The sequence below is a fragment of the Pinus tabuliformis genome, chromosome 4_1 (assembly GCF_031772625.1).
Source record: "Pinus tabuliformis cultivar Carrire ecotype Pingquan chromosome 4_1, CPIR1, whole genome shotgun sequence".
Lineage (NCBI taxonomy): Eukaryota > Viridiplantae > Streptophyta > Pinopsida > Pinales > Pinaceae > Pinus > Pinus tabuliformis.
Genome location: NC_142303.1, coordinates 646,457,776 through 646,601,954, shown reverse-complemented (window position 1 = coordinate 646,601,954; position 144,179 = coordinate 646,457,776). Strand labels below are relative to the sequence as shown.

The following is a 144,179-nucleotide window of genomic DNA, read 5'->3' as shown; positions in this document are numbered from 1 at the left end:
ACAGCTGTTGTTCCTTTTCGAAATGGAACAGCACTTTTGCACTTTCACGTCGGGTGTGTTTTTGCTGTTCCTTTTTCAAAAGGAACAGCAGTGCGTGTTTTTGCTGTCCCTTTTTCAAAAGGAACATCAATTCGAGTTTTTTCTGTTCCTTTTTCAAAAGGAACAACAGTTCGTGTTTTTGCTGTTCCTTTTTCAAAAGGAACAGCAGTTTGAGTTTTTGCTGTTCCTTTTTCAAAAGGAACAACAGTTCGTGTTTTTGCTGTTCCTTTTTCAAAAGGAACAGCAGTTTGAGTTTTTGCTGTTCCTTTTGAAAAAAGGAATAGCAGTGTGTGTTTTTGCTGTTCCTTTTTCAAAAGGAACAGCAGTTTGAGTTTTTGCTGTTCCTTTTGAAAAAGGAACAGCAGTTCGTGTTTTTGTTGTTCCTTTTTCAAAAGGAACAACAGTTTGAGTTTTTGCTGTTCCTTTTGAAAAAAGCAATGCGTGTTTTTGTTGTTCCTTTTGAAAAAGGAACAGCAGTTTGAGTTTTTGCTATTCCTTTTGAAAAAGGAACAGCAGTTCGTGTTTTTGCTGTTCCTTTTTCAAAAGGAACAGCAGTTTGAGTTTTTGTTGTTCCTTTTTTCAAAAGGAACAGCAGTGCATGTTTTTGCTGTTCCTTTTTCAAAAGGAACAGCAGTTCGAGTTTTTGCTGTTCCTTTTTCAAAAGGAACATCAGTTTGAGTTTTTGCTGTTCCTTTTTCAAAAGGAACAGCAGTGCGTGTTTTTGTTGTTCCTTTTTCAAAAGGAACAGCAGTTTGAGTTTTTGCTGTTCCTTTTTCAAAAGGAACAGCAGTTCGTGTTTTTATTGTTCCTTTTTCAAAAGGAACATTAGTTTGAGTTTTTGTTGTTCCTTTTTTTCAAAAGGAACAGCAGTGCGTGTTTTTGCTGTTCCTTTTTCAAAGGAACAACAGTTCGAGTTTTTGCTGTTCCTTTTTCAAAAGGAACAACAGTTTGAGTTTTTGTTGTTCCTTTTTCAAAAGGAACAGCAGTTCGTGTTTTTGCTGTTCCTTTTTCAAAAGGAACAGCAGTTTGAGTTTTTGCTGTTCCTTTTTTTCAAAAGGAACAGCAGTGCGTGTTTTTGCTGTTCCTTTTTCAAAAGGAACAGCAGTTTGAGTTTTTGCTGTTCCTTTTTTCAAAAGGAACAGCAGTGCGTGTTTTTGCTGTTCCTTTTTCAAAAGGAACAGCAGTTTCGCGTTTTTGTGTGTATTTTTGCTTTTTTTTGGTATGCATTTTCTTTGTTGTTCCCTACACAGAACACCACTTTCTTTTTGAATGTTTTTGCTGTTCCTTCAAAAAAAAAAAAAAACAACACTTTGAGAGTATTTTTGAGAGCAACCCTTCCTTTCTCTTGTGGGATTATTCATAGTTCATCTCAACCACATTCTCCTGATTCTCTTTCATGGCATGAAGTACACTACTTTTATGACGACAAGAATTATGGATTCTATTGAAGCAAGTTAATATCATTCACGTTATGATCTTTAACAGGACAGCTCCTTGATGATAGATTTTTTTCAAAAGAGACACAATTATTTATATACTACTTTACTGCATTGTTTTCTGTTGAACATGATATTGATTGATCATCTTAATACCATGCTGGTTCCATCATCCCTGGTTATAATCTTCTTTGTCTGTAATAAATGAGATTATGGGTATATTTTTTTTGACATGTTCAACTTCTTCCACCATCCCTGCTCTTAAGGAGTACTGAGCCTCCCTCATTTTATCATAAAAATATGTAATAACAACAAAATTTTGTTCACGGATGGAGGATAGGGGGTCTCATTACGAGCCAGCCTACCATGTTCATAAGGTTGTAATAAAGTGACATTCCCATTATGGCCACCACACCAGGGTTATGATCCATTGGATAGCCAAATTATCCTTGGAACAGGAGGTCTCATCACGAGCCGGCCTGATCACTTTTGCTACATCCCAGTGAATGGCAGTGTGATTATCTGGTTACCACGCCAGCACACTGATCTCTTCTGTAGAACAGCACTGTAACTCTCCATTTATAAATTGAGGATCCAGGCTCATATGGGTTAAAAAGCAACCCTGCCGAGGCTATGGACGCCTGCTGGCAGCAGCGGCTCTGCTTATGGTATTGAAGTTATATCTTATCGTCGATTATTATTATAATACCCTTTTCTTATTTTTCGTTTTATCAGAGAAGTTATTTCCTTAACTTTTTCCCTGTTTGAACCTTTATGCATGAGAAATTGTTTTATGATCAATCACATCATTTTCAGCTAGAATACCGTCAGCAAAGCATCTTTTTAGCATATTGTTGTCCTTTTTCGTTTTGCATAAACTATCATCACTCCAAAGCGTCCTATCTCTTATTCATAACTATCTTTACACACTTTGCTCTCAAAATAACCATAACTTTCACCGTCCTATCATTGATAAGTGTACTCTGCTTCATTTACTATTGTATTGTTCACTCCCTTGCCTTGCCATCAACACCACCCCTTTCATATGCTTTATGGTTATGGAACCCATTTTCCAATTGGAGGGGGGGAATGTATGCATTATGGGATTGCATGCGATATGATTACTACACTTTTCCATACCTTGTTGATTTGACAACATATTAGTATTGCATGTATACATAAGTTTTTCTAATTGAAATTTTGCATGCATTTTATCTGTTGCTATTCAAAGCTAACACTATGGATTCAAGAACATTGTATGCAAAATAGTGCTTTGTTTACAGGAGAACAACAAGTATGGGCAGAATTCTATTCGTAGCATGACCACACTATTGCACTTCACAGTAGGGGCTCGTGAACATGAACAATTCTTCAGACATGATGTGCTTCCCTAGATTCCACCTTTTGCATCACTTTTAGCACCAACTTTGCCTACATCAGCTTCAACAACTGCCAGTCCATATATGTCATTCCACATTTTTGGAGGTAAAACTTGAGGTAAAATTGCATAGTTTTCTAATTTATTATAAATTTAGGAGAATCTAATGAAAATCCATTTTGAGCATTATTTGTCATCCTTCATTCCACATCTTTACCACTTCCCCTTTTTCAGCAGCATGTCATTTTCGAGTGTGGGGGAGTGTTCCTTTTATTCATTTCTTTCTTATGACCACGTCATTCATATTCTTTATCATCCATTGCTATTCTTATTCACTCTCAACACCTCCCTTATTCCATGTTGTTTTACACCAAGCATAGAATTCAATAGCTGGTAGCAACCACCTCTATTTGTTTTCTAGCATCGCATGAGGGCATGCTAATTTTTCAGAGAGGGGGAGGAATTGCTATGCATGATGGATGTTTTCTAATTTCTTCCTTATTGAAGGCATACAATTTCATTTTTACACAGTGCAGAAATTGATTTCCACATATTTTTTAAAAAACTATGAACTCAATCCTTGTAATTTTTGGAAAACACATACGTATCATTAATACAAATCCACACAATTTCAAGAAATATTGGTTCATAAAATTTCGGAAAACATGCACTCTCACCTACAGCCATTCTGTTTATATCTCATGATCCATGCATCAAAACGATCTAATTTTTGGATCATAGAAGCCTTCATATATTACAAATCTACTTGCAACATTTCAACAAAATCTGGTTTGTAGTTTTTGAGAAAATGGTTAATGAAGTTTGATGTTACTTATATCATATTTTGTTGCAACTTCATATATACATATAGTTGAATGTCAAGGTAAAAATTGTTATGCCTTCATCGAGATTGCTAAAATTGAATATTCATTAATTAATGAAGCATTCATTTGTTCTCAAATTTTTATTGCTTGGTTAACACATGGTTTTTGTCTTTGGGTTGCATGAGGACATGCAATATATTCAGTTTTCGTTGCATGAGGACATGCAACATATTGAGTGTGGGGGTATGTTGGGTCGTTAATATGCCATTATTATTGTCACTTGTGAACGTTTATTCCACCCATTTCTACCATTCTTCATCATGTCATTTATTATAATTTATTATATAAATCCATTTTATGATGATTTATGCTCTTACATTATGTATTCTCCTTTATTTCTAATAAATTGATGATTATGCATTATTTTACCAATGATAGTTCTAATAAGTTGGTTATAACATTATTCACCATTTTTAGCCTCCAAGGTAACTTCCAGATTGAAGATTTGATTTTTAAATCTGCCAACTCAGAAATTCGCTGGTTTAAGGAGTGACAGTTTTGCGGTTGAGATTCTGAGCAAATGAAGACGAATTTGAGAAATCCGGAACATGGGTTTTGTCCAGAACGGGCCCAATTAACTTTATCAAATGATGGTTTGCCCAAATTCAGCTTGTAAAGAGATAAACGCAGGGTTCTTTGAGCACAATTTTCTCAGATTTGCAGTTGCGACCGTCCTATAAATCTCAGCTGCCAACCCAAATTCGTCTTGCTTTTGTTGAAGAGATGAAGGGAAATATATTTTCTTGTTGATCATCTGGTTAGAATCAACCCAAATTTGTAAAAGAAATCATGTTGTAATTATCTATGCTCTGATATTTCTCTATTTAAATGAAACCAAAGATCAGAGGAGGGGACGACTGTTCTTGTAATTTTACGGTTCCAGAACAAACTTTGATCATTGAGTCTCACTGAGACCTGATTTTGTTATACTTTTGTGGATGCAATTAATATAAAAGACTTGGTGTTCATTCCGTCTCTGCGTCTAGAGTAATCTAAGGCGGTGTACCATCGGCAGCTAAGGGCCCGGCTCCGAAGGACACTTGCCTTTGTATCATTATACGGTGATTTGTGTGTGGATTGTTTATCTTTATTACGTAGCAATCTGATACATTCTTTATATGATACGCTATGTTCTATTATGATCAATGAATGAATGATTTCTCCATGTAAGAACTCTGCACTATATAATTGAATTCACACGGGGTCGAATTGTATCTTTATTCAGCCATTTCTGTAACAGAGTGCTGGTATGAATATTTGTGGGATTTGAGAGTAGCGTCATTCTGTTTAGAAACATAGTTATATCATCCAATATTCTCAGATTGCTATATTAGTGTGTTGTGTATATATGATAAATGATGTTCCATAATTCATTTGTAAATATCTTCTCGTAAAGTAAAGATCATTGGAATTGCTTTTGCCAATTGTTATTTGATTGCGGAATGAGAGTTCAGTTCTAACTCGCGAGATTTAGTTCTTTTAATTGCTGTTTCATTTATTGTTGTCCATTTTGTTTCATTCTGCTTTTTGCCATTCCTTTTACTTGCATTTATTGCTTTGGTGTGAGAGAAGGTCCAAGGCTGTCGTGAGCCTCAGCAGATGCTACCACGCTCCCAGATCCATGGTCCATTCTCTATTCCATCAATTTCTAGAGGAATGAGTTATTGCTACTATATCCTCGATTGATGGTTGTTTGAATGAATGATTTAGTTTAGAACATTTCAGTTTCTTGCTCTTCCAATTAGATTTTGTTTCAAGCATTTATTTACTTTTTTGTTTTAAGCACTATACTGCAAAACATTACTCTTGAGTAAATAGCCGCCTTAGACCGAGTACACTCTTGAAATAAAAAGTCGTCCCTGGGTTGATAATTAATGTGAAGGTAATTAGGAGTTCGAAAGACACCTTTTTATCGCTCCACAAGGTGGGTGCGGCGAAAAATAGTAAGTCGGTATTTTCATCCTTCTGCTCACAGTAGGTTTCCCACCATTCCTTGACGTGGGGGGCTACTTTGAGAAGAGCGAAAATAATCTTTTCCCGGTTGGAAAAATCATGAATAGAAAAATAACCCTCTAGCAAATTTAACCATTTATTGACGGCGCCTGCATCTATCTGACCCTCGAATATGGGGATTTCAAAATTAAGTTGTACCTTAAACAGTGTGGCGTTTCCAGAGTACCTATGGGAAGTTGATGCGTCGCCCTTGGGTAGCCGCTGAAGGATCTGGGAAAAGTTGTCCATCATCGCGTTCCTTTGTCGCTCGAGGGCTTCTTCGAGCAATATTTTGATAGGATCTCATGCCCCCTCATCTTTCTTTTCATCTGCCATGGGAGGCCATCAGGTTTTGCGAGGCTAGTCTTGCAAAGGTTCAACCAGTTCAAGCCCTAACTCCTTATATCCCGACCTCGTTGGGGACATGCAAAGAAAAACAGAGAAAAAGAAAACCGCTCTGATACCACTGATCCAGATTTAAATAGGAATGCAACAAATTACAAATATAAACATAAACACAAAGATGCAATGGAAATAATACTTCATTTCATTAATGTAAAATACTGAGATATGCTTACAAACAGAAAATGGAAATAAACAACTAGGGCAATGGTAGCTTATCTCTGAGAAGAGATGTGGTGGCTACATGCCTTTGAACTATGTTACAATGAGGCTCGAAGGCCTATTTATTGTTGAGAAATAATGGAAAACCCTAAACATCTAAAAACCTAACCCTAGAAGATGAAACGCCAAACTATGGGCCCCGTTTGGGTAAAATGGTACATCAACTTCCCGGGATCATAACTTTGGCATATGATCTCCGTTTGACACGTGCAATATCTCGTTAGAAAGATCTATCCGAAGAACTACAACTTTGGGAAGAGCAACATCAGTCTATGCACCCATGTTGCTCCCAGTTTTCCCAAAAAACGTCGTTTAGGGCCTCAAAACGGCCTCGGAAGTTCAGGACCCGAAAAACTGCTAAAAATAGTAAACTGTGCTACAATTAAAGAAACTGAAAAGATGAAAGAAACCATGGTGGGGGTCCAAGTGGACTTGGCGGGTGGCCACCAATATCCACCTAGATCACTTTCTTCGATGCATAATGGCTACATTAAATATCTCCTTCTACAATTAATAATGCTTTTATAGCTTTAATATGTTCTAGGAAGGTTTATAGATGATTGTGTATTGTGCCTAATATTATACATTTTTGTAGAATATTGAGTAAATTCTGAATGAGATAATATAGGGACTTTCTCCCTACTACAGGATGGACCAATATTGGATAATAAATGAATAGGATATTATGAAATTATTGAACAAATTCTAGAGCTCCACTGATTGAGAAAATATAGGAATGTGTTCTCTGTCATTACATGAAGATTCCTCCTGTTAGGAACCAGATCCACTTTTTAAGGGATTTTGGAGGGGAAAGTTGTCTTATTTCAAGAAGGATGCTTCCAAAACAATTTTTATAGGTACCAATTTGAATTTGCCTCTAGGGGAATGTATTTCTTAGTCTTCTTGTGAAGAAAACTTGTTATTTAGAAATTCTACTTTCATTTCCAACAAAGATGTATTTGGATTGATTCAAATATTGAAGTTTGGTGCCATTTTTAGTTTATAAATCTTGGTTTCCTTCATAGGACTCTAAGTATCCTTGGGATTTTCCATCCCAAGAGCCTCAGAGCCATATTGTACAGTTTATTTATTTCCTTTGAATGTCTTTTTCATTTGCGTCTCTTATTTATGCATTTAGTGTTCATTCTTCTTTTGTTGTAGGTTATATTGCTTAAATGATTGAAGTGATTTTTTTTAAGTTTATTTACAGAGTCACAATCATGATGCATCCTTAGAACAACTTTGAAAAGGCATATTCATCTTTGAGCTACTTAGATTTGTTTACTAGTTCACAAATCTAGAATTTCTGGAAGTCTCTTCTAGAAAAATAATAGTAATTTTCAGCTATTTTTTAAAACATGTTAATGAGGCTATTTTGAGTTGATTCCACTTGGATTGATTCCTAAAAAAAATCAAGTTAATAACAAAATTTATCTCATATAATTTTCGATTGATCAGGTTAGGCATTTGATAGGTTAACTAACTCACTGATTCTTGAATTTCTAGTTTCTGAAGCAGTAATTTTCTGTTGTTTTTTAGCACATGCTAAAAAGGGTATTTTTTAGTGATTCCACTTGTATTGGAGTCTATTTACATCCTACTTAATAAAAAATATCACCCCATCTCATTTTCATTCGATTTGCTTGGTCATTTAGTGAGATAAATTGGAGGACAGACTAGTTGGCATTTGCAAGTATAAAATTCATAATCATTTTGTGGTGTGCAGGTACTACTCTTGATTTGTAAGGTTAAGAATTGTCATCCTAAATTCCTCCTATCATCATAGAACTCTTTCTCCTCACTACATAATGCCCTCAAAACTCTGCCACCAAAAGTACATTTCTGGGTCATTGAAGGACACCATGTGCATTTGTTTTTGTGTAAGATGGGCCTCTAAGAGGTGAAAATATTGGAAAATACTTGATACAACCTTCATATACCCTTTATCACCTTTATATAACCTTTGCCACCCTCAGAATTCTCATAAATCCAATCCTGTGGCAAAACAGGGCAATCTTATAGCATCTTGTAGCAATCTTGTAGAACCATGTAAAATCCTTCCAAACTTGACCATAATTGTCCTTGAAGCTTGATTTTTTCCTCCTAGCCTTCAATAATGACCATTAGGCTCCAAAACCATAATTGAGTAATACCAAAGACATCTTAAGCCTTCCTATTCTCCATTACAATTCACCTCTACAGTTATGGTTAGTGGATAGATTCATGACTTGAAGAGAAAAATGATGATTTTCATGATTACTTTATGAAGCACCTAATGAAATATGTTACTAAGTCTAATCTCTTTTGAATGGAGTGATGGATATTTGCTTCATGCTCTTTACTTTATGCAATTAGAATAGGTTTGCTTCCCTTGTTATTTGTTTCCTACAATAGGTTAAGGTTTTTGTTGTCAGTGCTACAACAGCCTCCAAAATTTTGGCCTACACCAAATTTCAGAGCCTACTTTGGTCTTGTATATTGTCATCACAAACATTGAGATCCATTCCATGTGTTTTCTCTACGTGTTTTCGTCCCATCCACAAGAAAGGAAAAATGTCATATTTTCTCATGTTAGCTGTCGCACAATGTGTATAAGCTTGTTTCGGTGGTTTCAAGGGGTTACTCTTGTGTAAATGAGTTTATATAACCACGTAAATATGTGTCTTACTCATTTCCAAATTTTTACACATTGTCGCACAAGTATCGCCATGGTCATCGCAAAGTGTATCTTTGTTGTCGCACTTGTCATAGGTCATCGCAAATTTGTCGCACTGAGGGAAATGTGTGTTTCATGTGTCTTGGATGATCTATGTTGTTGTGTTGTCAAGTGCTCTAAGTGTGTGATCACATTCAATTCATATCACTATTCACATTAGCTCATTGATCCCACACTTAGCCAAATTTCATAAATTTTCGGGCAACTTAGCCTCATCTGACCTTCCTCAACTACACATTGCATAGTTCCAACCCTCAAGCTACAACCCTGCCCCTTCACACTATGAAATGCACAGTTCCTGCCTCCCAATACTGTGCACTATGAAGTTCTCGTGCTCAAGACTAGACCTTGCCCATCATAGTTACCCAATCCAGCCCTTCATCCTATCCTCAACTACGCATTGTGTAGTCTTTGAACTCAAGCTTAGCTACATAATTGTGCAATCACTAGGTCTGTTGTACCTCCCAAAACTACGTAGTTTGCTAAAATAGTACAAAATCCCTCAACCCAACTCACTAAGCCCTAGAACTATGCAATCTTCCTCCCCAATCCATCCTGAACTGTGCATTGCGCAGTCTCAAGGCTCAAGCTCCACCCTTGACTACCTAAACTGTGCAATGCGTAGTCTCAAGGCTCAAGCTCCACCCCTGACTGCCTGATATGCGCAATTTCGTAGTCACTGAGCCTCACCCTTAGCCTTCCAGCTAGTTTAGGATTAGTCATTGGATCAAGATGCACCATATTAAACTAGGGGTTTATCGAATTGATGTCGTCATGTCATGAGTGAATTGTACATGTAGATACTCTATCATACCATAAAAGGATGATCAAGTAGGAGATGAAAAAGGAAACATATTGAAAGAAATCCTTGTAGTTTATTATGAAAGTTGATCAATCAAGAGAAAACAAAGGGACACCAATTTGCGACCACAGCTCAAGACTTGATATCATTGAAGACTCCTTACCTCTAATCCATATGGAGGTGGATAGAAGAGCATACTCAAGAATACATATAGCAAGGAGTAGCAAGAACAGATTTCCATTTCCATGTCATCATGTAGTCCATGTTAGAAATTTCATGTCATGAGTCATCATATGCCACATCATTATTGTGGATTATGTAATTATCTATTCAAAATGTATTGTAAAGTGGAAGTCCAAAGGACACATACAGAATATGAAGAGTCATGAAAAGTCAAAAAGTCATAGGAAGTCAAACAATCATGAGGGTAGTCAAAGAGTCACAAGGAGGTGAAGCATCACCCCATTGGTTATATCTACACCCTCATTGTATGAGAAAAGGATTTTTCACCTTGGCTTCTCCCATAAGGCATAAAATAGATAGAGTTAGTACTTTTGAAGAGCAAGTCATGGCTCCAATGCTCCACTATTGGAGCTATTGATTCTCATTGTATTCATGTATCTCGGAACTTTTACCTAATACTTGAAGCCTGATAGGAAGCACATTTTCATGCATGGATAGTGAATATTTGTAAGACTGTCCTATGAATATTTATGATTCAAGTTTTCTTTCACCTGTACTAAAGTAGTTGAACTATTTTGGTTATTTTAGTTCTTAGCTAGTTGAAGATGCATTGTAATGGTTGTAACAATAGTCACATCTATGTTAACTATTCTTCTTGATGTTAGGCGATTATCTTTTCACTTGTGTCCGCCTCTACTGGGGTGGTACTATTACCTCTCTCTTAGAGGCTCACCTTTCCTCCCTCCATGTTATGAAACCAGCTCACAAAAAGATAGAAAAGATAGATCAACACCTTAGAAATAAGCCTCTTAGAGCGGGAAACCTCCTTTACAATACACAAATGAACAATTATTGGATGATACAAATGACAATACCTCCTTTCCATATATAGGAGTCTAAGGGTCATAATATAATTAGAGCCGACATAACAATAATAATAGAAGGGCACAACAATAACCATAGTGGGATTCTATGGGGCACAATAATAACAATATGGGTACTACATGGGCACAAAAATATAATAAGGGGGTTTCACTAATAACAATCAGGGGTTACACTAGTAGTATAGGGACCTAACATGCCCCTCTCCTTCAAAAAGTATTGTCCTCAACGCTTGAGTAGTTTTGGATGTGTTTGTATAAAATTCTTGTCCTCCCATGTCGAATCTTCAGCAGGTAAGTTCTTCCACTTGATGAGATACTTTGAAATTGATCGATTGCGTAGCTGTCGGGTTCTTGTTTCTGTGACTTCTCCAGGTTCCAATATGATATTTCCTTCCTTATCAGGTTCTGGAAATATTGTTTGAACTGGGATCTTCTCATTATGTAAGGTCTCCATTTCTTAAGTGGATGTATTCTTACCAACATTTCCTTCTCATAAATAGCTTTGTGTAAATACTTTCCTTTGTTTGGACGACTTTCGAAAGTAATGGGTCTTTCTTCTTGCATTAAAACATCACCAATTCCATTTCTTGATGCATCATATTCCACAATAAAGGCTTTTGTGAAGTCTGGCGTAGCTAAGGCTGGTGCTTGGCACATTTCCTCTTTAAGATGTTCAAAGGCCTTTGTTGCTTCTGGAGTCCATGAAAATGCATCTTTCTTCAATAATGTTGTTTTTGGAATGTCTTCAGTATTCATTCTTATTTGATGATATCCTGAATGAAGATCCAACTTGGTGAAGTAAATTAATCCATGCAATTCATCCAATACTTCATCAATGATAGGAATGGTAAATTTATCTTTAATAGCGAGTTTGTTGAGCTCTCTATAATCTGGACGCATGCACCATGACCCATCCTTCTTGTGCATCAATACTACTGGAGCAGAGAAAGAACTTTGACTAGGTTGAATTATACCAGCCTCTAGCATTTCTGCAACCATACGTTCAATTTCACACTTTTGAGCATAGGGATATCTATAAGACCTGATGTTTGGAGGAACACCTCTTGGAATCAAATGAATAGAATGATCATGATCACAAATAGGTGGGAGGCCTTTGGGAGTCTCCAATACCTTGGAATGATTGTCCAAGACTTTTTGGAGATTTGGATAAATAGATGATTTCGATGTGGGAACCTCTAGCGAACATAATTGTGAAATTATGCCTTGTTTTTCTTTATTTAGAAGGTTTGTCAGTCCGTTAGAGCTGATTATCTTTCTTGGTTTCCCTATGGTACCCCTTAATTCAACTTCCTTTCCTTCTGAAGAAAATTTCATGAGAAGTTCTTGAAAATTAAAAGTTATTGTACCCAAGGAATGTAGCCATTGGACACCTAGTACAACATCAACACCACACATTGGAATGGAAAGCATTGTGCTATTCAATACATTTTCTCCCATGGATACCTTGATATTATGGCACCTTCCAGAGCAATTTATGGTTCCTCCACTTGCAACCATCACTTGACACTCTGGTGTTGGATATAGGAAGCAATTCCATTCCTTGGCTATCTTATAATGAATAAAATTATGTGTACTGCCCGAATCAATCAACACTATTACCTTTTTCTTCTTAATATGTCCTTCTATATTGATAGTTTGAGGAGTGTTAATTCTGGCCAATGCATCACAAGATATGTTTGGATTCATTTGTTATTTTTTGATGTGATCTTTCACTTCTTGAACCTTTTTCTTCTTGATATGTCCTTCTATCTTGAGAGTTTGAGGAGTGGTAATTCTTCCAATGCTTTAAAAGATATGGTCGGATTCATTTCTTATTTCTTTGGGGTTTGTTCCTCGTGTATATCCTCTTCTTTTGATGTTTCTTGATCCTTTTCTTCCTCCTCTTCACAATCTATGTAAAATAATTTCTTTTTAGCACGCTTATTACCTTTAATGTATTTGTTATCACAATTGTAACAAAGCCCTTTTGCTCCTTTTTCTTCCAATTGTTGTGGTGTCAACCTTGTAGGTTGTGGAAGGCTAGGAGAAAAAACACTTCCATATTTATAGTTGTGAGGGGTAGACTTCCTTGTTTCCATAATTTTTCCTTCCACTTTTCTTGCCAACCTGAATGCCTTCTCCAATGAATCAGGTTCCCAAAGATGAACCTCATGTTGAATTTTATCCTTTAAAGTCCCTATGGAGACATCAATCCTCTGCTTCTCTGGAATATCATTTTCCCTTATATTCAATTTTTGAAATTCCTCAATGTGCTCTTCCATTGAACACTTTTGTTTGAGATTTATCAAATGTCTAAAGAAGGTGTTTCTCTTTGTATCCTCGTAATGTGCTATCATTTCCTCCGTGAAAATTGACCACGTAACAAGTGGTTTACAAGAACAAATCCCTTTATATCATACAAATTGATTCAGTTATAAATAATTAGATGCAATACCTACCTTTTGTAATAGTGGTACACCATGTAGATCAAAATATTTCTCCATCTATAGTATCCAATTTACTGGATTCTTGCCATCAAACTTCCTCATCTCGTTTTTTCTTGATTTTAGGAGCTCGATCTTGAACTGACTGTAATTCTATAATTTCGGATCTTTAAGTTCTAAAACTTTGGCCTGTAATAGCCCTCTGAGTCCTCTTTATAACTCTGTAGGTCTAATCCCCAATTGGATTCTCAAAGAAAGCTTTATTCCCAATCCCCAGCGATGACCTAATTGTAGACTCTTTCAGTAGAGTGAACTTGTACAACGTGACAAGTGTCACTATTTCAACCTTAGGTTCTGAAAACTATACCAAAACAAAATACAGTCTGTCCTATTTTTGTAACTTCTTACAAAATTTCAATTTGATGCTCAAAGAGAAAGTTATGACGATTTTCCCAAGGTCACTTGTTTAGCATGTAATTCAGGAGTCTACAAAAACCATAACTTCCTCAGATCATATATCCGAAAATATAGTGAGACAAGATCTGAAATTCGGACTGAGGTTTAGACCGATTTCTTCTCAAATGGTTTTTGTTTTAAGCTTCAGAAAATTCGTAGCGAACAAGTTATAGCGAAAATTCCACGATGACCTATTTTATATGAAATTCTAGAGCTTACAAAAACCCTAACTTCCTCAGATCATATCTCCGAAAATATAGTGATACAAGCTTTGAAACTTGGACCCAAGGTTTAACGAGATTTCATATCAAATGGGTTTTTTTTTTAGCTTCTGAAACATCGCAGAAAAAACGTTATAGTAAAAAGTCCACAATGACCTATTTGGATCAGCGAAACCCTATAATCCAAAGCTCTGATACCAAATGTTATGAAACCAGCTCACAAAAATATGGAAAAGATAGATCAATGCCTTAGAAATGAGCCTCTTTGAGGGGGAAACCTCCTTTAAATTACACAAATGAAAAATTCTTGGATGATACAAATGACAAGACCTCCTTTTTATATATAGGAGTCTAAGGGGCATAATATAATCAAAGCCGACATAACAATAATAATATAAGGGCACAACAATAACGATAGTGGGATTTTATGGGGCACAATAATAAAAATATGGTTACTACATGGGCACAACAATATAATAAGTGGGTTTCACTAATAACAATCAGGGGTTACTCTAGTAGTATAGGGACCTAACACTCCGCAATAGAATAACGTGGATACACTTGCAACCGAGCATTCACCAGGCACACTTGCTTTTCACAAAGGCACATATACGCTTCTCTCTCTTATCGATAGTTAAATCTGAGGAAAACTTTTAAGAAAATATGGAAACTAGGTCGATATTCTAAATGGGGCTCTTATTTCAAACAGTGTGAGGTCTAATTAGGACTTCACATTGGGGAGACCCCCTTGGTTGAGGGATTTCCAACACCGTCAACAAAATGGCACTACAAGGAGGGTCAGATGACAAGATGATCCATTTGAGTCTATTTTGAATCTCTTATCGTAAATGGCTCATGCCCAAATAATAATCTTGGGGTGTTTTTCTAACCTATCCCCTGGTGAACTTTCAATCCCCGATGAGTCTCTCCATGACTTGTCTCAACTCAAGTTTGATGGTGAGGGTGATACGTCCTTTGTCGAGCATGCATCTCTTTTTCTTAATTTCTGTGAATATCATGAAATTGATAGTGAAGATGTGCCTTGTATTGTTTTTTCCTCATCCTTGAAGGTTGAATTAGCTGATGGTGTCACACTCTACCACCTACTTCCATTCATTCTCTTAACCATCTCATCGAGGAGCTTCATTTATCATTTGATAAGTATGATTACCGAGATGTTTATAAAAGAATCAATCAGCTTAGAATGGAGCTTGATGAATCAATTGAGGATTTCTCTAATCGATTCCTTCACCTTTATTATGAATTTCCTGAAGAACATATGGATTTCAATTTCTTGAAACAAATGTTTGAGCGTTTGGTTCATTTTTCTTTGCACAGTAAATCAAAGAAACTTTATGTCTCTTCTTACACGACTACTATAAATCAAGAGACACCCTTAATTTCAGAGGAGGAATTGACTACTCCTTTTGTTCCTTTTCCTCCTCCTTTTCCAGTTCCGATGAGGGTGCCTTCGTGCGATGATAGTAAAGTTGGGAAATTTGCACATCAAATTCCTAATCCATCTTCTCATCCTCCTTTTGCTTTTCATGATTCAAATCCAATAGAGGAAATCCTGGAATGGCTCATAAAGCCTATGGTGAAAACCAATTTTTCCATTCCTCAAGATGGTATCAACATTCATAACTTTAGTCTTGAATCTGATTTGGTTTTCCATCATCCTCTATCATCTACATGCCATGACACTTTGTAGGATGATCTGCTTGATCAATCTTCTCCACTAGCTGGGTTTTCACTCTCTTCTGACGTTCAAGTTGTTGGTCCAAATTGTGATCAAGTTCAAGGTAGTCACATTACACACATAGAGGTGTAGGAAGGTGGAGATTATTTCATTCTTTCTTCTCTTTTTCAAAATCCTTCATGTCAAGATGATGTTCTTACATTCTTGGATGATTTTCAATCTTCTAATCTCGTTAGTGAATCAAATGAAATCAATTTGTTCAGATCTGTAGTCTTGGGAAACAATCATTCTGATGATGATGATTTTGTTAATGTACGCGATGAAAAATGCCCAAGTGCACCAACTGATTTTTTGGTTCCTCCAGAAGATGTTGATCTGACAGAATTAAATCTAGGATTTGATCCAACCGAAGAAAATGTTCTTATTGAAACTTCCTCTTCATCCCACTATCCCTTGTGCTCACCTATTTGTGATGCATCTACATGCGATGAAGATACTCCATGCTCTTCAATTTCTTCATCATATGAGGTCACTTCTCAATTAACACAAGGTAGTGAGGTTTTCCATGATGAAAGAGAAAATAATCAAATCATTGAGTATCCTTTCCATCTTGTATCATCTCTTGTTTTGCATGAAGACAACTCTTTAAATCAGCTTGCTCATGAAATTTCTTCGATTCATACATCTCTAGACTTGCAATCATAAGAATCTTTCAACTTGAGTAATCTAGTTATCAAAGTTTTAAAATCCGATCAAATCAGTGATAAAGATCGCTTCCATATAGTTCATAGTGATCTCATTAAAAATAATGAAAGCATTTTTCCTCACACCATGCATGATTTGGTTCAATATTCAAAATGTGATTTTATAATCCTTGAAATTTTTAGGAATTTTTAGGGAGCTGAGTCACTTCAACTTTCATTGATGGTTATGTTAGGACCTCGCAACTTTGTTAAGATCCCCGAACTGAGTTAGGTCTAATTTTCCATGCAAAATTCTTCTTTTTGCATGGTTTCACTCGATGTAAATTCCTTCTTGAAATACATTTGGCATTGTGGATATAATATTTTAAACTTTCAATATTTTTATTTTTTATTTTATTTTTTTTTATTTTTTTATTTTTATTTTTTGTCTAATCGGATTCAAGTTCCTATTTCAATTGATTCATCTCCATGCAAAAATCTTTCTCTTAACCCAGGTTTGGAGAGTGCATCTCTCACAAAAGCATGGAACTATGAATTTTATTATTTTAAAGATTATCTTTGGCCAAGGAAGCCATGCCTGTCACATTCTTTTGAAAACAATCAACTCCTGATCCTTCTTGTGAATATTCTGATGCTAATCTTTTTCTTCATCGCACCTAAAATCCTCTTGAGTGCTAGTGAATGCATGGATTATTTGACGAATCAAATTATTCTTCACTCATTTTACCCTAATTGGTTCCATGTGTTTGTTATACTAGCATTCCTTTTTACTTCTTCTATGATTATGATGCTAGTGTAGTGTGTAACCAGTTACAATAAAATTGTTTCTTACAGTCAGCATGCGAGGAATATTATTCTATTATGCAGAGAATTTGTGAAACTGTTCAAGTTGATTTATATTTGGTAATTACAAATTGGGAATATAATGCTTTAATCATCCCATCTGATCATGATTTTGTCTCTGATGATTGTCATTCAACTTACTATTTTCCCATCAGCACATCCAATGACAGTTTTTTTACACCCTTTGATCTTTATGGTTTAACATCTCACTATCTAGGTACTTGTCAAGCAGTTGAGGCACTTCCACACTCGTTGATGGTTATGTCAAATCCTCACTATCTTGACATGTTTGCTGAATATGATCATATCTATTTTCCCTCTTAATATTATCATTGTAATCCTATGCCTCTAATTGGAAATTCATCTTTTCAAATATTTCGGGGTTTTCAAGAGGATTGTCACGAATTTTATGATCTAATCGTTGAATGGTTGGAGCAATCTTACTTGGAAGGCTTCATCGCAAATAATAGGTTTAGATCTTTTTGCATGCTTTCTAAAGAGTCCGGTGTAGTTGATGACACATTCACAAGGAGCTTCTGAGGCTTGTTGAATGATGGTTTTCATAAAAAAAGGTAACAATGTGAACTAGTTAGAAGTATTGGCTATGGCCTATATTTTTGCTAATAGGAAAAACCTTCAAATTATTCTGCAAGTTATTCAAGCTCTTATATGTTCTGTTGCACATTTCTTTATATCATTTTTAATTTCTTATATCTTTGTGAATGCAGGTCGGAAGAAGATACGATAGCTTCATTAGAAATTTCATTATACGTGACCCCAACCTTATACATGATTAGGTTATGAGTAGGTCTAGTTGCATTTTAGTTCGGTTAGCCTCCTTTCATTTTGTCTTCTAGTTTTGTTTCCTTGTTGTGTGTTGTCTTTTGTTTTTTTTTGTAAGGCCTTGCATGAAGATGCTCTATTGGCTCAAAAGGAAATGTGGAAAAATTGAAAAGAGCCTTCGGTCCTCCTTCTTTGTGTTGGTTACATATTTTAGTTAATGAAGTTCCGATGGAAAATACGATTCATCTGTAAGGAGAGTTTTGGTCATACCATGATACTTATGTCTATTCAGGAAACCTTAAGCCCACACTTGGTTCTTATGTTTCGGTGCCTTAATGCTTATCCAATCAATAGAAGAGGATAAGGGAAAAATCTAAATGAGAAAACCCAAATCGGAGGTCTCTATATTCTTCTCTAAAGAAACAACCTCTCCTACTCTCAATAAGAAGGGATCCCTCTTGTGCCCATAAAATCAATATGTGCCAATGCACAATCCTATTTAAATATATAAATAAATGTGAAAGAAGAGAAAGGCTTCCTCTGTAGAGAGGTGAAGCAAGCAAATCCCACTAGGTTACTATATGTTGGAAATAATACTGAGAGGGGGGGGGGGGGGGGGGGGGGGGGGGGGGGGGTGAATCAGTATTATCAGATCAGTAAAACCTTTACAATTTCATACTCAGAAACATATACGCTACTTCAGTTAAGTGAACCCGTGTGTACACGCTACTGTGTCTAAAGCAACTAGCGTATATCCAGAAAACTTATGATTCAGTTAGCTTATCTTCAGTAAATGCATCATATCATTATTAACCATATTAACAGTAGACAGGTGCAGTATAACAGAACAGATCATCACACAAAAGCCACACACATGAACACCATGATATAAGGTGGAAACCCAATGTGGGTGAAAACCACCTGCTGCAATTCGTCTCTTTCTTCTTTAATAAGAAACTTCTTTTACAATGTACTGGTGCAGTCCTTTACCAGCACGCAGGCTACAACCTGCAGAGGGCTACAACCCTCTCTCATTTTCCAACTACTTCTGGAAGGGAGCTACAACCCCCTCAGCTCTTGTACTAGCCGATCCATTTACTAGTACGTAGGTGCTGACCCTATAGAAGGCTACAACCTTCTTTCCTACAGGGACCACGTTTCATCAATTTTCAGACTGGATCCATGAGTACAAAACAAACACTGCTGCAATACAATCATCAACTTATACTTGCATCATAATTCTCTAAATCACCCAATACTGAATCACTGAAACCCTATCATCAAGAACACAGAAACACAAACCAGAGTCCAGAACTCTGCAACAACCACCAGAATCAACAGCAACCTGAAATATCAAATCTTATTATGCATACGCTACTTCGCTATACCAAAACCGCGTGTATACGCGCTTTCTCCAAAGGCAACCCACGTGCAGATCTAGAAATAATTACTTATACCTTCGCTGTCAGATCCGACCCTTGCCAAGTGTCCCGAACAGATAACCAGCAATACCAGATCTTCTCACTTCGTCAGACACACCTTTCTTCACACACTTTGCCTAATGATCTTCTCCTTATATAGCCTTAGGCCCTTCACAATACCACGGTCCAAAACCATAGTAACATAGTACCATCAACTTCAAAACTAGGGATTGACACGACCATCGAGACACCATGGTCCAAAACCATAGGCACAACTTCCAAGGACTAACCGCCACGGACCAAAGGTACGTTTTCACATGTACGTGCTTTTACTGAAGCCAACCTGCGTGTATACGCTGATTTTCCTTAATGAACCTGCGTATATCTCTTTCTTGTCCTGCTGTACTAAGATCTATCCTCTGATTGAGTTGCCATCACTTGTACCTGCTTCTGAGTGAGTTGCCATCAAGGACAACACTTGTATCATAATGCCAACAATCTCCCCCTTTGGACTTGATGGCAACCACCACACCAAGTCACTCTCCCCCTTTGACATCAAGGGCAAAGGGCGGACCAAGATATTCTCTTCTTTGGTATACCTTCTGCTGTCCATACTCCCCCTGAGTACATGCTGAAGTTTCTGATTTTGCTCCCCTTTGTATATGCCAAGTTGTATCAATCCATCCATGCTCCCCCTGAGCAGATGTAGGTTCTAAGACCAGCAATAACTATCATGATCTGTACCATACGCATAAGCCTGCAATACCATTCCTTTGATCAAACAACAAGATGTATCATTTAGTTTCATCAGCAACTTCTAACCATAATGCCAACAATGAATTATTTGAAGTATATGCTCCCCTTGAGCGTGAGCCAACCATGACTGAACCATTTCCTGAGTCTGTTCTGCTGCCATTTATGCTCCCCCTGAGCCTGAGCCAACCATGACTGAAACATTTCCTGGGTCTGTTCTGCTGCCCTTTCTACATATACGCGACTTTGCAGCCTGTAACTCGCGTATATACGCGACTTGTCTTCATTATATCAGCGTATGCAAGATGGAATACTGAAATTCATCACTTTCAGATTCCCCTGTGTCTGTTGTGTCAGCTGACTGAGTTATGCCACACCTTTCTGTCTCTAATTCTGTCTTCTTCAATTCCTGGAATTGTGATGATGTATGATCCTCTTGTTTTGAATTTTGAAATCTGCTCCTGCATTCCCTTGCTTTATGCCCATATTTGTTGCATGTATAACATCTTACATATTTCATGTTCCTTCTATTGCAGTCAATTGCTTTGTGTCCATATTCATTGCAGGCAAAGCAATATCCTCTGAAATACCTGGGATGTGATGATCTTTTGTAATGGTCTTGAACCATTCTACTTCTACATCTGGCTGCAACATGTCCAAGATTATGACATATATAACATTCATCATTATTCAGAGGAGGAAATAATCGTCTATCACTTCCATAGTTAGGAGTAAAGGATCTTCCTTGAGGAATTTCTTTCCTTGGTTGTTCCTTGTTCAGCATTTCAGATTTCTCATTAGAGTTTCTTGCCTCACCTTGTGAACTAGATTCACCTTCAACATATTCATGAAAACCAAGACCAGTTTTGATAGCAGGAGACCTTTGACTATTAAGAATATCGTCCAAGACTTTAGTACTATCTTGAAATCGTAAAAGCTTATCCTTTTCTTCTAATTTACCTTTCAAGATATTTACCTCAACTTGATGTTGTTCTTCCTTTTCCAGATAGTGATTCCTTAGGTCTTCTTCAGCTTTTCTTCCTTCTTCCACTTGTCACTTTAGTTTGATCACTTCATGTTCTTGATCTTCAAGAGCTTCTCTGTTCTGTTCTCTTGATTTTTTAAGATCTTCTTTTAGAGAGAGGATCTTTGATTCAAGTCTCTGAATAGTTATGCTCTAATCCTTTACTATATCCTGCAATTGCTCCCTTACCCTGGTTTCTGTCTCCAATTGTTCATTTAATTTGGTAACTTCTTCAGTTTCTGCATTCTTCTGTTCATGTGCCATGAGACTTCTAATATCTTCACTATTATTGGATGAAGCATTCTTCTTTTCATGTGCCATGAGACTTCTAATATCTTCACTATCATTGAATGAACTTTTAATATGGGTATAATAGCTTCTACCATCTTCTTCAGATATCTTTCCTTTGTTATGAGTGCATCTAGCAGCATAGTGACCAACTCTACCACATAGAAAACATTTGAAAGGTAGCTTACCTTTGAACCGTCCAGTTCCCCGTTCAAGATTCTTGACAAAATTTACCTCATCTTCTTACTTTGACGCTTCGAATGCGGCTTTTGATGGTACCTCTTGTCGCATTTCAAAAGCAGTTAAGATCCCGTGAAGCTGTGACATGGTGATTTTCTGCACATTCTCCTTTTCTTCTATGGCAGATACTTTAGAATCAAATTTAGCAGACAGAGATCTCAAAACCTTTTCAACTAAGACAACTTCCTCAAATTCTTCACCCAGATCCCTCATACAATTTACAATCTCATCCATACGCAGGAAATAATTAGCTATGCTTTCATTACTATGCATCTTAAGAGTTTCATACCGGATTCTGAGAGTTTGAAGCTTTGCTCTTTTTACCTGATCATCTCCTTCATAGATTGTAACGATTTTGTCCCATATTTCCTTAGCTGATTTGAAATGCATGATCTTCATAAATTCTGATTGTGTCAAACTACTCAATAGGACAGTAACAACTTTGGCATTGAGCTCATATTGCTTTTTCTCTACTGGATCTGTAGCAATTGCTGATGGGAATTTGTATCCTCCTTCTACGATTCCCCAAACTTCTGCTCCAAGTGATTGTAGATATGCAGTGGTTCTTATCTTCCAGTGGGTAAAATTGTTCCCGTCAAAGACTGGTGGCCTGATGTGTGCCTCTCTTTCTGGATTAGCCATTCTGATGGATCTTTTCCTTCAAGCGATCAAGCTTCCTCTGAAGGACCTGCTCTGATACCAATTGTTGGAAATAATACTGAGCGGGGGGGGGTGAATCAGTATTATCAGATCAGTAAAACCTTTACAATTTCATACTCAGAAACATATACGCTACTTCAATTAAGTGAACCCACGTGTACACGCTACTGTGTCTAAAGAAACTAGCGTATATCCAGAAATCTTATGATTCAGTTAGCTTATCTTCAGTAAATGCATCAGATCATTATTAACCATATTAATAGTAGACAGGTGCAGTATAACAGAACAAATCATCACACAAAAGCCACACACATGAACACCATGATATAAGGTGGAAACCCAATGTGGGTGAAAACCACCTGCTGCAATTCGTCTCTTTCTTCTTTAATAAGAAACTTCTTTAACAATGTACTGGTGCAGTGCTTTACCAGCACGCAGGCTACAACCTGCAGAGGGCTACAACCCTCTCTCGTTTTCCAACTACTTCTGGAAGGGAGCTACAACCCCCTCAGCTCTTATACTAGCCGATCCATTTACTAGTACATAGGTGCTGACCCTATAGAAGGCTACAACCTTCTTTCCTACAGGGACCACGTTTCATCAATTTTAAGACTGGATCCATGAGTACAAAACAAACACTGCTGCAATACAATAATCAACTTATACTTGCATCATAATTCTCTAAATCACCCAATACTGAATCACTGAAACCCTGTCATCAAGAACACAGAAACACAAACCAGAGTCCAGAACTCTGCAACAACCACCAGAATCAACAGCAACCTGAAATATCAAATCTTATTATGCATACGCTACTTCGCTATACCAAAACCGCGTGTATACGTGCTTTCTCCAAAGGCAACCCGCGTGCAGATCTAGAAATAATTACTTATACCTTTGCTGTCAGATCCGACCCTTGCCAAGTGTCCCGAACAGATAACCAGCAATACCAGATCTTCTCACTTCGTCAGACACACCTTTCTTCACACACTTTGCCTAATGATCTTCTCCTTATATAGCCTTAGGCCCTTCACAATACCACGGTCCAAAACCATAGTAACACAATACCATCAACTTCAAAACTAGGGATCGACACGACCATCGAGACACCATGGTCCAAAACCATAGGCACAACTTCCAAGGACTAACCGCCACGGACCAAAGGTACGTTTTCACATGTACACACTTTTATTGAAGCCAACCTGCGTGTATACGCTGATTTTCCTTAATGAACCTACGTATATCTCTTTCTTGTCCTGCTGTACTAAGATCTGTCCTCTGATTGAGTTGCCATCACTTGTACCTGCTTCTGAGTGAGTTGCCATCAAGGACAACACTTGTATCATAATGCCAACACTATCCAGGCTCGTTAGCAACATAGCAATTTTTGTATTCCTGTAATGACTCCATCAGGGTACTATCCAGACCTGTTGGAAATGGAGAAACACCATAGATGAAAAACTATACTCTGAAAATTTAAATCTCACAAACTTCAATACCTTTTATGATTCAAAACATTGCGATATTGTTGAATCGTATGCTTGTTTTCAACTAATAAAGCCACAAATGGGACCATATTTATTCATAGGGTAAGTGGGAAGCCAAAGTGGTCTACACGATGAATCAATACTCCCTAAAGAATTGATTCCCTGAACAAAAAGTTAACCGAGACAGAGAAGCTGGAATTTTACTAGTGTGTCACCAAGTGTTGTCGTTGCGACATCAGTGTCCAAAATTTTGGCCTACACCAAATTATGGAGCCTACCTTAGTATTGTATGTTGTCATCGCAAATATTGAGATCTATTCCATGTGTTTTCTCTAAGTGTTTTGGTCCCTTTTGCAAGAAAGGAAAAATGTTGTATTTTTGCATGTTAGCTGTCACGCAATATGTGTAATCTTGTTTTGGTGGTTTCAAGGGGTTACTCTTGTGTAAATAAGTTTATCTAACCATGTAAACATATTTCATACTCATTTTCAAATTTTTAAGCATTGTCACACAAGAGTCATCACGGTCATCGCAAAGTGTATCTTTGGTGTCGCATTTATCGTAGGTCATCGCAAAGTTGTCGCACTGAGGGAAATGTGTGGTTCATGTGTCATGGATGATATATAATATTGCGTCATCAAGTGTTCTATGTGTGTGATCATAGTCAAGTCATATCATTGTTCACATCAGCTCACTGATCCCACACTTAGCAAAATTTCAGAAATTTCCTAGCAACTTAGCCTCATCTGGCCTTCCTCAATTGTGCATTGCATAGTTCCAACCCTCAACCTACAACTCTGCCCCTTGAAACTATGCAATGTGCATTTCCTGCCTCCCGGTATTATGCAATATGTAGTTCCAGTGCTCAATATTTTACATTGGCCCGTAGAATTGTGTAATCCATCCTTCGAGCTTGGCCACAACTACGCATTGTGTTGTATTTGAACTAAATCTCAACCCTTGAGCTCCTAAGTTGTGCAATTGCACAATCGTCGGGTCTTATCTTCCTCCCAGAACTATGTAGTTGGATGAAACAGTGAAAATCCCCTCATCCCGTCTCACTAAGCCTTAGAACTGTGTAATATGCCTGCCCAATCCAGCCTGAAACGCGCATTGCACGGTCTCAAGGCTCATGCTCCACCCCTAACTGACTGAGTTACACAATTTTGCAGTCACTGAGCCTATCCCTCAAGCTGCCACCTAGTTTCGGCTTAGTCAGTGGATCAAAATGCATCATCTTAGACTAGGGCTTTGTTAGACTGATGCCATCCTATCATGAGTGAATTGTAGATGCAGGTACTCTATAATACCATGACAGGATGATGAAGAAGGAGATGGAGAAGGGAAACATACTGAAATACATGCTTGTAGTTGATTATGAAAGCTGATCAATGAAGAGAAAATAAAGGGGCACCAATTTGCAACCATAACTCAATATTTGATATCATTGAATACTCTTTAACTCTAATCCATATGGAGGTGGATACAAGAGCATACTCAAGAAGACACATAGCAAGGAGCAACAAGAATAGCTTGGCATTGCCATGTCGTCAAGCAATCCATGTTAGCAGTGTCATGTCATGCCATGTCATGAGTCATTATACATCACATCATTATTGTGGATTATGTAATTATCTATTCAAAATGTATTGTAGAGTGGAAGTCCAAAGGATACATACATAATATGAAGACTCATAGATTTCTCCTCCGCTCTAGCAGCCAAGCTTGGCTGGCAATTGATCACATCAAACAGCCTCTAGACTTTGGTGGCTTCCTCTAAATACATAGCCCCCCTAAATCTGATGGACTGGCTATGACAGCCACGCTGGAACAAAACAGGGATATCTGTCATCTAGAAAGTAGTACTCAATTCTATGTCAATCATCTGAGAAGGCCTCACCTGGAGAATACAAGCAGGCACTTCTATGTGCATCAGATTAGACCCTTGGATTGGGTGTGGAAATGCCCATAGGCTACCTGACGAGCTCAAGACCCACCTTGTTGATATAGGTATCACTCACATCAGTCATATTGCAGATTTGGAACACTCCACCATATTCTCACAGGCCTGGAAATCTGCCCGCAGCCTGCATATCCCTCTTCAGTGGCATCAACATTGGGCAGACTATCTAGCAGCGCTAACCAAATCACATATCAGAATTGTTGAAGGGGAGGATGAAATCATATGGGCGCTTGCAAAAAATGGGCGTTATTCCCCTAAAGAGGGGTACCTCTATCTAGCCACTGCACATAGACCTCAGTCCATTGATCAATGGTGGAAAAGTATGTGGAAATTAAAAGCGCCCCCCAGAACTAGATTACTCATGTGGTCCATTCTTAAAAACAAGGCCCCTACTGGTGACAATCTTATTAAAAGAGCTCAACATGGGCCTTTTTGGTGTTGTTTATGTAAAGGCAATTCCGAAAATATAGACCACCTCTTCCTCTCCTGCCCTATCACTACTGAACTCTAGAATTCTGTCCTCTCGACCATCCCCTCCCAGGGAACCTGGTGGGGCCTGACTGTCATAGAAGCATGGACCACATGGTGGACCACTGCTACCCCGTCCAAGGCTAAGAACCTTCCCCTCCTCATTTGCTGGGAAATTTGGATTGCTCGTAATCACTACATTTTCTAGGATATCGTTCCACACTGGCCATCCATCACTGCTCGCCTTCTTGCAGACTATCACATCATTCCAGATGATGAGGATCATCCTCCCCCAGGCAGATTGTTCCTGAAAACATCGACCATTCACAACCATGGGCATACTTTGACGGGTCAGCACAGGAAGTTGGGTGTGGGGGAGGAGCCATACTATACCTCTCAGAATCCCATCACTTTCAAATCCAAATGGGCCTGGGTGGGGGCACAAACAACTTTGTAGAACTTATTACTGCAAAATACCTCATCCAATATGCTTTGGAAAAACAATGCAGAAATTTGCAACTATTTGGGGACTCAAAAATTGTTTGCAACTGGATTAACAAATCAAACAACTGTACAACTTACACTCTAAGACCCATACTGGATGAGGCCCATAAACTCATATCATTTTTTGACACATTTGCTTGTCGTCATATCTACAGGGAAAGAAATGCACCTGCCGATCAGCTATCCAAGGAGGCAGCGCACAGGCCTCGTGGCACATGGTTGATACATGAACAGAGGGATGGAGCTCATTACCAGTACTACCATAGACCCTTCATGGACCCAACAGTTTAAATTGGCTTGTTTTTGGTTTTTTTGCTATTAATAGTTTTATGTTTTATTATTAGTTTGTATTTAAGATGACAGTCATTCATACTCTCTGCGTAGAGTATTATTTTTGGTTAACTTTATTATGAACATTACAGAAGGCAGATCCTCCCTATGTGGAGTGCACTGAACATTATTTTTTTTTATATCTCTACTAGACAGGCACTCAGCCTCACATACTGCATATGCAGATCGCATCTACAACATGTAATTTTCCTTTGATAATGAAAATTGTGATTTTTCCAAGGGGAAAAAAATATGAAGACTCATGTAAAGTTGAAAAGTCATAGGAAGTCAAATAGTCATGAGAGTAGTCAAAGAGTTACAAGGGGGTAAATCATCACCCCATTGGTTATATATACACCCTCATTGTATGAGAAAATGACTTTTCACCTTGGCTTCTCCCATAAGGCATCATAGAGAGAGATTTAGTACCTTTGGGGAGAAATTCGTGGCTCTAATGCTCCACTATTCAAGCTAGTGATGCTCGTTGTATTCATGTATCTCAGGAATTTTACTTAATACTTGAAGCCTAATGGTCGACACGTTTTCATGCATGGATTGTGATATTTGTAAGACTATTTTTTGAATATTTATTATTCATGTTTGCTTTCACCTGTACTAAAGTAGTTGAACTATTTTGGTTATTTTAGTGCTTATCTAATTGAAGATGTTTTGTAATCATTTTAACAATCGTCACATCTATGTGGGCTATTCTTCTTGATATTGGGCAGTTATCTTTTTGCTTGTGTGTGCCTCTACTGGGGTGGTACTACTACCTCTCTCTTAGAGGCTCACATTTCCTCCCTTTACAGTAGAATAACATGGATACACTTGCAACCAAACATTCACCAGGCACACTTACTTTCTTTTTTCAAAGGCACATATACACTTCTCTCTCTTTCTGACAGTTAAATCCAAGGAAAACCTATAAGAAAATATGGAAATTGGGTCAATACTCCAAATGGGGCTCATATTCCAAATGGTGTGACATCTAATTGGGACTTCACATCGGGGAGACCCCATTGGTTGATCGATTTCCAGCATCGTCAACAAAATGGCGCTAGAAGGATGGCTAGATGACAAGTTGATCCCTTTGAGTCTGTTTTGAATCTCTTATCGTAAATGAATCATCCTCAAATCATACTCCTCGGGTGTTTTTCTAACATGACCCCTGGTGAAATTTCAATCCCTAATGAGTCTCTCCATGACTGGTCACAACTCAAGTTTGATGGTGAGGGTGATACGTCCTTTGTCGAGCATGCATATCTTTTTCTTAAGTTCTGTGAATATTATGAAATTTATTGTGAAGATGTGGCTTGTATTGTTTTCTGCCTCACCCTTGAAGGTTGAGTTAGTCTATGGTGTCACACTCTACCACCTACTTCCATTCATTCTCTTAACCATCTCATCGAGGAGATTCATTTAGCATTTGATAAGTATGATTACTGAAATTTTTATAAAAGAATAAATTAGCTTATAATGGAGCCTGATGAATCAGTTGAGGATTTCTCTAATCAATTCCTTCACCTTTGTTATGAATTTCATGAAGAAGATATGGATTTCGATTTATTGAAACAAAAGTTTGAGCATTTGGTTCATATCTCTTTTCACGGTGAATCTAAACCACCTGATGTCTCTTCTTCCCAAACTCCTGTAAATCAAGAGACACCCCTAATTTCAGAGGAGGAATTTACTACTCATTTTCTTCGTTGTCCTCCTCCTTTTCAATTTTCGATGAGGGTGCCTCCGTGCGATGAGAGTAAAGTTGGGAAATCTACATATCAAATTCCTAATCCATCTTCTCATCCTCCTTATACTTTTCATGATTCAAATCCAATAGAGGAAATATCAAAATGGCTCATAAAGCCTATGGTGAAAACCAATTTTTCCATTCCTCAAGATGGTATCAACATTCATAACTTCAGTCTTGAATCTGATTTTTTTTTCTATCATCCTCCATCATCTACATGTCATGACTCTTTGTATTGTGATTCGCTTGATCAATCTTCTCCACTAGCGAGCTTTTCACACTCTCCTAATTTTCAAGTTGCTAGCCCAAATTTCAACTAGGTTCAAGGTAGTCACATTACACAGGTAGAGGAGCAGGAAGGTGAAGATTCTTTAATTATTTCTTCTATTTTTCAAAATAATTTGTGTCAAGATGATGTTCTTACATTATTGGATGATTTTCAATCTCCTAACCTTGGTAGTGAATCAAATGAAATCAATTTGTTCAAATTTGTAGTCTTAAGCAACAATTATTCTCATGATGATGATTATGTTAATGTATGTGATGAAAAATGCCCAAATGCACTAACCAATTTTTGAGTTCCTCCATAAGATGTTGATATAACAAAATTATATTTGGGATCTGATCCAGTCGAAGAAAATGTTCTTATCGAAACTTCCTCTTCATCACACTATTGCTTGTGCTCACCTGTTTGCGATGCATCTACATGCGATGAATATACTCCATGCTCTTCAAGTTCTTCATCGAATGAGGACACTTGTAAAATGACTGAAGGTAGTGAGGTTGTCCATGATGAAACAAAAAATAATCATATCATTGAATATCCTTTCCATCATGTATTGTATCTTATTTTGGATGAATACCACCCTTTAAATTAGCTTACTTATGAAATTTCTCCAATTCATACATATCTAGGGTTACGATCAAAAGAATATTTTGACTTGAGTAATCTGGTTGTCAAAGTTTTAAATTTAGATCAAATCAATGACAAAGATGTCTACCATCCGATTGATAGTGAACTCATTAAAATCAGTGAAGGCAGTTCTCTTCATGCCATGCATGATTTGGTTCAATCTTCATAATGAGATTTTATAATCCTTGAAAGTTTCAGGACTTGTCAGGGAGTCAAGGCACTTCAACTTCCATTGATGGTTATGTTAGGACCTCACAACTCTATTAAGATCACAAAACTAAGTCAGGCCTGGTTTTCCTCGCAAAATTATTCTTTCGGCATGGATTTGATCGATGTAAATTCCTTCTTGAAATATGTTTGGCATTGCAAACATAATCTTTTAAACTTTCAAGATTTGGTTTATGATTAGATTCAAGTTCTAATTTCAATCGGTTCATCTCCAAGCAAAACTCTTGCTCTTAACTGAGGTTTGGAGAGTGTGTCTCTCATAAAAGCATGGAATTGTGGGTTTATTATTCTAAATATTATCTTTGGCCATGTAAGTCATGTTTGTCACATTCTTTTGAAAAAAATCAAATCTTGATCCTTTTTGTGAATATTTTGATGCTAATATTTTTATTCATTGCACCTAAAATCAAATTCTTCTTCACTCATTTTGCCTTGACTAGATTCATGTGTTTGCTATACTAGCATTCCATTTTACTTCTTTCGATGATTACGGTGTTATTGTAGTGTGTAACCAGTTACAAGAAAATGGTTTGTTACACTCGTCATGCGAGGAAGATGATTCTATTATGCAAAGAATTTGCAGAACTGTTCAAGTTGATTTATCTTTGGTAATTACAAACTCAGAGATGGATGCTTTAATCATCCCATCTAATCATGATTCTACCTTTGATGATTTTCATTCAACATACTATTTTCCCATCAACACATCCAATGACATTTGTTTTACACCCTTTGATCTTTATGGTTTAACATCTCACTATCTGGTTACTTGTCAAGCATCTGAGGCACTTACGCACTCGGTAATGGTTATGTCAAATCCTCATTTTCTTGACATGTCTGCTGAATACAATCATATATATTTCCCCTAACAAGATTCTCATCATAATCTTGTGCCTATAATTGGAAATTGATCTTCTCAAATATTTTCGGGTTTTCAAGAGGATTGTCACGAATTTTACGATCCAATCGCTAAGTTGTTGGAGCAATCTTACTTGGCAAGCTCCGTTGCAAATAACAAGTTTCGATCTTTCTGTGTGCTTGCTAAGGAGTTCAGTGTAGTTGAAGACACATTCGCAAGAATCTTTTGAGGTTTGTGTAAATATGGTTTTCATCAAAAAGGTAATAATGTGAACTGGTTAGAAATAGTGATTGTGGCCTATCTTTCTGCTGACAGGAAATACCTTCAAATTCATGTGCAAGTTATTCAAGTTCTTATATGTTCTGTTGCACATTACGTTATTTCAGTTTTAATTGCTTATATCTTTGTGAATTCAGGTCAGAAGTAACTACAGTGGCTTCATTGTAAATTTCATTATACGTGACCCCGACCTTCTAGATGATTAGGTTAGGAGTAGGTCTAGTTGCATTTTAGTTTACCTACACATTCATCCTGCATTCATTTTTTGTAGTTTTTCTTTTGTTTTCTCATTTTGGTTTTGTATCATCTTTTCTGTTAGCCTCCTTTTGTTTTGTCTTCTAGTTTTGTTTCCTTGTTTTGTGTTATATTTACTTTTGTTTTCTAAGACATTGCTTGAACATGATCTGTTGGCTAAAACGGAAATGTGGAAAAATTGAAAAGAGTCTTGTGACACTAAAACATTTGGCTAACCTTCGGTCCTCCTTCTTTGTGTTGGTTACATCTTTTGGTCATAAGGAGAACTTTGGTCATACCATGATACTTGTGTCTATTCAGGAAACCTTATGCCCACACTCGGTTCGTATGTTTTAGTTCCTTCACACTTATCCAAGAAATAGAAGAGGAGAAGGGGAAAAATCTAAATGAGAAAACCTAAATCATAGGTATCTATATGCTTCTTTGAGGGAACAACCTCTCATGCTCTCAATAAGTCGAGATCCCTCTTCCACCTGTAAAATGAATAAGTGCCAATGCACAATGCTCTTTAAATATATAAATAAAGGTAAAAGAAGAGAAAGGCTTCCTACATAGAGAGGTGAGGCGAGAAAATCCATCGGGGTACTCTCCAGGCTCGCCGACAGTGGAAAAAATGTTTGCGTTCTTGTAGTGACTCTGTCAGAGTATTGTCTAGACCTTCTGGCAACAAAGAAACACCTACGATGGAAATCTAAAGCTCACGAACTTCACTACCCTTTCTGATTCGAAACATTGTGATATTGTTGAATCGTATGCTTGTGTTCAACCAAGAAAGGCACAAAGGGGACCATTTTTATTCATAGGGTAAGTGGGGAATCCAAAATTATTTGCACGATGAAACAATACTCCCTAAAGAACTGAGACCTTCCACGAAAGAGTTAACCTAGACAAAGTTGGAATTCTACCAGTGTGTCACCAAGTGTTGTCGCTTCTACAAAACCCTCCAAAAAATTTTCCTACACCAAATTACAAAGCATACCTTGGTCTTGTATATTGTCATCGCAAACATTGAGATCCATTCCATGTGTTTTCTCTAAGTGTTTTTGTCCCTTTCGCAAGAAAGGAAAAATGTCATATTTTCACATGTTAGTTGTCGCACAATGTGTACAAGATTGATTTGGTGGTTTCATGATCTAGGTGGATATTGGTTTCCACCCACCTATTCCACCTAGAACTCCAGTTGATTTCATATGTTTCCTTGTTTATTGCAGCATTTACTATTTTTATATTTTTTCAAGTCCTGAACTTCTGGAGTATTTTTTACCCCCTAAATGAAATTTTTTTGAGGTCCACAATTGGCTCATTTGAAAATCCTATAGTACTCAGAGAGATATTTCCAACAAGGTATCGTATGCACCAAACGGAGATAATATGACCAAGTTACGACTCTAGGAAGTTGGCTGCCCAACTAACCCCAACAGGCCCCACAAACTCTTGGTGTTCCATCTCCTGGGATTAGGTTTTTGGTTGTTTAGGGTTTTCCCTTGTTGTTCAATAATAAATAGGCCCTTGAGACTCATTGTAACACAGTTCAGTGGCATGTAGCCACCACATCTCTTCTCAGAGATAAGCTATCATCGACTGAGCTAGTTTTATTTCCATTATGTTTGTATGAATATTTCAGTATTTGATATTAATGAAATAAAGTATTATTTCTACTGCATCTCTTTATCCATGGTTATATCTGTAATTTGGTGCGTTATTGTTTAAGTTTATATCATTTCAAGGGGTTACTCTTGTTTAAATGAGTTGATATAACCATGTAAACATCTGTCGTACTCATTTCCAAAGGTTTAAGCATTGTCGCACAAGTTTCTTCACGGTCGTCACAAAGTGTATCTCTGGTGTCACACTTGTCGTAGGTCATTGCAAAGTTTTCACACTGAGAGAAATGTGTGGTTCATGTGTCATGGATGATCTACGTTTTTTTCATCAATTGTTCTAAGTGTGTGATCATAGTCAAGTCATATCGTTGTTCACATCACCTCACTGATCCCACACTTAGCCAAATTTCAGAAATTTCCCAACAACTTAGTCTCATCTAGCCTTTCTCAACTACACATTGCACAGTTCCAACCCTCAAGCTATAACCCTACCCCTTGACAATGCACAATGAAAATTTCCTGCCTCCCAGGACTGCACACTTCGCAGTTCCAATGCACAAGCCCGGATCTTGGCCCTCAAAATTGTGCAATCCAACCCTCCAGCCTAGCCTTTACTACGTATTGTCAGTCTCTGAGCTCAAGCTCCACCCTTGAACTCCTGAGATGCACAATCACTAGGTCTATTCTACCTCCCATAATTGCGCATTTGGCTGAAACATTGCAAAACCCCTCAGCCCAGCTCACTAATCCCAAGAACTGTGCAATCTTCCTACCTAGTCCAACCTAAATAGTGCATTACGCAGCCTCAAAGCTCAAGCTCCACCCATGGCTGCCTGAGTTGCGCAATTGTGCAGTCACTGATCCTCTCCCTCAACCTACCACCTCATTCCAACTCATTCAGTGGATCAACATGCACCATATTAGACTAGGCGTTTATCGTACTTATGTCATCTTGTCATGAGTGAATTGCAAATGCAGGTAATCTATCATACCATGGCAAGATGATGAATAAGGAGATGGATAAGGGAAAAATGTTGAAATATGTCCTTGTAGTTGATTATGCAAGCTAATCAATCAAGAGAAAACAAAGGCACACCAGTTTGCAACCACAACTCAAGACTTGATATCATTGAAGACTTTTTACCTCTAAGCCATATGGAGGTGGATACAAGAGCATACTCAAGAACACACATAGCAAGGAGAAACAAGAATGGCTTGACATTCCCATGTCATCATGCATTCTATGTTAGCAGTGTCATTTCATGCCATGTAATGAGTCATCATATGTCAGATCATTATTGTGGATTATGTAATTATCTATTCAAAATGTATTGTAAAGTGGAAGTCCAAAGGACAAATATAGAATATGAAGACATGTAAAGTTGAAAATCCATAGGAAGTCAAACACTCATGAGGATAGTTAAAGAGTCACAAGGAGGTGAAGCATCACCCCATTGGTTATATATACACCCTCATTGTATGAGAAAAGGAATTTTCACCCTGGCTTCTCCCATAAGGCATCAAAGAGACAAAGTTATTACTTTTGGGGAGAAATTCGTGGTCCAATGCTCCACTATTGGAGCTAGTGATGCTCATTGTATTCATGTATCTCAGGACTTTTACTTAATACTTGAAGCCTGATGGTTGATGCATTTTCATGTGTGGATTGTGAATATTTGTAATATTGTTCTGTGAATATTTATGATTCATGCTTGTTTTCGCCTGTACTAAATTAGTTGAACTATTTCAATTATTTTAGTGCTTATCTAATTGAAGATGTGTTGTAATGGTTGTAACAATCGTCACATCTATTTGGACTATTGTTCTTGATGTTAGGTGGTTATCTTTTTTCTTGCGTGTGCCTTTACTAGGGTGGTACTATTACCTCTCTCTTAGAGGCTCACCTTTCCTCCCTCTGCAGTAGAAGAACCTAGATACACCTGCAGCTGAACATTCACGAGGAACACTTACCTACTTTTCACAATGACACATATAAGCTTCTCTCTCTTGCCGATAGTTAAATCCAAGGAAAACCTATAAGAAAATATGACAATCGGGTCGATATTCTAGATGGGGCTCCTATTCCAAATGGTGTGAGGTCTAATTGACTTCAAATTGGGGAGACCCCCTTGGTTGATGGATTTCCAGCACCATCAACCATTTCCATCTATGTAATTAGTTTAGTTTTGACTTCATGATATTCACTTCAATGCATCAGATCAATGAAAGAAGGACACATTGCATGTTGCACATATAGTTTCGACACCTCTTATGTTTGTACGAACCTTGGGTTGATAATTTAAGTTTGTAGCCTTGGAAATTGTAGCATTCTTGTTGCAATATTGTGGGTCATCACTCCTACTTCAAATGATGCATCCTATGTCGGCTGACATAAAGTTTCTACTCCTTTCTCGTTAAGTGGGGTAATTGATTGTTTGAGATAACTTCTTCTTAAAACACATAAGGAGAAAGGTTATATTTATGCATCACATTGAAGCATTCGATACGACCATGAAAGCCACTCCTGCAATATGGTGGGTTCACATGGCACCAAAATTCATGGCCTACAATTTACTCAATCTATACAAACCTATTAAGAAAATCATAACCCAAGATTGGACATAGTGGCCATCCATCAATTAATTTTCGTAACAATATGGAGTGTATTATGCTTATGGCCCAAATTAGACAAATAAATAATAAATAGTTGTAATTGTATCAAGGTCCTTAATTTGTGATTGTATAGTTTTATTGATTTTGTTGGACACCTAATCCTCTATGGGTTGGTGTAGAATGTTAACAGCCATGAGAGTCCAAGAGACCTTGGGATGTGGAATCCAATGGTCACACGAATGTACTATAAATGTATATCATTTGTTAATAATAGATACACACTCATGTTTATCATTCATCTTTTGTGTTTGCCATGTATCTGTCTAACATGGTATCGGATCGGGCAATCTCTTGCCCTTCTCAAGTGTGAGCCACTTGTTTTTGTGGCCTTCTGTGCATGTTTGTCCTACAACTCTGCCCATTTTCCTGATATAGAAAAACTGATATCTTTCCCTCATACCTAGGTGTGGAGGTCTCAAATTAGTTTTCTAGTTTTCTGTAGTGTAACTCCTGTCAATTTTCTTTGCCATATTTTGTCCCTCTGTTCTACATCTTTTGCAGGCTGAAACCTCTCTCTGCCTTGAGTGCATTACTGCATGTTGTATTCAACAATAATCTCAATGTTGAAGGAGTCGTATTGTTGCATTAAGACATTGCTTTGCAAGTTGTTGCATTGGTAAATTGACTGTGTCTACATTGGTAAACTCCTCTTGCACAAATCCTTATCTAAAAATGAGATCTTACATTACTTTTAAGGTATTACAGACTCATGTGCATGGATTTGCCTATATCACTTAGTGCAATGGATCAATAAGATTGCAAATAATATAGACAATGAGCAGTTAGAGAAACATAATAGACATACACACATAACACAGAAAAATAATCAAGGAGTTCACCCAAAACTTCTAGGTTACGTCTCCTAGTCCAGCTTGCAGTGGTGACCTCTCTATTATGTCTTTAAGAGAAAAGTTTTACAAAAGTGAGCTCAATTTGAGTCTCAACACAACAGATACAAAACAACAGGAGTTTACTTGAATCCCTCAAGTCTCTCTAAGTACACAGACTCTCCCTCTCGCTTTCTGTCTCTGTCTTCTCTCCGTCTTAGCACTGCTTGCCCTGTCTCTGTCATTCAGTGGCTTTTAAGCTAGTCGGTGCTTGTCTATTCGTTTTCCCCTTCAGGCTCTCTGGATCCCGGCCTTTGTCCACTCAAATCCCTTTGAGCGTTAAACAAGCATTTGTTAACATCTTCAGGGAAGGTGGCCACCTGTTCTATAACAGAAGGGACCATCGGCATAGTCGAAATCCCTGGGAACATGTTTCTCTGTTTACAAAGAGAAATACACTAAAAACTCTGAAAAACCCGGAAAACTCTTTCTATCGGACTTCAAGATTTATCAACTCCACCCTAAATTCCATCGGGTCCGGCTTTAAATCGCTATCGCAAATCGCTTAGTCGTGGTTTTCTTTGTATTTGGGTTTATAGCGAAAAACCCCAAATACAAAGGAAAACCCGACAAATGCCCCCATATTGGACTTCAAATACTATAATATTGCATTCATAAACCCTTTTGGGTCTGGCCATATCGCATCGGGTGCATTCCCTTTGTATTTCGTTTATTTAACGAAAATACGAAATACATATAAAAACCCTGTTTCCAGAACTCAAAATATATTAAATTTCATTCATAACCTCGACGAGTCCGGCTATCGCAAGTCGCAAGTGTATTGGCCCCACTCCTTTGTATCGCTCCGATGCGATAATGCGATGTGATATATTGCAATCGCATATCGCACGGTCTTCGAGCCTCCATAAGCCTTTCCCTTTGTGTTTTGCCGATGCAATATCGCGAGCTAACCTGGGCCATCAATCTATGTGCTTTATCGACAGTCCTCATTGACTCGCGTTGATCATTGTTTCCACTTTCATAGGGCCGCCTCCGATAACCTTCACTTGCCACCACCAATTGCGATATGCCGATCGAATCTGGACCGTTGATCGGCCAGATCCGACGGCTCTTATGCAACGTTATTTTGACCTCCGATAGGCTCTGCTTTCTCCTTTTCTTCATGTTTTTCTCTCCCGATAGTGTTTTCCACCATTTTTAAAGATTCATCCTTTGTGATAGTTTTTGATCTTTGAAGACTTAGAGGGTTTTAAGGATCCCTTTTGGACCACGCCTTCCCACTGAAAATCTTTTGGACCACTAAAAGTTGGTTTTTAAGCATCGATCAAGTGAGAATACAACTTCCTCACTTGTCCAATCTCTATCCATCGTGCACTGCTTGGTTTTGAACCTTTGAGTCCGATTTTGTGGTACTCAACATCCCCTCTATGCGTAGTTCTCACCTTTCTATCCAAAATTGTGTCTTCCTGCAACTCATTGAGATATTCAAGCAACAGATCATCAATAGAAGGCAATCGACTTTGCTCTTCAGAATCTTCAATCAATGAAGGTTCAAACAGCCTCAAGTTTTCTGCATTAACAACTGAATATAGGCATGTAAGTTGGAAAATCAAGGCGAAAAGTGTTTTCACCAATTTTTTCAAGTATCTTGAAAGGCCCATACCTTATTGGTTTCAGCTTCTTACCTTCACCTTGCATTCTGTCTTTGCTTATGTACAACCAGACTTGATCACCAACTTGCAAGCTATGCTCAATTCGATGCTTATCATGCCTTGCCTTGTACTTGGCTTGGCTTCTTTCTAGTTGTTCCTTCACCGCCTGGTGATTTTCTTAGATTTGTTCAATGAACTTGGTTGCTTTGTCGACATCACTGTATCCATCGACTGCTATGTCTTTTCCAAAGACAAAATCCAAGGGAGACTTTGGTGTAAAACCAAAACAAGTCTCAAAAGGTGATCTCTGAGTAAAAGAGTGCTTGGCATGGTTGTAAGCATGTTGCACATAACACAAATGTTCATCCCAAATCTTGGGATGCTTGCTGCAATAGCCCCTGAGCAACTGGATCATTGTCCTATTGACCACCTCTGTTTGGCCATCTATTTGTGGATGAAATGTTGTGCTCTTCTTCAATCTGGTGTCCATCAATTCCCACAGACTTGACCAAAACTTCCCAACAAATCGGGAATCTCGATCAGATACAATAGAAGTGGGTAACCCAAAATGAACCCATACATGCTGAAAGAACAACTTCATTGTTTGTTCAACTGTAACCTGCTTGTTACAAGGTATAAAAATACACATTTTGCTGAACCTATCAACAATAACATATAAATAATCATGACCTTTTCTAGATTTTGGAAATCCCCCAACAAAGTCCATGGAAACACTTTCCCAAGGACAAGAAGGAACTGGAAGTGGAGTACAAGCCTATTTTTCTATTACTGGGCTTGCTTTTAGCACACATAGTACACCCTTTAATATATCTAGAAATTGTTTCATGCATTCTTGGCCAATAACAGAACCTTTGCAATTGTGCCACTATTTTACTTACACCAAAATGACCTAAAATAAGAGAAGTATGTGCTTCTCGGATTATGTTAACTCTTTCAGTTTGTGGAATGCATAACTTTCCCAAATGATACAAGAGTTGGTCTTTAACATAATAATCTAATTCTTCTACTTGTTTGCCATGACTTAAGGTTGCATATACATTTTTAAAATCTACATCTTGAGCATATTGTTCAATGTAGCTTTCATGCATTATAGAGTTATGCCTAAGTATAGTAGATGTGTTTATGATTGGTCTTGATAGCATATCTGCAACCTTATTGTGTATGCCCTTCTTATATCTGTTATGAAACCAGCTCAAGAAAAGATAGAAAAGATAAATCAACGCCTTAGAATTCAGCCTCTTCGAGGGGGCAACCTCCTTTACATTACATAAATGAACAATTCTTGGATGATTCAAATGACAAAACCTCCTTTCTATATATAGGAGTCTAAGGAGTCACAATATAATCCAGCCGACCTAACAATAATAATATAAAGCCACAAAAATAACAATACAGGGATTCTATGGGCACATTGATAACAATATGGGGGTAATGGGGGCACAACAATATAAATAAGGGGTATAACTACAATAATGGGGTAATCACTAGTATTATAGGGACCCAACATGCCCCTCTCCTTCAAAAAAGTGTTGTCCTCAACGCTTGAGTAGTTCTGGATACTTCTGCATAAAATTCTCATCCTCCCATGTGGAATCTTCAGCGGATAAGTTCTTCCACTTGATAAGGTACTCTGAAATTGATCGATTTCGTAGCTGTCGAGTTCTTGTTTCTATACTGCTTCTGGTTCCAATATAATTTTTCCTTCCTCGTCAAGTTCTGGCAATATTGTTTGAACTGGGAGCTTGTCGCCTATAACCTTCTTTAAACATGAAACATGGAAAACTGGGTGCAATCGAGAAGCTGCAGGAAGCTCCAATTTGTATGCCATAGTACCAATCTTTTGCAACACCTTGTACGGACCATAATACTTTGGTGATAATTTATTATCCTTCTTAGCTTGCTTGAGGGACATTTGCTTATATGGTTGTAGCCGTAGGAATACCCAATCACCTACATCAAAACTTCTTTCACTGCGATGTTGATCTGCCTGTTGTTTCATTCTATTCTGTGCCAACACGAGGTTATCCTTTAAGAGTTGGAGGACTTGTTGTTGATGTTCGATGTGATGTTCCACTGCCTGAACCTTAGAATTTTCTCTTAAATATGATGTGATGGATGGTGGTTGATACCCATAAAGTGCCATAAATGGGGTCATTTTTGTTGTTGTATGGAAGGAAGTGTTATACCACCATTCAGCCAGAGGCAACCATTTGACCCATTGTGTCTGTTTATCAGATACAAAGCAACGAAGATATCCTTCCAAACATTTGTTTACTATCTCAGTTTGCCCATCAGATTGAGGATGATAAGATGAGCTATGAGCTAACTGAGTACCAAGACAAGAAAATAATTCTGTCCAAAAATTTCCAGTGAAAATGGGATCTCTGTCACTTACAATAATCTTTGGGTTTCCATGTAGCTTTTGAATTGTTTCCATAAATGCAGTAGAAACTGTACTGGCTTTAAATGGATGTGATAATGCACAAAAGTGTGCATACTTGGTAAGTCTGTCAACTACCACCATGATGACACTCTTTCCCTCAGACTTGGGTAAACCTGTGATAAAATCCATTGAAACCTCCTCCCAACGTTGGCTTGGAATGGATAAAGGTTGTAATAGACCCGGTGTCTTAATTGTTTCAACTTTATTTTGTTGGCAAACCAAACATTCTGCCACAAACTTTTGAATATCTGATTTAAGGCCATCCCAAAAAAATTCCTTCTTAACCCTGTGGTAAGTTTTTAAAAATCCTGAGTGCCCTCCTAAGGGAGAAGTGTGCAATTCCATAAGAATCTTTTGTTTTAGCTGGGAATTCTTACAGAGGTATAAGCGATCTTTGTACCATAACGAATCATTTTTCCAGCTAAATGTATCAGACGTACTGGAATCTTGTTGTAGCTTTCGAATAAGTGCCCACACTTCTTCGTCATTCTTCCATTCCTCCCTTGCTTCATTTATCCAATCTGGTTGGATAATAGAAATAGCGCACAACAATGCTTCCACATCCTCATCCTTTCTTGAGAGTGCATCTGCCACCACATTTTGCTTCCCTTTTTTGTAGATGATTTCAAAGTCATAACCCAACATCTTTGTGACCCACTTTTGTTGCTCTTCAGAGGATAATCTTTGTTCTAAAAAGTATTTAAGGCTATCATGATCCGTTTTTACCTTGAAGTGTCTTCCCATTAGGTAGGGTCGCCATTTCTTAAGTGCATGGAGTATTGCCAACATTTCCTTCTCATAAATAGCTTTGCTTAAAAACTTTCCCTTGATTGGACGACTTTCAAAAGCAATGGGTCTTTCATCTTGCATTAGAACAGCACCAATTCCATTTCCTGAAGCATCACATTCCACAATAAAGGTTTTTGTGAAGTCCGGTGTAGCTAAGACCGGTGCTTGGCACATTGCCTCTTTAAGATGTTCAAAGGCCTTTGTTGCTTCCGGAGTCCATGAAAATGCATCTTTCTTCAATAATGTTGTTAGAGGTGCTGCTATTCTCCCATAATTCTTAACAAACTTGCGATAATACCCTGTCAACCCAAGAAATCCTCGCAGATGCTTTATGGATGTGGGGATTTTCCATTCCTTAATGGCTTTAATTTTGCTAGGGTCTACCTTAACTCCTTCATGAGATACAATATGACCCAAATATTCCACCTCCTGGACTCCAAAGAAACATTTGGATCTTTTTGCATATAATTGTTTCTCCTCCAATAGTTGTAGCACCCTGTCAACATGTTCAACATGATCCTTCCAAGACTTGCTGTAGATTAGTATATCATCAAAAAATACTAACACAAATTTTCTAAGGAATGGTTTGAAAATTGAATTCATCAAACCTTGAAATGTTGAAGGTGCATTGGTAAGGCCAAAAGGCATGACCAAAAATTCATAATGACCCTCATGAGTTCTAAATGCCATTTTCGGAATGTCTTCAATCTTCATTCTGATTTGATGATATCCTGAACGAAGATCCAACTTGGTGAAGTAAATTGATCCATGCAATTCATCCAGTAATTCATCAATGACAGGAATGGGGAACTTATCTTTAATAGTGAGCTTGTTGAGCTCCCTATAATCTGGACACATGCGCCATGATCCATCCTTCTTGTGCACCAATACTACTGGAGCAGAGAAAGAACTTTGACTCGGTTGAATTATACCAGCCTCTAGCATTTCTGCAACCATACGTTCAATTTCACTTTTTTGGACATAGGGATATCTGTACGGCCTGATGTTTGGAGGAACACTTCCTGGAATCAGATGAATAGCATGATCATGATCACGCATAGGTGGGAGACCTTTGGGAGTCTCAAATACCTTGGAATGATTGTCCAGGACTTTTTGGAGATCTGGAGAAATAGATGATTCCAATGTGGAAACATCTAGCGAACATAATTGTGCAATTACACCCCTTTGCTCCTTTTTTAGAAGCTTTGTCATACCATTAGAGCTGATTATCTTTCCTGGTTTCCCTGCAATACCCCTTAATTCAACTTCCTTTCCTTCCACAGAAAATTTGATGAAAAGTTCTTGAAAATTAAAAGCTATTGTACCCAAGGATTGTAGCCATTGGACTCCTAGTACAACATCAGCACCTCCCATTGGAATGGAAAGCATTGGGCTAGTCAATACATATTCTCCCATGGATAGCTTGATATTATGGCACTTTCCAGAGCAATTTATTGTTCCTCCATTTGCAATCATCACTTGACACTCTGGTGCTGGATATAGGAAGCAATTCAATTCTTTTGCTACCCTACAATGAATAAAATTGTGGGTGCTTCCTGAATCAATCAACACTATTACCTTTTTCTTCTTGATTTGTCCTTCTATCTTGATGGTTTGAGGAGTGGTAATTCCCGCCAATGCATTACAAGATATGGTCGGATTTATTTGTTCTTCATCTAGGCTTTGTTCCTGGAGTATATCCTCTTCTTTTGACCTTTCTTGCTCCTTTTCTTCTTCCTCTTCACAATCTATGTAGAATAATTTCTTCTCAGCACACTTATGACCTTTAGTGTATTTGCTATCACAACTATAACAAAGCCCTTTTGCTCTTTTTTCTTCCAATTGTTGTGGTGTCAACCTTATAGGTTGTGGAAGACTAGGGGCAACAACACTTCCGTCTTTATAGTTGTGAGTGGTATGCTTCCTGGTTGCCATAATTTTGCTTTCCATTTTTCTTGCTAACCTGAATGCCTTCTCTAATGAATCAGGTTCCCAAAGGCGAACATCATGTTGGATATTATCCTTTAAAGACCCTATGAACACATCAATCCTATGCTCCTCTGGAATATCTTTTACCCTTATGTTCAATTTTTGGAACTCCTCAATGTGCTCCATTATTGAACCCTTTTGTTTGAGACTTATCAATTGGCTAAAAAAAGTGTTGCTTTTTGTATCCTCATAATGTGCTATCAATTCTTCCGTAAAAATTGCCCAAGTGATAAATTGTTTACGAGAGCAAAGCCATTGATACCATACAAACTGATTTGGTTCCAAATATAAAGTTGCCATACGTACCTTTTGTGTGTTTTGCACATTATTGAGATCGAAGAACTGCTCCATCTGTAATATCCATGTGGCGGGATCCTTGCCATCAAACTTCCTCATATCGATTTTTGGAATATGGTGGGTCTTCGATCCAACATTAGAGTCTATGGAATCATGATTAACATTTCTTTTGTTCACATCATGAGTTTCCTTTACAACCTTTTCACCATTAGTAAGTATTTCTTGTAGAAAATTTGTCAAATCTGTCTTCAAATCTGCCATGTCTGTCTTCAAATCTGTCCTCAAATCTGTCTTCAGATCATCCATCTTAGCTTACATGCCCTTTATCTTAGATTCCACGCCATTTATCTTAGCATCTGTTAGCTTTTGTGAGTGTGACATTTGTTGCACTTGTTCTTGTAATTTTGATATATCATGTAGCATTTCTTCCTCTTCTTCATGAGTCATGCTAGAGCTTTCAGGTTCCTTACTAGGTGTTTGCATTTTCTTTCCTCGGGGCATCAGTTACCGATAATAATGCTTTACTATGCCCTTTGAATTCCTTCAAACCAAGCTTATGCAAAAATAAAAAATAAAAACTACACACCTTTTTTTACTTTGTAGAAGCCTGATATTGAATCTGATGTATCTCTGTAATTTCGAATCATCCTGCTCTGAAATTGTGACCTGTAGTAGCCTTCTATGTCCTCTTTCCAATGCCACTAGTCTGAACCAAATTGGATTCTCCAAGAAAGAGTTATGCACAATCTCCCGCAGTGACCTGATTATAGACTAGTTCAGTAGAGTGAACTTGTATGAAGTGACATGTGTCACTATTTCAACCTTTGACTCTGAAAAGTATATAAAAGAAAACTATAATCCGTCCACTTTCTATACTTTCTTACTAAATTTCAATCCGATGCTCAGAAAGAGAGTTATGACGATTTTCCCCAGGTCACCTGTTTTGAGTGTAATTCAGGAGTCTGCAAAAAGACCAACTTCCTGAGATCATATCTCCGAAAATATCACGCGAAAAGATCTGAAATTCGGACCCAAGGTTCAGCGCAATTTCTTCTCAAATGGGTTTCTTTTGCGACTTCTGAAACGTCATATAAAAAAAGTTATAGCGAAAATTCCACGATGACCTGTTTGGAGCAGCGAAACCCTAGAATCCAAAGCTCTGATACCAAATGTTATGAAACCAGCTCAAGAAAAGATAGAAAAGATAGATCAACGCCTTAGAATCCAGCCTCTTCAAGGGGGCAACCTCCTTTACATTACATAAATGAACAATTCTTGGATGATTCAAATGACAAAACCTCCTTTCTATATATAGGAGTCTATGGAGTCACAATATAATCCAGCCGACGTAACAATAATAATATAAAGCCACAAAAATAACAATAGAGGGATTCTATGGGCACATTAATAACAATATGGGGGTAATGGGGGCACAAAAATATAAATAAGGGGTATAACTACAATAATGGGGTAATCACTAGTATTATAGGGACCCAACAATATCTGATGACAAGATGAAATTGTTGTAGAAAACCCATCCACCTATAGTGTCTTGATTGAGTGCTAATATTGAAGTGGTTGATGATCTATATGTATAATTATTTATTTTCCCAATAGGTAATGTTTCCACTTTTTCACACTCTGCACTAATGCATACAATTCTTTATCATATGTGGGATAATTGACTACTGCAGAATTAAATGTCTCAGAATGGTAGCATATGGGTTTATCGTGTTGCATCAACACTGCTCCCATGGCATAGTCATTGGCATCTATTTCAATCTCAAATGGTCAGTGAAGATCTGGAAGTGCTGGTATTGGTGTTGTACTAATTTTTTCCTTTAAGATGTCGAAGGCTTTCTGCTATTTGCCTCCCCACTGAAACACCTTGTTCAATCCTATTAAATCATGTAAGGGAGCTGCAATCAAGGAAAAGTTAGCAATAAACCTTCTCCAATATTGTGCTACTCCTAGGAAACTCCTAACTTTTGTAGCAGAATTGGGTTTAGGCCAGTTCACAATGACTTCAACCTTAGAGGGATCTATCTTCAATTCACCACCCCCTACAATATGACCCAAATAATTTAAATATGTTTTGCCAAATTCACATTTTGATAACTTCACATAGATATTTTCTCTTTTCAAAACATCGAAAGTCTACTTTAAATGCTTCAAATGTTATTCCCATGTTTTACTGAAAACAAGAATGTCATCTAAATATACAATTACAAAATCATCAATAAAAGGTCTGAGTACATCATTCATAACTATCATGTAAGTGGCAGGAGCATTAGTTAAGCCAAAAGGCATAACCAGCCATTCATACAACCCTTGCTTTGTCTTGAAAGTAGTCTTCCATGCATCTTGTTCTGCAACTCTGACCTGATGATAGCCACTATGCAAGTCTAACTTGGAAAAGTAAACTGCTTCTTTCAACTAATCTAATAGATCATTGATGTGAGGAATAGGATAATGATTCTTGATCGTTAATTTATTCAGTGCTCTGTAATCAATGCACATCCTCCACGAACCATCTTTCTTTCTCACCAATACGATTGGAGATACACATGGTGATGTGCTTGGTCTTATGAACCCTTTATCAAGCAGCTCCTGTACCTACTTCTTGATCTCTGCATTCTCTAAAGCAGATAACCTGTACATTCTGATGTTAGGTAATGGACCATCTTGCTGCAAATGAATATCATGTACTATTTCCCTTTTGGGTGGCATAACTTTAGGTTCTTGAAATAGGATATCATATTCTAAAACAACTTTATCTAAATCAGCTTTCTGTTTAGCATCATAGCCTTCAAATACATTGGTTTTATCAGGGTTCTTTTCCTTTACAACTATTAGTAAAAATTGCTTGCATAAATTTACAATTCTTTTCATCTACCCTGAGTTTATGAGAGAATAGTTATTTTTGAGTTTATGAGCTCTTACAATATATTCTATTCCATCTTCAGTGAGTTGATACTTGTTTTCAGCTCTACAGAAAATGGTTTTTCTATCATACAAGTAAGGATTTCCTAAAACAATACCACATATATCAAAGGGAACTATATCTAACTCAACCTCATCTACAAATGTTGACCCAATAGCAAACCTAAGTTTACATTGTCTAGTCACTTGTAGCTTTGCTTTATCACATACCCAACCTAATGGATATGGCTTCTTGTGAGGTGTTGTTAGTAATCCCAACTTCTTTACAATTGCTTCAGAAATAAAGTTTACTTGTGATCCACTATCAAATAAAGTATCAATCTTTTGGTGCTTGGAAATAACTCTAATATGAAAAAGCTCATGTCTTTTCCTCTCATTATCTTCATTATCAATAGATTGTGTAGAATTACTTGTAGATGGTTAAGAATTTTTACCTTTTATACCTGTGGTTGTGACTGTTGTTTCATCATCTTAGTTTGACCCTAAGTCTTTCTAAATAGCAGCAACAGTCTTATTCTTCTTACCATCGAACTTCTTAGGTTTCAGCTCCGGATGCAAAGAACAACAGTGTTCATCATCGTGTCCATCCTTCTTGCAATGATTGCATGAAGGTTTGTCTTTATGTACAGTGTTTGTCTTCCTCTCCTTCCATTTCAGCTTCTTCTTTTCCTTGTTTTTTGTTGCAGAGGGTTTTGATGATCCCCCAATCTTTGGGCTCACATTCTTGCCCCTAGCCTCTAGATGTGTAGCCTAAACTGATACATCATCTAGGCTATTGGGATTAAACATGAGAATGGTATGCTTCAAATAGCTATGCAGACCACCTATATACTTCAACAAAGTTTCAGGTGAGTCTAGAGAAATTCCTAGAGTTAAAGCTCTTTTTCTAAATTCCTGGGTATAGCTTTGTACACTTTGGCCCTTTAATTGGTGAAGAGTTTGCCAACTCATCATTGCTTGCTACATATAAGCTAGAGGATAGAATTTTTTTTGATGGTAGAAACAAATTCATTCCAGGTAGAAAGACTTTTACCATGTTTCTTCAGATCAGCTTGTGTCTTGCCTTCCCACCACACTAGTGCAGTTCCTCCAAGGAGAAGGCTAGCCAACTGAATCTTTCTCCTTTCTGAATCAATGTTCTAAACCCTATAATATACATCAATCTGTCTAATCCAGTTATCTATCTTTCCTTCATTTAATTCTCTGTCATAAATTGGCAAATCAAATTTCACATCTAATTTAATCAAAGATGTTTTCTTCTTTTTCTTTTCAGGGCTAGTTTTATGTGAAGAAGATGATGAGGATGGTGATGATGGAGTAGTTGGTGGAGAAGGTCTCTATTCTTTTCCTTTGCCTTCTGGATGCGCAACTAAAAGAGGTTCCTTTGCTTCTTTATCTGGTTGTGGTGCTGAAGTTCTTTCACCTCGACCTTTCTTAAACTCCTGATACATCTCTTCCACCATGGCTCGCATGGCCATAAAACTTTCCATGAATTGGGCTTCTGATTCCCGTGGAGTTTCTTCTGCCATTCTCCTATGAGAATAGACTTTCCTAATCTCTGGAATAGCCTCAACAAGTTCTCCTTTTCCTAGTTTGAGCTTTGACCTAGTTAGCATTCAAAATCCAACACAAGCTTGTCTAACCTTAGAAAACCTAAAGATCTGATACCACTTGATCTGAAAATGAGATCTTAGATTACTTTTAAGGTATTACAAACTCATGTGCATGGATTTTCCTATATCACTTAGTGCAACGGATCGATAAGATTGCGAATAATATAGATAATGAGAAGTTAGAGAAACATAATAGACATACACACATAACATAGCAAAATAATAAAGGAGTTCACCCAAAACTCCTGGGCTACGTCTCCTGGTCCAGCCTTCAGTGGTGACCTCTCTATTATGTCTTCAAGAGCAGAGTTTTACAAAAGTGAGCTCAATTTGAGTCTCAACACAACAGATACAAAATAGTAGGAGTTTACTTGAATCCCTCAAGTCTCTCTGAGTACATAGACTCTCCCTCTCACTTTCTGTCTCTGTCTTCTCTCTATCTCAGCACTACTTTCCCTATCTCTATCATTCAGTGGATTTTAAGCCAATCGGCACTTGTCTGTTCATTTTCCCCTTTGGGCTCTCTGGCTCCCGGCCTCTATATGCTCAAATCCTTCAGAGCGTTAAACAATCATTTGTTAACGTCTTCAAGGAAGGTGGCCACCTGTTCTACAATGGAGGGGACCATCGGCGCAGTCGAAATCCTTGGGAACATGTTTCTCTGTTTACACAGAGAAATACACTAAAAGCTCTGAAAAACCTGGAAAACTCTTTCTATCGGACTTCAAGATTTAGCAGCTCTGCCCTAAATTCCATCGGGTCCAGCTTTAAATTTCTATCGCAAATTGCTTAGTCGTGGTTTTCTTCGTATTTGGGTTTATATCGAATAACCCAAAATACAAAGGAAAACCTAACAAATGCCCCCATATCAGACTTCAACTACTATAATATTGCATTCATAAACACTTTCGGGTCCAGCCATATCATATTGGGCGCATTCCCTTTGTATTTCGTTTATTTAACGAAAATGCAAAATACATAGAAAAACCCTGTTTCTGGAACTCAACATATATTAAGTTTCATTCATAACCCCGTTGGGTCCGACTATCGCAAGTCGCAAGTGTATCGCTCCGATGCGATAATGCAATGCAATATATCACAATCACATATCACACGGTCTTCAGGCCTCCGTAAGCCTTTCCCTTTGTGCTTTTCTAATGCGATATCACAAGCTAACCTGGGTCGTCGATCTGTGCACTTGATTGACGGTCCTCATTGACTCACGTTGATCAATGTCGCCACTTTCATAGGGCCACCTCCGATAACCTTCACTTGCCACCGCCAATTGTGATATGCCGATCGGATCTGGACCGTTGATCAATTAGATCTGACGGCTCATGTGCATCATTCTTTTGACCTCCAATAGTCCCTGTTTGCTCCTTTTCTTCATGTTTTTCTCTCCCGATAGTGTTTTCCGCCATTTTTAAAGGTTAATCCTTTCCGATAGTTTTTTATATTTGAAGACTTAGAGGTTTTTAGGATCCCTTTTGGATCACCTCCTCACATTACCTTGACTCCTGGTCACTCTGGTCCCTCGATTATGTTCCCATAGCACCCTCAGCACCCTCGCAGTTGACATCTCTCCACCTGTTGTGGTTGCAATATCATACAATACAGCTCGGACACCTCCGACTCCTACGCACAGTGGCACCAGTTCCTCACATATAATTAATACCGACTCCCAATTCAATACCGCCCTCTGCCCAGTTTGGCTCCGGACCACCATACAACGCTCCACTTCCTGCCCATATATTACATACCGCTGTCTACCTACCCAGTGTACGCCACTCCAGTTTCATTGCAATACCACTTGTGGTATCATAATACGCTCCCACCGCATTGATAATACTGACTTGAAACCTATTGTAGGGATAATTTTTGGTCATAATTGAAGGCATTTCTAGACAACCACTTGAGTTCGAAAAACACAATTCATGGTACGAGAGGAGCAAGCGGGAGAACAATTAATTCAATGGCGTAGCATTGGAATTTTTCTGAAAGACTACTGATTTGAGGCATTACGAACCGTGAGTTAAACTCCATCGAAGGTCATTGCTGGTCGGTGTGTGCGTTTGAAGATTCCTTCTATCTGATATGTGTTGAAAGAATTGAGTGTTATGGGTTTTGGCATCAGAGCGTTGCGTTGAAGACCATGAAGTTACGTTGATCTGCAGTAAGACATTTGATTGATAACTCTTTCAATGTTCGAAGGAGAACCATGTACACCCTGTGTGTGGTAAGGATATCAGCTGACTGAAGCTGTTGCACAAGAATAGAGAAGAGCTCTGGCCGTTCTGCTCCACCACTCTATAGCAGCATCAAAGACAGCCTCTGCCCCATCAATATCACCTGCCTTCTCTTTTAAAGATACTAATGTAGCAACAGTTCCAGGTCGGTGTTTTATTTCAGTTATGCACTCCAAAGATTCGATAGCAACCTGATAATGACTCGCAGCTGCGGCAACTTGGGCACATAAAAGAAGAGCTAGTGTTGATTTCATTGGATACTTTTCAGTCATTTTTCCTAAAATTTCTTCTGCTATCTCTGTAATGAGCTGAACATTTGCATAGTTGTTATTATTGGTACCTCCTGGCACTTCTACAAACTGATCAGCAATTCGTATGTGCTCAGCATTGATCCTCATATCTTTAGGTGTGGCCATAGCCACCAGTAAAATAGCCTTTTCAGTCCCAAATGTTTCATAAGCCCATGCTCTCACACTCCGCATAAATTTGACTGTTGCCATGCCATTGTTGGCAATTAAAATACTCCGGATTGGTTTGTTTCTGCCGAGTGCATAACAGAACTCATCAATTTGAGATAAAACTGTTGAAGTCCTCACTGCAACCTTCCCATTTGCAATCCCATTAGTGTGGATACCTTCCCCCATATTATCTTTGTTATTTCCTAAGACACCTTAAAACTAGCAGACTTATGTCGCCCCTCAACTGAGAGGAAGGTTCAATTTGCAGACCACCTAATGAACAATAAGCCCAATGTGATTATGCCCCTCATAGACTTGAGTGCATGCAAGAAGTAAGAGCTCTTGAGCTTCTGCAAAGTTTCTTTTCTTAATAAGAGCACATGCTACATTATATGCCATCTCAAAGCTACTATTCCAAAAGTAGTCAGAAGTTTCATGAAGGCCTAGATCTCCAATGATTGTCCCATCTATATGAGTATTGAGAGCAGATTGTTTTCTTTAAAGAAAGTGGCAAGTTTAGAGAATATTGGTTCTATCCTAGTCAAAGCATTTATATATATGAGCATTCAAGTCCTATCCATGACATCATGCGATAATTGTTGAAGTTTTGATAGCCATAATTTTTGCTTTGAAAGTGAATATGCTGGACGATTGTTGGGAATGACAGAGTTCAATGTTCATAAGATGGGTGTTGTTTATATCCTTTAAAGTTGCAACTATTTTGCATTGTGTGAGATATTTGTGCAACATTGTCATGAAATGGAGCAAATTTATGATGCATTACAGTTATTGAATAGTCTAATATATTCCACTGTTGATGGGATGGTAAAAGTCAGTAAGGAACTCTTTTTAACATTCAAACTTGCTTACAAAATGTACATGAGAAAATTGACTTTTTGTAGCTCAAATCTCAATTCCAGCAAGAAGAGCTACATCAAAATAGACATAATTCTGAACCTGTTTTTGTTCAGAACATTGAGACATACATCCATCAAGAACCAGCAAGTGATGAAATCAGTAAGGTTGAGGTTGATTCGCATTGAGTACCTAATGAGGACCAAATTTGTAGAAAGAAGCAGAAATTCATCATACACTTCCCAAGCCCATCATTAGACCTTGGGAAGAGCTTGTCCACAACAAGCACAAAACTGGTCTAGGATATGACAAGGACATGTCCTTTCATATTCTAGATTACTCAAAGCCCATTTAGTTTCAGAGTGTTGGATTCCTTCATGACAATTCACCTTCAGCAGTTACAGATTCTATTCCTCTTTCACAACAACAACAACAGACTGTGAAATGCCAACACTGTGATCGAGTTGGCCATATGAAAGATCATTGTTTTGATCTTCATCCATGTAAGCATTGTCATAAAACCTGTCATTCTTCAAACAGATTCTTCAGAAACAAACCTCCTACAAGAACAAAGATTCATCTTGGATGGATCGCTTCTTGGCAATGGGCTTCAACAACCAAGAAGATATTTCACTCATACAACAGGATTTGTTCTCAAATATTGAACATTCTTGCAGTTGATTTTTCTTCATCTTGTCACCTTGTATCTGACAAGGGGGAATGATGATCATCTACAAGCTTCAAAGCCACATCAAGTGAGCCTGAGCCACAACCTGCCATACCAGATTCAGAGTTGTAGCCAGAGACAAATATTCTCTTGAGCATGCCTTCAATCGGTGTTTCCTCTTCAAATAATTGGGGACACTTCCTCTAGCAGAAGACTTCAGCTTCTTGCGAGTTTTGGAAGAGTTCCAGGAATTGCATTAAGCATTCCAGAGTTGTTGGTCATCCTTAAACCATCATAGGTTGAGACCTCCATTTTCAAGTTGAGGTTCTCCCTTTTATGCGAGGTGAGACCTCCCTTTAATGGTTGAAGGTTTCCCTCTCCAAAACATCAGGAGCGCTTCCTCTAGCAGAAGACCTGAGCTTCATGCCAAACTTGGAAGAGTTTTGGGAACTGCACTAAGCATTCCAGTGTTGGTGGTCATCCTTAAACCACCCCACTTATACCAACATTTCATAGAGCACATTCAGCCTAGTGCTACCATGCATGTTTTTTTCACATTTTGTATTACATCTCCCTTCTTGGACTCGTACATACCCCTTCAGATTAAGCGGGGTAATTTTGGACACCTAATCCTCTATGGATTTGTGTAGAATGTGAACAGCCATGAGAGTCCAAGAGACCTTGGGATGTGGAACCCGACGTTCACATGAATGTACTATAAATGTATATCATGTGTTAATAATAGATACAAACTCATGTTTATCATTCATCTTTTGTGTTTGCCATGTATGTGTCTAATAGATTTTTCTTAGGTCAAGAGAACAACCAAATTGTATAGAACAACCATGATGAGAGTACTACTTGATCACATTACATTACCAATCGAATGGGTAATATGATAATAGTGGAAACCAAGCCTTGATATTCTAACCTAGAGCTTTGGTAGATAATGGATTGGGCTAGTTAATCCCTATCATTTAAAGTTAGAAAATACGTCAAGTCAAAAAGTTCCTGAATGGAGCAAGAAATGGGAAAAAAGAAATAACGGAAAGAGAATATTCTCCATCAAAATTCTTTTTAGCAATAGTTAGGTTCCACCACCATTACAACTACTTGAAATATTGAAAAGGAAAGTTGATGTGATTTTGAATACAATATCTAGCAAGCCATTCCCACAGTAGCCTTATTTCCTAGAAAGAAGCAGGTCACTTGCCCTCTCTTTCTCCCTCCTTATAGGTATGCCTCCCTTGACCTACCTATTATGCATCTTCCAGGTCAACACTCTCCCTTACAATTGACCCCCCTCGATAACATCCCTCAATCATTATTAAGCAATATCCCTCAACATAATAAGTAGAAACACAACCACTTTAGTTGGATTTGGTGGGTGGATAGCAACCCAAACATTTTAGTTGGATTTGGTCGGTGGATAACAATCTAGCCATTTTAGTTGGATTTGGTGGGTGGATAATGATATAAACTTGAAGATATGGTCAATTGAGGATGTATATGTGTTGGTTCAAATTCCATTGATTTATGGAAAGAAGCTACCTATGGAGGTAAAAGAAGAAGCCCACAATCCATATTGCAAAGAGAATAAGATGCATCATCCCTAGTATTTTACCTCACAGTTTGATAACCATAGATAGCAATGGAACTAGATCCAATTGATCTTGTTGCTTTTATTGTTCTCAAGGAAAACTGCAGTGCACTTGAATTCACTTTGGTGACAGGGGGAGTGAATTTCATATCCTCTTCCTCAGACTAGCCATGTATTATTCGATAAGGCAAGGACCTTACCTTTGTTATGCTTAAGTAAGTTCTCCATTCCCTTTTCTTGTAGCTCAAGGAAGGACCATGTTTTCATGAAAAATAATTCAAGGAAAAAAATTATACCAGTGTAATAATGTCCTTGATAACTACTATGGAAATAGGGGTTGTTGTATATTGATTTTCCTCCCCTTCAATTGATGTTGGTTGTATATTACATAATTCTTTATCCCTTAAATCAATCCTTATTGTAGGATTTTTGAATTGTGGAGGTGTTTATGGCAAAAAATGACTGAAATCAACAATGGGGAGATCACCCAGTGAGGGCCCCAATTAAGTCCTTATATGTTTCGGATGGTGATTCTGATTGGTTCAAATGGGTCCATTTACACCTCACTCTCCCTGCTGATTTGTGATGTTTCTAACTACTTATCAACAAGAATATATATCATACTTACCCTTTTGTCGCATTCTTGCAAGAAATCAATCCATTAGCTTATATGAGGGCTCATTCAAGTCACCAATGCAATTAGTCCTACAAAAGGAGACTTCTAAAACTGCAATAACTTAATCTAAACCAAATCTAAATGTAGTTCAGAAAAATAAATAAAACTACTCTAACTTGATACCTAGGAGATAAATCCTAAATACCAAGTGCAAAGATCAAATGTATTGGGGATTTAACATGCATTTTGTGATCAATACCAAACTTTTGAATTAATTCTAACAGCTGGTATTATAAGTGTCATACATTCTATGTTTTAGAGATCAAAATAATAAGAGATGAGTCATTAAAACATGGAAATAATTCACACAATTTAATGACAATTAAATCAATTTACAATGACAAATTTATGAGTAAATAGTTACTCAGAAATTTGATTAAATGCAAGAGAAATTGAGAAATTGAAATCATATCTATGTGATTTAAGTTTAGATAGTTGATCAAATAAACAAAAATTAACATATTTAACAATAGTGCTACAACATGGAATTATTGGCATAAAATTGCCATAAAAGAATGTAATTATATTTGCAAACAATACTATTTGAAATACAATGATTAACCTAGATCTCGTGCTCTCTCTTTTTAATGAATTTCTCCAACAATCCTCCCAAGACCTTCAGTGGCGTTGACAAAGAATGGAGATGAAATAATGCAAGACCTAGCCTCTACAACAGAGATCTAACCCCAAAAGGAAAACCCCAAAAAACTCAGATCTGAGTATTCCTCTCAACCTACATGAAAAAAATCTCTTTACAGTAGGGCAAAGAGAACTTTACTTGCAGTAGAAGGGAACCCAAATTCCTTTTACAAACTCTTATTTATAATTTACACATGAAATCCCCAAAAGGAAGTCTGTCACAAAGGAATTTAGATATTTTATTTTAAGCGCTGTAAAAATCTATCTTTTCTCTTTTCTGCTCCAATCCTTTTACTCAGCCTCTTGGGCCTCATCCTCTCCAACTAACTGTCTACAAAAATAACCAAAATTAAAATTAAAAAACAACTAAATCTTTATACAAAACCAAAATACAAAACTATAAAAACAAATTGACAAATAGAAATTAAATTTAATAAATTAAATAAAAGGATATTCGTGTTTTCTATTGTTCCCTGTTGAGATTTCTCTCGCAAAATTGGTAATCTGAAACAATTTTGCTATAGCCAGAAGTTTTGGGCCAATGCAAATTCTCCAAGACAAAATCAAAAGGTTAATTTGGTTGCAAATTTGGAGTTGTGACTTTTGCTAATATTTTGGAGTAGTAAATGACCAAATCTGGTCAAATAACCACTTCGAGATCTTTCCCTCGAAAGTAGCTTTCTAGTGAGCCCTCATTTTCCCGGTTTGATTCAATAACACTCAAGCTATAGCCTTTCAAAGTTGAGTCATCAAAATTGTTTAAGTGCTAGAAAAATTATAGTGCTCGACAATTATTTATTAATGTTTTGTTTTAAACTTAATTATAGTGCTCGACAATTATTTATTAATGTTTTGTTTTAATAAGTTTAAAAATTACTTAAAATCAAATAAAATAAATAAAAATAAAATAAAACAAAAACAAAAAGAATATAGTAAAAAAATCAAAAATAAAAAATGGGTGATTCATGGTGAAGGTTTAATGTATATGGAAGTGGTATGTCAGTGAGGTGGAGACAGTGTTGGAATTTGGAATTTCAAAGCAGATCCACATATCAAATTTGATGACTTTCACACCTTGCTCACCTGTTTTCGGAGTTTAAAGGAAAATTTTGATGGCACAAACAAATTCTTTAACCATATTTGACGGAAAAATCACCCTGTGATTGGAAATTTTCCCGTCAAATTTCATCCATGGATAAAAGGGAAGGAAGTCATGAGTGGAGTGTGAGCCCACCCCACTTCATTATAATAAGGCTCCCACTTCATTATAAGCCTATAACTCATCATGCTTATGTTACCCCGGAGCTTGCCCACCCAAGAGGTTTTGTAATGAGGCACAACCAAACATGTCTAAGGATCGAGGAGCTGTGGAACTGGGGAATTTGTTTTTTGTAATGTTATATTTACAATATATATACATAAAGTGCTTGAATCGGTTGGTTTTCAAATTTCAAAAAAAAAAAAATTATAAGATTAATTAAATAATTTAAAATTTAATTAAATAAATATCAACGAATAGATTAAATAAACTTAATTAAATAAAATTAATTAAATTTAAATGTTCCATCTAAATTTAATTTATACAAATAATAAAATATTAGAAAAAACATATTTAGATATTTTAATGCCTAGGTGGTGAAATTGACCAAATTTTGACAAAGGATATATTTCTAACTATAAGTCTGAATGAGTCGAAACTTGAACCATTGGAAAGATGGAAACAAAATGAAAGCAATGAAATAATAATAAAAAATGAAAACTAAGAAAAATGAAAATCACCCAAAATTAGCAAAATTAATGCATATCAAGGTGTGACATTAACAAAATTCATATGGAGGAGCCCATAATTTCAAAAAAAAATAGCGGGGGTGGTTGAGGTCTCAATAGGAAGTTGAGGAAATGCATCTCCAATTGTCATAAGCCTCAATCACAAGATTGCAATATTGCAGCATTATGGAGGTTTACAACATTGTAGCATTGTGGACGTTGAGGTTGTGACATAATTTGCCATGAATGGTTGCAACATTGTGGAGGCTAAGGAAATGCAAATCCCAACTCCTTAGGCTTGGATTACAAGATGGTAGGATGGTGTATATCCAAGCTCCCTAGAACTAGATTATAGGATGGCACATTGCAACAATATCGAGATTTAGGTGGTGATGTTGTTTTTTAGGTAAAGCATTGTCAAAGCAAAGAAACACACATTACAAACAATTTTTATTACAAATATTACAAATTCTTAGAGCCTTGGTAATGACCAATAGTAAATTAAATTTTGGTAAATGATTATATTGTTTTGATGAATAAAGAAAAATGAAATTGCATAGCCAAGGGATTTAAGTTCAATCAAATATTCTTAGAACAATCAAAATTTGAAATATCAAATTTCATAACAATTTAATTTAAATTTGATTTTGCAAGTAGATCAAAAAAATGTTGTATTTACATTAAACTTTGGATATAGATTAAAAATTTGAGTGGAGCAAGGTGAACGCTATAGTCCTTGCTTTGGTCAAGACTTAAAAAGGTATGGTTGAGGTTGAGTGTGGATAGTCAGATCCAAATTTTAAATTGAGAGGGAAATGGGCATTAGAGTCACGTGAAGTAAATGTGACTTGGTGGAAGATCCATGGGGAATGTCCTTGCCATTAGTCCAAGGAAAAGGTCTCCATCTTACTATGCCAAACGAGATTGGTTCTGGATCAACGGGTGAAACAACTGCTGCTATTGGGTTTCGATCTGGAAGTGATGACGAGGATGTTAAAATATAGCCGGCCAGGGGCATCTTATCGATCAGAAATTGGTTGACTTATGTGCATTTAGAGGAAAAAGGATGGAAGGGATTTAAGCTTACTCCACATGATTAAGCTGCAAAATGAAAATATGAACCTTGTAATGGAGGTTGAAATTGAAATGGATAAGGTGAAAATATATTCCTAAATTGAACTCGTCCTTGTGTATCCTTGACAATGATTTCACCACCTTGGGTTGGCAATAATTTAACAATGAATTGATAAGTGATTGCATGGTGGTGGGTGGAAGCAGACAACAAAAGCCATTGAAATTGTATGTAGTTGTGATGAAAACTTCAATGTCACATAGAGTTTATGGCAACATTTGTTGGGCATGGAATCCCCCCCACAACAAGTTTTGGGGCTCAAAGCCCAAGTTTTGGTCAAAGATTTTGTAAGACTCCGTGAATTGCGGGTGCGGACCGCGAAGTAGAGTTTATGTCATAGGGTTGTCCCCCCTAAAGTAATGTAATGTAATGTAAAGTCATGTTGGCCTACCCATGGTTGTGGACCATGGGATTGTATAAATAGAGCGAAGCTCTAAGTTGTAAAGGGGAGGAGATGATTTATTGAGTATAAAAGGAATGGTTTGAGCTGAGAGTAGGATTCTAAGTGTATTGGGTCGTAGTAGTAGGAAGAGGCTATGCAGCTGAGTGCCCAGAGGCCTAGTAGAGTCTGCAGCTGAGTGTGCGGACCCCTGCAGGTGAGTGCGCAGGGTGGTGTCGAGTCTGTAATATGAATCAGAGATTAATAAAAAGAAGTTGATTCCTATTTTGGTGTATATGTTGTGCATTATCTTCTTTGCAGTTTTGTTGGTTTACTTTATCGTGCGCTCTAATATGATTGATGACTATGTTGTAATAATCATACACACAAGTTAATTAATCGGGTAATAACAAATTAACAATGAGGAACTTGGGTATAATATGGGTCATGCCCCGAGTAGGGCTATGCGGAAACAGCAGCACGGGTTGCAAAGGAACAGCGAGTGCTCGTATCGATGGGTCAGACCGCGAACCTCTAGAAGCCCATCAGACATCCCCAGGGTGCGGAAACCTGGTTCTAGCACCCTCCCATACTACTTCGGGTGAGACCTCAGTCCGCGCTCTGCAGACTGTTGCCGAAAGGGCCAGTAGTACCGGGATTTGCTTGGCTAAATCACCTCTGAACCTAGGTCAGGCCCATACAAGCCAACAAATGGTTTTGTATCTGGGACTGAGATCTACATAAAGGATGTCTAATTTCGTGCCACTGGAATCCAACAAAGAAAGAAATTGAAGAGTGGTTGGACAAGAAGATTCACAAGTTCGCGGCATAGGAGAACAGAAATCTGCGAGTATCTAAGGAACAGTGGTTGGAGTGCTACTTGTATACGGAAATCCACGAAATTTTCTTTGCATCCTTTCCTTATGAGCTGTATGAGTGGATCGCAAAGTTAGCAGACATCAAGGGAAGGTGTAGGCTCGACAAACCCATAGTGTGGACTCCGGAACTAGTGCGCAGACTAGAAGCATCAGAAGATAAGATAGCGCAAGTTGTGGACCACTGGCTCGACCAAATAATAGGAGGATTTATCACTGAGTTCACGATAGACACGACTGTTAGCTACAGTGAGGCAAAGTGATGTTTTCTCAAGGGACCGTGAGGTAATTATATTAAATCTTTGCACACTTGGATTAAGATGCTATTGTGTGAAAAGCGGGTTATGTGAATAAATTAATGTTTGGGACTACGCGAAGTGGAAAGACCTACATAAGCGGAAGTAGTGAGGAGTTGGATAACAGTCCCTTAATTTCACCCTCGCGGGAAAGCGAGGAGGAGCTCGTGAAAGTTTCTCTGAGGAGCACGGTCAATTTGATAAGACAGGGAATTCCACGTTTACCACCCCCACCCACACCGCCACTTGTTTCACCCCCCTCACCTCCATCTCCACCCACTCCACCCCCACCACCACAGAAGTTCAGTACGACGAGTGCGATCAAACTGTCGGTGTTCAGAGGAGCAGGAAATGAAGATCCGGACCAATTCTGGTTCATGGTAAGGGCAGTATGGGAAACACAGGGCCTCGTGGATGATAATATTAAAAAGGCTACGTTGGTAAGCGCGCTGTAGGATCGCGCATTAATGTGGTATATCAAGCATTCTAATGACCACCTGAATGCAGGAATTGCAAAGATCTAGACCACACTGAACAGGGAATTTAGCAAGCCAAGATTAGAGACACAATCAATCATCGAGTTTAATGAGATCGCGATGCTCCTGGGCGAGACCCCCTGGGATCTAGATCAAAGGCTGAAGAGTATGATCTGCAAAGCCAATATGACGTTAACATATGCACAACATCATCCATGGTTTGTGGCCTCACTTATGCCACACTTAAGGACGGCGTTGTCATAGCGAAAGCTTTCCACCTAGGTCAAAGCATTGGAGATGAAAATGAGATTGCATGAGACCCCTATACAAGACCCTGGGTTGGGCGTCCAACAAATCCATGTGAAACTTCAGAATCTGTGTCTAGAGATGCAAAGTTTGAAACATGACAGGACACCTCAACCGAAGGTGTGCAAGGAAGTATGGCGCATAAAATGCAAAGGCCAAGGCCACGACAAAGATCACTGTCCAATGTTTGCAAACTACTTGGTCAGAGGAGGGCCGATGCCATTAAGACCGGAGGCATAGATAGGGCCGAGCGCGATACTTTCTTTATGGTGCACGATCTGTCAGATAGGAGGGAAACACACTACACATAATTGTCATCTGCTACAGAAGTATACATTGACATCCCAACAGTTGTTTTGTAATTTCTATAGGTTGGTAGGCCACGATGAACGCACCTGCCAAATTTACGAGCTCATGATGGATCGGACTCCTGCCTACAGGGTGCAGGCCAAAACATGAGCCCTCGACCCAAATACAGGGATGGCACACGCTGGGTTTCAGGGGCGCGGTCGAGGACGAGGCAGAATGGGACCAAGAAGGGGGCACGGACAACTAATTTGTTACAATTATGGAGGGCCAGGCACTATGCCTGTGATTGTACCAACCCGACAAGGATATCATGTTTGTATTGTGCTCAGTGTGATCATGAGATAGAAGACTGCCCTTCGTTGATCACAAGGATGTGCGAAAAAGGGGTATTCCAACCCCCTCCGACTCAGAATATACAAATGATGAAGTTTGAGCCACACGAAAAAGACCCAAATGTAAACATGATGCTCAAAAGTGGTAGACCACGGGGGATGATAAGGGGAAGCAGCCAAAAGAAAGTGTGGTTCACAAGGCTCCTACCAAGGAACTTGAGTTTGATTTAGAATGCACGAGGAGACATTCATAAAAGCTAAGAAGAGCTTCACAGAGGCCTCCACTTCAGGTAGTAAGGACCAACTAGAACCAGGAATGGATCCTTCAATTCTCACTACCTTTCTGGAGACATGCATGAACTTGTTGTGCGATAGTAAGGCAGTCAAAGGACTACAGGAACTTATCACTAGGTGCACGGGCTCAAGAGAACCGCACGTGGTCCAGAAACTGGGGAAGCATGCATTGCACACTAGAAGGGAGATGAGGTTGACTGCACAAATTGGTAAGTATGAAATGGATCAGGTAATCCTAGATCTGGGTTAGGATGCGAATGTATTACCAAAGCAAACATGGGAACGCATGCGCAAACCCATGTTACAATGGTCCCCTATTCAGTTACTAATGGCGAACCAACAGAATATTTTTCCCATGGGAAGATTGCAAGGGGTGATAGTAGATATTGAAGGTGCGAGCACGCAGGCAGATTCTGAAATAATAGAGATTTTCGATGACAGCAATCCCTATCTCGTGCTTCTAGGAATAGACTAGGCCACCGATATGAACAAAGTCATAAATCTTAAGAAGTGCAAAATGATCTTCGATAAAAAGTCACTACGCGTAGTAGTACCATTGGTTCCTGCCGAAGGAGTGCAATACACTGAACCAGTGCACGACGATGATAGTGATGACGATCTCGACTATATCTATAAGATAATTGCACAAGGAGAGTATTGGGTGAGTCCAACTACAAATGGAAGGATTTCATGGGAGTGCTAAAGATCTTACACTTCAGATTCAGATGAAGAGATAGAGCGATGGCAGAGTCGGCTACACAAAGTAACAATGCTAAACTGCAACATGATGATCAAATCATTGCACTGTGTGACAACAGAGGCAAGGGAGCTGCCAACATATGATGGATTGTCAGCGGTTGATGAATTTCTGAGCAAATTCAAAAGTGCAATACCAGAACAGCAGCGGTTCAATGCGCTGAAGTGGGCACTACGCGCAACACCTGCACAATGGTGGGGTACACATCAAGGAAATTTTGAGGACTGGTGCGGATGCAAAAGGATGATGTGCCTATGGTTTGGAAAACCCCAGCTTCAAATGCAAGTCAGTCAACAGGGGCGGAACAAATTGCGCGCCCATCTTTCTTGATAGGTGTTGTAAAGCCCTCACAAGTGCACACCAACCCCAGAATAACAAATTGAAACAAAGCACAGCAGCAAGAAAGGTGACTCATGCTACCAGTTCTCCACGGCGAAGCCTTTGATAAGGTGTGCAAAGTACTGAACAAGGTTCACCAGGTGAGATGAAATGACTGGTACTTACGCGTGCCAGTGGTTCGATGGGCCTATCGAACCATGTGTAAAACCCTGAACGCAAAGACGATTCCAAAGGAGTGTAACAGAATGGAGACGATACGTACTGAAGGGAATACCAAAAGGAATCCACACGTAATAGCTCCCACAATTGTGGTAGCACGCAAAGACTAGGACGAAGGAATCACACAGCTACGCGAGGACAAACATATAAGGATTCGGGAAGCCATTCGACAAGGGAACCTTAGACTTCGCGAACTCGAAGAAGATCAGGTACGATTGAGGAAGAAACGCATGTTGATGGATGCTGAGATCAAAAGACTAGAAAATGAGATCACGCAAGCATGTCTTGTCGATAAACCAAGGATGACAAGGCAAGATACGGATGGTCCTACCACAACATTAGAAGATTGTCGCCGAGAAGTCATGACTCTGCTACCATGACTGAGACCGCACCTTACCAAATGCAGTAATGAGGGGAGCACACCACATAAGGTAGAATGCATAGCGTCAGCCATTGCGAGGGCAATTGAGGAGTGTCCACAGACTATACTGGAAGGTGAATTGAAGTCTCGCACAGATGGTGCAACCACCTGACTAGCCGTAGGAAGCATAGTCTCACCGCTCCAGGAAGTTGAAAGAGAGCGTGGGACTATAAAAGAGTCTGTGGGGGAGCTGGACAATAAGGGAGATGCACGCAACATCAGCATGTCACAAGGATCGCGACCGTACATGGGGGGCTACACTGCCGCGTGGGTAGGCTGGGAAGTGACCGTTGGAGTCACTGTTCATGACAGGATGTCCAATTTAAGGCAAAAGGGAGTGGACGACGGGAAATTAAGACACGAATTAATAGCTATATTTGGGATGATCTTCTGCCAAGAATGCATTAATGACTCAGAAGTGGGGGGAATGGTCGAATTCAAATTCAAAAGACTCTATAAAACTCCAAAGGCTAGCCATGAAACTGGTGAGCACCAATATTGCAGCAATAATGCTACAACTCCTACGTTGCCTACTTTACTCTTATCAACCCGGTAGTTCGTAACAAACTTGGAAGCGACGGTGTTGTATGCACAAGTACTAGTTCTTACTGCAGGTTGTCACTTGGTCAGCTGGCGCAAGATCACTAGGAGCTCAAGCCAACTTCTATGGATTCCAGAAGAAGCTTTATATGTGATGGAAGGAAAAAGAGATTACTCTACTGATGCTATTCTACTTGCAGAAAGGAAGACTGAAATGTAAAGCAAACCAAGGAAATCCTAGTTAACCACTAATCCTACTTTTGCATAAAACACTATGAAAACCATGAAAAGAATTCCGTTATATACTCAAGGAAGTAAACAACATCTACCTAAGCTATTTCTGAAAGTAAATGAGCAAAAAACATCTTTTTGGATTTTTATGTATTTTTATGTGAATTTGTTATGCATGTAATTTATTTGTTTGTGGATGTGGCAGTGAATAGGTGGCGATGGAGGGCGGTTTTGGGACTTGAGAGGATGTAGGATGGTGTGGATGGGTCCTAGGAGGTCTCAAGTGGCCTTCTGGAGGCTTTTCCCGCAATCGGCCTTCAAAAGGAAGCCTACAGGAAAATCTACAGGAGGACACAGGGGATCTACAGGAGGTCTACAGGAGGATGCCGAGAGCAGTTTTGAAGGTTTTAAAGGTGTGAGAGTGGGTGGAAAGGGTAGATGAAGGCTGGGATGATGTGTTAGGGTGCCTAGGGTTCACCAAGGATCACTAGGAGAGGGAAATATGGTCGGGAGAGAGGAAGAAATCCTATGGAAAAACGCAGAAAACTAAGGCAGATTTGAGGTGAACTTTGGGCGACCTGTAGGGCATAGATCAGGGAGAGAATGTGGTGTCTAATAGGCTGAACTACTATGAGAAGAAATATGTTGCAAAAGAACTGACAGTTAAACAATAAAATCAAGCAAGCAAGGAAATTAAGTACATCAAAAAAAAACATTTTGCATCAAGCTAATCTAAATTATGAGCTATGGAAAGAAATGCTGAAAATTGTTACAAGGAAATAAAGCATGGAAGAAGACTTATTGCAAAGACAAAAATGAGCATGGTGAAAGAGATCTAAAGCAAAGCATTAACCTTCTAACAAACTGCAACACTAGAAACCCTATAGAGAAGGAAAATCTGTGTTTTTGTGGTAGCAAGAGGGTCTTGGCCTCAGTTCATGGTCCCAAAGGGAGGAAAGGAGGCCAAGGCACTGTTGCCGGCCTTTTGTATCTACTTTCTATCGCTGCTTAACCTACTATGGGAAACAAAAATGGAAACAACTTTCTAAATCACCAAAAGCAACCTATCCTTAACCAAGAAAGAAATTCATCTAACAGCAACTAATCCATAAACTGAAACAAAGCATACAAATACAAACAAGAGGAGCTTGGCTACTTGGATTGGACCCTAACCCAAGAGCTTCAGCCCTCTGAGATAACTCAGTGCTAGCTCAAGAAGAATCTCATCTTTATTATCAAAATAGTAATAGGATTACATGAAACTGTCACCAAAAGTAAGCTCGAAGTTGAGCAGAAAAATGCAACAAAAATTCAACAAAAATTCGACCAACTCCCTAGTGAGGCCCTAGGCCTCTCTACTTATACAAATGAAGCTTCCTCAAAATCAGGGAGGCTTGGCTCCCAAAACTTGAGATAAACATAAGTTATCCTCCACTTGCTCAGTTGCCTCCTAGTGCATTGATTTGGTTGTTTGTGCTCCGAGCTGCATGAAGGATAATTAGAAGTGGGGAGTCGTAAATGAGGGGGATTCCCTCCTATAAATCCTCTCCTTTGTCCACTTCAAATTATTGCTGCCAATTGTCCATTAAATCTTTGACTTTGTCTTCGAAATTCAACAAAAATCTACATTAAACACATATTGGACTCCATGGCATCATAACCAACCAAACTCACTCCATAAGCATAAATATAATCAAAAAACATGCAATAAGATAATAGAATGGTTGATTAAACTATGTTAGGAGGAAAAATGAGCCCATATAATTACCCATTTATGGGGCTCATCAGAGATAACACTTGTTCATTTGAGATTTAAGCTATTACGAAGAGTACAGAGTGTTGAGCGCCAAGCGATATTTGAGCCCCCAAGTTCACGAAAAACCACAGACAATTTGAACAAGATGACAACTACCAGGAGAGGTGTGGGTTTTGCAGAAAGTACTACCGAGGAAGCCGCGTAGAACCCTACGGTGCAGGTTGGGGATGCGTCGGAAATTTTGGAATCACCTCGAATGCCGAGGCCCAAGAAGGATAAACAAGCAATAGGACCAGTCTGCATGTCCTGGCGGAATCCGCGGTTTAGTAAACGTTCCATGGAAGAAAAGGGAATGGCTGTCACCATTAAGACAGATGATGAGGAGGAGGACCTACAATCTCTCGTAGATGAGATAGAGGTGGATGAAGGAATGGAAGAAGACATCCAGCTGGTGTGCGCTGCATCAAAATTGCCTGAGTACGTTCCTTTGCGGAAAGGGAAAGCTAAGGTACCCAAGGATTTGGATGCTGCTAAGAGCGCACTCCAAACCCCGCTACTCCTAGATGGAATTTTATTTGAGGGCTCGGCCTTGGGCCGCATGCCCACAATGAAATTTGAAGACTGGGACCTCGCGGACAACGAGAAGTTCCCATATTTAGAGACTGAGAACCTCATGAAACAGAGCAAAGAGGGGTCAGTTACAACACTAGAGCCGTAGAAATGGTTGTGCGATGTGGAGAAGGCCAGACTACTCCACCTACTATGGATTCCACACTTTCACCGTGCACCTATCACAATTTTTGTCATCAGGCAGCTGCTTTTCCTGGTGCACAATGGGTACTTATGGCTGGAGGAGCCTATTCCCATCACGGCGGAGCTTATCCATAGGATTTCCTGGCTTCCCTGTAAGGGAAAGGACCCCACGAAGATAGCCGGCAAAAGCAGAGATTTGGCGCTCGCAAAGGCCATGAAAAGGAAGTACAAATTGGAAAAGAAGAGAGGCTACGCAATCAATAGCATTAAAGATAAAGGGGTGCATGTAGCCACCCAACTCCTAGCTAGGAAGGTGATGAGAAAATGCCGTGGCGACAAGGTACCAGCGTCGGCAGTGGCACTGGCAGAACAATGCGTGGAGGGGGTCCAATTCAACTAGGTCGAGTTCCTCTCCGAAGAATTCTTAACTAACTACAAGGAATCTCAAGAGCAAGGCAAGACCTTCCACTACATGTGGTTGCTCTTGTCTATTGTATTGGTGACAGGGGAACTGCTTGAGGACAATTAGTTCCCTAATATTGAATAGGACTTGCTAGAGGCTGCAAAATATGTGTCGCTCTGGGCTACAAAGGACGCCACACAGATCTGTGAAACTAAGATCTTTTGGGTGCTCATGGAGGCGAGCGTCCAGATGTGGATTAACAGGAGGCCGCGCCTATCCCCCATAGTGTACAATAGTCTGTGGAGCTTTGGAGACTTCAAGGTGGACATGCACAATGCGTATATCAAGGCGCGCAAGGATCCAGTGAAGAAATGGACCAAGCTTCCCTTCATCACAATTGATGATGCAATCTTCTCTGTACTGGAATCATGGCCTCCCGAGTGGCATGCCCCAGATCTAGTGGAGCAGGACAAAATAGCGGCACAAAAGCAGAAGGATGCAACAAAGTTGTGCTTCACACAGCAAAAGCGCAATGAACAGTTGGCCGTAGAGGTAAGGGTTGCCCGCGAGGTAGTGAAGGCAGCCGCAGAGAAGGAAAATATTATCACAAAAACTACAGCAGCACAGGCAACAGGGACCACCACGGCACAGGGGGAAGAGGGCCAGAACTTGTCTATAGGACAAGGATTAGAGGACACAGCAAAAGGCACAGGCCCGAGCACAACGTCTACCCAGCTGAAACGACCTCATGTCATGGAGAGATCAGGCCAACGAAATAAGGCCAAGGCCTCCAAACTAGACATCGAACCAATCACATTGATAGAGGGTGACCTCTATGCATCGACAACACAATTCACGAGGTCACCAAGGAAGCACTCTAGGAAGCCATGACGGAGCAACAAATTCTTTTGGGGGCCCTAAGGGCGCAGCTGCAGGAACTTCAGGTGTGGCCCCCACAAGAAGGAGCAGTAGCTGCCTCCGGCGCCGCAGGTACATCAACAGTGGAGCACCTGCTGCGCGCAAAAATGGCCAACACCATAGTGCTATCGGAGGGAGCACTAACAGTAGAGAGTGAGGAGGATAGAGTCGTGGTGGGCTGGAACAAGGGACTTAGCCTAAATTTGGCTGCCCTTCCGCGGGACACATTGTACCAATTGTAGAACGGCATAACAACAGAGCTACGCGCCCAGGAAGGCCATGCGATCCAGGTATTGAGTGAGCAGAAGATCAACATTGAATAGCTCAGCTTGCAGCGTGACGAACTAGTGTCATAGAATTGCCAAATCGCGCAAACAGTGGATGAAGCATGTCGGCGCGTTCCATAATTATCCATCGCCGCAGACCTACCAACCGAGATACGAATCCACTATCTAGCAAGTGGAATCCAAAGCGTGCACGAGGAAACAACACGAATGCCGCTGGATTTGAACCTCCAGATTGTTGGGCTGCGAATGAAGGCGCAACCTTCCACTACTTCGGAAGTTAAAGAACAGCGTGATTCAGATAGGATTGGAAGAAATTGGAAGGGCGGTGCAGGACTGCTTCGGTATGTTGAACCAAGCGTTCGGTGTCCTCACATCCTTGCAGGAGGACCCCAACATACAACGCCTGGAAACAGATGCATGCAAACTGTAGCAGCAGTATGACAGTGTTAGGAGAACGACACAGAAAGTCTTCCTCACCCAACGACTGGCTAAGATGCAACAGGTGAGGGCACTGAAGGAGCAGGTGGATGCTGCAAGACAGAAAGAGGCCTTTCTCAAAGCATGTGTCCAGCCTTGGATTGATGAGGCCTTCACCATTTCGGCAGAGATTAAAGGCAAGCTCGCACAGATGCAGGGACTATATGCGTTAAGACAAATCATGGATCCTCACAAAGAAGCAACAGAAGAGCGCATGCAGCAGGTCCAAGAAACAACAGAACAGTGCGCCGCGAACCTCCGGGCAGTACGAGAACAATTGGAGAGGCTCCGTGCCAAGATTGTCACACCAGCAAAGTGACTTGAGATGTGTCACGATGATTGTGTTGGGGGCTTGTTGGGCATGGAATCCCCTCCCCACAATAGGTTTTTAGGCTCAAAGCCCAAGTTTTGGTCAAAGATTTTGTAAGACTCTGCGAATTGCAGGCGCGGAGCGCAAAGTAGAGGTTAAGTCATAAGGTTGTCTGACCTAAATTAATGTAATGTAATGTAAAGTCATGTAAGCCTACCCATGGTCCACAGACCATGGGATTGTATAAATAGAGCGAGGCTCTAAGTTGTAAAGGGGAGGAGATTATTTACTGAGTAGAAAAGGAATGGTTCGAGCTTAGAGTAGGATTCTAAGTGTATTGGGTCGTAGTAATCGGAAGAGGCTCTGCAGCTGAGTGCACAGAGGCCTAGTAGAGTCCACAGCTGAGTGCGTAGGGTGGTGTTGAGTCTGTAATCTGAATCAAAGATTAATAAAGAGAAGTTGATTCCTATTTTGGTGTATCTATTGTGCGTTATCGTCTTTACAGTTACGTTGGTTTACTTTATTGTGCGCTCTGATATGATTGATGAATATGTTGTAATAATCATACACACAAGTTAAGTAATAGGGTAATAACAAATTAAAAGCGAGGAACTTGGGTATTATACGGGTCACGCCCTGAGCAGGGCTGCACGGAAATAGCAATACGAGTTGCGAAGGAATAGCAAGTGCATGTATTGACGGGTTGGACCGCGAACCTCCAAAAGCCCATCAAACATCCCCAGGGTGCGGAAACCTGGTTCTAGCACCCTCCCATAGTACTTCGGGTGGGACCTCAGTCCACGCTCCGCAGATTGTTGCCGAAAGGGCCAGTAGTACCGATATTTGCTTGACTAAATCACCTCTAAACCTGGGTCAGGCCCATACAATCCAACAACATTGAACCCATGAATAAATGACCAATCTATGGTAGTTGAATGGTCAATCCTTGTGATTGCCAGTCGATCTATTATCTTGAAAATATCATACTTCTTTTCTTTTTATATAACATACCATGTCATTGGTGTTTCACCCACTCTTTTTTATTAAGGATTAAATCCCTGCCAAGTGGATACCCCTTTTTTTATATTTTTGTGTAATTTTTTTTTTAATTTATTTGTTTATTTTTAAATAAATTAAAGGGAAAAAATATTATTATTTTAAATCTAACTAGAAAATAAAAGAAATGAAAAGGGAAAAAAAAATTAAAGACATTGTTATTTAAATATAGTTAGAATGAATAAATCAAAAAAAAATTTAATAAAAAAAATTAAAATGAAGATGAATAATTTAGGAGATAAAATATATATATATATATATATATATATATATATATATATATTAAAATGAAGATGAATAATTTAGGAGAATTTGGAGTGATACTCACTAACTCATAAACCCTATCTGCGTAAGGTGGCTAAAGCTAAATATAAAAAAATTAACTAAGTCAAATTAAATGGTTGCTTAAATGAATAATGAAGTATTAAAGAAAAATGATACAATATTTTGCTAAAATATTTAAAAAAAACATTTAACAAGTATTGAAAATGCAAGAAAATAAATAACAAACATTTATAGTTTTTTTCCTTTCTCCTTGGATTATGACAATGAGTGCCTATTCCTCCCATAAGTTAAAATGAACTAGACATCCACCTTTTATAGGAGGGGAGGTGTCTCAATGCAACTATCAAAATTTCATGTGTTTTTACCAAACAATGTGCTAAAGCAAGTGGTTTTTTAACTAAATCTTAACTTCCCCTTATCCACACAAGCGAGAGCACTTTAATGGTTTGATTTAGAGTGAAGTGTTCCCATTAATGACTAGTGGAAAGTGAAAATTAGAGTCAAAAGTAGACCAATCTACTTAAATTTTAATAAATACAATATTAATCATCCATATGCATGAAAAATAAACTACAAATAAACCCCTTTATTATAAAAGAGTCTAGACCATAGAAAACTTTCTAGAATTCTCTAGAATCACGTGATAATATCCAAAATAGATTAGTTGTGTTCATACATGTGACACGATAGCTTGATAATACATAGATAACGAGGCCTCGTGTGTGAAGTGGGTTTAAATAACAAAGGGGGGAAGATCCCTCATATTGGCTAGGAATCAATTTGGAACAAACTCCATGTAAAGATGCTGTGAACACCCTGATGATGTGGTGCTCATGTTGTTATGGATATCAAGGAAGTATGTATGAATTATTAGGCATAGGGCTTAGCTTATTACAATGAACCAAACATTAAACAATGTGTAAAACGTGACAATATAGATAATCTAGGTTAGCAAAAATATCATGAGCTAGTCTTCCAACTTGCCTAAGCAAACCATGGTGGTAAAAATTCATCCCCTTTACATGTGTCTTCATAGTAAGATAGAAGGTATCTCCCTAAGTTTCTAAGTAAAGTATGTAATGATGTTATAATTTATGGAAAGGGAGTAGGGAAAACTTATAGAATAACTTTCAGAGTTACGATCAATTGAGTTTGTATATGGTCAAACTAGTCGTTTTTGGCCAAGAATCTTCATTTATTGTCACAAATCTTTGAGAGGGAGCCATTTTTATTCATTATTATTATTACTCTGGCATATTTTTCTTCCTCTTTTTGATATTTTTCTTTAATTTCTTTAGATGAGCATTCAACTCTAAGGCTTTAGGGGGTGGACCTTAATTGAAGTTGTGGGACTTTATTCTATTTCTATGCTCTTTACCTTTAGCCTTTTTATTTTGGCTTAATTTGATTGATCCTCACATGATTTTATTATTTTTTGAATTATTTGTTTGGATTCCTTGTGTGACATTTGATAATTTATTCATAAGTTGCCAAATGTAAGTTTTGTAGGGATGAAATGGAGATTATGGCAAAACTAAGTATGGGGGTGGTATGATTACATAATTTTTTTAATGTTTATATAATTTTGACGAACAGAAAAAATGAAATCACATTGCTTGGGGATTTAAGTCCAATCAAATATTCTTAAATCAGTTAAAATTTGAAATAGAAAGTTTGATCAACTTTGAAATTGAATTTGATGTTTTCATATAAATAAAAATAATTTGTTGTTTACATTAAACTTTGGATATAGATTACAAATTCGAGTGAAGCAACATGAATGCTATAGTCTCTTCTCCGGTAGGGACTAAAAAGGGTAAGGTTGGGGTTGAGTGCAAAGAATCATATCCAAGTTTAAAATTGACATGGAAATGGGTATTGGAGTCATCTAAAGTAAATGCGACTTGGTGGAAGATTAAATTGGTTCACATGTACACATTTAAAGGAAAAAGGGTCGAAGGGATTCAAGCTTAATATACATGATTAAGACGCAAAATGAAAATAGAAATCTCTTCGTGGAGTGAAGGAGGATGAAATTGAAATGGTGAAAGTGAAACCCCGCCCTTAAATTGAACTTGGACCTGTTAGAGTCGGTCCTTACAGCCCTCCGTCAGAGATCTTTTTGCTTTTGCATATCATTTTAGGTGTCTCACTTGTTCCACTTCGTTGCATTTCATTAGGGGCATGCCACTGACCTCATGCTTGTCCCTGCAAGGTTAGTCAAAAATTGTCTTGTGTTCCCTCATGCTTGTCCCTACAGGGTTAGTCAAAAATTTCTTAAAAAATCACCAAAGTACATGGTCATTTCATTCATCGTCATACATGATTAATTTTGTTAAAAAAGGGTCTTTAGTCCTAGAGTCTAGGGTTTTGAGTCCCGTGCATACACATAATAAAAGCTCGCGGGCCATGAGGTTGGTTTCGCAAGATTTTCACTTAATATGTTTCCTCAGAAAGCATTTAAAAACATTTTAGGTCCAAAACTCTGTTTTGGAACTAAAAATTGTTATTGTAAGAAATTATATTTGTTTTATCTCAAAAGGTTTCGGAGCAAGCCTCTGATCTTCTCCAAAGCCAAAATGCCAGATCCCTGCAAAAATCAACAAAATATGATCAGTTCAAACCTCAGAAAAGCATGAGAAAATCAAAAAGCAGTATTGTATTAAAAGACCAAAAGTGAAAAAGTGCCAAACATTACAAAGTGGGTTATTGAATCAATTTAAATCAAATCATATTTGGTGAGATATTTTGTTTGTATATAAAAGGGAAAACAAGTCTATTTGTTCACAAATTCCCAAAGCAAGATCGTGTTCAAGTGTTTGAAGGCCGAAACTGTGATTGCATATCCGTGGACAGCGTTGGAGGTGTGAGCTGTGCATAGGAAGTGTGCGTTGCGCATTGGGTGGTGCGCTGCGCATTGGGCCTCACTGGCCAGTGTATATTTACAAGGGCGCTGCGCATAGAAGGGTGCGCTGCGCATTGGGTTTGTGCGCTACGCATTGGGTAGCAACAACAAAAAAACTTGGTAGATGCGCCCAGATCATACCAAATTCACTCCAAGCTTGCAAACATCTTGACACCTGTTGAGCAGCAATTTTGGCTTGAGAAAGTCAATCGAAATCTGGAGGAGTTGTTGGCGAAGGCCAATAGAGACAAAGACATGCTTCGTCACATGAAGAATCATTATTGGGCTCGCATGCATGTTGGCAAAGCAAAAATGAAGATTTTGGAAAGGAGGTTGAGCAAAGCACTAAAACGGCGAAAGAAGCTAGATCCACTTCGAGTTTTGGTCGAGGCTTCGCTAGCCGAGCATGACACATGATGGAGGGTCTTCACTCCAAATTTGAGCGAATTCGGAGAAAATTTTGTCATTTTGAAAATTTTGGTCCCCAAAAACAGGTTTTTTGGTTGTACGCGCAGCGCGCATGCACGCTCGCTTTTGATTGGGACACTTGCTGGAGGAAAACTTTATATTTTTGGGTTTGTCATGGTAAGTTATGCATGCTCAGCTATTGCTGAAGTATTTCATCAAGTTCTGGACGGTCAAAAGGCACAAAAACACCATGAAAACCACCTTGCTGCCACCTTTTGCAACAGCTACAAGTACCTGTGGGAGAATGCAGTTTTGAGAGGGAAAATGAGCTCCAAATTGGAAAATTCCACTTGGGTTGGAAAGTAGACATCCAGGGCTTTCCAACGAGCTATCGTGAGCTCAATTTGGATGCCAAGAAGTGCCTCAAAATCAGCCTGAAAAGTGTGTTGTGCATAGAGGATTTTGGCCAATTTTTCACCTTCCAGCTCAGAATTTCGGCTAGTTTTCACCAGTTTCACTCCTTGATGTGATTTTTGACTCAACATGATGTAATTTGATGTATGTAAGGTAACATGGCACTTGTCTACCTTCTTCTAGATGATTCATTCACAAAATAGCAAGAAATTAATGTAATGAATCAGTTTCCTTCTTTTTAGAGGCAGGTTGTTTTGGTCACCTAGATTCTTGCTCCATGTTTAGAATTTGTTCAAACTGCTCCTAGAAGGAGAAGCCTGACCCCTATAGGTTAGGGAATGAGGTTAGCTTGATCTATATATGTAAATTTTCATTCAGTAGCATAGGTTGGACTCTTGGGAAGATTTTGGCACACTATTGTACATATTTTTCATATTTTGGCTAAGCAAAGATCAGAGATTTTGCAACACCTGTTGGGATTCTTGTGGATTTTAGCTCTTGATGGTGTTTTTTCTCAGTTATTGTAATTTTATTCTTGTTTACATGTATGCCATTCTTTCTTATGCTTCTGAAACTAAATGAATGAGTAAATGAGGTTGAATTCATTGTTCACAGTGCTCTTCCTTTAAAATTTGTTTAGTTTTACATGTTTTCGTTAGTTTGGAGAGGATCCATGTTCTCCTTTGCCCACTTTAGCTGCTTGTCATTCTGATCCATCTATACACCTGATCAAAGGCATCAAGATTATTTCCTACCTCGCCCCAACTCGATTTCTGCAAAGATCTGACCTCAATCCCCACACCCAAAATTGGTTTTCCCATTTCTCCAACAAAAAACTCAAAAATCTAAATCGAACTTTCCTATCTTTTTACTAGCCTAAAATCAGTATTAATTTTGAGTCATCTCAGCCCCTTTGAAGACCTTTTGCCGAGATAGACCCGGAGAGAGCCCTCTCCTGTCCTCGTAGGGCTAGCTACGAGGCTGAGCTTGGTTTGATGTGGCCTTGAGTTTTGCCTTCCTCAGCCTGAGGCAGGTTTGAGCGCTAACAGGACCTATGTATCCTTTACAACGAGTTTGGTGTCTTGGGTTAGCAATAGTCAATAATAAACTAATAAGTAATTGCATGGTGGTGGGTGGAAGTAGCTAATAGCATCCATTGGAACTGCACGTAGTTGTGGTGGCAGCTTCAATGGCATATGGAATTTACAGAAAATTGAACCCCATGATTAAATGACCAATACCCAGTAGTTGAATGGCCAATCCTTGTGATTTACACTAGATCTATTATTGCAAAGAAATCATACTTCTTTTATTTTTTTATACAAGATACCATGCCATTTGATGTCGAAAAAAAATTGTGTTCACCAACTATTTTTTTTCAATGATTAACTCCATGCCATGTGGATACCCATTTTTTATATTTTGTTTTACACAGTGGGAAAACATATCATAACTCAGATGTGAAACTAGCAGTGATGACAACATCACTAGCTGCTATCCACAAATGCAGGTTGAATCGTCACTAGTATTCAAGGAAAACCACACCACCTAGAATTACATGTTGTTGGTCTGTAGGGGGCGAGCTTTCACTCCTACCAAATGCCTCTAGGTCTTGAGTCATTAAGGATTCTTCTTACATCCAATGAAGATGAGTTCTTAGCCAAGCAAAAGAAATTTTAGAGCATACTCCAGGCCCAAAATTATTGTATACCCCTTTTTTATATCGTTATGCAATTTTTATTTTATTTTGTTTTGTTTATTTTCTAATGAATTAAACTCTCTCTCTCTCTCTCTCTATATATATATATATATAGATGTGTGTGTGTGTGTGTGTGTTGACTACATGAATCGAAAACTAGGTCAATCTCGTACTCACGTGACATGGGGTCGATTCCAATCACTACCACTATAAAATCTAGGCATGTACATATGCCCTTTCGCATGTATAGGTAAATTAGGGGGATTTGAACACTAGACCTCCTCACACATAATGCTTCATTTACACAACCATCACCAATTCAGTTGCCCATAGAAATCTATAAAAATATTATTATTTTAAATCTAATCATATAATAAAATAAAATGAAGAGGAAATAAAAAAGAAATTAAAAGAACTTATTATTTAAATAATAGTTAGAACTATAATATATATATATATATATATATATATATATATTAATTATAAAAATAAAATAAAGATGAAGAATTTAGGAGAATTTAGAATGATACCAACTTATCATTGAGTGTTGAAGTCACTTTTCGTTCACTTAAAGGACCTCCTGCATCTGAGTGTGATGAAATCTCCTTCACATAAGGTTGAAAGAAGAGAAACAACCTGAAACCATAAACCATATCTCTCTCAAAAGGTTAAATATAAATATAAGAAAATAACCAAGCCAAATCAAAAAATTGCTTGAATGAATAATGAAATATTAAAGAAAATTGTTCCAATACTCCCCTTAAAAAATTGTTTAACAAATATTGAAAATGCAAAAGAATAAAAATAAAAAAACATTTATATCTCCTCAGTTTTTTCTTTATCCCTTATATTATGATAGAAATTCACTTGAGAAAAATAGGATTTAATTTGATTTCCTTTAAAAATCCATGGAATCTTTGTAAAAAATGAAAAGATATCATGCTAAACAAATGGTAAAAGAATCTGATTTATGTTCTCTCATCTTAAATGAGTGAAAATGAACTAGATAGCCTATTTCTATTGGAGGGTATGTGTTTTAATACAACCATCAAAATTCTATTTTCTTTTGCCAAACAATGTGCTAGAGAAAGTGGTTTTTTAACTAAATCTTACCTTCTCCTTATCCACTTCCAATAAATGATAAGCCAAAAATCATAGTCAAAAGTAGGTCAAACGACTTAAATTTTCATAAATACAATACTAAGCATTCACATGTGTGAGAAATAAACTACAAATAAACCCCATTTCGAGTCTAGACCATGGAAAACTTTCTAGAATTCTCTAGAATCATGTGATAATATCCAAAATAGACTAGTTGTTTTCACACATATGTGACCCACTAGCTTGATAATGCATAGATAAGAAGGCATTAAATGTGAGATGCGCTAATTAACAAAAGGGGGAAAAATCCCTCATATATGCTAAGAATCAATGTGGTAGAAACTTCATCTAATGTCACAAAAATTATGTGAATACCCTAATGATGTGGTTCCCATGTTGTCACAGATATAAAAGTAGTATGCATAAATTATTATGTGTAGCATCCCAACCTATTACAATGAATCAAAATTTGAACAAGATGTAAGACACGACAACATAAATAACATGAGCTAGTCTTACCAACTTTCCTAAGAAAACCATGTTGGTACAACTTCATCCCCTTTACATGTGTCTTCATAATAGGATAAAAGGTATCTCCCTAAGTTTCTAAGTTAAAGTATGTAGCAATGTCATAAATTATGGAAAGGGAGTAGGGAAAACCTATAGAATAACTCTTAGAGTCATGATGTGCTAAGTTTGTATATGGTTCGACTAGCTTTTCTTGGCCAATAATCTTCATTTATTGTCGCAAATATTTAGAAGGGAACCATTCTTATTCATATTATTATTATTATTTCGACACATTTTTCTTCTCCTTTTTGATATTTTTCTTTAATTCCTTAGTCCTTTTTTTCTTTAGATGAGCATTCAACTCTAGGGATTTAGGGAGTGGGATTTTTTTTTAAGTAGCGGGACTTCTTTTATTTCATTTTTTTTCTTTGTACTTCTCAACCTTTTTATTTTGGCTTAGTTTGACTGAGCTTCGCATGTTTTCCTTCTTTTTTGAATTCTTCATTTGGACTACTTTTGTGACATTTGATAAGTTATTCATGAGTTGAAAATGTAAGTTTGTATGGATGAAATAGAGATGTAAGGGAGATTATGGAAAAATTAAGTATGGAGGTGGTATGATTATGGTACCTACCTTGATATGTGGGAGTACCTATTGGCCTGGGTCAAGACATATGTTCCCCATGGTTAGATGAGGCAAGAATGTAAGAATTTTACTAATATATAGATGATAATGTTTTATATCTATGTTGCAACGCACTTTACAAACAAGTCAGAATCATCAACACTACTCTAAGCTAAAAAGAAACACATGGAATCATAGTAACTAAAGAAATGACCATGGAGTAGTGTCTACTTTCAAATATGAAATAAAGTGTCTCCAAAGAAGGAACTAATATATCACTACAGAGTAAATATGAAGCATAGGTGTATGATGGAGTGGAGGAGAAAAGCAAGTGTAGATTTGAGGAGTTGGAACAGGAACCTCATACATGCAACAAAATCACACTTGACAGAGTGTGTTTCTGAGGTAGTTACCTCGTAGGGGAAATAGGTCCTAATCAGGTTGATGAAATTAAGGAATGATGGATGACAACTCCAATGGGTTCAAGTGGTGATCAAATGCATGGAAATTCCAATTTAAGTGATTTTATAAACATGTAGTCTCTTGAAAGATACCAAATCCAACAAATAGGAAGGAAGGCTCTCACTTCACTAATAAGGGTAGATAGATAAGGAGAGGAAGGTAGGTAGGTAGTTGAGAGTTGAATGAAATGAAAAATAGTGAGGCATTGAACAATATGAGTGTAGGGAGGGACACCGAGTCATTTTTCATGGTAAAATGCAATAAGAATAGGTCCTATTAGAGGATCCCCAACACTAGCCCTAGTAAGTGACTCTCTTAACCTGAGAATGGTGAGGAAAAAATATGATCAAGAGTGATGACCATGAAGAATTGCAAAATAAGTAGAGATTGTTTGATGTGGGGTTGGGGGACCAGAACTAGGAAAGAATTATGCACCCTTGTTTGGGGGAAGAAGTGGTTGGGTGGGAATGCAATAATAGAGAAAGAATGGATTTTATGATCACACTAAAACTAGAGAAAGTTCAAGGTTTATAGGCTGGTATTTTTTGTTTTATCTATCGGTTCCAGAAACTTCTAAAGTTCATGGGAAATATTTATTTTTTATTAACTTGTTGTATTTGTATCCCTTTCCTTGGAAGAAAAATCCATGTGTAGTCATATTGTAATATTATCTGAAGATAGAACATTAAAATAGGGACAAAGTGCCATCTCATTACAATTGGTTAAATGATTAAGAATATCTTGACAAGCAAATTTTGTTAAAAGGGTTTCGTGTTTCAATAATGGTTGTCCATACTACTTTCCATGTTCTCTTTGTCATTTATCTACACAAAGTCTATCTTAAAATAAAAATCAACAATCTTACAATTCATTCAAATAATGTTGACACATAAATCTTGTTTTGTATTTCTCACAAAACTTAATAAAAGAAGAGATGGCTGTCCAAGTTAGAGCGTTAGTATTTGTTAAATTCATTTAATGATATTTCATTTTTCCACTTTAATCCTTACTAAGCATAGTGAGAATATAGGTTATGGGCCTAGAGTATGCCCTAAATTTTCTTTTGCTTGGCTAAGATCTCGTCACTACAAGAAAAAAGGTCATTGGTGAGGGTCGAAAAATGTCACCATAAGCTCATTGGTGATGGTCAGAAGAGCCTTTGTCACCAAAAACTGAACGTCACTAAAGGTGGCATCACAAAAAGTATAAGTTTTGTGGTGATAGTCAAGGTTCGTCACCAATAATGATTTATAATGACGGATAGTGACCGTCACCATTTCATATGAGCAATGTTGACAGACAATAGTCTTCGTCACCAAAAAATTGAACGTCACCAAAAGTGGTGTCACCAAAAATATGTCTTGTGGTGACATTCAAGGTCTATCATGAATAATAATTATAATGATAGATAGTGACCGTCACCATTTCATATGAACAACAACGATTTATTGTGATGGACCTTTCATGTCCGTCAGTATTAATGCATATATATGGAGACATTCGTTGACTGTCACCATTTCATATTTCGGTGCGAGTCAAAAAATGCCACCATAAGCTCATCAATGATGGTCAAAAGAGAATCTCACACCAAAAATTCATCGTCGCCATTCCATATGAATATCAAGGTGCGATGGAATTGAACCACCAACCTCCTGCATATAAAGCAGGTGCTCTTAAATTGAGCTAGCACTCTTTAAAGAATTAGACTTTAAAAAATTAGACCTTGAAACTTTATAAATAGTAAATTCTACAACTTTCAATAAATTAAAACTGATAAAAATATTCAATTATAATCTATGAAACTTAGAAGAGGGACAATATCTTCAAGATACAAATGCCAAAAATTCTAGTGTTGTGAAACAACAAAATATTTAACTAAAGAAGAAAACAAATATCTCGTTCTAAATTTCAATCACATTTCTTTCAAATTCATTAGAATATATACATTTGAAATCATTAACCTTGGAAAAATTACAAGAGGTAGGCCTCATAATAATATCACCACTTTGTTCAGCAGTTTCCAACCTGTAAATTATAGTACATTTTTAGTAAAATACTATTTAAATCTCTAGATCAAAATGTCTATGACTATGTCAAAACCAAAAATATAATTACCTCTCTTATAAATCCATTGCCAATTTGACCACAGGTTGATAAATCTTTACATCATATATCCCTAGTTTTTCTTAGTTCCATTACATGAGCCATGCAACATAACAAAATAGTTTTTAATCACTACAAATTTGGAATACCAATAGTCATTTCTATCTGAACTTAGGAATAATGTACTAAAGTATTTTTATAGATGTTGCTAAAAGATTTCATATTTGGCTCCTTCCTCTTCACGAATGGAATACATTGTGATTCTCAAAGGAATTATTTTGATCTATGTGATCTCTACACTCTTCTTTTCTAATTCAAAAGTAATGTGCTTCTAGTTATCACTATGAAACAGAAGTAACAGAGTTTTGAAGTTTCTTTTCATGTATAATACAAATTTCCCTCACAACGCTATTAGGCATTCCAATGTTCCATGAGATTTCTAGGTTCTAAGTTCTAACATAAACTAATTAGGCTTTTTACTTTTGGCAAAGCTCTAATAGCCTACCATGAAAAATAATCAATTATCCACACGGTTAGAACACTGAAAAGAAATTTCTATCTAGAATCTATGGTGACTTGTTTTATTTAGCTATGGTGGAAATATAATTATATTTAAATATTATGATCAAGTATAGAGACAAAAGGAGCCATAGTTTAGTCAAGATGAGGTGTGGGACCACATTTAAGAAAAAAATTGCCATTGAAATGATTGGTTGCAACTGGGTATAAGAATGTCTCACTGGGCAGCAAAGTCTTAGATGTTTATAAAGCATGTTGATAGGTGGGTTAAAGACTTCACAAACATTAAGTTACCTTGGAGTAGTGTCAAGCAGGGCATCAAAGTTGACTACCCAGTGTGCTGCAAAGTACTACTATAAGAATCTTATCTTTCTCATTGGTCAGTTCTATTGTACTTCTACAATATAACTAGGCATTTGTGGAAACCATTAGGAGGATTATTTAGTGTTTCCTTATTTATTATCATTTATGGGGTCCTTTTCACTTTTATATTGTGATTTTGTTAGTTGTTTTGGGTTTGAGTTGATTCTTATTGCTCTCAACTCTTCAATCTCAAGGATAAGTGGATAGACAAGCTTCATAGTGTTTGGCTATGGGTCTTTGCATGGTTGGTCATCAACCACCCAAGACCTATTTGGCTAAGAGAATGTTGATAGATGGGCTTTGCTAAATTTGTGGTAAACCAGAGACAAGTGAAACACATCATTTTGGATTGCCTGTCTCCAAGAGACTACTAGCAGGACATTTAGGATCAACACTCAGTTTGATTCTAGGAAAAAGTGAATTGGATACTGCAAACTTTGGAAATTCCTGGTATCTTGTGCTCTCGACCCTCTCAGGGATTTGGAACTACCTCAGAGTTATTCCATTGCTCACCTTTTGAAGACTAAAGTGGAAGTTTGTTTTTGCTAATGAGGATAGAAAAAACATCATGTATCTTGTCCACTAAGATTATGAAAAATATGTATGGATGGGAAAAATTACAAATGATTCCACATGTTGCCACAACAAAGTAGAGTCATGCATATGCACTTTCAATCCATAGTGTATTATAACTGATATATGTGCAATTTGGAAGTTGTTATTACACATTCAAACACCAAGTGCATTATTTATTTTCATTAATAGCGTTGACAACACTAATTGCTTAGGTCATTGGTTGACAAAAGTTTGGTATTAACCACTTAGATATGTTTCATATGGTGCTCAAAATAACCACTTAAGCTTTCAAAGGTTGATCATTTTGCTGGAAATTAAAACATGGCTCATTGGAAGCAGATTTTAGTGGAAAGTGGTACATAAGTATTGTCTTGAATCCATATTTTGATATGTTTGATTGCTAGGTTCATGAATTTTATCTGACATCAAAGAATCTCACAAAAAAATTGTACTAGATAATATCAACCCCTGATGGTGGCTTCTTCATTCATTCTACAGTTCAGAGATTTGTGCAGGATTCATCTCAACTTGGAATACTCTACAATCATGATAATGAAAATCTACATTATCAAGATGACTGTGTTGAAAATTGGCAACTCAAGGATGAATTTCCTTAAATAAAATCTCATTTCTAACAATTCTGGAGTGACTTTCTAAAAATAGAAAGTTGTGTCTAGCATCTCAAGTATGACTTTCCAAAAATAGTAAATCACCTTGCATCAATTGGTAATCAAGTATAGTTGAAGGAAAATCACTTAAATTATCATTAATCAACCCTAATAGTTCAATCTTGACTTAATCATCAGTATTATTATTATTATTAGTATTAGTATTATTTATGATACTATGATATTATTATTAAAAGGAATTACAAGTCACCTTACCTTCATCACCTCAATCACTTCGCACCTCTCCCCTTGATGACTCACATGGCACTACGTAACTCTCTCTCTCTCTTAATGATACGTTACACTCTTCTCTTACGCACTCATTAAAAGACATGGCATATTCTTCTTACACTCATTAAACGCATGTCATAAAATATTCCTCTTACGTGCTCTTTAATGCATATGTTACACTCTCCTTAACTAAGGCATGCGTACCTCTCCTTAATGGCATAAGTTACTAAGGCATGTATTTCTCTCCTTAATGGTATGAGTTACACTCCCCTAAATGTCATGTGTTACTCTTCTTCGTTGACCACCGCCCCCACCCCCACCCCCCATATATGTGTCTCATGTCTTCTCACCTAACCACTACTACTTGTGCATTGTGAAAGAAGAATGTGAGAGAGAGTTGGAGAGACTTGAAGAATATTGTGAGAGAGATATAGAGACTTAGAGAGTAAGAGAAAAACCTAGTGAGCCAAGGTTGATTCAATGCTTCAATGTTGATTTAGAAGAAGGGAAGGATGATTCAGTGTTTGCATTTGTTACTGCTACCAGTGATCTTCATGCCACAACTTGTTCAGATTTGGGTGAACTTACTCATTCTCTTGATCTCTCATTGTACTATGTATCTTTGTTGAACAATTGATATCTAATAGAAAAAAAATTGGTTGGTTTTCCCCTTGTGGGTTTTTCCCTAGTCATTGGACCTAAATTATTTGTGTCTCATTTTGTTGTTGGTTGTGTTCTATTATGCATTTGGTTTATGTTCTATCTACAATTGCTTAACTAATATTACAACAGAAAAAATGTTTTGGAATAAGTAATTGTTTCTGCATAGAATATCAGAATTTCAACAGATTGGTCTCTATCTCTATCCTGTAAGCATGTACACAAATGCATCATACATTTTAATTGTTAGCAGTATGTAGTGAAGACATAGTGAACTACATTTGGTTAGTATCGCAGTTATTTTTTTTCTTATTTAAACTTGAAACACATCAAATAAATAGAAGTACTTTCCATGGTCTCTACCATCAAGCTTGGAATTGTCAACAAGTAAATATTTCTTTTGTTCGTATATTGTCTTGCAAAACATTCACTAACAAATTTCATTTGATCAATTGAAATTCTATTCAAATGGTACAAAATACAGTTTACTCTACTATCATTCAAAGGAACCTCTAAATGCCATTAACACAATCTCATTATCAACCCTTTTCCTACAAGTCAACTCAAAAGAGAGCTCTGGCATCTCATGGCTATTTGTTTTCCATTAGATTGCTCTTGTTGGGGGGGTGATAAAAAACAACAATAGGAAAAAGGCTTTTGGATGTTGTTCATTTTCTTTCTTTTTATGTAATATAAAAGAGATATTGACCATTGAGTTTGGGATACCAAATACATATGGATGTTGGTCTCTTTGGTTTATGCTTAATTTTCCAAGAGGGTTTGTATTTAAGCTTCACGAGAGTGCATGAGAGATATGTGGAATGTTAGGATTTGTTTATGGTGAATCTTTTCCACCCTTGGTGCCAGAATGGAGTGTTCTATTTTTCCTCATTTTGTTTTCCTTGGCTGAGGGGTGTTGCTAGAACTGGAGGACAAGAGATCTTGATCATTTGTTCATAAACCATGAAGGAAAAGCCATTAACTTCTTGGCCCAAACCTATGGAACAATGTCAAAAGAATATGATGTGAACTTAGAAACAGGTTTTTCTCATGAAGTGGAGAAATGACATCGAATCAATATTGGTGGGAGCGATACATTTAAATATGAAGATCACAAAGATAATTTTATGAATATGCCCATGGGGTATCATCACAGTCCTAATGGTTATTATTTTCTAAACTATTACGATGACACTAAATGGATTTCTTACAAATTTATATTCTATGGGATTGATTGATTGAGGCTGAAGAGGATAAAATTAAAGTAATTGAGAAAGTTCAATAGTTACAATAATGTTGTAAGCCAAAATAGCATCACATACTCTTTTATTAGTAGTAGGATGTGTTATCACTCAGGTTGTCCTTAAAGCTCCTTAAAGGATACGGCCGAGGTAACCACAAACCAATCTTTGGACTACAGGTCCTAGCCTACCAGCAGTCAGAGAGGGCTCTCTCTTTAGGATTTAGCTTTGTTGATGATGATTTTAGGCTAGTTATTAAGTACAAGGGGTTTTGTTTGAGTTTTGGTGGGAAGGGTGATGCTTTCAAGTAAAGAGGCATGGATATCATGAAAGTTTTAGAACCATTGGGCATGGAGTCAAGGAGTAGGACTGCTGGTGCGTTTTCTTGGTCACAAGAGGGAATATGGAGCAAGCTAGCTGCACATGAAACAATGATTCAAGATAAAGGATGGAATGAGGGCTAGGAATGAGAGGCAGTTAAGAATCTCTCGTTCAGCTTAGCAGAGGGACGGTGAATGAGCTCTATCTAGGAGTAGTGAAGAATCCCTAGATAACTGTCAAACATGAGTGAATTAGGGGAAATATGAGCCACATGGAATTCATATTCATTACTAATTCAGATGAAAACATAAAGAAACAACAGAAATTGAGCATAGAGGGCAATTAAACCAATTCTAAACTATTCATTCTTTCTGCTATTTTAGATGGTGCATCAATGGAAAACAAAGGTAAGAAACACTTATTGAGTCATGTTGCAGCACAAGAATTCCACATTCAATTCTTCAAAACATTAATACACAGCACACAGTCATTCCTCCAAGCTTTTCAGCAGTCTTTGATTAAGTAAAACATCAGGTATACAGAGCGAGTCTCTCTTGGAGCTATACAACCAACCAACCCTTTAAACCATGAATTCGGGTCGTTTATATAGGGAAAATATCTAACAATATTCATTACAGCAGATCTTAAACAGATCTGAGGGAAATGAGTTTTTTAATCTAATCTTGTCGTGGAATTAATGCAAGAAGATATCTAGGTGCCGCGCTGGGCAGCTGCCTCAAAAATATGATTTTGAAATCTGTCCTTATGGTTCTGTGCGTTTCATTCAGCCATAACTGTGCTTTGGGCTTTGATCCCCTACTCTTGAGTGGCTTTGATGTGTATTAACTGTGATCTGAGAGCCTTTAAATGGCTGTACCGCTTTCTTTGACTTTGTTTGGGGGCTTTTAATGTTCACCCGCTTCGGACTGATACTCTTTGCCGCTTCACTGATACTCTTTAATTTAATCCGGGCTTCATCTTTCCTCTGATACTCTTTGACACTTGAATCGGGCCATTTTCTCTCCCTCGGCGTGTTTGAAACTGTCAAATCGCCAACTTTCTGCCCTTTCAAGGTAAGAATGGTTGCTGCAAATGATTTCCATGGCTTCTGGAATGCTACTGGCGCTAGCCGATTTGAATAGGAATCATAAATGAAGAAATCATGTTAAATTTGCAAATTTTTCGGGCCTTTTGGAAGCCGAACGATATGAGGCTTTCCATTTTGGTCATTTTTCCTTAGCGATGCGCGATTAGCACTAAGCGCTAATCGCGCATCGAAAACTTCCTCAGATTTTCATTATGGGCTCTCTTTGCTGCGATTTGCGCCCTTCGCGCCTTCCTTTAGTGATGACGTCGGCATGACGTCAGTATGACATCAGCAGGGGGTCCTAGTACGGTAGTGACGTGGCAGTACGGCGAGGTTTTAACTCGGAGATCGGCAATCGGCAAGGACAGAGGTCAATGGTTTTTTGTATATATGATGCGATGGGAGCGATCACCGATTTCGGAAAGGCGACATGGTATGCGGCTGTGTGATAATGGAAAATATTGTGAAAATGAATGGATTACGACGTGATATTCTTTCGGATGCGATAGCAATATCGCATCAGTGGACGAGAGGGGGCGTATGTATATAGGTAAAAAACCTTACGACTGCCGATCACGAAATCGCATCGGTGAAGCGATATCGGGAGAGTATAAAGGGGCGGGCCGATGAATGAATGCTGCGACCTCCGACAGCGATATCACGTCAGATGAGAGGAAGACTTATCGGAGGAGAGTTAATGAGATCGGAAAGGCCGTTTACAACTTTGGAAGGGATCTTGCTGCATCGGAGTGAGTCCGATGGCATTTGAAGGGGGTTCTTGTGTTTTGGAAGGAGTCCAAACATCTTAGGAAGATGGTTTTTTGAGCGAAATGGGGGTTCTTACTAAGTTTCAAGTAAACTTAGTAATTCCCAAGCTATACTTATGGTTATATTTCAACCAGAGGAAGGGATAAGTATATAGGGGAATTATTGACATAGTTTTAATAGGGGGAGGGGAAAAAGATAAGGAGTTACATAATAAAGTTAGCAGTTAATATGAAATGTGATGAGAGAGCGCTAAGTATGCAATCTTAGGCTATTGAGGGGAAAATGACTCGTATAAGAAATATAAGCATCCTTACGCAAAGCAGATCTTTACTTAGGCAATGATATGGCAAATGATGAAACCTACGAGAAATCAAGCAGATCTTGACCTGTTTGGGGAGGTTAGTAAATGATTTGGGGAATAAGAAGAAGGGGGAGTTAGTCATGTTTCGCTTGAAGTCCTCCAAGGGAAAATTGCATTGTATTTGTGATCTAAAAAGGTATAACACTTGAAAGCATGAAGTGGATCACACAGCTTGATTCTGCAACCACAAAACTACTTACTCGGCCTACTTGCCTATCATTTTATCTTCTTTTGGTTTGGGTGCACTTGAACTAGCATACCCAGCTTTTCATTCTTTTCTTCTTGCTGTCCTCCTATCTACATATACACTTATTTCATTCAGGGGCTCAGATTAAGCAGTTGAGCACCCTTGTTTCTCTACCTATCTATAAATCTACCAAGATTAAGCTGTTTGGACAGATGCTGATTCTCTATATTCTACAACAGGAAATTGAAACCTAGGGAGGCCAAGATTAAGCTGTTTGGCCCTCCCTTAACTGAAAAAACTTATCAAAAATGGAACAACTCATCAAAAAGGAACATAGCAGTGGCATTTAGACTAGCACACTCTCATGGGCAATTCTCTGGCCTTTGTAGCAAATATGGAACGTTGCAGCATGCAGAGTATGACATATTTGGCATGTAAAAATGTCGATCATGAAAGATGAATACCTGCTGCAGCAGGAGACTAACAGGATGTGTGCCTATTTTGAATCAGTATGCATGTATACATACACATGATATGGTCATGTATGTGAAGGAAATGGCTTTTACTTGTTGGTTCATTCTTTTTGGGACTACCAATCAATCCAAAGGTGCATGTGAATTTTTTCAAGCATGTATATCAGCTTATCTATGTGTCAACTCTCGATTCCTTCACATTCATGGATTTCCCGATGTCACCTAGATGATTCCTTGTGAAGCTTATTAATTCCCTAACTTCATTCACTTGCATCTTCAACTTGGGTAAGACTCTAGAGGATCAATCTGTGTAGGGATTGAATGGGGCATTTCCTAGCAGGTTACATAATCTTACAAAATTGATGGTGTTAGATGTGGTGGTGAATGTTAGTGGACCTACAATTATTCTCAACAATATGGAACATGGGACATGCATGCGTTGAAGATAAACAACAAAGACAAACTATTATAATGTTTGCAAACTCTTTGACGAAATCATTAAATGGAGTATAGCAGTGACAATTTGTAGTGTATTTGTTTTGCAAACATATTTTGGTTTAGTTAAAGAGGGTTTTTCCCTACCGAGACTGCCATCATTAGAGAAAAAGGGGTCGTGACCAGGTTTTCAATCTTCATTATATGCTCATGGAGGCAATTGTGAAGGCATGCCAAGCCATTATTAACTTCAATGTAGTGTTGAAAATTCTCTTTACTAGTGGTGGAATTCTATTGAGGCTTAGTTTGAAGGGAAAATCATTGGCTCAAACCTGAAAATACCCCACTTAATTTTACACTCATGAAATGTACATCTACATTACAAAGGTTTTCCAATCGCAGTCTTTCATTAATTTATATGCCACAACTTTCTTATGTTGGGCATGGGGATTTGGTGTCACAAATTGCAATGCTTATAGTATACATAACAAAGGTTTCTAGAAAGTCCCTCTATTGCCTCGATAGAGACATCAAGAACATTGACCATAACATACACAGGATTTTGCAAGGCTCGTTCATGGGGATGGTTATTTTCATCAAACTACAATGATGATGATAACTCCGATAGTAAGAGAACAAGCAGTACTGCAAATGAATATCAACATTAATATCAATATCAACATCCATATGGTAGTGAGTTTGATATTGAGGCACTTGACAATATCAAGGGCAAGGAGTTGGTAGACAAAGCAAGGAATAGATTAGCAAAGAAAGATAAAGTGTTATTGTCCAATTCATGTTGGCAAAAGGCTTACAGTCAATTGTTTTCTAGTTGCAAACATATCATGCATGATGACGAGAAGAAATCAAGACTCACATGGCATATATTTGACTGCTTTTAGAGAAAATCTGGCAGGTGCCCACTTTCACAATGTCCCACTTCAACTCTTATGCTCAACTTTCTCAAGGGATTAGATGATTTTTCCCACAAAGTGTACCTATCCTTCTTCGTCAATGCAAATGTTATGTGCCATCATTTTCAAAGCAATGCATTCAAGAAAGATGCAGAAATGGTTGTGAATCATCCGCTCATCAGATAGTGAAAAAAATGGATAAAATAGAGCAGCAATCAAATTCTCTGTTGGAGCACTCTAATGAAAACCATAATTCCCTAGACTCTATTGATTCTCAAGCAGAACTATTGGCTCAAAGTCAAAGGTTGTAAAAGATAAAATCACAAATGTTATGGATCAGTCCAATTCCATTTTTTTTAGAAATCTCATCAGATAATTAGCACTCAATTTAAGTTGCAAGAACAGTAGTTTGATATGCATAAGATTGTGGATACTAGTATGGTTGATCTTCAAAAGTTCTATGTAATATTAGGAGAAGACATAGGGTTCCTTCAAAAATTAACTTCACAAACATAAGAAAATCACTGAAGTGGCTAGCACTATATCATCTCAATTAGACAATATTCAAAATAAAATGGATGACATTGGCAACGTAGTGACTTTGTCATTGGGTCAACAAAAATTGTTACTAGATGGCCAAAGTGTTTCTTTGCAAGGCCTTGATACTCTTACACAAACTCACATTGAAGCATTTGAATAAATCAAGTATCAGTATAGTAGCTTGTTGATAATGCTCGCCAACACTAGCTTGAGTTCACTACTTACCAAGAGGAGCTTTAGGCAACTCATAATCGCCTAGCACAAAGATCCTCTGTGATTTTGTTATCTCAGGAAGCATTTGAGTCAAAGAAAGCCACTATGGTCATGGCTCTGGATAAGTTATCTTCATTGCAAAATGTCATTCTTCTTGAATCTCAGGCTATTAATACCATCTTCTTCTACTTGATTATGATGTGTGTGCTCTATATGTTGATAAACACAAAAGAAAACCAATAATGTCAGATGTGTTCTATACTCTATACTTTGCATATCATTTTCCATTGAGTTCATCATAGCCTGTTTTAAAGGCAACGATATTTCACAAAAAGGCTAGATTTCCTCAAAGACATTTTATGTAAGAACAACATTTTCATATACTCTTGCTCTCTTCAAGACAGCCTAGCAATCAACACACCCTCAAGCCTATAATCAGAAAAGGCTACAAATATACCAAGGAATGGTAGTAGCAGTGTAAGATACAGGGGGCTAGTAAGGCAGAAGTGAGTAATGGGAAAATTTGTGACGCACGACAACCATGTTGTTGAATTTTGTGACATGAGAGGGCATGAACAAGAGAACCTCTTAAAACCTTATCTTCTTGATTGATATGAAATGTTATATGTGATGAAGACTTGACTCAACTTGGTCCCTTGGTGGTTCAATTTGGTCCTTTGGATGAAGACTTGACCTTCTAATGGCTACTTTCTTGTCCATTTGAGTTTCAATGACTAGCTTGACCTTCAAATGGCTAGTTTGATGCCCCATCGTCTTTCTTGAATAGACTTTAATGGCTAGTAAGAGGGTTGACTTGGCCACCTTGGCTAGATCCTCAATACCCTTAGTTATTTTTCCTTCATTTTTGATATTTATTTAGTTGATTTTTTTACTTTATTCCATGTGCCACTAGCCCCATCGGCTAGACCAACCCCTGCATTGTCACAAATTCACCCACGTGTGCCATGTCATCATGCAATAATGGGGATCTCTACCACCATAGAGAATTTGGAGAATCTGTCACCTAGGTTTTATCCTACTAACTTTGTAGACCACCTTTGACATATTGAATGCAAAATGTCAAGATTTTCCCCTGTTTTTCCACTTGGAACCCCCACATGCCACAGGACCAACTTTCACTACTTGTTTTTGAACAATCTTCACATTTTGGAAAATTTTCAATGTGGGATGTCATATTCTCTTCATTCCAAGCATTTTGAGACCAAGTTGACTTTTTTATTTTTGAGATCACATGCATCAAGAAATGTGTACTACCTTGAGAAATGTGAACTGAAACTGGGATATTGCACACATACAGACTCAATGACACTTAACCATGCAGTAAGACATAGTTGCACCTTATGTGGGCTACATTGGCCCATACACTAGTGATCCCCTACATAACCAAGGGCAGTGTTGCAAACATCCCCGATTTTATCGTGATAAAATGGAAAAATCATGATTTTTTGGCCTGGCCAATGTTTGTCAATTTTTACCAATATTTTGGTGGTATCTTAATTTTGTCGATTTTTGCCAATTTTTACCAATATTTTCCTGATTTTTATGATATTTTCATTTTCCGAACCCTTGCCAATTTTATCCCGATGCCGATATTTGCAACATTGACCAAGGGTCTCATAAAGCATGTGTCCCAATGAGATCCATCCAAAATCCTCCAATCTTATCTAGGACAAAGGGACCTTGTTATTAGCCCAAAGGGACCAGCAATGGCCGACCATAACAAGGCCTAGAACACCTAAATAAAAAGACTCACATCAACTTTACAAGGCTTTAACTTGTATTCTTGGGCTTACAATGGTGATATGCAAAAATGACAAAAATATCTATGTACCCTTCCTAAAATGAGGGGTAACAGGACTACCTCAGATGCAGGTTTAAGATTAAAATTAAAAACTTGATCATTTCAGCAACAATATTTCCCGTATGCAATGTTGTAACCCTTGATGGTTCAGTTGAATCCTCTTCTTCCTCATCAGCCTTAAAAAACATTGAAAATAATGTTGATAAAGCAGCCTCAAATTCTAGAGCATTAGAGTTGTGGACAAGGATGTTAATTTCAGCCTTATGGTCATCAACATGATCTATAGTTTCCTTGTTAGTTGCAGATTTCTCTCCTATAAAATCTTCAAAGTTCTCTCTGATTTTCTTCATAAAGATGAACATGCTCTGAGAATATTTCTTCAAGAGAATCTTTATTATAAGATTCACATAAGCCTAGATATTCATCAATGCTTTTAGTGAATACTTTACCTCTCTTCTTATAACTTCTCTGCATTTAGAAGTCTTCCATCGGATATTGCCAGTGTTGACCCATTAGGCAAAGGAAGTGGCTCCAATACACTGTAAAGAGCCTAATTTGAAAATTGAAATATCTTATTTAAACTAAAATCTAATGTGAATTCTATTGTTATTTGGGGCTTGTACACCATTGTTATGAGCCCCAAACTGTTATTAACCCAAGAGACAACACTAACAGTAAGCTAATATTTCTATAGCAGAAGATTTAGCACAACTAGTTACTATGGAAAAAATAAAAAATTTGGGTAAATATAAGTACAATAGTATAACAAGCAATAAATTCAGCAATAGTAAAATAATAACAGCATTTTACATAGTAAACTTTGGATCTGACCAACCAACAGGCAACAATTATAAATCTGCTACAAGAACCAAGCTATCAATGAATACTAAATAACTCTGCATTAGCATAATAAAACCTTAGCTTCGTTGGTAAAATAAGGTAGTTGTTATTAATCATCACCACATTCCATATGATGTCCATGTGTTCAATGTATATGCTTTCCAAGATTTGTTGGATTTTAATGCTTCTTATTTGAAAGAAATGCTTTAATTAATAATATCAATCTGTTTGCCTTCATGATTTCTAAAGGGTTTTTCAAAAGACTTACGAAGACTCTAATACTAACCTTGACAACTCCATGCACTATTTTAGTGTCACACATCAATGCTATGAATTAGACAATTAGTTCAGTGATAGAACATCACCACAAGGTGGTATCTTATGGTGCAGGGATCATATAAAAGCAAGATTGTGAACCAACGGAAGTGAATTTAGAATCATGTTTTAATATTTTTTTAGCATGAGTAAATTATGGCAAGGTATGATTTGAAGATACAATTTGGGTTCCATTATAGAGTTGATCTTTGTCTGAATCCCAAGAAAACCATGGAGACAAAGTTCTATTGGAGACTAGGATATTATTTCCTCCAGCCAAGTTCACCTTCGCACTCCCTTACATTGAAATAACTGAGATAACCATCTTAAGCAAGTACCGAAGATGAAATTTGAGGCAGTTCAACTCCTAGACTACTCGGAAAACCCATACAAAGGTTTGGATGTCTTACTCTCATCCAAACCTCAGGATTCAACCCATGGGGTTAAGAGCTTGGGGTGAATAGTACAACAGAAACAATACCTTAATGGCATATGGGATCAGTTCATCGAGTGAAACAATACCTCAAAATTCCAACCTTGATGAAGTCATAAGTAAACAGACCTCTTTAAGATATCAACTTAGATCTAGAAAGGGGGGGAAGGAACAATGGATGAGAGTGAAGTAGATGTATTAGGGGATAACCCTATTCGAGAACTGCCTTCAAATAAACCAGGGAGAAAATCTTTCTTGTACCATGCCTAAGAGAAAGCCTTGAAGGAGATTCAACAAGGGAAACAAAAATCCTTGAAAGGGGTCCTTAAAGCAGGAAAGAAACCCTCCAAGGTTAATCCGTGATCATTTTATGGGGTTCAGCAACCCATCAAAAATATTAGCCCTAGCAAGACTGGTGGAAGTAACAAATCCAAGTGTTATTCTGTTGCAAGAAACAATGGGGAAATGGAAGAAGATGGTAGAAGCATTAGGTAAAATCCTTAGGGAATAGGATGTTTTAGCACTTCATGCAAATGGGATATCAGGTGGGGTAGTTACTAGGTGGAAAGACTAATTGCAGTCTTCTCTTGTAGCAAGTAATGTATAGATTTCATGTTTCAGGAATTAGGACAAATAAGAGTAATTAATTGCTATGGCCTCTATGATGACAAGAAGCCATTCCAGGATGAAATATTTTTTCAAGAAGTAATCAATTAGGATAAAGTCATTGTAGGTGGTGACTTAAACTTTACCTAAGCAATTCTAAGGTCTAGGGACAAACTGCAAGACAAGATAGACTTGCTGATTATTTTGAGACATAATCTTGAGGAGGTTCAGTTGATTGATGTCGAACCCATCAAGAAGGTTCCCACTTGGAGAAATAATATAATAAGGGAAGTTGGTACCCCAAGAGGCTGGACAAGTTCCTAGTATTTGAGATATTCTAATCGAGGTAGGAAAAATTAGAATGTGGGTTAAAGTAGGTGGGGGATCATATCACCTACCTGTCCTTCTATAGATAGATAAAAAATATACTACACTAGTTGCCCCCTTTATGTTTAACCCTGAATAGCTAAAAGATGAAGAATGCATCAAGTTGGTAAAGGACAAAGAAAGGGGTTTTGATCCTACATTGAGGGATTGTAAATGAGGAATTATAGGGGATGGAAGACAACTTATCTTTAGTATATGAATAGAATGCAAGGGGGGTCTTCATAGAAGAAGAAAGGGAAAGAGTGAAATCATTGGAAAATGCAAGGTAAAAATTATTGGAAAGAAGGGAGGCAAGCTAGAGAATAAAAAGCAAGGGAGTATGGTTAGAGAAAAGGTGGTGAAAACACTACATTTTCCCATAATTTTTCAAATCACAAGAAAAGGGTCAATACAATACGGGAGATGAAGAAAGTAGATGGTAGCAAGGCCAAAACATTCCTAGAGATAGCACACATGGGAGTGTCTTACTTCCAAACCTATTCACAGATCCTAACAGAGAAAATATTATTGAGATATTAAAAATCTCATCATAGTTTCCAAGATTTGTAACAGAGAAGGGGAATCAAATGCTTATGGAAGGGGTCTCCAAGTATGAGCTAAAAGTGGTCATGGCATCCAGGAAAAGAGATAAAAGCCCTAGGCCGAATGGATGGCCAGTGGAATTTTATTTAGGATTCTACTAGCTATTAAAAGAAGATCTGTTAAGGGTGATTGAGGAGGTCAGGAGCACCAATAAATTCCTAGGTCATTCAATGCTACCTTCTTGGCTCTAATTATGGAAAAGGATAACCCTGAAAGTTTTCAACAGTTCAAGCCAATTTCATTGTAAAATGTATTTATAAGATATTGGCCATAATTTCGGTAGTTAGAATCAAAAGGATCCTTTTAGAAGGAATATTTAAGGAACAATTTGGGTTTTTGGAAGGTAGCCAATCCATGATGCAATAGGAGCAGCACATGAAGGTATTCATACCATGAAAACAAAAAATCCCCCGACTATGGTTATGAGTTTACTTATTTAAAGCTTCCAATAGATCCAACTGGTTATATTAGACTAGTACTTTTGCAAGTGGGATTTGGCATGCCTGTGTTGAAATGGATAATGGGGTTGTTGACTTCAGCATCCTTTGGTGTGTTCATAAATGGGTCAGCTTCAAGGTTTTTTAACCCATCAAAGAGGTTGAGGCAGGGATGCCAACATTCACCATTGCTCTTTCTCATAATAGCTGAAGGCTTAAATAGAGCAATTTCAGAAGCCAAAAGCAGAGAGACAATATATGGACTTAAGATGGGGAGAGATTTATATTCATCTCATTTGTTATTCAAGGATGATGTTATATTATTCTTTAAAGGAACCTTGAGGGAAGAAAGAAAGATGAAAGAAATTATGGATCTAAACAGTATAGCTACAGGTATGAAAATAAATGTTATAAAATCTGACATTTCCTTTACTAGTCTAAATGTTGAGGTAGAGAGACAAGTCCCACATATTTTTCCATTTAAATGTATTAATTTTAACAAAGGATTTAAATATCTGGGGTTCCCACTTAAGCCTAATGGTTATGGGAAAAAGGACTAGGAACAGTTGATGGAAAAAATTGAGGCAAGAATAAACAACTAGTGCAATACATGGCTTTCCAATGGTGGCAGGTTGGCAATCGCCAAGTCAGTTATTGAGGCAATTCCAATCATTTGGCATACATACCAAAAATATTTTAGAGAGAAAATGGAAGAGAAGGTTTTCATATTCTTATGGACAGAGAAAAAACAAACCGAGGGGAACCCATTGGTTAAGTGGAAACCAATAGACATGCCAAAAGAGAAAGGTGAGTGGGAATTGAAGAACATTTACAATTTTCGCAAACCATAGGCAGAAAAGTTCTTATGGAGAGTTATCTCTTAGGAAATATCTATGGAAATATATTACAGTACAGAAGTACAATACTCCAGGTTTTATGGTCTCATAGCATAGGTGTGATTAGCTCCATCATCCATACATGAGTGTTTTTATGGGAAATAGGATAGTATGGTGCCCAACAGTAGGGGTGAGTATGTTGGCCTTGATTATTATGGGTAGGGGATTGCAAATATAGAGTGGAGGTTTTTCAAACCAAAATAAAGTTGTTGTGAATATCAAAAGTTCCTACAAAAAATAAGGGAAACTTTTTAATTAAATCAACATTTCATACCAATTTAGAATTTTATATATGTTGAAGGTTGAACTTTGATCATTGATATTGCTATGCTCTTTTTTTCCATCAAATATATATATCCTAAGGAAACCTTCTAGGCAAATCCCCTCATTCTAAAGATGGTACCCGAGATAAAATGGATTCTTTGGGGCTCAATTCTAATACAACAATATACTTATTAAGGGCTCAACATGTCACTTGTGAGAAATTATCCTAGGTGAGAAGGAAGACACTTCTCTCAACCACGCAGACTAGACCTAATTGACTAATATTGCTATGCTCTATTTCAACTATCAAACCATAACTTGATGAGTTTTATCTCAATCACTAAACCACAATTCCACAGATCCAAGAAAGAATATTGAATATACAAAAAAATTGGCAAAATCTAATAAAATTTCATGCCAAAAAAATAACACAAAGTTGTAAATTATATGTAGTAATGCGATGAATGTTAGCCTTGGGCACACAAACTAAAAGCATACCATCTTATTTATGGAGGGAGGAAGGGGCTAAGGAAACCATAGCTAGTATAGGAGAAAATGTGTAGTTAGTTGACTCTAAAGATGATCCTACTGAAGGTCAGCATATCTTTGATTACTATGGTTATTGTCACCTTGTAGATGGAAATTTTGGGATTCCCATTGACCACACTAAGGGGTCCTACTCTCAATCCTCATAAAATTGTGGTTTGGAGCTCATGGTGGGAAAATAATCATTTCATTGCGTGTGTTAAAAGTTGTTGGAATGAGTTATAAAGGTCAAGATGGAATTGGTAAATGGGAAGCTCTTCATGTGGTTCAATCAGCGAAGGAAAGGAAGTAGCAAGTTGCAATTAATGAAGACCGTGTCATTTTTTTTGTAAAATGGGAAAATCATTTATATTAATTGAGCAATAAAAAGAATACATCATATTTGATACCTACTGGTCTACCACCAGGGAAAGTGGCCCAGTAGCATAACAATACAACTTTTTTCCATATAAATTGTATGAACTAGATAACAAAACCAAGAAGATAATGTAGCCAAAAATAGTTTAACAATTTGCAAACTAAACTAGAGCTAACAACACCTATGATCATAACTAGGCTACTACTATCATATATAGTAAAAAAAATATATTAAGAACATCTACTTCGACGAAGAATCGACCTGGATAGTGTTAGGTATATCACTCTCCTCATAGAAGGCGGAGAACTCAAGGTCTGCCAACTTCTTAGCTGGGATTGACACTTTTTCAATTAGCTTCCTTGAGTGCCATTGCATTTCATCAATGTATAAAAGGGTCTCCTATTTGGTTTTTGAGCATTATACTAGAACTTTTCTCATTATGGTTTAAATGTCCACAATTTGCAAGTATCTTGTTTATTTAGTCCCGGTGTTTCCAATATCTAGCACCCACTCACCAACCTCTTCTTCTACATCAACATCAATGATGAAACATCATTCAATTCTAGCCTCTTACTCTTCTTGTTCAATTTCCTTTCAAATTTAAGGAGGGGTGGAGTGCACATAAACAACAACAAACCTTTCTACCAAATGTTGGGCCCACGAGTTGGAGAGATTGAATTGATTCCTCCTTTCCCTGCAACCTCAAGAATGGCTAAGATGAACCATAGTTGTAGAAGGACCAACTTATAACATTAAAAATGAGGAGGGAGAAAAGCTTAAGCACAAATCACTAAAAGAAGGTTTACATGAGGAGCCAAGGAGAGAGGTAAGGAGTCAAGAACTGAAGAAGGATGAAAACAAAATGATCCCACATAGGAAACACAAGAGGAGACTCAAATAATACCTACAGAAACAATAAACAAAAAAGACCTTCTCTAAGCATTATCCAAAGGAAACAATGGGTTAAACACAGTAAGTTGACTAGAAGTTCAAAATGAGGCCTCAAAGGAATAGCTTCCACCTAAAAAAATCCAAACAAATAAATAAAACAGAAAGAGAGACAAAAGAGAGAAAACTAAAGGGGATAGAAGTAAAAAAAGAGAACTACCTAGTGACAAACTGCAAGGTTAACCAGATCTTGAAAACATATCCTTAGGCTCTAAAGTTATCACCTAGTTTAATGACTGCTTTCGTTGCCAAGGGGAAGGAAAATTAATTGTGCTCTTTCTTCTAGCCCTATTTCTTTTCTATTTATAGTATCAAAATGAAGATACTATTTCCATGTGGGTTGTAAACCCAAAAAATTAAACTAGAAAGGAACATAATGAAATTATAGATAACAAAAAATCTTTGTATCTTGGATAACCAACCACGAAATATGCAAATGATCTCAATTAACCAAAAAATAGGGGGATTTTTTCCGAGTTTCTATAGAAAGTTATATTTCCTTGTGTTGGAGCTATTGTCTTTTCCATGAAACCAATCCAGACAAGCACCTTAGTTGTGAGATAATGACTCCTAGATGAGTGAGCTGCCATATCAAACCATAGAGCTACTACCATAATTCCAAGGAGATATTCCTTGTATGCATAGCAAGGTTTTGAATGTATGCATCAAGTGGTAGAGGGAATATACTGCCATTTCCCTCACCCACTACATACCATTGAAACTCCAATATCATCCATGTGGCATGATTGTCACCCACGATGGGAAAATGAAGGCCATGTCATTAAAAAGGATTCATGTTTTTATATTTTTTATCGTGTGAATTTGACCTTGTTTTATTGTGATTTGAAAGCCCTACTTGTGAAAAGTTCATCAGGGGAAATGCTCTCATCATGGGCCCTTGATTTAGTGAAATATGGAGGAGTTGAATGGAGAGGTTTGAATCTAGGAAAGCAATCACCCAAAGTGTTGAGTCCCAAAATTGCCTCTTTTTCAAGCAATTTCTTCATCCTTCTTCCTTTGTTTTCCATGCCAGTGCATCTTAAACCATCAAAAGCCATTGTATGTTGCTTCTAGGAGTTCATTTTAGTGATTTTCAAATTATATTATTATGTGTGTTATTTGGATAGGGTTTTGTTTTTCAGCTATGGAATGTAGCCACTTTCCGCAGCTAACCGGCCATTCCGCAGCCATCTCCATACTTTTGCAGGTTACAGGTGTCGATAGAAGAAATGAGCCACATGGGTAGCTGGGTAAATGTCAGCACATGGATGGAGTCCTATCCATTTAATCAAATTCGAGGAGAAAGACCCAGTCAAAGGGGAGTCAACGGAGAAGTCCTACAACATCTAGAACTCTGTTTTGGCACGCAAATGAATCTGAGGCATGTTCCTGAAGCTGAGGATGTCGTTTGCCACTTGCTTGCCACCTGCATAACCAAATCCAACATCCACTATTCAAAGATTTACTGTTCAAGCCAACTGAAGACTCAATTCTCGGATGCACTACCTGTTCACGTGTCTGCTGTAGAAGACTTTTCTCCTTAAAACTGTTATGAATTTTTCTTATAAATTCCAGCATTTGGAACGCAGAACTAGTTAATGTTTTATGGTGATGAAGTAGTGTAATTTTTGTTTGTAAGCACGAGACGTTCAGCACTCTATTTTTAATATAAAAAACTATTTTTTTCTACATGGATACTTGAGCATGTGAAGTAATTTAGCGTTGATATTCCTCGGTTTGTTTTTTTGTTTCTGTATATTTCCATTTGTTATTTTCTTACGTTCAACTATACATTTATTGTGTTTTTGTTTATGTCTATAATTGTTTCTAACATTGCGTTCATTGCAGCTTTTGTCACTTGTTTATACTAACTCAGATAGGTGAATTCTAGTTCAAAAATAGCTCTTTAGTTTCTCTTATGCTTTAGCTTCTTAGCTGCAGTTTTAAATTGTGTCAAGTAGCATCATTTCTTCTGTTGTTCCTTAGTTTTTAAGCTTTTGAATTTAAGTTGTTTCATGCCTTTGCTTACTAGATAGTCACTCATTACATAAATGAATGTTTCTGTAACCTTTCGTTGATGGTTTACCCTCAAACTAATTGGTGAAATATGGAGTTTATGAATGAGATTTTCTTGTTGTTCAGTACCTTTTCCTTCTTAGTGTAGTCACTCATGTTATAAGCTAATATTTCTAGAGCCTTTCATTGATGATTGATCTTCAAACTAATTGGCGAAGTGTTATGTTTATAAATGAGATTACTTGTTGTTCATTAGTTTAGAGTTAGATAGTTTGATGTCATTTTCTCATGATATAAGCTAATATTTCCAGAGCCTTTCGTTGATGATTGATCTTCAAACTAATTGGCGAAGTGTTATGTTTATAAATGAGATTACTTGTTGTTCATTAGTTTATAGTTAGATAGTTTGATGTCATTTTCTCATGATATAAGCTAATATTTTTGGAGCCTTTCGTTGATGATTGATCTTCAAACTAATTGGCGAAGTGTTATGTTTATAAATGAGATTACTTTTTGTTCATTAGTTTAGAGTTAGATAGTTTGATGTCATTTTCTCATGATATAAGCTAATATTTTCAGAGCCCTTTGTTGATGATTGATATTCAAACAAATTGGCCAAGTGTTATGTTTATAAAATGAGATTACTTGTTTTTTATTAATAGTATAGTTGCAGTTTCAGTTTTGTTTCTTGCCTTTAGTTTAATTGCAGTAGTTCATTAGACTTTAATTTTGCAAGTAGAATAGACAGCAGAAGTAGTTTTGCTTCTAGTATTTCATTCCCAGTTTGATATAGATAGCTGCACTTCCATTTTCTCATTCAAGTTTTGATTTTGTAGATAGCAGTTTTAAGAGTCTTTTAAGCTCATATTTTGGAAACCATTACAACAGCAAGAAGGTAAGATTTGTCTTCACTTTCTTGTTTTGAAAACTCCACTTCCAAGCTTGGCCTAAAAAGCACTTTTAGACTCTCACTTCAGCAGTAGATTAAGATTTCAATTACATTGTAGGAGTCAAAAGAACAAAACCCCAAAACAACATAAACTTGAAAATAGTTAGGTAAGAAAGAGTTATTTAGCACATATAGTGCACTACACTTCATTATTTTACGACACCCGGATTGATAATTTATGTAGCAATTTAGAACACTAAATTGACCAAACATTTTGGCGTCATTGCCAGGGAAGTGTAACTAGGTAGCCTATCTCTTACATTCATAAAAAAAAATATAATAATTTCTTGAGTATGCTCTCCTCTTTCACTTTGTGTGATCTGGAGGATCAGAAAAAGAATTGTTATTCCAACTAAAAGAAAAAAATCATCAAAAACAACAAAACAAAACAATGACATGCATAGAGAAAGAGATTCTAGGGGTAGATTTATAGCTAGGGGCAGAAGTTCGATTTTCACAACTCCAACTACTCCACCAAGGATTAGAAAGGACACACCTCCATCCCAGACTCATACTTCCAACCTTAAAATTCCTGGAATTCAAGAGGCAACTCAATTAGAAGATTCTCCCACTTCATCCACTAAACCAGACCTAGGAGAGGAACCCTTTTTCACCTCTATAGGGGAGCCCATTGTAGTTGAAGAAGTAGGAATACCTAGAGAAGAAGAAGAAGTAGAAACTCTATCTCATCGGCCAATAATAGAAGAACCAGAAGATTCTGAGGAAACTATCATGGCAGAAGAAGAGCAAGATGGAGAATTTTTACTATTTGGAGGGGGTAGAGGTAAAGGTAATAATGGAGGAGGTAGATGAAATAGGGAAGGAGATAACTCATTTGGATTCCCTATAGTAGATGAGAAAACACATACAACAATGAAAAACATTTCACCATCTGTCCTCCCAATCTTTTATGGGTTGAGAAGTGAGGATACTGAAACGTTTTTTTTTAAGTTTGAAGTCTTATGCCGAACTTATGATTATTTAGAAGACTCTCAAAAACTCAAATTGCTCCCTTCAACACTGAAAGGAGTTGCCTTGAAATGGTTTATGGGCTCAGTCACTCAATCCATTAGAACTTGGAATGATATGAAACAGGCATTTTTGGATAGATACTTGGATTACTGTATGCCTACCAATCATAAGGATGAAGTATTCAAAATGATGCAAAAGGAAGATGAAAACTTAGAGGATTTGCTTGAGAGGTTTAACTACAATTTGAAAAGAGAAAATATGAACAACTTAGATGAAGAAACCTTGAAAGCTCTTTTGTTGAAGGCCATTAGAGATGAATGGATAGATATCCTAAACATGATGGGGAAGGGAGACATCTCTCAACTTCCATTGAGTGACATAGCAGAACTATGTGTCCATCTCTCAAGAGGGAAATCTAAAACTGGGAAAGGACCAAGAGATCCTTCTCTTATTAGAGCAAACAAATCTACAATCAGATCTGTAAGTAGGGAAGAAATTGGAAATACGCTTGATGATTTCAAAACTAATATTTTAGGGAGCCTTAGTGAACAGCTAGACACCCTCAAAATCCAAAACAAGCAGAAAATAGAAGCTGATGCTTTAGCCATCTTTTGTCCAAAATGCAAAAATAAACATGCTCTAAGGGAATGCCCTTTAGATGCAAAAATTGTAGAAACTTGTATGATTTGTTCAGAAAGTCATGAGACCAAGGATTGTCCTTCAATCCCAGGTCTTAAGGTTGTCTTTCAAGAGGAAGTAGTCCCAAATTCTGTAGAAACTCTTTGTTTTTTTGCAAGGATACCTTGGCAGGGGCAGCAAAATCAAGGATTGAACAATCCAATGAATTTTCAGCCCCCACCAAACTGGAATTCTTGGCAACAACCTTGGCCTCAACCTCAAAATCAGTATCAATCTCAACCATGGACACAAGGGGTACAAAATCCTTATGGGAGATTTGCTGAATATTATCAATATCCTCCATCTTATTAGAGCTATATTCCCCACAAAATCAACAGCAAAATCAACAACCACAACTTCCAAATCAAAGCCCTCACCTTTCATTACCATTTCCACAACAAAGTCAAAATCCTCAACTCTTACTTCCATTTCAACAAAAGCCAAATCAACTACCGGCCCAACCATTTCCAAACCCCAATCATAAAAGCCCTCAGAATGCTTACATGATAGAAGGACAACAATTTCCTACTTACATGATTTTTCCTCTAGATCTTAATGATGATCAACTTAGATCTGGTAGGATTTTAGAAAATGAAAAACCTTCTATAGATATTCAAGAGCAAGATGCTTCTGAGGAGGACTCTCTAAAAGTCAATAAAAGTTTTGAGGGAACATCCCTTCAAAACCAAAACATTCAAAAAGAAAAAGAAAAAGATTCAATAAACACAACTCCTATAATTGAGCAACCTGCATCTACTACTACACCTCCTTTTCCTGAGAGATTACAAATTGATAGGAGTGGAAAAACAGATCTTGTTGCCCAATTATGATTTCCTAGATGAATTAAAGAATCTCTGTATCAAGATTCCCTTGTTACAAACCATTAGAGAAATTCCTATTTTAGAAAAAACAATAAAAGAGTTTAGCAACAAAATATTAGGAAGAAAACCAAGAGACACAAAAAGAATTCACCTGGTAGGAAAAATAGCAGATATCATGATGGGAAAGATTTCCATGCAGAAATATGTGGATCCAAGAAGTCCAATTGTCAAAACACACATAAATGGGATTGAAATTCCAAATATATTGATTGACTTAGCGGCAGCTATAAACATTATTAGTAGATAGACTAAGGAACAAATTAAACTTCCTAATCTTATTTAGACACCTACCTTAATGCAACTTGCAGATAGATCAATGATCAAACCAAATGGTGTATTAGAAGACATTTCAGTCTCCTTAGATTCTTGGGAATATCCTGTTGATTTTATGATTTTAACTCCCAAAAATAATCTAGGAGGACACCCACTTATCTTATGAAGACATTGGTTGGCCACTGCTGATGCTTTTATTAGTTGTAGATCTTGTGACATGTACATTTCTAATGGTAGTTCAACAAAGAAATTCATTTTTTTTTCCAGCAAAAGCAATCACAGAAATAGATGACAAGGAATGGATCGATGATGAAGATGTTATACAACCTGTCTTTACTATATCAGAAATTAGTGAAGATAATCAAATTTTGATCACATTAGAAAATTTTGAAACATCTTTAGAATATGATCATGCACAATTTCAGGTAAATTCTAATGTTGAATACTTGTCATCTAGGAAGATGTCTCTTTATTCTATGGAAGAGTTTGGTAGCTCTGTAATTGAAATTTTTCCAGGTAGAACATTGAATATAAACAAAAACTTAGAGAAATTACAACAAGAAGAGCTAACCAAAATCTTACAAAAACATTCTATTGCATTTGCTTGGGAGTATACTGATATGAAAGGTATTGACCCTAAGACTTGTATCTATCATATTATATTGAGGAAAATAGTAGACCAACCAGACAACCTCAGAGAATGATGAATCCAAATCTTAGGGAGATTGTGAAAGAAGAGATCCAAAAACTACTCAATGTAAACTTCATTTACCCAATCTCAGATAGCCAATGGGTTTCTCCTTTGGTAATTGTGACTAAAAAAAATGGTAAACGGAGGGTGTGCATTGATTACAAAGAATTGAATAAAGCAACCTTGAAGGATCACTTTCCTTTGCCCTTTATAGATCAGGTATTAGATACATTAGCAGGCAAAAGGTACTTTTCATTTTTGGATGGTTTTAGTGGTTATAATCAAATTCAGGTATCACCTGAAGATCAAGAAATACCACATTTACTTGTCCATGGGAAATTTTTGCCTACCGAGTGCTTCCTTTTTTAGAAATTTTGAATAATTTAACACATATTCACAGAGATTATCCTGATCATACAATTATAAGTGGAACATGTATAATACATAATCTCCTCTACGTTGATCATCAATTTACAGAAGCAGAAACATTCACAGGCGCACATAGAAGCATCAATCAAACTCATAAACACAGTATGTATCCCGGGGAAAGCATCTCGCTAAAAACCCCAACTATCTGTATATTATATTGATTGAATCATGTAACATTACAAAGCATAATACTTCTCACAAGTATCTCCACCTGTTACACACAATACAGCTCAGATTTGGTCTCCAAATCTCCACCGCTGCTTGCCTGCCTCCACTGCTCAATACCTGCTCAAGAACTGATGAGAATAGCTTCCCAAACTCGTTTTTCACCTACAAAATAGTCACTCACTCTTTGTGGACGTGAGAAAAGGCTAAAATGTGGGCCAAATACGTGAGAAAACTCATTGGCATACTCAATCCCTTGATTGTGCAAGATCTGATGCACAACTATAGTCACAACTGATAGCAATCTGATTCTCTACCACCTGTCCCTGTTGAACTGAACATGCACTGACATGCAACTGAGTTAACTGATGTATTCTTTAGTTGTATTATGAGTTAATAATTAGTTTAACAACTCATCATTAGTCTATCTGCAGTTAGACTAACTACAACTAGTTTAACTAAGTCAAACTGAACACAACTCCATCAACTGTACCTCCAGTCCACTAAACTCAACTCACTTGAGTTCTAACTGAAGTCATGCATGCAACAACTCAACTGACTCATAAGAAAAGCGTATTTCCTTCTGACAGCTGCATGTGCCACCTCTGTAGCTCAAACTGAAGTGATCCAAGAGAATAAGATCAAGTTTATAGTCCAAATATTATTGTGAGATAATAATATTTGACTTTTCTATTTTTGACAGCCAGTCTAAAAATAGACTTTGATCACTCACACTGTGATCACTCACACTTTCATCAAAAATAGAAGTCCATCTATTTTTCCCAACTTGATCAATCATCCATAAACATAGACATGATCCATATGTCTAAAAATAGACATAGTCTAAAAATAGACTTGCGCCAAAAATAGCATGCGGGCCCACTTAGTGAAGGCGACTCTTTTCACTAAGCTCCATCATCTTGTTGCACTCTCAACAAGCATTTCTTGTTGCACACTTTTCAACACTCCCTCTCAACAAGAAAGGCTTCCTCTCAAACCCGATCCTGTAACTCTGGAATGTTCTCCATGCAACACATCTGGCCGGTCCACTTGCTCTGTCATCAAAGTCTCTGACTGCTATTGCCTCTGTCGACTGAAACTCTGCATCTCTGTGCTCTTCAGTATCTGACTACTCTAGCCTCTGTCACTTTGATTTCGGACTGCATCCGTGCTGCTGTTGGTTCTATCTCCCAGCATTGCATCCGCACTGCACCTCCCAACTGACCTCCCTGTTGGGATAGAAACACCCTCTGATGCTGAAGCTCTACCTGCTGCTGACAAGTGCTCCCTCTCTGACATCTGCGCTACTGCAACATCTCCATGCATCTCGCACCATTGCACACCTCTCTGTGCCACCTAGCACTGTGCAAAACACTTGTGCCTCTCGCATTGCTATAGCCTGCTAGCTATGCGTTGTCCTGGGATTCCCTGCACTGTCGCTCTCTCTGCCGCTCCATCCGCATCTGTCTCTACCCAATCAGTCATTTCCTGCTACTACACATCGGGGCTCCCGTAGCAAGGTCTCATCCAAGAGGTTGGGTACCTCAAGGATCCTGCCCCTCCTCCTTGGGACAATCAATCCACATCACCCCACCTCCTACCTGGAGGTATGGCTGCATGCGATCCCTCAGCCCACCTGGCTTGAAGTCTCCCCCTACTGGAGGTCTCTGGATGAGTAGATGTCTCTACTCTATCTCCTCTCAGCTTCCCCTGTTGTGGCTCACTCTACAATCTCCTGAAGCTGCTGCACCAATCGTGGCTCCTCCACAATCGTCTGAGACTTCTTCTGGCTCTGCATGTTGAAAGGTAACGTATGCTCCCTCTCAACCACCAAGTCTCCATCATGACAACGAAAGCATCGCACTTTCGATTTGTCAAACTTCTTCCCATCATTGGAAGAACAAGATTCGAAAAGAGAAACCTTCTCCTTCCCCTTCTTCGCCTTACTCGCTAAGGCACAGTTCTCCTCATCCTGCATGGATGAAGAACCGTCTCTGGTGCTCCGTCTAATCTCCTCCTGCATCAAATCCGACCATGGTCGTTCCCAATTTGGCATTTTCTCCCTTCCATTCACCGAGTCCTGGTAGCTATGCCAACTCTTAGGAAGGTCAAGGTGTCCTAGACTCACCATCCTCATCATCAACAGTAACCCCCACACTTCCCAGCTCATCTCGACACTGAGTGAACCTCGTGAGATACTGGGGCATACTATCTCCATTCTCAAACTGAATGTTTCTGAGTTTTATCTCTTGCTTTGGAATTAAATTCGAATTCCACCAGCACAAAACTCAACTGCTTCCGATCTAGAATTCGTGAGAACAAATTATTTCTTGTACAGAGATTGACTGTATGGGCATTCACCGGATATCTCACCTTCCAAAGGAAGGATGAATCCAGAGGCTACCTGGCCCGATTACAGACTCTGCCTGAAGAAATAGAATGTAACCACTTCCTGAATAGTAGATCTGATGATCAATCCTCGCTTGATATCCTGTAAAAATCTCTTCTACAAATCAAGCTACTCTGATACCATGTAGAACTTCTTCTACAAATTATCTAGCTCCGATACCATGTAGAAATTTTGAATAATTTAACACATATTCACAGAGATTATCCTGATCATACAATTATAAGCGGAACATGTATAATACATAATCTCCTCTACGTTGATCATCAATTTACAGAAGCAGAAACATTCACAGGCGCACATAGAAGCATCAATCAAACTCATAAACACAGTATGTATCCCGGGGAAAGCATCTCGCTAAAAACCCCAACTATCTGTATATTATATTGATTGAATCATGTAACATTACAAAGCATAATACTTCTCACAAGTATCTCCACCTGTTACACACAATACAGCTCAGATTTGGTCTCCAAATCTCCCCTGCTGCTTGCCTGCCTCCACTGCTCAATACCTGCTCAAGAACTGATGAGAATAGCTTCCCAAACTCGTTTTTCACCTACAAAATAGTCACTCACTCTTTGTGGATGTGAGCAAAGGATAAAATGTGGGCCAAATACGTGAGCAAACTCATTGGCATACTCAATCCCTTGATTGTGCAAGATCTGATGCACAACTATAGTCACAACTAATAGCAATCTGATTCTCTACCACCTGTCCCTGTTGAACTGAACATGCACTGACATGCAACTGAGTTAACTGATGTATTCTTTAGTTGTATTATGAGTTAATAATTAGTTTAACAACTCATCATTAGTCTATCTACAGTTAGACTAACTACAACTAGTTTAACTAAGTCAAACTGAACACAACTCCATCAACTGTACCTCCAGTCCACTAAACTCAACTCACTTGAGTTCTAACTGAAGTCATGCATGCAACAACTCAACTGACTCATAAGAAAAGCGTATTTCCTTCTGACAACTGCATGTGCCACCTCTGTAGCTCAAACTGAAGTGCTCCAAGAGAATAAGATCAAGTTTATAGTCCAAATATTATTGTGAGATAATAATATTTGACTTTTCTATTTTTGACAGCCAGTCTAAAAATAGACTTTGATCACTCACACTGTGATCACTCACACTTTCATCAAAAATAGAAGTCCATCTATTTTTCCCAACTTGATCAATCATCCATAAACATAGACATGATCCATATGTCTAAAAATAGACATAGTCTAAAAATAGACTTGCGCCAAAAATAGCATGCGGGCCCACTTAGTGAAGGCGACTCTTTTCACTAAGCTCCATCATCTTGTTGCACTCTCAACAAGCATTTCTTGTTGCACACTTTTCAACACCTTTTGGATTATGTAATGCACCCGCAACATTCCAAAGAGCAGTACTAGAAATTTTTTCTAATCTAATACATGATTGTGTAGAGGTATATATGGATGATTTTACAGTCTATGGTAACACATTTGAAGAAGCCTTGGAAAATTTGGAAAAAGTCCTTAAAAGATGTAAAGAAAGAAACCTTTCATTAAGCCATGAAAAATGCTTTATGATGTTTAAGGAAGGTATTGTTTAGGACATCACATTTCAGGGGATGGGATTAAAGTAGACAAATCTAAAGTGGAAGTCATCTCTAAATTACCAATTCCAAATTGCCAAAAAGATGTTAGAAGTTTTCTATGATTTACAGGATATTACAAAAGGTTCATAGAAAACTTTACTAAAGTAGCATCTTCAATTTTCAAATTGCTTACAAAAGATTGTGAATTCAAGTGGAATCCTGGTTGCCAACTAGCATTTGAAGCCTTGAAAACAAAAATATCTGAAGCACCCATCTTAAGAGGACCAAACTGGAAACTTCATTTCCATATTTCTACGATACTTCAAATACATCTTTAGGAGTTGTACTAGGACAAAAATATTTGATTCCTTATGCCATTTATTATACAAGTAAGAATTTGACTCCCACTTAGTTGAATTATACTGTGACTGAAAAAGAGTTCTTAGCTGTTGTTCATGCAATTAACAAGTTTAGACATTATATAACAGGCTATGAAACTTTTGTTCATACATATCACTCTGCAATTAGATATTTGATGAATAAACCTATTACTAATGGCAGAATTACAAGATGGCTTTTACTTTTGCAAAGATTCAATATTATTGTGATAGATAGACCTGGAAAACAAAACACAGTTACTGATTTCTTGTCCAGGATTCAGAGTATCAAAGAAGACTCTCTAGTTGAGGATAAGTTTCCTTATGAATATCTATTTGCAGTAACTACTCAAACTCCTTGGTTTGCAGATGTTGCTAACTATTTGGCTACAGGGAAGTTACCTTCACATTTATTTCCTAGAGAGAAAAGAAATATTATTCAAAATAGTTCAAGATATTCATGGATCTCTAACGAATAGTATAAAACAAGGCTAGATCTTGTGATCAGAAGATGTGTCAGGGAATATGAAATGCCTGATATTCTTAAAGCATGTCATGATGAGCCATGCGGTGGACACTTTGCTGACAGGAGGACAGCCTATAAAATCCTTTCTTTAGGATATTATTGGCCATTTAGGATTTTATAGGCCATCCATCTTCAAAGATGCAAATAAATATGACAGAAGGTGCGACAGCTGCCAAAGGGTAGGGAAACCTACTCCCTCAAATGAGATGCCATTACAACCTCAGGCACTTATCGAACCCTTTGAAAAATGGGCTTTAGACTTTATTGGACCTATCAATCCTCTATCCAAGCAGAAAAAGTATATATTGGTATGTACTAATTATGTCACCAAATGGGTAGAAGCCAAAGCATTATTTTTTGCTAATGAAAAGACAATAGTTAATTTTATTTTTGAGGATATTTTTACTCGCTTTGGTGTTCCAAGAGAAATTGTGACAAATCAGGGACCTCAATTCACATCCAAAATGATGGAGATGCTTATGGAAGAGTACAAGATAAAACATAGGAAATCAACTCCCTATCATCCACAAGCAAATGGTCAAGTGGAGTCCACAAATAAAGTAATTGAAGGAATCATCACCAAGACTGTACATCTACATAGAAGAGATTTGGTAGAAAGGCTTCCTGAAGCCTTATGGGCCTATAGAACTTCATGGAGGAATACAACGGGACATATACCTTATGAACTTGTTTATGGAAAGCAAGTCCTGTTCCCCATTGAGTTCCAAGTTAAAACTTTCAAGATGGCAGTTAAGTTGGGGATGGATCTATCAGAAGCTCAAAAGCATAGACTGGAGCAGTTGAATGAACTTGATGAAATCAGGCAAGAAGCAATTCAAAGGACTGGTCTATTTCAACAACAAAGAGCTAAGTGGCATGACAAGTACATCAAGGACAAAAGGTTTCAAGAGGGAGATTGGGCATTGCTATTTGATTCAAAGTTCAAGGATTTTCAAGGTAAATTTCAAACTCATTGGCTTGGGCCATATGAGATTGAAAAAGTTTTCAGTAATGGAGCAATAAGAATCAGAACCATAGATGAGCATTAAACTCCTCTCCTTGTGAATGGTCATAGGTTGAAGATTTATCAAAAGCCAATCTCAAAGGAGGAGTTTATCAAGATCTTTCAAAATAATTCTAAAATGAAGTTGGTGAAGAAGAATCATTCTTCTCCACCAACTTAGTCTTTATTCTTTTCATCAATTTAAAAAAAAAATGCATAAGCTTGAAAACCAATCACTGATTGGCATCCTTATACGGAAAATACAAGGTGAAAATTATAAGACTCTGACACCCTATATTTTCCAAAAAAAAAAAAGGTCTTTTCATTTTATTCATGGTTCATTTCATTCCATTCCAATTTATTTCTGCGAATTTCACTCCATTTCACCACCACATTCCATCAATAAAATTTTCTTCAGTATTTCTTCATATCCACTTTTCATCTCCATTTTGTCATATTTCATCCATATAGTCATTTCCTATTTTCATTCATCCATCGAGTCATATTTCATTCACTGTGTTACATTTCGCAGTTGTTCTCCAATCCCGCAGTTGATCTGATTCCGAAGCTAATCTTGTTATGTAGCCAATATGACTCTGCAATAACAGTTGGATCATTAGCCAAAAATAAAAAATAAAAGGCCAAATGCAGGTATTGAAGGAGAAATATTTTGAAGACACATCAGCACCTAAGTGTGGAGCGATAAAAAGGTGTCTTTTTAACTCCTAATTACCTTCACATTAATTGTCAACCAAGGGACGACTTTTTATTCCAAGAGTGTACTCAGTCTGAGGCGGCTATTTACTCAAGAGTAATGTTATGAAAGATGTAGTACAGTGCTCAGAATACAAAAGTAAATGGATGCTTGAAAAGAAATCTAACTAAAAAAACATAAACTCAAATGCTCTGAAATTCAACTATTCACTCAACAAACATCAATCGAGGATACAGTAGCAATAACTCATTCCTCTAGATATTGATACAATTGAAATCAAACTAGGACAAGACAATCAATCTTAGAACGAGGAAGCAGTAACCCATGTTCCCTACAGTTGACAGCCCTGTATTAAAGCAATCAAAAGGAAATAGAAATTGAACTAAAGCTGCTATTGAAAGTAAATTATGAAAACTTTTTAAAAGCAAACTCTTGCAATTAACCAACAGAAATGAACAACAAAGTAAATGGGCAGCAAACTGTAATTAAAGGGATCTAAATAGAAAACTCTAATTAATGGAAATGAACAACAACAAAGCCAAATTAATAGCAATCTTTACTCTAAGAATAAATCGAACAACACACGGAAATGGAACAGCAGATTAAATCTAAATGTACAACAACCCAAATCAAGCACGCAACACACTTATCATTAAAAGGAATAGTAATCTGAGCTTCGATACAATATGCATGAATCACAGCTATAAAGTAACAGCAATTGTAACGGAATAGCAATCCCGAATAAACAACAGTCACAATTTAAGAATACATCATACAATTGTACTGATTTAGGAACATACAGCGCGGTTAATCTGTAATCGAATGACAATCTGTAAGGAACAGAAATGTTATATCAACTATCAAAAGGAACAACAATGTTATACAAAGTTAAAATGATAACATAGCATTCCTGTTGCAGATAACGATAGTATCCAATCAAGTATATATAACAGCACTGATATGTAAAACAGTAAAGGGTGTCAGATTACTAAACAGATTAAATGAAAGAAATCAAACCACACATGAATCGTAAAGATATAATACAACAATAGCGTACTCCACCAGAGGCTGGGCCCTTAGCCGCAAGCGGATGTTGCTGGGTTACTTCAGGATCAACGATGGAATGGAAACCAGATTTATATTAAAATATCAAAACAGAGTTACAGTGGATTACAACAAGAAATCTCTCCATCTCTCAGCCATTATCCATTCTCTCTGCCATCCTCAATTCTGAATCTCTAATTCATCCTCATCTCTGATCTCTGTTTTCATTTAAATAGAGAGATCAGAGAGAAGTTACAATAAAGATAAGTACAACATGATTTATATTACAAAATTGGTTTGCTTCTAACCAATTGATCAACAAGAGCAAGGCGAATTTGGCTTTGCAACTGAGATTTGGAGGACGGCCGCAACAACAAATCTGAGAAAATCGTGCTCAAAGAACCCTGCATTTCTATCAATACAAGTTGAATTTGGGCAAACCGTTCTTTGAAAAAGTTAATTGGGTCCATTATGAACAAAACCCACGTTCGAGATTTTCCAGATTCTGCTTCATTTGCTCAGAATCTCAACTGCAAAACTGTCACTTCTTATTCCAGCGAATTTCTGAGTTGGCACTTTTAATGATCAAATCTTCAATCTGGAAATTATCTTGGAGGCTAAAAATGGTGAATAATGTTACAACCAATTTATTAAAACTATCATTGATAAAATCATGCATAATCATCAATTTATTAGAAATAAAGGAGAAGAAATAATATTTTTACATAAGAGCATAAATCATCGTAAAATATAATTATATGATAAATTATGACAAATGACGTGATGAAGAATGGTAGAAATGGGTGGAATAAGCATTCACAAGTGATAATAATAATGGCATATTAACGGCCTAACACTAAGCACCTACAAAAGCAAACAATCAAAGGTTAGCAAATGGAAAAGGTATGATTCCAAAGGTGAGAATAAAACCTATTTCAAATAGCACTATGAAAGCGTAAATTGTATAATTTGAATAATCACTACTCCTTAACATGTCATAATGCGATTTGAATGTTTTCATAAATCCACCATGCTTTCTGATTTAATGCTTAACGGTCTCATGATTTGCCTCCGACCTTAACTTGCACTTCATTGTACTTTCCTACTCCACCTATTTAAACGGCTAATTATGTGAACGTAACCTAGTGGAATACGACTCTTTCACACACCGAGTTTTCCATTTTCTTACTCCCACAGCCTTCTTATGAACGCAAAGCACTCAGACTTCATTCAGTTTTCAGTTCTATGCATGAGTAATACTCTGCCTCCACACAGTCTACATATGCAACTAGTCCTTACATCCTCCATACTGTTCCCATTCATATGCTCTTCCTGCTTCATATACCCTCCATATTTCATTCCACAGTCATTGATTTCTTCCACAGTTCTCTAGTATTCCATTTCCATCCCTATAACTGCTATGTTCCCATATAACCACTGTTTACAAAATTCTACACAGTGAAGAAAAGCAGGATGGGTCTCATTGTAAGATCAGAGCCCATAGGAATCAAGTTTATGGAGGGATACCCACAGTTGAAGAAGACACTGAAGAAGGTTGGCTGACTGAAGTTTATCATGTAATTCAATGGCCATAACAGAGAAGTCACCAAAACATTTGCAATGTCTTTTGATGGGGTAGAGGTGGAAATTGGTGATATAAGGTTCTCGGTGACTGAATCTTCCATTGCAGTTGCAACCGAACATCCAAGAGATGGAGAAAGGTGGTTGAAAAATAAGGAATTCGATGATGAGGCTCGGAAAGTTATTCTCCGAAACCCAGGTATGGATATCTCAATTTTCAAAAGAGGAATTCCTATCTCAGCATTAAAGGAAAAATGGAGTAATTTGCTCTTGATTATTCATAAATTTATCACGTGTGAGGGTAGATATGGTTCAATGTACATGTATCACATAAGGTTGTTGATGAACTTTTTGGAAAATGGGACCATCAATCTCCCTTACTTTCTGTTGAATAGCTTAAGGAAGATGTCCACCACTGTTCAAAAGAAGATAGAAGATATAGAACCTCACCTTTACCACCATGGTCTCATAAAAATTTTAGTTGAAAATCACTTGAAGGATATGGGAGACACATGGGAAAACTTCCTGATCAGGAACTTTTTCCAAGATCCACCTGAGTTACCTGAAGGGAGTTCAGTAAAGAAGAGTAGGAGGAGAAGAACAACTCTAACAATTCAAAATACTCCTACCAGTTCAGCAAAAGAAAACAGTGAGGAAGAACCTCTCTCTGAAACTCTAACTGAGATCATGAAGCAAACAAAACAGAGAGGAAAAATAAAAAGGAAAGTTGAGGAAATCTATCAAACTCCTGAGCCTTCATCAGAAGAGGAACAATTTCTCTCTGAGAAATTAGTCCACATTAAGGAGCAGTCCAGGAAAGAAAAAGAAAAAGGGAAAAGAAGACAGGTCATAGAAGAAGAGAACATAGGCACACAAAGTCTAAGGAGAAGCTCTAGGCTTAAAGGAAAAATGAAGAAAACACAAACAAAAGAAGCCCAATTCATAGACTTTGGAGGGGAGACTCCAACTCAATCACCAGATAACACCTCATTTGAGCAAAGTCCACAATATTCTCCTCAACTAGACTTTGAAAGTAGTCCAAGAAAAGCATCTCCAGAGATTGACCCAGCTCAGCAGCAGATCTATGATTATATTGAATCATTGGAGCAGAAGAACACAATAGCAGAATAGGGGACTTCATCTAACCAGCCAACTACATCACAAGAAACTCTGATTCACTCACTAAAGCAAGAAATCTATGAATTAGAGGTCTTAAACAGGCATATTCAGAAGGAAAATGAAGCTTTGAAGGAACAAAACAAGCTGGACAAAATCATTCATGACAATACCATGCTTCATTTAGGTCTATGGCATAAGAAAAACAAAAAATTGAAGAAGAAAAATAGGAAGCTAAGCAGGGCCCTCATCAACCTTAAATTTAGATTCCTCATGAGAAAGCCTATAATGGCAATGGCAGCAAAAAGAAGCAAGAAAAGGTTGGATGTTCTAGTTGAGATTTCAGAGCAGATGTAATAGAAGAAGGATTGTTACAATTTTGGTTGCATGAGGACATGCAACAGCTTCACAGTGGGGGTATGTTGAGTCCCAAAACTGCCTCTTTTTCAAGCAATTTCTTCATCCTTCTTCCTTTGTTTTCCCATGCCAATGCATCCTAAACCATCAAAAACCATTGCATGTTGCTTCTAGGAGTTCATTTAGTGATTTTCAAATTATATTATTATGTGTGTTATTTGGATAGGGTTTTTTTTTTTAGCTACAGAATGTAGCCACTTTCCGCAGCTAACCGGCCATTCCATAGCCATCTCCATACTTTTGCAGGTTACAGGTGTTGATAGAAGAAACGAGCCACATGGGTAGCTGGGGAAATGTCAGCACATGGATGGAGTCCTATCCATTTAATCAAATTCGAGGAGAAAGACCCCAGTCAAAGGGGAGTCAACGGAGAAGTCCTACAGCAGCTAGAACTCTGTTTTGGCACGCAAATGAATCCAAGGCATGTTCCTGAAGCTGAGGATGTTGTTTTCCACCTGCTTGCCACCTGCATAACCAAATCCAACATCCACTATTCAGAGATTTACTGTTCAAGCCAACCGAAGACTCAATTCTCGGATGCACTACCTGTTCACGTGTCTGCTGTAGAAGACTTTTCTCCTTAAAATTGTTATGAATTTTTCCTATAAATTCCAGTGTTTGGAACGCAGAACTAGTTAATGTTTTATGGTGATGAAGTAGTGTAATTTCTGTTTGTAAGCACGAGACATTCAACACTTTGTTTTCAATATAAAAAACTATGTTTTTCCACATGGATACCTGAGCGTGTGAAGTAATTTTGCGTTGATATTCCTAGGCCATGCAAAGGGCCCCTGCTTGGTCGAGGTTATTTTTTTGTTTCTGTACATTTCCATTTTATATTTTCTTTCATTCAACTGTACATTTATTGTGTTTTTGTTTATGTGTATATTCGTTTCTAACACTGCGTTCATTGCAGCTTTTGTCACTTGTTTATACTAACTCAGATAGGTGCATTCTAGTTTAGAAATAGTTCTTTAGTTTCTCTTATGCTTTAGCTTCTTAACTGCAGTTTTAAATTGTGTCAAGTAGCATCATTTCTTCTGTTGTTCCTTAGTTTTTAAGCTTTTGAATTTAAGTTGTTTCATGCCTTTGCTTACCAGATAGTCACGCATTACATAAATGAATTTTTCTATAACCTTTCGTTGATGGTTTATCCTCAAACTAATTGGTGAAATATGGAGTTTATGAATGATATTTTCTTGTTGTTCAGCACCTTTTCCTTCTTAGTGTAGTCACTCATGTTATAAGCTAATATTTCCATAGCCTTTCGTTGATGATTGATCTTCAAACTAATTGGAGAAGTGTTATGTTTATAAATGAGATTACTTGATGTAAATTAGTTTAGAGTTAGATAGTTTGATGTCATTTTCTCATGATATAAGCTAATATTTCCAGAGCCTTTCGTTGATGATTGATCTTCAAACTAATTGGCGAATTGTTATGTTTATAAATGATATTACTTTTTGTTCATTAGTTTAGAGTTAGATAGTTTGATGTCATTTTCTCTTGATATAAGCTAATATTTAGAGAGCCTTTCGTTGACGATTGATCTTCAAACTAATTGGCGAAGTGTTATGTCTATAAATGAGATTACTTGATGTTCATTAGTTTAGAGTTAGATAGTTTGATGAAATTTTCTTATGATATAAGCTAATATTTCCAGAGCCTTTCATTGATGATTGATCTTCAAACTAATTGGCGAAGTGTTATGTTTATAAATGAGATTACTTCTTGTTCATTAGTTTAGATTTAGATAGTTTGATGTCATTTTCTCATGATATAAGCTAATATTTCCAGAGCCTTTCATTGATGATTGATCTTCAGACAAATTGGCGAAGTGTTATCTTTATAAAATGAGATTACTTGTTTTTTATTAATAGTATAGTTGCCGTTTCAGTTTTGTTTCTTGCCTTTAGTTTAATTGCAGTAGTTCATTAGACTTTAATTTTGCAAGTAGAATAGACAACAAAAGTAGTTTTGCTTCTAGTATTTCATTCCCAGTTTGATATAAATAGCTACACTTCCATTTTCTCATTCAAGTTTTCATTTTGTAGATAGCATTTTTAAGTGTCTTTTAAGCTCATATTTTGGAAACCATTACAATAGCAAGAAGATAAGCTTTGTCTTCACTTTCTTGTTTTGAAAACTCCACTTCCAAACTTGACCTAAAAAGAACTTTTAGACTCTCACTTCAGCAGTAGATTAAGATTTCAATTACATTGTAGAACTCTAGGAGTCAAAAGAACAAAACCCCAAAACAACATAAACTTGAAAATAGTGAGGTAAGAAAGGGTTATTTAGCACATATAGTGAACTACACTTCATTAGTTTATGACACTGGGATTGATAATTTATGTAGCAATTTAGAACACTAAATTGACTAAACACAAAGTTCCAAGGCATGATAGGCATGCCAAGACAATTCAAGTGCTAAGGCATGCCAATATGTGTCAGGTGCTAGGGTGTGGCGTGAATGCATGCTAGGGAGTGTGATGGCCAAGTGCCAGGGAAACATAAGGGAGCACTAGTTTCAAATGCATGGAAATGAAGTGTCAATGAGTTACAAGTGTGCTAAGGAGGGAATGACAAGGTATGTTAGGCAGTGCCAAGGCATGCTAGAGTGATAGGGAAGCATACCAAGATGTGCCAAGTGCCAAGGTGTGCTAATGTGTGCTAAGGAGTGTTAGGGAGTGCTAGGGAAACACAAGGGAGAACTAGGTCAAAATGCATGGAAATGAATGAATAAGAGTGTGTGACAGGGTGTGTCAACAAGTTCTAGGTGTGCTAAGGAGGGAGTGACATGGTATGGTAGGCAGTGTTGAGTCATGCTAGAGTGCCATGGCAGCATGCGGCCAAGATGTTCTAAGTGCCAAGGTGTGCCAATGTGTGCTAGAAAGTGTCAGGGAGTGCTAGGGAAACACATGGGAGCACTAGGTGAAATTAATGCATGGAAATGAATGAATAAGAGTTTGTGACAGGAAGTGTCAGTGAGTTCCAAGTGTGATAAGGAGGGAGTGGCAAGGTATGTTAAGCAGTGCTAAGGCATGCTAGAGGCCAGGGTAACATGCCAAAATGTGGCAAGTGCCAGGGTGTGCCAATGCATGCTAGGGAGTGTTAGGGAGTGCCAAAGAAACACAAGGGAGCACTAGTTTCAAATGCATGGAAATGAATGAATAAGAGTGTGTGACAGGGAGTTTTAGCAAGTTCTAGGTGTGCTAAGGAGGGAGTGACAATGTGATAAGTAGAAATTGGACATGAGTAGCCTAAGATGAGTTATAGTCAGTTCTTAGGTGAACACAACACAATCTAGTTGTAGTAACTGTAACTTGGTCAAGTTGTTGTAGTTGAGGCAAGACTTGGTTGGGTTCCCAAGTCCCAAAAAACATAAGGGTAGTTGTGAGAGCATGATAGCTAAGGAGTGTCAGGGTGTGCCAAGAAATTAAAAGGCATGCTAACACATGCTAGATAGTGTCAATGCATGTTGAGGAGTGTTAGGGAGTGCCAAAACATCAGAAGGGAGAACTAGGTCAAAATGCATGGAAATGAATGAATAAGAGTGTGTGCCAAGGAGTGCCAACGAATTCCAGGTGTCTCAAGGATAAAGTGTGTTAGGAGAAGGTCAGAATAGGACTTGTCGGAAGCAAGATGATCTAGGTGGATATTGGTGGCCACCCGCCTCTTCCACTTGGACCCCCACAATTATTTCTTTCAGTTTTTCAATTTCCTTAATTGTAGCACAATTTAATATTTTTGGAAGCTTTTCGGGTCCTGAACTTCTGGATTCATTTTGAGGCCCTAAACGATGCTTTTTTGGCAATATTCCTTTGGGAAATTTAATCGATATCACATTTTCAGTTGTAGTCCTCAGAAATATCTTTCCAATGAGGTATCATGCACATCAAATGGAGATAATATGACCAAGTTACGACCCCGGGAAGTTGGCTGCCCAACTAACCCCAACGGGGCCCATAAATTCTTGGTGTTACATCTCCTCAAGTTAGGGTTTTGGTTGTTTAGGGTTTTCTCTTATTGTTTAATAATAAAAAGGCCCTTTAGCCTCATTGTAACTCAGTTGAGAGGCATGTAGCCACCAAATCTCTTCTCTGAGATAAGATACCATCGCCTGGTCTAGTCTCATTTCCATTCTGTTTGTAAGCATATTTCATTAATAATAAAATAATGAAATATTCTTACAAACATAATGGAAATGAGACTAGCTCAGGCGATGGTAGCTTATCTCTGAGAATAGATGTGGTGGCTACATGCTTCTCAACTGAGTTATAATGAGGCTCAAGGGCCTTTTTATTATTGAACAATAAGAGAAAACCCTAAACAACCAAAACCCTAACCCGAGGAGATGTAACACCAAGAGTTTATGGGCCCCGTTGGGGTTAGTTGGGCATCCAACTTCCTCGGGTCGTAACTTGGTCATATTATCTCTGTCTGACACGCATGATACCTCGTTAGAAAGATATCTCTGAGGACTACAACTGAAAATGTGATTTCAATAAAATTTCCCATAGGAATGTTACCCAAAAAAAAACATCATTTAGGGCCTGAAAACGGCTCTGGAAGTTCAAGACCCGAAGAACTGCCAAAAGTAATAAACTGTGCTACAATTAAGGAAACTAAAAAATTGAAAGAAACAATGGTGGGGGTCCAGGTGGAATAGGTAGGTAGCCACCAATATCCACCTGGATCACAAGAATATGGTTACAATAAGGGGTTGGACAAAGAAGTTTCAGACAAAGGAAGACATTGGGTTGGGCACAACATTGTTTTTCCAATGACTTGGTTGGGTTCCCAAGTTGCAAAAAAGTAAGACTATCTATGAGGGCATGACAGCTAGGGAGTACCAAAGTGTGTCAGGGAAATGACATGTCAACGAGTTCCAAATGTGCTAAGGAGGGAGTGACAAGGTGTGATAGGCAGTGCCAAGGCATGCTAGAGTGCTAGGGAAGCATACCAAGATGTGCCAAGTGCCAAGTTCCAAGGCCATCAAGTTGATCTATTCGGTAGGAAAAAATTACTCTGAGATTTTTAGTCTTCACTTGGATGACACAGGGTCTTGGTTTCTTATCTTCTCTTGGCACATATGTCTCAGTGTCTTTGATTTTCGTACTTGACACTACATGGCAAGTCTTTGTTTTGAAGCTCGCATTAGAAGGATATCTCTTGTATAGTCTCTACTACAAGGCTCACATGGTAAGTCTCTGTTTTGAGGCTCGCATGGTCAGGTATCTATGTCTCTCACATGGTATAACATCTCTAGCACACATGGCATAGTATCTCTCTCTCTCACATAGTATGGCATCACTATGATTCTCGCACTATACTCAAACATTCATATTCCTTGGCACAATGATCTTGGTTTAACTTATACAACACATCTTGTAGTCTCGGCAGATTTTATTTATGGTTCAGTAGTCCTTCTCTCTATCACAGTAGTCTTGTCATCCTCACTGTGGTATCTCTGTGTATGCTCTATGGTAGCTCTATAGCATCTTTGCAGTTCACTCTATGACAACACTATTGTATTTCATTTCAGTTGGCCTCACATTGTATAGATTTCTGTCAGCATCCTGATGACACTCCTACATTGTATTTGGCATATAGTTATGGTTCTTGGTTGCGGTTTATCAGTATAATATGTGTAGTCATCTTTGATCTCAATTATGTTTGGCACTTCAATATCAGTTGTATTCACAGCTATATTTGGCACTTAGATCTCAACTATGTTTGGCATGTAAATCTCGGTTGTATTCACAGTTATCACAATTGTGTTTGGCAGTGGGCATCTCAATTGAAATATATGGCACTATTGTTGTATGGAATCACAGAAACCCTAATCATTATATATGAAGAAATGGGAAAATTATGGCTTGACTCACAATATTGACCTTTGCACTCTCACAGTATCTTGACATCTTTACAGTACAGGAGCAATAATGGCATCTACTTATTGCAATCCCAATCTTAATATGACATGTTATTGATGACAACATTACATGGCAGCTCTGTCGATATGACTTGTTCACAAGTAAAGCTGTGAACAAGTCAAATATGGGCCCTAGGTAATATGGTTAGTAGGACTATGTCTCATGATATCGATACATTGTATCTCAGCTGAACTATTGATGAAATCTAATAGAAGAAGAAGAAAGAATTTCAGGTTTTCCCCCTTGTGGGGTTTCACCCTGGTCTCTGACCAATCTTGGTGTCTCAATGTTTGTGCTTTTCTTCTGATGTTCCTTTTTATTTCCACTGCAATGTTGATAATGTTGTTCTTTCTATTAAATTTCATATGTAGCTAACAAAGTTATGGGGTGTATGAATATGTAAATGATGTAAATGTAATTATCAAAGCAAAGAACAATTCCACTCTCAGTAAAATTAACATGGTATCAGAGCTGGGCTAGAAGAAAAGTCAACAAAGATCACCCCAGCAGACACCCTAGAGGAAAAAGCAGAGTTCAGAGACCTAAAAGAAAGCTAGGGTTTGAAGGAAACCCTAGAGAAATCTTGATCTTTCAGACTAGGTCAAGGTTTCAAGAGATAACTTGTGTAGGGTTTGACAGAAACCCTAGGAGTAACCTTTGATGTAAGGCCTGACATGAGAAGGAATCAAGAAGCAGCCCTTGAGCTATTTATATAATTCAGAGAAACCCTAGGAGAGGGTATAATCAAGATCAGTAATTTAATGAGTAGGTCTTAGCTGCTGATGAAATCATAATACAGGATAGAGCTGACATGTGATCACTAGTAGTGTTCTATGAAGGCAGGATCAAGAAGGACCAGATAGCTTCCTGCAACCGGTAGGAAAGTATTTCCAAGTAATTGTGTTGATGACATTACTCTTGTCGAGATTTATTCTTCCTACACAAATATTTGATTTGTTCACTAACCTCTTGAATGAGCATGTGATCAAGAGGACCATCAGGGTGCGGGAAGAATAAGCTTCAAGAAGTTAGGATTTGGAATAGGGTATGATCAGTAATTATTTTAAGAAACCCTAGTTGGGTCATTCTCCAATAAGAATCAATGTGATCACTAGAAGGATCTGAAATCTTGTCAGTCCATATGCATTTTTTATATGGTTAAGTGAGAGTCGATTGCTTCCTTCTCTATTAAGATAAGTACCATAATATTTTCTCTTTTGTTTATACATACGTTATTGACTAACATTGCTTTCTATTGAAGAAATGTCCAGGAAAATGTTTGAAGATGGAGCTGATGGCTTTGGTAATTTTGGAAACTTGTCTAAGTTTTTACAAGAGTGATAAGCACCAATATTGCAGCAAGAATGTTGCAACTCCTAGGGCTACCAACTTTACTTTATCAACTTAGATTTCATACAAACTTGGAGGTGACAGTGTTGTATACACAAGTAAAAGTGATGGTTCTGCCTTTTGTCACTATTCTTTTTAAGCCAGACTTCTATGGATTTAGAAGAAGCTTGATTACTGATGAAAGAAAGAGAAATCTACTCTAGGAGAAAGCTTGTCTATTTCAATAAGGAAAAGGACTGAAATCGAATGCTAAAAACACATCACTTCCTAACTAATTGTTGAGAAACTATGCTTACAAGAATTCCAAGCTAACATGTATGAAATGCTATTGTCCTAAGCATGAAAGTTCAAAACATCAAACAAAACTACTATGCATGTAAAGGACTGAAATAAATCTATTTTTTTCTTTTTATTCTTTTTATGGAAAAACAGTTGTGAAACCTAATCTCTTTTGGTGATGTGGCAAGTGGCTTAGGGATGTTGGTGGATGGTTGGAAGGTTTGAGAGACCCTTAGGTGACCTTGTGTGGCTTCCTGGAGATTTTCCCTCAATTCGGCCTCAAAACAGGTCACTACAGGAAAACCTACAAGATGTCCTAAAAACCTACAGGATTCCTTGTATTTCTACAGGATACAGCCAAGAGAAAAATGATGGGTGCTGAAGGTGATGGAAGGCCTAGGGAAGGTGGTTAGTGGATGGAATGGAGTGAGAAAATTCATAGGATCACTCAAAACTCAAAACCAAGGTTGGGAGATGGTTGGATTTGCTCAACATGCTTGGAGAAGTTTCCATGTAAAATGATGAAATTGGTGAAGGTCTTAGTGAAAGCAAGGAATGATTATGGATGGATGAAGTTGGAAGGATCATCCGGACTTAAATAGGAACACAACAAATTTTAGAGATAACCATAAACACATATATGCAGTGGAAATAATACTTCATTTCATTAATGTAAAATACTGAAATATGCTTACAAACAGTAATGGAAATAAACCAGCTAGGGCGATGGTAGCTTATCTCTGAGAAGAGATGTGGTGGCTACATGCCTCTGAACTGTGTTACAATGAGGCTCGAAGGCCTATTTATTGTTGAGAAACAATGGAAAACCCTTAAAATTCCAAAACCTAACCCTAGAAGACGAAACGCCAAACTATGGGCCCCATTTGGGTAAATTGGTACATCAACTTCCCAGGGTCGTAACTTTGGCATATGTTCTCCGTTTGACGCTTACAATAGCTCGTTAGAAAGATATATCTGAGCACTACCACTTTGGGAAGGGAAACATCAATCCATGGATCCATGTTGCCCCCAGATTTCCCAAAAAATGTCATTTAGGGCCCCAAAATGGCTCTGGAAGTTCAGGACTCGAAAAACTGCTAAAAATAGTAAGTTGTGCTACAATTAAGGAAACTGAAAATGCTAAGAGAAACAATGGTGGGGGTCCATATGGGACAGGTGGGTGGCCACCAACATCCACCTAGATCATTCCTGCCCCCTTAGGAAGCAATGGTCCCCATTGCGTTGAGTTCCTCCATCTGCTAAACTTGGTCCCTAGTGAGTTGTTCTGCAATCTTGGATGTGTCCAGTAATGGTGAGAAGCATGGTCAAGGGTGGTACATATTGAACACTTGGTGTAGGCGAAGGAATGGAGGAATGTTGTGCTCCAAAGAATTATTTCGCACAGCCTTATTAATGGTGTAAGGACCATGTTGGCATGGTCAGAGCTTCTGATGGGCTCTTGTAAGGCATTCCTTTTGCAGATGCAACCAAACTTTGTTGCCCACCTGAAGCTTGTGTGGTACCCCTGTGGGTGAGGAGAAGTTGTTCCTATGTTCTATCATGACCGTATTCCTTTGTCTTTGCTGCTTCTTGGAGGGACCCTTCGTGGGAGTCATGGATGTGGTGACGATCTTCCCCTTAATTTGGGAGTGAACTAGACAGAAAAATAAATGTCCTAGTCTATTAGATGAGCTTGCTGCCTTTCTTGGTAGTGATCAAAGAGGTGGCAGTAGGTGGGGCTACCTCCGGTATCTTGTATAATGAATTATTCAAAGAAATAATGACAGCACGAGGCCTTGACTCATACACAGCATGTCGCCTCCACAAGTATGGTTGGCCTAATAATACATCACAAACATCCAGAGGTGTAACATCACACAATACCTCGTCTGTGAAGGGCTTGATGTTGTAGGAAAGGCGGCATTGTTGGCGAACTTTGAGATCTCATCCTTCATGAAGCCACCCTATACTGTACAGTTGCGAGTGTGGTGTAGTCGGTAGGCCCAACCGCTTCACGACCTCTGCTGAAATGAGGTTCTTTTGGCTGCCACTATCGACAATGAATTGCAGCGGTGAACCCTTCACCCACATCTGTGAGTGGAAAAGACATTCCCCCTCCTCTGTATCTTCAGGATCATTTTAATGGATCTTGGTGGTGGCAACAATGGCACTGGGATCCGCATCAATGATCTGCTTCCCTTTGTCATTCCCCTATTCGGCTTCTGACTCAGAGTCAGAACATGCATCTGATTCTGAAACCTTTAGCTCAGCCACCAGTGACTGCTTGGACCGACACTCACTTGTGTTGTGAGTGGAGATCTTATGGAACTCACACCATTTTCTCGTGTCCTTTTTCGACTTCACGGCGTTGTTCCTTGCTTGCAGCTTTGGCAGGTTGTCTTGGGCTGCCCCGCCTTGGCTTTGTCCTTTGTTCTATGGTTTAGGTGCACCTTTCCCTTGCTTCGGATTCGTAGATCCAAAGTCTCCCTTCTTTTGTTTAAACTTCTGCTTGACCTTGACGGCATATCGGTATGCTTTGCCGAGCGAGGAGATGTTTAGGAATTCTATTTCTTCCTGGATGTACTTGTGCAGGCAGCCGCGGTATTTGAGTATCAAATGCTGCTTCAAATCCTTGATACCCAACTTTGTGCGAAGGGTATGGAAAATATTGGTGAACTCCGGCATGTCTTGGTCCCTTCCCTGCCGCAGCGTGGTCCACTTTATTTATTTGTCCTCGTAGCTTTTGACAGGGTAGTACTGCTCCTTGATGGCATCCCGGAATGAATCCCAAGTGGGTGCGGCTGAAAATAGTAAGCCTATGCTTTCATTCTTCTGCTCGCAATAGGTTTCCCACCAGTCCTTGACGTGGGGGGCTAATTCGAGAAGAGCGAAAACAATCTTTTCCCGACTCGAAAATTCATGAACAGAAAAATAACCCTTTAGCAGATTTAGCCATTTGTCTACGGCATCTACATCTATTTGACCCTCGAATATGGGGATTTCAAAATTAACTTGTACCTTAAACAGTGTGGCATTTCCATAGTAGCTGTTGGAAGCCGATGCATCGCCTCTGGGTAGCTGCTGAAGAATTTGTGCAAAGCTATCCATCATCGCGTTCCTTTGTCGCTCAAGGGCTTCTTTGAGCAAGATTTTGATAGGATCTCCTGCTCCCTTGTCTTTCTTCTCATCCGCCATGGGAGGTCATTGGGATTTTCGAGGCTAGTCTTGCAAAGGTTCAACCAGTTTAAGCCCTAACTCCTTATATCCCGACCTCGTTGGGTACATGCAAAGAAAAACAGAGAAAAAGCAGACCACTCTGATACCACTGATCCGACTTAAACAGGAACACAAAAAATTACAGAAATAACCATAAACACATATATGCAGCAGAAATAATACTTCATTTCATTAATGTAAAATACTCAAATATGCCTACACACAAACAGGAAATATGCTTACACACAAATAGGAAAACCAGACCGCTCTGATACCATTGATCTGGACTTAAATAGGAACACAAAAAATTACACAGATAACCATAAACACATATATGCAGTGGAAATAATACTTCATTTCATTAATGTAAAATACTGAAATAAAATAGCTAGGGCGATAGTAGCTTATCTCTAAGAAGAGATGTGGTGGCTACATGCCTCTGAACTGTGTTACAATGAGGCTCGAAGGCCTATTTATTGTTGAGAAACAATGGAAAACCCTTAACATTCCAAAACCTAACCCTAGAAGATGAAACGCCAAACTATGGGCCCCGTTTGGTTAAATTGGTACATCAACTTCCCGAGGTCGTAACTTTGGCATACAATATCCATTCGATGCGTACAATAGCTCGTTAGAAAGATCTATCCGAGCACTACCACTTTAGGGCCTCAAAATGGCTCCAGAAGTTCAGGACCCGAAAAACTGCTAAAAATAGTAAGTTGTGCTACAATTAAGGAAACTGAAAATGCTGAGAGAAACAATGGTGGGGGTCCAGATGGGATAGGTGGGTGGCCACCAACATCCACCTGGATCAAAGGAGGTTGCTTGCTATGAAATCTTTCTCCACTTCTGAAACACCTGCACTGCTTCAAACAATGATATTTTCCCAAAAATCATGTAAACAAGAAGAATTTCACTAACCTAGAAAAACAGAATTTAATGAGCTAGCTATCTACTTCATGCATGAGGGAAATTGCATAGTAAAATGGAATCATTGATGAGATCTGTTGTAAGACTGAAAATGGAGGAATGGTAATTAGATCCTATACTTGCAAACTAATCAAATGCTGGATAAAGTACAATAAACTCTAAATTCTATGAGAAAGTAGAAATTTGTCTTTTTGGGGCTGCATAGGGTTCCTTTCCTCAAATCATGATCCCTGAAGGAAGAAGTGAGGCCAAGACACCTATTGATAGATTTTTGGTGTTCCTTTTATCCCTTCTAACCTACTGCTGTAATAAAGCACAAATGGAAGCAAACTAATCAAATCTACACTACTTGCAATGAAATACTTCTAAGGAAAATTTAACCATGAATCTATGAAACTAATATAAGCATACATATACAAGAAGAGGAGCCTTTGCTACTAGGGTTGGGCCCTAACCCAAGAGCTTCAGCCATCTGAGTTAACTCAGTACTAGATTATGACAAAGCTCATTCTCATTGTCAAAACATAAAATTACATAGCAATGTCTTCCACAAGTCTGGAGCTCAAAAAAACTAGTGTTTTTACAACAAAAATTCGAATCCTAATGAGGCTCTAGGCCTCTTTATTTATACAACTGAAGTATCCAATGAATTCCTTAAATCTAGGGAGGCTCGGCTCCCAAACTCAAGATGAACTAACTCTTTGACTATCACTTTCTCAGTTCCCTTTTGATCTTCATGACTTTGCTGCTTGTACTCCAGAGCTGGTGTGATTGATGGAGGAATATTCGAATGAGGGGAGTAAATGAGGAGGATTTAACTCCTACAATATCTCTTCCTTGTCCCATTCAAGTGTCAGCCCTTATTCTTGCCAAAATTCCCTAATTTTCTCTCACAAACCTGCATTCAATGCAGATTAGTCCACTAGGCATAATATCTCACTTTAACTCATCTCATTAAAAAAAATATAATCAAAACATGTAATAAATTATGAGAAGAGTTGATTTGACTGAGCTAGCAGGTGAATTAAGGTCCATATAGTTACCCAATGATGAGGCTCATCATCACCCCCCTACTGAAAGTGTTTCTCATCCTCTGAGAAACTCAATCAATATCCATGTCTTTCATAGCTCTAGTGGCCTCCCTAACATCCCATGCTTCTGTTGTGGTTTCCTCTTCTTGTGCATAGAATCCTGCCTTCCTTTCTACCTCCTCCCACTGCTTTCTTTCTTCCTCTTCCTTCCTTCCTTCTAACATCCCCAAGAGCAGTGGTGGACTGAGTTTCAAGCCAATCCAATTGACTTTGAGCCTTTGGATGGTTTATTTGTACATGGGTGTCATGTTCAGTGCTTCTCTCATCCTTTGAGGAGAATGGTACTCTCTGATTTTCAAACTGTATGGAAAATTATTCCATCTCCTTTGGAAATATTACATGTTGTCATCCCATAACAGTTTGAACATATCCTGAAAATGTGAAATTGCTTGCTCTTGGGCAGCAAGATACCTAGGTGCAAGTTGAGGATCATTTGCAATTAAATTATGTGTGTTGATGACAGCCATTGGATTTGACTGCTCAGCTCTTATCATGAGAGGCTCTATTTGTTCCCTTGCCAATATCTTCTTCATTTCTACAGCCCTTTCTTCCTCGTGGTTCATCCATGATGCCAAAGCCATCAACTGTAAATCCCCTAGCTTTGCATTAGGGTCCCATACATTCATATTTGTCAAGGCCATGTTATATAAGTAGAACTCAGACATCTTATCCCTATATTCCAATGTGCTTTGATCACAAAGATCAATGAATCGTCTATAATCTTGGAATGTCACATTAGCCCATTTCCCTGATCACCTTTTTCCTTATCCTCTTCTTCTCCCTCTAGATCCTCATCTTGTTTATCAGTTTCGTCCTTGACATCTTCCTTTGTTTCTTCATCATTTCCCTTTTCTTTCTCTTCTTCTTCCTCCTCATCTATTTTCTCTTCATCCTTCTCTGCTTCTTCTTCATCTGTTTCAATCTCTTCTTCATCCTTTTCATTGACAATAGGGTTTCTATCATATGTGAGGGCCTTGATATCCAACTTTGCCAGCATGTCTCTGAAAATTGCCTAACTGATAGGAATTCTAAGGATTTGGACGGAATCTTCTATGATGATTCAAATTAACCCATGGTGGGCTAATTGTTGGTAGTTTCCTTCCTACGCCTTCATGCTTGTATCTATCAGTGATTACAGAAGGAAGTATGGTATGTTGAGCCTGTGGTGAGGAGGTGTTTCTACTCCAAACCTCAATTCTTCAAGAAGCCTAAAGTGATATCCATATACCACACTATATCTACCTTCACATGATATGTATTTTATAATATGGTAGCTTACCTCATTCCAGGGGTATGGTAGGCTTGCTCTCCTCACTCCATTTTTGTCTTCAATGGGCTCCTCTCCCTCTAGAAAGAATTTCTTCTTGGTAGTTTGGCTATTTCCCTTGTCTTCCTTTCTCCAAGGAACTCCTAAGGGAAGTGTGGTAATTCTGCTTATGAGTTCAGGGGTGAGCTCTATGGAGAGGCCTCTCACCACAACAGTGGCATGGGTCCTGGTCAGTGGAATGAGGGAGAGAGCAAAATATCTAGCTACTTCATCATTGTACCCCCCCAATTTCTCAAAGTACCCCATCCAATTATGCCTTGTGAATATTTCTAGCACAGGAGGGTGTTGGTGAATCCTTACAGTGTTAATGGGCTCCCTTCTATTAAACCCCCCTATCATTTTGTCTGGTGAATTTGAGGAGCAGAGATGTATGATACAAAATTTTAATGAAGGAGGAAATGGGACTAAAATTTTTGTGGATACAATTCCCTTATACAGCTATCAATTTCAATCAAACTAGGAGATTTTTCTGTTCTTTTTACTTGGAAAAATGGAAGGAAATGTAGAGCCTACCTCCTCATAGTGCTTGTTGTAGCCAACCCCTGTGTTTCCCCCTCTAAAATCGATCTTTGCGAATCCTGTAGACTGCCTAACTATATCATGTAGGATTCCTTTGTGATCCTATAGGATCCTGTAGGAAGTCCTACGTGGGAAAAAACAAATTTTTCCTCTCCTGTAGGTTGTGTGGGGATGAGAGCGATTTTTCTAGAGTGGGCCTTGGGAAGATTAATGCATGAGTGCATGGGGATCGATGTTTATTTCCTCTTATGGTCAGGTTGAGTGAGGTGGTGTGCTGGAAGCCGAGGTATGAATTTCTATTTTTGGACCGTTGGTCCCCACTACCACATCATCATTCATTTCACCTCGTAATCAACTCCCACTTTGGGCATCCATAGTCTTAACTACTTTTGATCTCTTCCTCCCTTTATTTGACTTTACTGTTGTCACGTCTATGAGGACTATCTGTTTTGTCCTCGCTGACTGAAAAAAGGTGGCCAAGTTGACTGGCCACCTTTCACTTATAAACCAACTCATTCACAACCTTTACATCTTTTGATTACATTATGAAAATGAGAGAGTAAAGCGAGATACTTACCTATGGTAACAATACCTTGCTATAGTTTGTTGAACAAAAGAGGTGTTTTTTTTGTATGTCAGCTGCATGTGATCTCTCCTTCTACTTCTTTTTTTATTGTCCTTTGATGACTTCCTTGATGTGCAGGTACCTGGTGTTGAAGATGATGGTGCTGCTTCTACTCTGGAGCTTCTTCTTCCCTTGGATATTCATGCTGGAAACTTGTTGCAGCTTATGATTTTTATTCTGTGGGATAGGCTACTACAGGATGTCCTGTAGTTGCTTCTCCCTCAAAAAATTTAATCATTTCTACTGCTGGGACTTGATGATGATGACCATGGATAGAGAGGAGGTCAAGGGGTGTGTGAATAATGAGAAATAACCTTTAGGTGTTGTTCCCCTTTGCTCTCTATCTCATCTATTTTCTCTGTTTTTTCTTGAAGACTATAATTTTTTACAAACTGATTCTTTTAACGATGAATGTAGGGGTGATCAAGGTGGAGAGTGGTATGGTAATGAAGTGTTGATGTAGGGATTTTAATTTTTTGACATGGGTAGGTCATGTCCTTGCCCTAAGCTTACTTCCTGTAGGATTCCCAAGCCACTGTAATTCCTTCTTGTAGGTTTGCAGGGGATCCTGTAGGTTTACAAGGAAACCTGTAGAAAACACAATACCCTTGCAAATTGAGGCAAATGAGTGAAAAAAATGACATGAATGGTGGAATGATGAAGGATAATGGATGCATAAATAAAAATATGAGTGGAATAGGTCCCTTTTGATTCTCCTTTGATCTCTGATTATCCTCCTGTTGACCTGCAAAAAAAATTTCATGATTTTTTTCTTTTCTCATTTTTTTTTTTATTTTTATTTTTAAACAACTAGTCTGCCTCCAAGAGGTTTTCATCCTAGCTACTTGCCCTGGGCGCCTCAATATAGGTTTTCACTTAGAGATATTTTTATTTCTCTTTCTTTTTTTTGACACCATTGGGCCACCCCAAGAGGTTTTCAACCCAATAGTGGGACTCAAGCGCCTCATGGAGGTTTTCACCTGAGTCTCCTTATTTTTTCTTTCTTCCTTTTTTTTAATGACTTGATGAGGCAAGAGTTGAGTCTCCACCACCATCATTGTTTTATTGATACCATAAATGAACTCTTTCTTTGATAATGGCCTTTTGTAAGCTTTTAATCTGTTCCCATTAACAAGTAAAGTAATGGCCTCTGCATCTATGGTTCTGATCTGCACTGAACCATTATCATGGCATCTATCTATAACATAAGGCCCTAACCATATTGTCCTTAACTTGACCTTAAAGTATTTATATCTCGATTCATATAGCAAAGCCCAATCACCTTCTTGAAATTGATAATCCTTGTTTTTCTTATCATGCCATATCTTCCTCTAAATTTGAGTTACCTCTGTGTGTAGGAGGGCCTGCATTCTAAACTCATCTAAACCATTCAACTGGAGCAATCTCTCTTTTTGTGCACTGTTGAGATCTAGATCTAGTTGGGTTGCCATCCTCAATGTATTATACTCAAACTCAATGGACAATGGGACCTTTTTCCCATAGACTAGCTCATAGGGTGTGAATCCATTGGTGGTCTTCCAGGTGGTATTATAGGCCCAAGTGGCCTCAACTAGTCTATCTGCCCAATCTTTCCTACTGTTGCTAACCACTTTAGTTAGGATGCCCTCCAACGCTATGTTGGCCACCTCCACTTGCCCATTAGCTTGTGGGTGATAGGGAGTGGAGGTTCTATGCTTGATCTTGTGCTGGCTTAGCAAGTCTTCAATCATGTTGGAGGTAAATTAGTTGCCTTGATCAGTGACCAATTCTCTAAGGTACCCAAACTTGTAAAATACATTCTCCCTTAAGAACTCAACCACCTTCTCCTCTGTTGTTGCCTTGATTACGTTTTTTTCAACCCACTTAGTCAAATAGTTAGTGCATACAATGATATATTGCTTTTTCTTGGAAGGAGAGTCAATAGGTGCAGTTAAGTCCATGCCCCACTTGTTAAATGGCTCGAAAGTCACTTGAGGTTGCAGAGGCATTTCATCTCTTGGAGTAGGCTTTCCTATCCTTTGGCACCGATCACACTGACTAGTAATCTTTCCACATCTTGTTGAAGAGTAGGCCAATAATAACCAACTTGTAACACTTTAAATGTTGTCCTCTTTGTTGCAAAGTGACCTCCACAAGGCCCATCATGACAGGTCGGAAGGATGTCAAAGACTTCCTCCTCCGTGACACACCTTCTCAGAATTTGATCTTGGCCTAGCTTAAAGAGGTTGCCCCCAATCCACGTGAAGGGGGCACTCATCCTCACAATCTTTATTTTCTCTTTGGGGGGGAAATTCGGTGGGAACTGTGCAGATACCAAATAGTTTGCTATGTCAGCAAACCATGGAGAGAGAATTGAAACGGCGAATAAGTTCTCATCTGGTAACTGATCATCAACTACTCCTTCCTCATCTACAGGCAAAGTTAATCTGGACAAAAAATCTGCAACAACATTTTCTTTGCCAGGCTTATCAACAATAGTTAGATCAAACTGTTGTAATAAAAGTAACCATCTAATAATCTGGGCATTCATATCAGGTTTATTCATTAAATATTTGATTGCAGCATTGTTAGTATGTACAAATGTTTGATATCTTGTAATATAATGCCTAAATTTGTTCAATGAATGCACAACAGCCAGGAGCTCCTTTTCGGTCACTCTGTAGTTCATCTTGGCCTCTGACATATTCTTACTAATAAAGTAAATGGCATAAGGCAATTTTTCATCTATCTGGCCTAGGGCTGCTCCTATGGCTTTGTGTGAGGCATCAACATGTATATGGAAAGGAAGGGCCCAATTTGGGTATCAGAGAATCGGTGCAGTGGTTAACGTGTCCTTCAGGGTGTCCAGGGCCTCTTGACAGCCTTTTGACCATACAAACTCAGAGTCTTTGGCCAACAACCCAAATAAAGGATAAGCCAACATTCTAAAGTCTTTTATAAACCTTTGGTAGTATCTAGCTAACCCTAGGAAACTTCTGACATCTATATGCTTTTGTGGAGGTGGGACCCTTTGGATGATAGCTATTTTGTTTGGGTCCACTTGCAGTCCTTGCTGAGATATTGAATGACCTAACACAGTCCCTGTAGTCATCAAGAATTCATATTTTTGAGACTGAGAGACAGGTTCATTTCAATGCATTTATGCATCACCTTACCTAAGTTGGACAGAGCTTCCTGGAAATCACATCCATAAGGTGTAAAATCATCCATATAAATCTCTACCGCATCATGGACTAACTCGGCAAAGATACTTAGGACTTCTCTCTAGAAAGTGGCAGGAGAATTGCATAGGCCAAAAGGAAGGACCCTATAGGCGAAGGTACCCCAAGGACAAGTGAAGGTGGTCTTATCCTAATCTTTTGGGTTGATCTGGATTTGATTGTACCTATTGAATCCATCTAGGAAAGAGAAAAACTTTTTCCCTGCTAGGCCATCTAGCACTTGGTCGATGAAAGGTAGAGGGAAATGGTCCTTCTTTGTGGCTTTGTTTAACTCCCTGTAATCAACACAAATCATCCACTTACCATTTTTCTTTGAAACCAACACAAAAGGAGAGACCCACTCATTGTCTGAGATAGGGTAAATGAATCTTGCATCTAGCAGATTTTGCAGTTCTTCTTTGACTATATCTTTAAGAGCTAGATTCATCCTCCTTTGGGGTTGTTAGACTAGCTTGCAACCTTCTTTGATATAAATGTGGTGAGTACACACCGAGGGGTGCACTCCCTTCATTTCTTTGTAACTCCAAGCAAAGGCATCCAGGTGTTCCTTTAGCAGGTTGCACAACTTTTCTTCTTGCTGAACAGAAAGAGATGGGTTGATTTTCAAAGTTCTCTCAGGGTCGAATTCTATGGTTTTGACACGGATAGGGTTGGAATCAGCTAATCATAGATCAATTTGATGGTTGTTTTGGGTTTCCTTTACTACTTCTTCTAAGGACAATGTACTGGGAGTTGGAATTTGGAGTATGTGTTCAATCAAATCATCTTCATCCTGTTGTCCCCCTCCCATGGTTGTTTCTAAGGTATAGAGTTGGGCGGAATAAACTTCATCTTCCTCCTCCTCTTCCAGCCACAAAGGTAAGTCATGTTCTAGAGATGGCTGAGCAGGAGGGTATAGGACTAACTGCTTGGACATATGCCCATTCTTGATAGTCATATTTCCAGCCCTGCAGCTAATGTAGGCATCGGCAGTGGCTAACCAGGGCCTCCCAAGGATGAGAGGGTAACCAGTAAGCTTAGCCTTAGGCTGGAGAACTAGGAAATTTGCAAGGTACTCCCAAGATTCAATGGAGACCATCACATCCTCCACAATCCCTTCAGGGGTCACTATGGACCAGTCTGCAAGTTACAGAACTATTTTGGTCTTCCTCAATGAACCTTGGAGGTTGAGCTTAAGCATGTTGTCCTTGATCATCACATTAATGGCAGCCACAAGATTGATCAAAGTGTGTGGGACAATGGTGCCATTGATATGCACATCTACTACAGAGCTTCCAGGTTCCAAATACTTTAGATAGATTACCTGCCCCAACATTAAGTCGGACAGTTGTCCAATGACATTAATGGTAGGGGAATCTCTTCTTCACCTCCCTGGATGCTTGAATCACTTCTCCTTAATCAACTTGTTGTAAATAAGTACATCTTTAATAGTTTGGAGAAGTGGAATTTTGACACATAGGTTTTTCAATTCTCCCAAAAGTTCAGTCTCTTCTAGGCTAAGCAGGAGTGGTTGGGTTAATCTCTCAGGAAAGGGTGGTGGATTTACTTTAGGCATATTTTCCTCTGTTTCCTCCACAACCTCCCTAGGTGGAGGTAGATTTTGGTTGTTCTGGAGTACTCTCCCAGATCTCAGGTTGATTTCTTGAATCTCCATGGCATAAGCAGGATAGGATATCTCTCCACTGTATACTTGTTGTGCCTGTCTGTTGTTCAGGTTTAGATTTGGTTGGGCAGGCATCTGGGGTTGTTTAGGTGGAGAAAAGTGTAAAATTTGTGGTTGAGCGGGTGGTGAAGGCAATAAAGTTGGAACATTGTTGTATGGAGGCCTCCACCCCTAGGGCAGTGCATTCCATTGAGGTTGTGGTGAAGCATATGGTTGAAATGACTGGCTGGCTAGCTGGGAATGATACTGAGGTGAAAACAACCAAGGAATGGGTGTAGACTAGGAAGGATGAACAAGGGGGCCCCAAGAAGGTATGGATGTGGTCTGGTTGGTGTTGTAATATGCATGCGATGACCCTTGCATGCCCTGCTTGTATGGCCAAGGCCCATGAGGTCTCCTTTGGTTTATGTAGCAGAGTTGTTTAGTTACCCCTTCAGCTCCTTGGTATACAGATTTTAATTCAGGGATAGAAGGTCACTTGTCTTTGGAATGGTTTTCTTCACAAACTAAGCAAATTTCAATAGAATTCAATGGACATTCGTTCCTAGGGTGTCTCCTGTTGCATCTAGGATAGAAAATGGATAAGGATCTCTCTTCTTCCTCATGTTTTCTCTTAATGTGCATAGTGACCATTTGTAGGGAAAGTGTTTGCAGCATCTCACTCTTGAAATCCTCTAGCATGTTTCCAATTTCACCTTTGATGGACGAATTGGAAGAGGATGGATTTCCCATAGGTTGACTACCCCTACCCTTTTTCCTAGTTGCCCTAGAATGGTTTCTAAAGACAGTTTTAATATCCTCATAGGGTAACTAGTAGATATCCCCTCCTGCTAACAAGTTCAGGGTATCCAGAAGATATTCCCTTACTCCTCTAAGCAGGACCAACTTCAGTGACTCAGGGTCAAGTGTGCACCTGGCCCTTTTGTAGCTAAGCTAGAATCTTTCTTCATAATCTTCTAGGGATTCATCATTGCCTAAGGTCATCCTAAAAATTTCATCTTTAGTGTCTTTAGACCTACAGTAGTCTCGATACTTGTTGTTGAAGGCTTTCTGCATCTGAGCCCAAGTTATGATGTTATCCCCAGGTAAACCCATGAACCAACGCAAAGCTAAATCCTTGAGAGTAGATAGAAATAGTTTCAACTTCTGCTCATCATTGGTGTAGTCATAGGTTCAACATATGAAAACAAACTCAAATAAGAAAGTGTCTGGATCTTCTGAGGTCATGCCATGGAAATGAGGAAGGGAAGAGGGGCTTATATTTTTCATCTTAGTATCCCCATTGGTTTCCCTGATGGGGAAGGCACCCTCAACTCTTTCTCTATTTCCTCTATCATTTTGTTTTTAGCCATTGGTTCAGTATGAATGGGGTTTCCTTCTTCTTCTTCCCCTGTAGGTTCTTCAAATATGTTTGGCTGCTCACTTAAGGGTTCCTCCAGTTCACAGCCACTGAAGAAGAGGGAAGGTTGGATGTTTGAAGTAGTGGGGGTATTTGGAAAAAATTTCCCTAAGTTATCCCTATTCCTACGAGGCATGAAAAAAATGTTTTTGTTGTGTTTTGTGTTTTCTCAAAATTTGAAAGTAATTACATAATTGAAATTGCAGACTGAATGAAAACTACTGATTGAATGAAAAATTAACTGCTTTACTGGAATCTTACTTGCAAAATGGAAAGGAAAGCAAAGAATGCAGAATGGAAAAGGAAGCAAACTAAATTACTTTTGCAAAAATGAAACTACTAGCAGAATATTAGAAACAAGAAATGGAAGAAAGAAAGTAGTAATCACATATTATTCATACACCTCCTCGGCAACGGCACCAAAAAGTGATGAGCACCAGTATTGCAGCAAGAATGTTGCAACTCCTCAAGCTACCAGCTTTACTTTATCAACCCAGGGTTTGTACAAACTTAGAGGTGACAGTGTTGTATACACAAGTAAAAGTGATGGTTCTGCCTTTTGTCACTGTTCAGCTGGCAAGAGACCACTAGGGTTTTCAAGCCAAACTTCTATGGATTCAGAAGAAGCTTGATTACTAATGAAAGAAAGAGAAATCTACTCTAGGAGAAAGCTTGTCTACTGCAATAAGGAAAAGGACTGAAATCCAATGCTAAAAACACACCACTTCCTAACTAACTATTGAGAAACTATGCTCTAAACATGAAAGTTCAAAACATCAAACATCACTAATGTGCATGTAAAGGACTGAAATAAATTTGTTTTTTTATTTTTATTCTTTTTATGGAAAAACAAGTGTGAAAGCTTATCTCTTTTGGTGATGTGGAAGGTGGCTTAGGGATGTTCGTGGATGGTTGGAAGGTTCGGGAGACCCTTATGTGACCTTGTGTGCCTTGCTAGAGGTTTTCCCTCAATTTGGCCTCAAAACAGACCACTACAGGAAAACATACAGGATGTCCTAAAAACCTACAGGATTCCTTGTAGTTCTACAAGATACAACCGAGAGAAAAATGATGGGTGCTAAAGGTGATGTAAGGCCTAGGGAAGGTGGTTGGTGGATGGAATGGAGTGAGAAAATGCCTAGGATCACTTAGAACTCAAAACCAAGGTTGGGAGATGGTTGGATTTGCTCAATATGCTTGGAGAAGTTTCCATGTAAAATGATGAAATTAGTGAAGTTTTTAGTGAAAGCAAGGAATGATTATGGATGGATGGAGTTGGAAGGAGGTTGCTTGATATGAAATCTTTCTCTACTTCTGAAACACCTGCACTGCATCAAACAATGATATTTTCCAAAAAATCATGTAAACAAGAAGAATTTCACTAAGCTAGAAAAATAGAGTTTAATGAGCTAGCTATCTACTTCATGCATGAGGGAAATTGCAGAATAAAATGGAATCATTGATGAGATATACTGTAAGACTAAAAATGGAGGAAATGGTAATTAAATCCTACACTTGCAAATTGATCAAATGTTGGTTCAAGTACAATAAACTCTAAATTCTATGAGAAAGTAGAAATCTGTCTTTTTGGGGCTGCATAGGGGTCCTTTCCTCAAATCATGATCCCTAAAGGAAGAAGTGAGGCCAAGACACCTATTGATAGATTTTTGGTGTTCCTTTTATCCCTTCTAACCTATTGCTGAAGTAAAGCACAAATGGAAGCAAACTAATAAACAAACTAATCAAATCTACACTACTTGCAATGAAATACTTCTAAGGACAATTTAACCATGAATCTATGAAACTAATCTAAGCATACATATACAATAAGAGGAGCCTTTACTGCTAGGGTTGGGCCCTGACACATGAGCTTCAGCCCTCTGATTTAACTCAATACTGGATTATGAAAAAGCTCATTCTCATTATCAAAACAGAAAATTACATAGCAATGTCTTCCACAAGTATGGAGCTCAAAAATAACTAGTGTTTTTACAACAAAAATTTGAATCCTAATGAGGCTCTAGGCCTCTTTATTTATACAACTGAAGTCTCTAATGACTTCCTTAAATCTAGGGAGGCTCGGCTCCCAAACTCGAGATGAACTAACTCTTTGACTATCACTTGCTCGATTGCCTTTTGATCTTCATGACTTGGTTGCTTGTACTCCGAGCTGGTGTGATTGATGGAGGAATATTCGAATGAGGGAGGAGTAAATGAGGAGGATTTACCTCCTACAATCTCTCTTCCTTGTCCCATTCGAGTTTCAGCCCTTAATCTTGCCAAAATTCCCTGATTTTCTCTCACAAACCTGCATTCAATGCACATTAGTCCACTAAGCATAATATCTCACTTTAACTCATTTCATTAAAAAAAATATAATCAAAACATGTAATAAATTGTGAGAAGAGTTGATTTGATTGAGCTAGGAGGTGAATTAAGGTCCATATAGTTACCCAATGATGAGGCTCATCAAAGAGTTAACTTCTGATTCAAGGTCCTACCTCTTAGCCACGCTAAGATATTGCAAGTTGCAGGGAGTACTTGAACTCAAATATACAATTATTGTAGTTATATTGGGTCTGATTTACTATACAACAATGTTATGGAAGTTGTCATATGATAGCTTACAAGTAATTCTTGTAACAATGACTTGTTACAATAATCTGTATGAACATCTAAACATCTTGACTTTATGTTGAAGTATTTTGCAGATCTAGAATGGGTTGTCATAATAGTAAACTTAAGTGACAGTACCTTAGACATCACTTTAATATTGGCATGTGCCTTGAAGTCAAGTGATACAAGAGTATACCCTACAGGAAATGGCATATGGTAATAATGTTGGCAGTATGTACCTAGTGATGGTTGTCCTACATCATGACCCTCATGAAATTCACTTCAAGATGGTTTCAATACAAGATGGGTACCCTTCATAAATGAAATTATTGCAGCTATGTTAAGGCCTGAAACATTGATTTTGATAAATTGAGTCTATTGACCTGTAAGGATCGCTCAAGACATTGCAGAATGGCTTATGTCTCAAGCAATGGTGGCTTATTCTTGATTTGTCTCTCATATTCATTGATAGATCTGCATCCTTCATCTAGTTCTCTCTACAATGATCGGTGGAATGACACATTGTTCAGTTGCTTAAGCCTATCTCAAGCATATTACATCATAACATAGTGTGTCTCTATCTTGGCATCATAATCTTGGCTCATATGATCTTGATGGTTCAACATATTAGTCTTATCATACATCTTTTTTTGTGGCTTGTATAATCCCTATATGGTCTTTCTTTGATATGATTTGATGTTTCTACCACCCTTCAAACAGATAAAAAATTTGTAACATCCTCAATAAATACCAACATCACCAGTAATAGATAATAGGAGGCCATCAAATCCAAATTATAAAATACAACGCCTGTCTCATATCTATCTATATATATATATATATATATATATATATATATATATATATATATATATATATATATATATATATATATATATATATATAGATGTATATATATGTATATATATATATATATATATATATATATATATATATATATATATATATATATATATATATAACCCCCCCCCCCCCCACACACACAAAATCATGTAGAAAAGTGCAAAGAAACAGGCATATTGAATGCATACCTCGTGTTCCATCCCTGAAGGCCTTGGCAACACGCAGTGGAGTTTTTATTTTAAATTATTCCACCACTAGACTGGTGGATTTTTCCATGAACCTGATTTAAAATGAAGCTCTTCCCTTGAAGTGCTCAGCCACAGACAGAAACGATGCCCATACACCCTTTGACTAGTTGAAGAGTAGCGAGGCCTCAGGTCCATTCTAAACTTCCCTGCTCAATGCATTACACCGACCTCAACTGCCTAGCCGGGCTAGTTGAACCCACGACTGTAGAAGTGGAAGGAATTGCAGGACTTGCAGGAGAGAGATCAGATTCCTTTTGCTTACCAGGCATTGTGGGTGTTCAGAACCCTAGTATATGTGTCATCTTTTCCTGAGGACACCTGCTTTGCCAGGCTCCTCTGCAATCAAACACGATACCGTGTAGTATAGTGAAGATAGAGCGAAGATTTTCAGATTTTCAGTTGTTGGGTGTCCATAAAAAGGAATCCACAGTTTCCTAAATGTCCGTAGATCAAAACTATAATGGCATAAACAAAGGGTTTGAAAGTAGGTGATAGGAGGGAAAAAAATGTTTACCGCCATGAATTGGATCAAAGATGTGAAGGTTTCAAAAAATTCATTAAAAAGTTAAGATAAAGGGATGTTTTTCCCTTTTAATGGGATATAATTATTTTTTCCTCTTAATGTAAGTCAATGTCAAAATAGTTGTTATAGTGTTTATCTATCTAATATTTTAACCTATTAAAACTAGCAATTATATCAAAAGGTGTAAATGAAAGTTGATAAGAGTAGAGGGAGGAGATATTGTAGGTGAAAATAATGCATATATCACCTCTACTCTTGGCCTTTGCATCGTTAGAAGCAACCATATATCACCTACACTTGTGTTTTCTTCTGCTACTTTTTGTCCACATGTCTCCTTCATGGCGGAGAGACCTACATACTATTTTTCATGCATGACATTTTTCTCTTTTCTCATCTAGATAAAACAATAAAAAACCTATGGGTGGTTAAATTTTTAATCTCTATTCTATAGAGGGTAATTGGTACACCATCTCTAAAAGTGACATCAATATGTTAAAGTGAACCCGCTCAATAAACATATGGATCCATGTGGATTGTGGGCTTACCCTAATTGTTTCCCACTTATTTCTCCCAACATGGCTTGTTTGAGTAGTAACGAGGAAAATTGTCTGGATCATGATATACCTAACCATAGAGTTCTCTTTTCATGGGTTTGCATAGGTACTATGGATGAATAACCTATGGATTCATGTGATAGAATGAAATTCATGTAAGATTAATTTTTTTTTTACTTTATAAAAAATAAAAGAGTGAACAAATTTTATACGCAAAAATTGTGTGTGTTCAGTTTATTTAACAATGTAATAGTACATATATAAATAAATAAGAGCTTGTTTTGAGATTGATGTGTTATCTTCGTAGATTGAAAACTTGTTGAGGAAATTTCAATTATGCACTAACTAAAAAACAATTTTGACAAAAATCTTTCATGAAGCCATGATCCAACAACCTCCTAAAAACACATAAGAATAATACACATGTTGATAACAACTCTACATCACAATGATAAATACATTAACAAACCACAACCCTTTCATGTATGATCATAAGCATCACAAAATATTCTATATAATATGTAGGATTTAATAATCCCAACTTTCACCCTTAGTGAGTTGGACATGTCTTTATCTTTGTTAGGTAAGTCTTCATCATCATCTTCCATTGGTTCAATGCATCATAGACACTCTTGATCAATAAAGTATATATATGATCTAACTTGACATTTTCGTCTCATTCCTCGATCATGTAGACATTACCAAATTGTTAGCATCCACATAAGGGAGTGGCAATCCACCAAAATACATGGGTGCCTAACTATTGCAACTACTAACCCACTAATATCTCCTTTGAGTACATGGTTCATTCATATTCTCAATGAAATCCACCTAAATGTATAGGAAACTTCAAGTTTTTAGACCTATCACGCCCCATAGAGTTTACAACCAACATAATCCACTCATAGAGAATTCAACTGACACATGGCCCATACTTTATCAAAGGTTGTGCACTATATTAAACAAGTTATCCCAATCATCAGAGACACATGGATAATGGGTATGCCTTCTTACAAGAGTCATACAATGATACACCCTTTACATAATGCACAGATAGATATGGTTACATACTATTTACATGCAGGCAATAAGTACAAGATTTTATAATGTCATGTGTTATTACAGTACTCCTCCCAAGTACCAACTCTACCTAAGTTCAAGATCAAAAACATCAATGACAAATATACATAATCTACACACAACATGTTAGACTTCCTCCAAATATAAGATGTGATTCATCTTTATACATGGTCTTGGTTTTGATTCAATATAACAAAAGGTGTACCTTGTTTATCCATCTCCAGCCAATCTCCATTGCTACCACAAGGAATACCATTGCCATGC

General features: G+C 37.9%; 1 pseudogene; it reads left to right on the top strand.

Moving 5' to 3' along the window:
* Positions 1-86,961: 86,961 nt before the first annotated feature.
* Positions 86,962-90,631, top strand: LOC149177716 (protein GAMETE EXPRESSED 1-like; annotated as a pseudogene).
* The last annotated feature ends 53,548 nt before the right edge of the window (positions 90,632-144,179 follow it).